The 144,179-nt window shown below is 40.3% G+C and overlaps 1 protein-coding gene across 1 annotated transcript; it reads left to right on the forward strand.

The window, feature by feature from the left end:
* The first annotated feature begins 593 nt into the window (after positions 1-593).
* On the forward strand, positions 594-78,868 carry MBD2 (methyl-CpG binding domain protein 2). Its single transcript, XM_032602498.1, has 7 exons — positions 594-1,272; positions 16,116-16,275; positions 42,483-42,620; positions 67,735-67,825; positions 69,124-69,301; positions 73,376-73,514; positions 77,153-78,868. Exons 1-6 carry the CDS (start codon positions 737-739, stop codon positions 73,500-73,502), a joined length of 1,230 nt encoding a protein of 409 aa, XP_032458389.1. The 5' UTR covers positions 594-736; the 3' UTR covers positions 73,503-73,514; positions 77,153-78,868.
* Positions 78,869-144,179: the final 65,311 nt, after the last annotated feature.

Raw genomic sequence — 144,179 nt, forward strand, 5'->3', positions numbered from 1 at the left:
ATTCTAGGTGGATTCAGGAATTCTGGTCATTTTATGGGGAATTTAGCGGTAAAACCTGTAGAACTGGAGGGAACTTTCCAAGTTGTCACTTACCTTCCTGTAGCCTTACAAAGTTCTAAGAGAATAATCAATCCAGGGTCCTAAGGCCCGGAAGCCAGACTCTGGAGTATAGTGATACTCCTCTATGGGGACACTTCGACTCAATCCATCAATCTGAGCTCCCTGGCAAGCTACGATGTCGAGGCACGAAAGGGGGTATCTTCTATTCCTTTAAATGAATATTCTCATATTTATATAGTAAACATAAAATATGAGATACATTTTGTCTGCTCCTCTTTAATTGGGAAGCAAACGGAGGTAAAATCATACAGTGAGAGAGGTTAACCCAGTTTGAAACAAATAAACCGCAGTCCTGACATTTCTCTACAAGTGACTCTGGGCCCAAACCGCCCGCCTCGTGGGGGTGGGGGCCGGAAGGGCGCGGCCGGGGGCGGAGCGGGTGGGGCTGGGGGCGTGTCCTCGAGGAGGCGGAGACAAGATGGCCGCCCAGACCGCTTGGAGGACCTAAGAGGCGGTGGCTGGGGCCACGCCCCGGGCGGGAGGGCCTCTCTGTGCGCGCCCGCTCTATGATGCTTGCGCGCGTCCCCCGCGCGCCGCTCTGCGGGCGGGGCGGGTCTCCGGGATTCCAAGGGCTCGGTTACGGAAGAAGCGCAGCGCCGGCTGGGGAGGGGGCTGGATGCGCGCGCACCCGGGGGGAGGCCGCTGCTGCCCGGAGCAGGAGGAGGGGGAGAGCGCGGCGGGCGGCAGTGGCGCTGGCGGCGACTCCGCCATAGAGCAGGGGGGCCAGGGCTGCGCGCTCGCCCCGTCCCCGGTGAGCGGCGTGCGCAGGGAAGGCGCTCGGGGCGGCGGCCGTGGCCGGGGGCGGTGGAAGCAGGCGGGCCGGGGCGGCGGCGTCTGTGGCCGTGGCCGGGGCCGGGGCCGTGGCCGGGGACGGGGCCGGGGCCGGGGCCGGGGCCGCGGCCGTCCCCAGAGTGGCGGCAGCGGCCTTGGCGGCGACGGCGGCGTCTGCGGCGGCAGCGGTGGCGGCGGCGCCCCCCGGCGGGAGCCGGTCCCTTTCCCGTCGGGGAGCGCGGGACCGGGGCCCAGGGGACCCCGGGCCACGGAGAGCGGGAAGAGGATGGACTGCCCGGCCCTCCCCCCCGGATGGAAGAAGGAGGAAGTGATCCGAAAATCTGGGCTCAGTGCCGGCAAGAGCGATGTCTACTACTTCAGGTACCTCCTTGGGGGCGGGGAGGGGGCGGCAGGGTCAGGCCGGGGTCAAGGGTCGAGAGCTGACCTGGGTAGGGGATGTCAAGAGGAGAGCAGGGGCCAGAGGGGAGTGGCAGAGACAGACTGGCCTTGTAGTGGAAGGTGCCCGAGCCCTTGGGTGAGAGTTGACCCCAGTGCAGTGACAGTCACAGTGTTCTGAATGGTGAGAGCCCATAGGAGGGCCTCTTATGGGTAAAGTGTTGGGGAAAATGGTTTGCGGAAAGAAGGGTTACTCTGGCAGGGATGATTATTCCTCTGAAGGGTTAAAAGAAGGTGTAATTCATCGAAACTATAAAACCAGTCACTGTTGGCTCCTGTCCCAGATTCATCATCACAAGAGTGTTTAATCATGCACATGTGGAAGAAAGGTATCTGCAGTAACAAGGTTTCAGTTGCTTTGTGGAATCCACGAAAGTTTCTAATGAAGTAGCCACTTAGAATGCCTGTAGTTTCTTGGTGTTGCAGAATTTACTCCCTTTTGAAACCAAACACTGTAATACGTTGTTAGACTCCTAGACCAGAATTTGTCCTCCGGGCATATTTGATAATGTCTGGGGACATTTTTGGTTGTCACACCTTGGAAGGGGCTGCTACTGGCATCTAGCGGGTAGAGGCCAGAGATGCTGCTAAACATTCTACGACGCACAGGACAGCCCTCACAGCAAAGGATTATCTGGCCCCAAGTGTCACAAGTGCTGGATTGAGAAAACTTGGTCTGAATGATAACAGGTTTTCAGCTTGATGGTGAATCCTGTAATCATGCTGTCTGACCCAGTAAGGTCAGGGAAGTGTCTTTGGCTGTTGATACCAATGGAATTTTCTTAACAACAAATTTACTAACTTTTCTTATAAACAGTCCCATTTCTCAAGAGAGTATAAATATAAACATGTTATACTCAGTGGCTTGGAGGACCATGTTTGTGGGCTAATTTAATCATTTTCAGGGACGATATATGGGTGTTGGAGTAGATGTCTGCCATTTAGCCATTGGATTTCCTTTTTTCCATACATTACTTCTGGGTAAAAGTACACACACACACACACACACACACAATACAATGTTTATGAATTGAAAATACTCTTGGGCTTCCCTGGTGGCGCAGTGGTTGAGAGTCCGCCTGCCGATGCAGGGGACGCGGGTTCGTGCCCCGGTCTGGGAAGATCCCACATGCCGCGGAGCGGCTGGGCCCGTGAGCCATGGCCGCTGAGCCTGCGCGTCCGGAGCCTGTGCTCCGCAACGGGAGAGGCCACAACAGTGAGAGGCCCACACACCGCAAAAAAAAAAAGGAAAAGAAAGGAAATACTCTTAAATAGATTTAAGAGGTTAAAAAAATACGTGTATATGTGTATATGAGTATGTACATATATACATACACACAAGAATGCAATCACTACTGGTATAACATGTAAATATGAACATATTCCTGATAGTTGCTCAAATATATGGAAGAGTAGTTTCAGTGAAGTTATTTCACCTATTGAAGTAAAAAAAATAAAATGAAAGTGGTGTTGCACTAGAACTTATTTTGTCACTTAATCCGAGACCACTCATTTTGAAATCTTAAATGATAATTAGAAAACTTATTTTAAACATACAAAGGTGATAATCTTGTTTTGTATTTCCCCATCATTACCTATTAAATTTGTTTCAATAATACTAAGAAAGTTATTGTGGAACAAATGGTTACTCTCAAGTTCACTTGTTTCATTTAGTGCTTTTCACAATTGTTCATTTTTGCATATTCTTTCGTTAACAGCTCCTTCTGTTTTCTTTTTAAGCAAGTAGTATGCATAACCTTTATGTGAACTCTGTATTGATGTCTTTTAGCCAGTTATACGTGACAAGAACATTCTGTGTCTGGGATTGAACTCCTTGAGGAATAAGTGACTAGTCTATTCTCAGTAGAGCATCTTTAACTTTGAATTTCACTCCCTGTGGCATTTCTCCTGGGATATGGTTTGTTTGGTTTTGGGATGATGTATTTGTTGGAACTTACTTTTGGTTGCTGCAAAGCTTTTTTCTTGCTCTTCTTCTTTCAGTACCTGGAAAAGTTATTTTAAAAAGGCAGATTGCTGTAGCGCTCATTCTGATGTGTGGTCACCTTTTTTTTTTTTTTTTTAATGTGTTGTAAATTTTCGATGTTACCTTTTTTATACAAGCCCAATAGATTATTTTATGGTAGAAAAACTGATATAATCAATCTAAAACTTTCTTAACACATTGATCCTGTGAAGAATCACAAACCAGTATAGTAATAATTACTCTCCAAAATTAAAGTCTTGGGCTTCCCTGGTGGCCCAGTGGTTAAGAGTCCGCCTGCCAGTTCAGGGGACACGGGTTCAAGCCCTGGTCCAGGAAGATCCCACATGCTGTGGAGCAGCTAAGCCTGTGCGCCACAGCTACTGAGCCTGCCCTCTAGAGCCCACGAGCCACAGCTTCTGAGCCCACGTGCCACAACTACTGAAGCCTGCGTGCCTAGAGCCCATGCTCCGCAACAAGAAAAGCCACTGCAATGAGAAGCCCACGCACCGGGCTTTTAATTTATAAAATTAAAGTCTTTTTTTTTTTGTTGTTTGTTTTTGCGGTACGCGGGCCTCTCACTGCTATGGCCTCTCCCGTTGCAGAGCACAGGCTCTGGATGCGCAGGCTCAGCGGCCATGGCTCACGGGCCCAGCCGCTCCACGGCATGTGGGACCCTCCTGGACCGGGGCACGAACCCATGTCCCCCCACATCGGCAGGCAGACTCCCAACCACTGCGCCACCAGGGAAGCCCCTAAAGTCTTTTTAAAAATAAATTTATAAAATTAAAGTCTTTTAAAAATAAATTTATAAAATTAAAGTCTTTTAAAAAAATAAATTTATTTATTTATTTTATTATTGGCTGCACTGGGTCTTTATTGCTGCGCGCCAGCTTTCTCTGGTTGTGGCGAGCGGGGACTACTCTTCATTGCGGTGCGCGTGCTACTCATTGCGGTGGCTTCCCTTGTTGTGGAGCACGGGCTCTAGGCGTTCAGGCTTCAGTAGTTGTGGCACGAGGGCTCAGTAGTTGTGGCTCGCCGGGTCTAGAGTGCAGGCTCAGTATTTGTGGCGCACGGGCTTTCCATGGCGTGTGGGATCTTCCTGGACCAGGGCTCAAACCTGTGTCCCCTGAGTTGGCAGGCAGATTCTTAACCACTGAGCCACCAGGGAAGTCCCTTAAAGTCTTTTTATGAGACAGTGCAACATGATTTGCTTTTTACTTGTTTATGCCAAATGAAAAGACACATTGAACAGAGTTGTGCCACATGTGCTTAGTTCAGGGCTGGAGGGAGTGTTGTCTATTGTTGTCCACCTACAAAGCTTAGTTACTGTACAAGATTGTAACATCCAGTCTTGATTTCATTCTGAGAGGTTACATTCTGCGACAGGAGGACGCATAGAGTGTGATGTGATACTTGTGATATAGTAGTTACTCTGACTTTGACTTCTGCTTTCAGTGATGAATGCTGCAAGTCACCTACTCGTATTAGAGGTGAACACACTATTTTTCAATCCGCAGTGTCACTGCTTTGCATATTAGCATCCCTGTATACCTGCCACTCATTAAAAACCAGTAGCTCACAAAATACTAGCCATATCTGTTAATAGGTGGGTTAAGAGTCACCTCTTCTGTTGGTAATGTGAACACCTGCACACAGTTGTGTGCACATAGATTCTAATAATGCTAACTCCTGATTTAGCTTGCCCATGGGAAGATTAATCGAAACAAATCTGTGCCTGTTAATGCAGGGTGTGTCTTACACTTATTTTTTTTTTATTTTTTTGTGGTACGTGGGCCTCTCACTGTTGTGGCCTCTCCTGTTGCGGAGCACAGGCTCTGGACGCGCAGGCTCAGCGGCCATGGCTCACGGGCCCAGCCGCTCCGCAGCATGTGGGATCTTCCCGGACCGGGGCATGAACCTGTGTCCCCTGCATCGGCAGGCGGACTCTCAACCACTGCGCCACAAGGGAAGCCTTTACACTTATTAATTGGACTTAAATTAAGCTCATTGAGAAAGCCTCAAATTTTGGTAGAATTTTTTTCTTTTCTTGCTGTTTCCTGAGATTGCCAAGTTCTAATAGGAAGGTATGCCTCTGGTTGCTAGTTAAGCAATATAATTATGCCTTCTGTCAGGATTACTGATAGTACTGTGGCAGTTTGTATATGATCATCCAAAGTTTCTTTTTTAAAAGGGTGTGGTTTGATCAAGCGTTGGATCCATTGGTATAGTTTCTGAAAAAGTTCATTGCCATCATATGAGCCCATTATTTGAACAATACTTTTCTTACCGGTCTACTTGACTCCTGTCATTTCTAGTTTTTGGTTCTTACACTTGCAGATTGATATTTTTGAAATACTGTTTTCCTCTGCAGAGGAACCTTTAGTAGTAGCTGTCTTATGCCTTTTTTAAAATCAAGTCTATGCTTAACCTTGGTGTGAGCTCTGTATCGATGTCTTGTTGGGTTCTAGACTTCTGGTTATAACTGGATTAAAGGCCTGGGAGTCATGGTAAACTGCTACAGCTGCTGCCATAAAATATCATCTGGTTGGGTATTGGAAACATAATAGTAACCATTTTTGACTCTTTTATCAAATTATGATGCATTCACACCTGATCACTTCTCTGAAAAGATAAAATGGAGCCAGAGAACAATTAAAATAACCATTAAGGAGCAGATGCATGATGAGAGACTAAAGAGATTTCATTAAGAAGAGGACTCAGAGGCAATATAATTGAGGGCTTTAAATCATGAGTGAGATGATAAAAGTAGGAGTCTCTAGGGAAAGCAGCAGGGCACAGGGGGTTAAGGTCTGGAATTGGTATTCTACCTCTGCATTTACCAATGGTGCAGCCTCGAGCATGTCATTTACACTTCGCAGTGCTGTGGTTTCTCTGTTTGTAAAGCGGGTATGATTGTACCTGTACCTCATAGTGCTATAAGGATTCAATTCTAGAACACCAAAATAAATATGTAGATCCCTTAAAGCTTTGGATATGTTTAAGGACTAACTAAGGAAAACAGTTCATTAAATAACTCAAGTTGTATGGACTGAACATATAAATAGGTTTAAAAAAGTCTGTAGGCATATCTCATTTGTTATGAAAGGCTGGTATGGTCTTTGAGGGCATGAATTCTGAATCATTGAGGATGTCAAAGTTCAACTAGGCTCTTTCCCTCTTATTTTTTTTTTTTTTTTTTTGGTTTAAAAATAATAGACTCTCCCTTGTAGTCTTTGTTGGAAAAAACTAGCTCAGTGGACCAAGGGTCACCGTTCTTTTTTTTTTTAAATAATTTTTATTGGAGTATAGTTGCAAGGGTCACAGTTCTTTTTTAGTATATGTGCTGCCGAAGCAAGCACTAGGGTCACAGTTCTTAATTGAAGTCTCGTTGACGTTCAGTAAACTGTCTTTCTCCATAATATTTTCTTTCTGGTCATCCCTGTGTAGTTAAACGTGGTGTCTCCTGTATTACTCTGTTGTTCATTCCCCTAGGACCGGTGGCTTTCTCACCTAGCTGTCTTCCTCCCGCCAGACACAGTGCTGAACACACAGATACTAGATAAGTGTTTGATGTATGGCATGTAAAATTTTGTAAAACAGGGATTAAATGACCTCTTAGCCTTTGCTTTATATTACCTGTGATGTTGTGCTGTACAATTATCTCCATTTTATAGGTGGGGAGTTAGGACAGGGAAGTTAAGTAATAGACTTGAGGTTGTACTGCTAGTAGGTGCAGAGTTAGAATCCTGATGCAGGTGGTTTAACCCCACAACTCTTAGCTACCCTGCTCTGCTGCTGCCTCACATAGAGATCTCTAGTTATATTCTGAAATATTGCAACATCTCTTGCCTAGTCTACTTTATTAAGCTTGGTGTACCACTAAAATAATGTAATTATTTACTGTTATGCTTGCATCCTGAAGTTGACAAGGGGTACATTTTAAATCCTACTTCGCAGTGAAGCTGTTGTACCAAAAGATGATCTTCCAGTTCTATGTAATATAGAAGGGGGAAAAAAAATGGAAAAATTGTGGTAAATTAACATAATTAAAGCAGTTTTTCTCTGGGTAACAGAAGTGACCATTTTGTTCAGAAATATTTCTCTTTCTCTTTTTCTTGTTTATCCTAGGGTTGCCCCTCTTATCAGATATTCAGATAGGCAATGCTCCTCACATTCGCTGAGGAGTAAGCTATATAGATCTTCATTTTAAAAGCTTTCACTTAAATTAGAAGAAATCACATTGTAACTTGCAGGCTAAATGCAGCTTATGAGATAGTTTTATATGGTTCCTGGGAAAAGCTTTATATGTTTCTTTCAGAGTTAAGATATAGTTGAAATGTATCCTACAGACCAGTTTAAAAAAAAATCCCTTTAGTTGGAGAAAGGAAAAAAATACAATATTTATTAAATTCTTATTGCATAATTGAAAGTTTAACTTGCTTTTAGTCTCTTTTCTTGATGATGCCTGATTAAAGCCTGAATCCAGAAATAAAAGACATAGGTGTGGTGGAAATTGTGCTCTGATAATTCTTTTCTCAACTGTACCATCACATCTTTTTGTGATGTGCTAGAGGGATTTCTGTTAGGTTGCAACATTGCCATCTGTCCTACATCCGATTTTTAGAGTTTGACATGCAAAGTCTCACCTGCCAGAACACGCATAATACCTGTAGTAGAGGAAATACATAGCTCAAAAGGAACTGATACACGTACATTCTAAAAATAATCTCCAACAGAAACTGATGTATGATTTTTTTCAAATTGCTTTTAAAAGTTCATTTGTGAGATATAGAGTCACAATTTAAGTTTTCGTAATTTAACTTTAATTAGTGGAACAGAAGCAGATGATTTGTGAAGTTGATTTTTTTTGCTTTGTTTTTGTTTTACACTTTATAGTGGGACTAATAGAGATTCATAATGTTTAGCTTGTATTTGAGATTTGTTAGCCCAGCATGATGAATTAGAAATAAGTCATCAAGGGCTTCCCTGGTGGCGCAGTGGTTGAGAGTCCGCCTGCCGATGCAGGGGACACGGGTTCGTGCCCCGGTCCGGGAGGATCCCACATGCTGCAGGGCGGCTAGGCCCGTGAGCCATGGCCGCTGAGCTTGCGCGCCCAGAGCCTGTGCTCCGCAACGGGAGAGGCCACAACATTGAGAGGCCCGCGTACCACAAAAAAAAAAAAAAAAAAGAAATAAGTCATCGACTCTTCTTACATGGATTTACTGTTTGCCTTGATAGGTATTACTTGCACCTCTTGTCTGTTCATCTTTTACTGTTGTTTGCCATTTCCACTAAGAAATAACTAGACAAATTGAAAAATAAAGTTTTACTTAATTTTGTCAGAACTTCTAAAAACTAAAACTTCTCAAGGAAGTAGAAGTATGAAATAGGGTGAAATTTGAATAATATATGTGGATCTTATGATTTTGCCTTATCTTATTAGAGTATAAATTCAAACTCATTTGTTTGGGAACTTGACTACATAGGCAGTGTGTAAATGCAAATGATAGTAAATATAATTTAAAATTAGATCTTAAAAATTGAACACTTAGCATTTGTCAGGAACAATTATTAGTGACTTACAAATGTGCGGAAGAAGAACATCATCCTCTTGATGATTTCTGACTACTGTATCTTGGTATTCTTTTCTTCTTCCGTTTATACTGAAAGAATCCATAGATTAAAGCAAAAATGAATGTCCTTAGAATTCTTTTTAACGTGTATGCAGTGATGTATGCATCTCTTTAAAAAAGAAAGATCTTTCCTGGAGGCCCCTAGCAGAAGTGGGCAATATAATACAAAAGTGGATATATGAAATACACATTGCAACCTTTTATTGTTAGATGCTACAAAAGTCATAAATTTGCCATGTCATATTGCCATAGCAGTTTCTAAATGCTTTCTCTCCATTTCTGTACTTATTTGAAGACCTTGTTTGAAGTAAGTCTGTCCATAAACTATACTTGCATAGCACTGGTTTAGAATAAAAATAGGGACTCTGAGTCAGAAGATTGGGACTTGAATCTTGCTTTACTGTTTTAGCTTGGACAGATTCTTAAACTTCTGTAAGCTTCCGATTTCTCAAGTGTAAATCAGGGGTAGGAATTCTACTTCATGGAATTTTGTGAGATTAAATGAAAATACATGTAAGGCATTCGGGCGTGTAGTAGATGGTCAATAGATCAGTAAAATCTTTGTTCCTTTCTCTTCACTTAATTACCCAACATAAATAGAAGCATGTGCTTATTAATTATGTGAGGATTTGCAATATTTTGTTGTATTTTGAAATGTGTTTAGGGTAGAGCTTAGGTTATACACATTCATCAGAGGTTTAAAAAATATTCCATTTTTTCCCTGATTATAAAAATAACCCATGCTCAGTGTGGAAAATAGGGAAAATAGAGAAGAGTATATAAAGAGAAATGACAACCCTTATATAGTTCTAAAGAGAATCACTGTTAATATTTTGACACATTGTCTTCCATTCTGTTTTCTGAATATATTTGTCTGTGCACACACATATACACATACACACACCCCAACACATATGTGTGTATGTATGTTCTTTCATAGTTCTTTTCATACTGGAGGAATCCATAGATTAAAGGATGAATGACTTTAAAATTCTTTTTAACATGTGTGCAGTGATGTATGCATTTCTTTAAAAAGGCCTTTTCCAGAGACCCCTAGCCTCTTTTTAAGAAATACAGTTTGTTTTTTGGGTGTTCTTATCTATCTATGTGTATGTTTTTTTATTATGGGAAAGTTCAAACATATGCAAAAACAAAAGTAGTTAGAAAAGTGAAATGAATTCCACCTGTACTTGTCTACCAGTTTTAACAATTATTGACTCCTGGCCAGTCTCGTTTCATCAATATGCAGTCCCCTTCCCACCTCTCCCGTTATATTTTGAAATAATTTCCAGACATGCTTAATTTCTGACATTTCCATAGCAGTGTTCAGTCTCCAATTCAACCAAAATAACCAGTGTTTTTGCTTTTTCAGAAGGTGAGTGCTTGTGGCAGTGGGATGAGATTAGGTAGAATTTTATGTTCATTCATTTTTTATTTTTTAGTGGATCACCCTGAATTTTTAACCATATTCATAACCATGATATAGAGATAATAGAATTTGCTGCCAATAATATACTCTTTGCATATAATTTTTGTTAAATAAATGCTAGTTTATGGAATAAGGATGATTGGTACAGAATTTGAATTCTACTAAAGGTCTTTCATACCATTTAAAATTGTGTGGTGATTCCTTAAACATTTAAGTCGAGAGAAAAGGTGGAATGCTGTCCTATCTTATCAGTAGCCAAATTGTAAATACACTTTTTTTCTTGTTGATACTTTAAAAATAATTCTCCACCCCAGCCCCCACCCCAGCTGCTAAGGAAATTCTTTCATGCTCCAATTTACTTGCCCAAACTCTTCATATTTAAAAAAAACTAGTTTTCATGGGGAAATAGCTTGCATACTTTAATGTTTATATTTTAAGAATTTTATTATAGAACATTTCAAACATATATACAAAAGTAGAATTATATAAAGAACTACCAAGTATCCGGTTCAATAGTTGACAGCCTTATTTCATCCATACCCACATCTACTACCCTGACTCAGCCTTCATTATTTTGAAGCACATTTGACGTCCTATCATTTCATTCATTAATAACTATACTTCAGTATGCTATTTGTGAAGATAAGATTTGAACTTGTAGAAGTTTTACAGCCATACGGAACTCAGTATTTCAAACTAAAAGAGATGCCAACAGGCGGTTCATGATTATTTACGTAATTCCTATTACTTTGTTCTGTTAAGGCTTTATGGAAGAGGTATAAGATGCATTAGTGTTTCTGGGCTCTTGGGGATTGTGGGTGGAGACACGCATGCTGGACCAAGTAAAATACATGGTTTGCATAGGGCTGAAGAGGAAAATCATTCAGCCTATTGATTCAGAATAGACTTGAATAAACCAATATGGCAGAAGTCACTGGGTAAGAGGAGTGGAAAATAGGGTTGAAAGGTTAAGAGAAGACTAGATGACAGAGGATCCTAAATGCAGGGCTAAAATGTTTGGCTCCCTTTTGCTAATGGGTTGAAGTCTGTTGAAGGCATTTAAACTGGCACTTTGGTAATAGTGGTGTTTGAGGAAGAGCAGTCTGGCTAGTTTAGGATGCAAAGAGGCTAGCAAATAGAAAATCAGCCTACTGTGGTGATTGAGACTTGAGGTGATAAAGATTTGATTTAGGCAGTGGCAATGGAAATGGAAAGGAAGGATGGATTCAAAGGTGATTATGAAGGAACTGGATTTCGTAATTGATCAGAGATGGGAGATAGTAAGATAAGAGTAGATAAATTCTGCCTGGGACACACTATAGAGGAGGGCTGAGGATGTTCATTTTAGGAAAGGCCTACATTTAAAGTTTGGGAGGAAAGGGATTAAGGGGGACTGGGAGCTGACTTTTGGATGGATTTTCCTGTGCGTATGTCATGTAGTTTTGAAAAAATTGGTATATATTTCTTCGAATTAATTGGTTTGGCAGTTTTCTGATTGTACTAAGGTACAAAAAGATAGTGTTAATTTCAGATTTTTAGTCTCAGCTAAAATTTGATTTCTGGAGACAATTGTTATTTAAAGGTAGAGAAATCTTTCAATACTTAACACTCTTGTAAGTAACAAGTAAACTTGAACACTTAGAGGGATAGAAAAAATAGAAAGTTGACATTTCTTTATTCTCAGACTTTTCCAATGCTGTAGCTTCTGGCATTTTTATTATTCCCCACAAAGCACTTCCTGATGTTGTTGGAGAGCCATACACCTTAGAACTTACTCTTGAGACATAGACCTAACCATCTGCCGTCCACGATGCTCCTTCCTGCTGATAGGTCGGTCCATCTTCTTCCACTCTGGTTGCCGCCACCCCCACAGTTCATCCTGTTAGAAACTGGTTTGAAGTTATACTTGTGTTTGCTCAGACCCCTGGTCTCCTCATGATGGCTTGACTGGACATCATGATTATCCATTTTACCAAAGTAACATGAAACAATACGTTTGCTCTACTACTCATTTCAGAGTGCAGTTTCACATGCAAGCAACGGTCTTCAGAGAGTTAATTTTCATATCATAGACTGGCAGGGCATATTACAGTTGTCTAGCTCCAGTAATGCCGTTTACAGATGAGTTTATAGAGTGACATAATGGGAATACTACTAAGTTAAGGTGACCGTTATTTAAGTCTTTCTGGTATCTCAATAAAGTTTTTTCTTAGATTTGAAAGTCAGATGCCAAATAAAATTTCTTTCCTTTTGATAATCTGTAGCTAGAAACCTCTATGATAAAGTTAGGTTTAAAAAGTGCTTAAAATCAACTATACTTCAATTAAAAAAAAAAGTTGCTTTAAACAGCTTAATCAAAATGAAGGCAAGCAAAGACATAGTTCAAGTGATGAAATGTTCTAATATGAACCAGAAAAATGTAACTCATGCTTTTGATTTTCATTTAATAGTTACTTTTCTTCAGGGTATTTAGTGGGGAGGACAAGTTAAAGGTGAGATCACAGGTTGGCTCAGGATAGGCAGATCTAGGGGGCAGTTGGTAGGGAAATTTTTTGTGGTTGAAAGTGAAATATTAGTATTTCATTACCAGGATTAGAAGTAATCGCTTTGGGCAGAGAAAACTGAAAGTGACTAATATCCTTCACTAGTCTACTAGAGTTTAAAAAATAATAATTTCCCTGAGTTACAACTTGATGCTTTTAGAATAAAAGCTTAGTCACATTAAGTCCTGGTGTGTCTGAGACTTACCTAACAGCAGCCATCTTAGAGAGCAGACAGATGATAACTTAGTCACTTTAGTGACATACAGTCGTTTTGTTTATCTAGCACTGACTTCCTCGGCCACCACTTCCAGAGTCATTTTGCCGTTGTGCAGTGGTCCCTATGGACAGAATTTCTGCTTAACCATTCCCATGGGCCTTGCCTTTCTAATATGCTTCCCTTCATCTCCTGCAGAGGAAGGTCCCTGGTCTTAAAATCCCCTGGGGCAGCCAGGTTGGCTTTCCTTAAAGCACCAAGCACAAGCTATAGCAGTTACGGAGAAGAAAATGGCTTGTAGCACGTTCTGAAGGCAACAGTGTGTATGACCAGTACTTGTAGCTGTGCATTACAGATGCTTGTATCTGTATATCAAGTAGTTTATCAGAATCTTATTTACTAGTAACTGGAATATCTGATTATAAGGACTATATGCCTATTTTAGCTTAATTAAAATTATTCGTAATTATATAAGGATATAATAACAGGGTACTCTTTACCAATTTTTCATTAACTTGGGTTTTTTAGTAATACTTCTTACGTAGTATAAGATTAACCATGAAAATTTTCCAGTTCCGTTTTTAAATTCCAGACAATGTAAGTTTTATATAAGCATAGACTTTTCTGTTCCATTGTGTCTGCAAATGAAAACCATGTTCTTAACTATTCAACTGAGAGGTTTTTTTTTTGCTCTCAGAAGTTACTTTGTTCAGTACTAGGCTATATACGTTATGTTTGAGGGTTTTAATAAGGGACATTGTAATTTTTGGTTGTTTACTAATCAAGGGAATGTTTAGAATTGTAATGAAGTAGAATTGAGGGATAGTCGAATTATTTCTAAGTGGGCTTTCAGAATCACAGACAACTTCATAGATGCAGTGATATTTTAGCTGGGCTTGGAGGATTTAATAGTTTTTGTTTTGTTTTGTTTTGTTTTTTTTGCGGTACGCGGGACTCTCACTGTTGTGGCCTCTCCCGTTGTGGAGCACAGGCTCCGGATGCACAGGCTCAGCGGCCATGGCTCACGGGCCCAGCCGCTCCACGGCATGTGGGATCTTCCCGGACCGGGGCCCGAACCTGTGTCCCCTGCATCAGCAGGCAGACTCTCAACCACTGCACCACCAGGGAAGCCCAGATTTAATAGTTTTATGATAGACAGGATATTGCTTATGCTCAGCCTTCCACCTGGAAAAACATGGCTGGAAGTCAAAGGTACATGGCATATTTTGGTGATGTTGAATTTAGAATGTGAGGTGTGTTCAAGGCTGGTGGGAAAAAGTCAGGAAAAAAAAAAAAACCTGAACAGATGGAAGGTTTTTGATGTTCTGTTAAGGAGGCAAAACTATTTTGTCAGCATTGGGGAGTCTCTGAACATTTAGAACTTGGTATTGGATGTGTGGGCTGAGGGATGGAGCATTGAACGTTGTGTTTGGCCTCCTAGCTTGAAGAGTAGTTGCTAAGTAGACGATGCTACAGTAGAGGGCAACACAAGAAGATCAGGTTTGGGGGTGGAAGTTTGCAGTGAGCAGAAATGATTCAAGTTTTAAACAGTATTGAGGGTTACGTGCTATTTTATTTTGTGATACTGAGCATATTTGGAAATCTGGATTAGAATGGGAGTTGAGGTTTGTTTATACATAATTCTGTATTCTTTCCTCTGCTGTGTTCTGGTTGTTGTTTGCTTCTTTCTATTCTGTTACATTCTGGTCTTAACTGGTTGTTATCTTCATCTGTAGGCTGAATTCTATACCTTGAATTGTGTTTCAGGAATAGCTATGTCATGTGATTGTGGAAAAAGAATGTTGATACGATCTTCAGTTGTGTTGAAGGCTGTGGTGGCAGAATACCATGGAATTTGTGACAGCCTGGGGTGTGTTGATTTGGACTTGACCCAGAGAGAAGTTTTGCTCTTCCAGGGAAATGTAAATTGCTTGGTTTTCCAGCCTTTTCTCTTTTGTCTTCCTGTTGAATTATTTTTCTTTTATTGTAGTCAGTTGGTGCAAGGTTAAGTTCTCAATATGACATGTTGGCTTCTTTGAGAGGTATTTGAGAATTCTCACAATTCTCTTCTGGTGACATATCCCACTGCAGTTTATTCTAGCACATTTGGTTCAGAAAATTTATTAGATGAGACTTTGGGGTATTCTTCCTATAAAATTTTTCTTACATTTCAGTGCAATATGGGAAAAATTTTTTTAGGAAAGACTAGTTTAGTTTAGCCCTCTATATAATTCCGGCACTTCTGTCATTTTCCAGCTTCGACAGTTTTTCTTAGAGGAAGCGAGTTATTCTTGATATCCTTCTCTCAGATAAGAGTTAGGCTAACAAAAGTCATGTCGGCATCATACAAACACATTTGCAAATGTTTGCCTTAGTTTTCTTTCAGTAACGTTAGGGAGCATTTAAATATTGTCAGAAATTCAACAAATTTTTTTTTCTGTTGTGAATGTTATGAGTTCAGATCGGTAGCGCAAAGATTATACGGGTTCCAAGTGCTGTGTAAATGTGTTGCTAACAAGAGTTGTTGACTTCAGAACAATTTGTTTTGAAGTTCTTTGTGATTACTGTTGGCATTGTGTATGTGTAATACAGAAAAAAAGATTTCAAAAATCAGTTTGGAAAATTTGTAAGATTGAAGACGTTTGCAGTGTGCACATTGTGTTGTGCATGCTGTTTGGGTTGGGATTCTGTTAATGGTTGCTGGGTGAGTGACCAGTGGGATAATCGGTATTCACATCTGTTATGTGCTCCAGGGGTGTACCTAGTGGAGTATTAGGTGACACATTATCTCTTTTTACAGGAGATAAAAAGTTCTAATTAAGTTCCTTTAAAACTTCTAATATTTCTTTGAAAAAAAATATGTAAAATCGTGGGAGCAGAAAAGAAGGCATGAAGAAAAGGGTTATGTAGTGATCTAGGGTAAATAGTGTTGTCTTTTGTACAATTAATGTTATCTTTCTTCTAGTCCAAGTGGTAAGAAGTTCAGAAGCAAACCTCAGTTGGCAAGGTACCTGGGAAATACTGTTGACCTTAGCAGTTTTGACTTCAGAACTGGAAAGATGATGCCTAGTAAATTACAGAAGAACAAACAGAGACTGCGGAATGATCCTCTCAATCAAAATAAGGTTGGTTAATTTACTTATAGCAAATGAGTGCTATTCCAGAAGCTCTCCCAAAAGTATCTTACATTGTACTATGTCACTGGAATTTTGGTTGTCTGAATGTCCCCGTTTTTTTTTCACCTCCCCCTCCAAAGCATTTTGACTTATATATCTGATTAATTTTCTGGTAGTTGCTTTACAGAGAGATAGCCTAAGTAAAATTGTGCACAGTTGAAAACAGCATTTCAGTATCTCTCTAGGCCAACATACATCACACTTTTGGCCCATTGGGACTGTTTACAAAAGATTTCTTTGTTGATGTTAATTGTCTCCTTTATTCCCCCCCCTTAAAATAGTTCCTGTTGCCCAAAAAGAGGCAAAATTTTATTATGGCGCAAGTATCCTTACCTACCACATAGTTTATACTTACCTGTTAATTTTCAGGATTAGGATTTGAGAAGGAGCAGTTCTTATTTTGACTTTTTGATGATGTTGAGGATAGTGACGTTTAGGAATAATATTCTGATTCTAATACTGTGATTAGAGATTGTTCCATTAGCTCTTACTTTTACTGAGTTGCTTGGTTGATGGTTTATTGTACAGGAATTTAAATGAGTAGCATTTGAATTCTGATGCTAATTTAATTGTATTAAAGTACCCAGTATCTTTACAGAGAAAGCTCCCCACCTCCCCGCGGCCCCGAAACAACTAATCTTAGATAACCTTTTTTTTTTTTTCCAGTTTTTTTCCCTCTAAATTTCAGAGAAACACATGTATGTGTGTTGCCACCACCGTTGTCTCACACTGACCATGAAAATGGTGGAGGGAAAAGGAAGGGCTTTTCTTTCTAGGTATTTGGTTGATGTAGCCCTGTGTGCCCCTTGGGAGTGCTGCGTTCACTTGAGGAACTGGGGCGGCGTATGGAGTGGGGCGGGCATGGTTTGATGTACTGGCTCTGCCTCTTACCAGCTCATGCAGTCATGGGCAACTTTATTAACCTCTGATGGCTTCAGATTTCTCAGTTGTAAAATTTAGGTAATAAAATCTTTCCTTTAGTTGTTGTGAGGAGTAAACAGGAATTTATGTGAAATTACCTAGCAAGTTCCTTTCCTGTTCCCGTTGTAGCTTCCTAGGCAGTGAGCTACCTCAGTGAACAGTGTTGCCTGGTGGCCAGTGTAGGAAACTTTTCTGACCTGAGCTCTCTTCCTCCTCACCTTTTGCTTTTCCTGGAGAATATGGGGTCTCTGCTTCATATCCCTCTTTTTTTTTCAGAATTTAGCTTAACAGTTGTCTTTTTTTTTTTTTAAACAATAGTTTGCTTTCCAAAAAAATGGTGTGGAGGTGAGAATGCACTGTTTCCTCACATACTGCGTTAGTTACCTGGCATGGTTTCCAAAGGGGCATCAGCAAGTACCATGTTTAGAGGCAGAGTGGGAAGGGAAGGCTGGAATTGCCTCCGTATCGCTTAACTATGGTGTTACTGTGGGTTGATGGTTCTGAAGGTGTTAAGGAGGGTATGAGGTAGTGGTAGGAGTCGGGGGGTGCTCAGGTTGGGACCTTGAGTGTGTCGAGGCGAAGCTGGGTGATTTCAGCTTAAGAAAGTCTTTATTCTGGGCTTATTTTGCTGCTTAGATGTACGGAGGAAAATCACTATTTATTTTTCTGAAACTGCCTTTTTAAAACTCTGAACAGTGCTGGATGTCTTTTGAAGGGGCCTAAATATTTATGAAATGAATGGAATGCTTTCAAACTACTCTGTTGTTACCAGAATCACAGTTAAGCTGCGCTAAGTGTAATATGAAGATATACTTCCTGGTAGTTATGATTCACTAAAAACCTAAAACTAATTCGTCTCTTTAGTTTGTATGCACCTTTCCGCTCTAGCTGCGCTGGACTGCTCGTCATCCTGCACCGTGGCATGTGCTTTCAAGATTCTGCTTGCTCATGTGCTGTTTCCTCTGCTTGGAGTGTGCTTCCCCCTTCCCCTCCATCTGCTGGACTGCTCCTCATCCAAGGCCCAGCTCCACTGTCTCCGTCTCTGTGAAGCCTGCTCTGCACCCTCCAGGCAGAACCAGTCCTTCCTTCCATAATGCCTCCCTGGTGCTTGGCCGTTGTATTTGTGATTGCTTGTCGGCTTCAGCTAGAGTGTGAGCTCCGTGAGGGCAGGGTCCGTGTCTTTTGTTTTGTTTTGGTATATTTAGTCCAAAGCCTAGCATACGGTAGGTACTTAATAAATGTTTGCTGAATGTTTGTGTATTATTCACCTCATTCCAGAAGTTTATAGTGGTCATAAATGTTTACTGAATAAATTAATATACCATGCATATTTTGGAAATGCCTTTTATTATCATTGTTTTCTGAAGCTCTCTGTCTGAATTTTGGGGGGCCTGATTTATTTTTGTATCTGATTTTATTTTAGTTGAGTAGACAGAAGATGGAGTTTTTCCTTTTTTTTTTTCAAGTACACTCTCTTTTGGAGTAACACCAACATTAAATATCTATAAAGCAGAAAACATGTTTGTGGGTAATTAATAATAACTATATTAGGTATTTTTTGTAATAATACAGTATAGAGAAAATTGAGAGATTTAAAGTGAAAACAGGAATCTGAAGTTGTGTTTTGCTATGTAGTTGTGAACCTGGCTGAAGTGCTTTATTAATTGTATTATTATTTCTTAGTATTCACTGGTTTGTTTTATTTTTTAGATTCCACATGTAAATGATAACATACAGTATTTGTCTTTCTCTGACTTATTTCACTTAGCATAATACCTTCCAGGTCCATCCATATTGTTGCAGATGGCAAAATTTCATTCTTTTTTTATGGCTGAGTAGTATTCAGGTGTGTGTGTGTGTGTGTGTGTGTGTGTGTGTGTGTGTGTGTGTGTGTGTGTGTATCTATATGTATATCTTTATATATCACATCTTCTTTATCCATTCATCTGTTGATGGATGCTTAGGTTGCTTCCATATCTTGGCTATTGTAAATAATGCTGCTTGTGAACATTGGGGTGCATGTATCTTTTCAAATTAGTACTTTCGTTTTCTTTGGCTGTATACCTAGGAGTGAAATTTTTTTAAAGACTCGTATCTTTAAAGAATTAGAAATGTAATGAACAAAATAAACTTTGAAACAGGCTAAATTGTTTATATTGACTGATTATAAACTGTGATTTTAATGTATCTTTTATATCAAAGGGGAATTTACTGGGTGAATATCTTCCGGTGTGTTTGGAAAAATATCTTTTGAAGATCTTTGCAAAATGGTTTTTAATTCTTTTAGGATTGGTGGGTACAATGGAGTGGACATTATCTTTCGATTGATACTTACTAAGGTTTTTGCAGTATCTATTCCCGTTTGTCTCAAACTCAGTCTTAACCTTACCCTGAAAATCTGTTCCATTATTGATCACATTGTACCTTATTGATTTTCTTGCCACTGCCTTGATTATTTCCAGCCGCTACTTCCGTCTCTTCAGCTGATAAAGCAGAATTGAAATATCGAGTATGTTACTAAAGATATTCCATTAGGTTAATGGAAAAAGACTAGAGACAGATTTGGAAGTCATCAACCTAGAGCTTATATTTGAAGTCATGAGCAGCTTTCTCAAAGCTTACTCAGAGGGAGAAGTTGTAGAGCAGCACCATCAATAGCAGTTTCTGTGATGATGGAGACGTTTTAGCCACCAGCCACATTTGGCTGCTGAGTACTTGAAATGTGGCTAGTGTGATTGAATAACTGAACTTTCAGGTTTTTTTTTTTTTTTTCTTTTGTGGTACGCGGGCCTCTCACTGCTGTGGCCTCTCCCGTTGCAGAGCACAGGCTCCGGACGCGCAGGCTCAGCGGCCACGGGTCATGGGCCCAGCCGCTCCGCGGCATGTGGGATCCTCCCGGGCAGGGGCACAAGCCCGTGTCCCCTGCATCGGCAGGCGGACTCTCAACCACTGCGCCACCAGGGAAGCCCTGAACTTTTAGTTTTATTTAAAGGTTAAGTAGCCATATGTGCCTAGGGCCTACCATATTGGACTGCACTATTCTAGAGCTATGCCTCTCAATACAACTTTTGCTTCGAAAGCTGAGTATTGTCTAGGTATTTATGCAGGCTTTGCTTTTTCAAAGAGGAGATGTTTCAGTGTTTTAGAGATATGATCCTCAACATTTTATGAAGGAAGTTAATTTCTTAAAAAGATACATTTCTTTAAAAATTAGAGAACAGTCTTAAGATTGGGTAAAGAAGAGTACGGTGTTTCTCAGCGCAGGATATGTTTAAGGAACTTGAGCAGCTTGGTTTTCTTGCTAGGAGTTTATTTTAATGTTTCAGATGTGTAAATATTAAACTGAATTCCTTGTGTTTCTAGCTCTTAACAACACTGAAATGTTTATGACTTAAATCTACAAAACGAATAAAATTCCAGTTCCCTAACATTAACGTGGATATATTTTACAGCTTGCTCACAATATGAATATGGTGTGGAACAAATTGTATTTTAGCTAGACTTGTCAACTCTGCTCATACCTTGGAAAGACTCAGTTCTTTCACCACATTTCACAAATTTGAAACATTTGGAAATAAAGAGCATTATGTTCTCTTGAAGGAATTAATTGTATAAGTCTGCCATTATTTTCTCATGAATTACCTTGGTTTATGGTAGTGTGCTATTGTGATTATAAACACAGCATTGGATTCTGTATGGTTGTGTCCTAAGTACTTAATCAAACCATCTAGCAGGTGTTTGCTTTAATTATCTTCAACAAAATAATAACAAATTCTTGTAGAGAGCTAATGTATCTTGGGAGCAATATTGGTGCAAGTTGAGAAACTTAAGTGAGCTGGTGGTAATGGTGGAAGTCAGGTTGGGTATTGGATAGGTGAATATCCAGTAGGTGTGATTTGGGAAAAGGGGAGACTGGAAGTAGGGAGAGCAGTTTGAGTTGTTTTAGTCCAGAAAAATGATGATGGCTTGAATTAATGCTGTGTTAGGAGGTATGAAAAGGTGTGAGACTTAGTCAACAGAAATTAGTAGATATGAGTACCTGATGATTGTAGAGAGAGGGAATTGTTGATGCTAGCTACAATTCTGGCTTGAGTCACTTGGGGCAGGGGTCAGTAGGAAGTAGGACAAGAAGAGCAGGTTTGGGGGGGGGGTTGGTGAGGAAGATTGAGTTAAAATACTTTTGTTTCTTGGACGTCTGAAAAGAAATTGTGGACCGCCAGGGTTTCCCAGGTCACACTTCGAGAACTCCTGTCATAGTGGTTTGCTAAAACATATTGAGATCGCCCAACATAGGGGCAAACAGAAAAGTATCTTGTCACACTGTAGGCAGTGAATAAATTAGTTGTGTGGGGAGTAAGAAGGAACTTCTAGAAAGGTAGTAGGAGAATGAAGAGAACGTGGTGTTATAAAAGCCTAGGAAAGATTTTTGGTTGGGTGCCGTGGAGAGATCAAGGAGGATAAAGACTTTGTAGTATTCATTGGATTTTCAAATTAGAAGTCACCTGACTTTGATATAACCAACTTTTGAGGGATAGAAGGACTAGAAGTCATATTTAGAATGCCAGAAAGTTTCTGGGAAATGAGATATTAGAAGCAAAAATGTAGCCTGCTGTTTTAAAAGTTTAAAAAAAATTTATTTGATATTATTATTGGATTAGGATTTGCACACATGGTAGAAAGGATATTCAATGAGAAACATCTCTCTCCTCTTTCAGTCTCTCAAGCTCAGCCTCTTCCCTAGAGGAAACTGTTGTTAACCAGTTGGGATTTTTTTGGTATGTCCTTTCAGAGCTTCTATGCATTTACAAACGTGTACGCGTATGTGCATTTCTGCATCTCCCCATAAAATGGTTAGACTACTCTTGTGAAGCTTGAATGAGAGGTGGAGGAAAGAGGACAATATTCAGAAGAGAATGCACCATCAAGGAACATTATTATTATTATTATTTTTCCTGTAAAAGTTGAAAGAGGCCAACTTGGCAGGAACCAGTAGAGTTAGGGAGGTGTCTAACCTGAGAGTCCACGTTTCAGGATGCTCTTCAGGAACCTTTGTAATGTGTGTAATGCTTTCTGTTATGAATTTTTAAAAATTAATTTATTTTTGACTGCGTTGGGTCTTTGTTGCTGCATGCATGTGGGCTTTCTCTAGTTGCAGTGAGTGGGGACTACTCTTTGTTGGGGTGCACAGGCTTCTCACTGCGGTGGCTTCTCTTGTTGCAGAGCGCGAGCTCTAGGCATGCGGGCTTCAGTAGTTGTGGCTCACGGGCTCTAGGGTGCAGGCTCAGTAGTTGTGGTGCACGGGCTTAGTTGCTTCGTGGCATGTGGGACCTTCCCGGACCAGGGCTCGAACCCATGTCCCCTGCCTTGGCAGGCAGATTCTTAACCACTGTGCCACCAGGGAAGCCCCTGTTATGAAATTTTTAAGGAGAAAGTCTATCTTCATCAACTTCTCAAAGGAGACTGTAGCCGAAAAAGTTAATAACTACTGTTTTACAGACAGGAAGAGGGAGCAAGGCTTTGGCAGAAGATGTTAAAAGACCAGCTCATTTGCTGTAGCTCAAATTAGGCATTTGTTTAACTGATTAGGAATTTTTCATTTATTGAAGTAGCACCTTAGAGGGGTGATTTATTTCTGTCCTAGGGACCCCATTGTCAACCAGCACTAAAGGGCCCTGTGGTAGGATCAGTCTGATTACCAACTCCTGGTATTGTGGTAAGAAGTACCCCTTGGCTTCTACCTTCCTAGAATCTTTCCATCCAAACTGAAAACAGAGACCTCATTCCTTACATCAACATTCCTGGCCTATCGGGAAAGTAAAATCTTTCCCAAAGATGCTGGTGCTTTTTTCATCACTGTGTTAAGCCCTTGCTGAACAGAGTGTCTTTTGGTTTCTCTCTGTTGGATATAGTTGGGGGTGGAAGGAGGAGAGAGTAGATTACAGCTGATGAATCCAGCATTTCTAGGCCTTGAAGTCCTTACAGGGGTTACTGGCATCTCACTTAAGTGTGGGCCACTCTTGAGTACAGGTTTCTGTTAATTGGAAATGAAATTGACAGAAGTGGAAGTGAGGAGCAAGTAGCTGTTAACAGTAGCACAATGAGGAATGACGATGGCCTAGACACATGTGCTGATAGAAGTGAATAGACCCTAGTTCTGTTGTGAATATAGAATTGACAGAATTTACTAATGAATTGGTTGTGAAAGATGACAGAGAAGACTCAAAGTGTGAGCCCTTAGATTTTAGATAGATTGAGTGACTGGGTGGATTGGATTGCCATCTACTGAGATTGCCTTAGGAAAGAATTTATATGGGTGAATACAATCATTTCAACCTCGAATATGCAGAGTTTGAGATGCTTATTAAACATCCAAATGGACATGTCATGTCATGTGTGTATACTAATTGAGAGGTCTGAGCTGGAAAGTCATTAGCACGTAAGTAGTGTTCCAAGTAATGGGACTGGAGTTTATAGATAGGTAGATAGATAGATAGAAAGATCCAGAACAGAGCTCTGAGAAAGTCTGGTAATTAAAATTGGATTAGAGTAGAAGGAATCAGCAAAGTGGATTGTGAAAGAATGGCTAGTAAGGTAGGAGAGACATAGAAGAGGAGAAGGTTTCAAAAAAGAGAGTGGTCTGTTAACAGTGATTGTTGCTGAAAGTCTGAATGGAGGAAGACAAATTTCCATTGAGTTTGGCAGCATGAAGGTTATTAATATCCTTGATAGCAGTAGTTTCAGTGGGAAGAGAAGCTAGATTGGATTGGGCTGAAGGTGAATGAGAGTTAAAATTGTCAGCATGGACAATTCTTTCAATAAATTTTCTTGGCTAGGAAGGAGAATCACTAGATAGTAGATGAAAGGGATGCTGATTTGGGTAATCTCCCATTTTAATGATTGTCAAAAGGAAAAACCACAGAGGTCAAGAAAGTTAAGCATATTTGCAGTGTAATAACAATGATGATGGACCATGGAATCAATACTGGGTAGGGAGGAATGTGAAAGAGGTTATGGAAGAGTAAGAAATATGGTCAGTCAGTGGATGGGAAATATTGATGGGTTCAAGGACTGCAGAGAGCAGTCCTCAGTGAGTTACAAGAATGGGAAGTAGAAATTGGAGAGTTGGATGCTTGATTGAGATATTGGAGATGGTGTAGTTACTAGTGTTGGGAAGCCTGTGCCTGTAGTGTTAGGTGGGCGAGGTTGGGTGGACAGATAGGTCAGAGGACTCAGGATGTTGAGTGGATTACCCACATGGGTAGTGAGGCCTTTAAGAATGACAAGAGTTGGGATGGAGAGGAAAACATGAAACAGAAACTAAAGTCTTTAGTGAATAAGGAGAAAGCAGGGAGAAAGGGTAGACAGTAGTATAGTCAGATCCTATGAGCTTCAGAGGAGCTCCTGTTTTTGGAGGAGGAAAAACAGATGATTTGAGAAAAATGGGGAGAAAGGAGGCAATTACCACTTCCTGATCCTCAGATACGTAGTTGTAAGAGAGAGAGAAAAAACTCTTTAAATTTGAAAGAACTTTAAGGGAGATAGGATCTTTGAGGGACAGCCAAGCTTCAGTAAGCCCAGCAACTTGAGAGAATGTTTAAAGAAAATATTGAGGGTATAGGAGAGCCTGCTATCAGTCACTCGAGTGTACAGTGCAAGGACTGGGGGGGTGGGATGGGTAAGGTGGGGGGTTGGTTTTCAAACGTCAGATGGTTAAATCAATGTAATTGTTCATGACTGGAATTTTTAAGATATGAAATGCAATAGGATAGAAAATAGTGTCCATCCCACTTAGTAAGGATAAGTATTTTAGGTGACTTTTGTGATACACACCCTTGTGTATACTAAGTCATGATGTAAAGTATATATTTCTACTCTTAGTTAAAGTCAAAAAAGTTTGAGAGCCATTGAACTATGAAGTGGATGTACAGAATATTTTGGAGATGAGTACTGGGTGATGACCTATGATCTGGGGGACTTGGCCGTTTGGTTATTATGAAGATAGGATGTGGGGTGTGATGGGATTAATTTTGATAATTGCTAGAGCAGAGTATACAAACATTTGAAATATTATTGTCCTGACTTTTTAGAAAGGAGGTACATGTACCTCTTCCAGATAACTATTGTAAGTGAACTCAGAAGAACTTTCTTAGGCAGGTAGGACCTGTCTGGAACTCTGAGCCCCCAAAAAACTGGCTTTATTCCTGCCTTAGTTCCCAGCCTCCTACATGAGTGATCTGCTACAGGACTACTCAGCACAGTATGGGCTCCTTAAACACCTTTGCTTACCTCCCTAAGAGAGAATAGTTTTACCATTTGGGACAGGCTGAATTCTCACTAAACGTTTTAGGATTCAAGTTGATTAGCTCTGTTTATCTCCAAGTTAATATTCTTCTTCTTTTTTTTTTTTTTGGCTGTGTTGGGTCTTCATTGCTGCGCGAGAGCTGTGTCTAGTTGCGGAGAGTGGGCTTCTCATTGTGGTGGCTTCTCTGGCTGCGGAGCACAGGCTCTAGGCGTGCGGGCCTCAGTAGTTGCAGCATGCAGGCTCAGTGGTTGTGGCTTGTGGGCTCTAAAGCGCAGGCCCAGTAGTTGTGGCGCACAGGCTTAGTTACTCCGCAGCTTGTGGGATGTTCCTGGACCAGGGATCGAACCCGTGTCCCTTGCATTGGCAGGCGGATTCTTTTTTTTTTTTTTTTTTATAAATTTATTTATTTACTTATTTATGGCTGTGTTGGGTCTTCGTTTCTGTGTGAGGGCTTTCTCCAGTTGCGGAGAGCGGGGGCCATTCTTCATCGCCATGCGCAGGCCTCTCACTGTCGCGGCCTCTCTTGTTGCGGACCACAGGCTCCAGACGCGCAGGCTCAGTAGTTGTGGCTCACGGGCCTAGTTGCTCCGCGGCATGTGGGATCTTCCCAGACCAGGCCTCGAACCCGTGTCCCCTGCATTAGCAGGCGGATTCTCAACCACTGCGCCACCAGGGAAGCCCGGCAGGCGGATTCTTAACCACTGTGCCACCAGAGAAGTCCTCTTATTCTTACCAATTAAACTTAAACCAACTTTGAGTTGGTGTAACAACCAAGAGATCACCTGTCTCATCTCTATAACTTACCTGTTGACATCCTGTTGACCTTACACTTTGGCCCAAGGTTTTAATCTCCATACCAGTCTCCTTTATCTAGACCACTGCTAAATTTTAGGTTATTTTACTATACAGATGAGAAGTTGTTATGGCCAGTAAATTATAGTGAGATGATCGAAGTTTTCAGGTCCATAATGAAGAACATTTTTCCTAAACCGTGGCTCTCTAGGAGCAATACGGCATGCTTTCTGCCAATGTATAGTTTGTTTTGATGTCTTAATCTCATGTTGGCAGTCTGCTGAGTTATAAGATTTTTGTACTCTTTATTTCCCATTATTTCATGGTATAACATCACTATAATTGACAGTGACTTTGCCAAAAACACCATCTGAGGATTTATTTTCCCATGGGATGTTTGTATAGGACTGGCTGTGTATCTATAAGCATAACTTCATGTTAAATACTAATAAATGGAACAAGTCTGGGGATTATTTTACATTGGTAATCTTGAGGTATATAATACAGATGACTATGCTTAATAATTTTGACATGGATATCATAGACCATGTTGAGTTAATAATTTCCACTTAACGTAGTAGCGTGGGTACGTTTCAGGCTGACAATGAGTATTCAGGAGTAAGGGCTGCATAACACAAGACCTTACATGTAACAGACATTTTATGCATCATTTATTCCACAAAAAATATTTAGCACATTCTGTGTGCTCAGACATTATTCCAGATTCTGGAAATATAGTAGAGGAAGATTATGTGTTTGTGGAGCTTATTATTCTAGTGGTATGACAAACTAATGCACAATATAAGTATTAAATGCTACACAGTAAATTAAGTAAGAATGGTTGAGATTGACTAGGTGGCTATTTTAGGCTGAGTGATCAGGAAAGCTTTTTGGAGGGTGCGATTTTTGGCCAAGATCTGAATGAGAAGGAGTCAGCTCTATAAAAACCAGAGGGAAGGGCTTCCCTGGTGGCGCAGTGGTTGAGAGTCCGCCTGCCTATGCAGGAGACGCAGGTTCGTGCCCCGGTCCGGGAAGATCCCACATGCCGCGGAGTGGCTGGGCCCGTGAGCCATGGCCGCTGAGCCTGCGCGTCCGGAGCCTGTGCTCCGCAACAGGAGAGGCCACAACAGGGAGAGGCCCATGTACCGCAAAAACAAAACAAAACAAAACAAAACAAAAAATAAACCCCAGAGGGAAAAGTGTTCTAAGCAGAGGGAATAGCCAGTGCAAAATCCTTAAGGCCGGATACATTTAGCATATGAGGGGAGAAAGTAGGCCATGGTGGCTGGAGGTTAGTGAGTGGGAAAGGGGTACTTGGTGAGGTCAAGGAAGAAGACAAACCTAATGACAGGACTTGGGAGGCCACCATAAGGAGTGGTATGGAATGCTTATTTGTGGACTTTATGTAGGGAGCGATATGCCCTCTGGCTGCTGTGTGGAGAATATACTGTAGAGGTGCAGAAGTGGGAGCTGGGGGCCGGTTATAGCAGGAGGCTATTTACCCAGGCTGGGATGATGATGCATTGGACAGTGGTCGTTTAATGAATAAAGAAAGAGTAAGATGTAGCAAGAGACACTAGAACTACAGTTGACCTTTGAACAACACATTTGAACTGCATGCATCCACTTATATGCAGATTTTTTTCCATAGTAAATACTGCAGTACTACACGATCAGCAGTTGGTTGAATCCATGGATCCAGAGGGCTGACTGTAAGTTATATGCCAATTTTCATTTGTGCGGAGGGTTGACGCCTAAACTCCCGCGTCGTTCAAAGGTCAACTGTATTTAGTATTCCAGAGAACTTCTGATTTTCTCATATGCAGAAATATCCTTAATAAATAAATAAAGGATATTTATCTTTAGCTGATGAATGAAGATAATGAACAAGTTATTGACAACTAACAGCACTGGTCCATTTTTTGGCTGATTTGAGGTAGGTATTTAGGTACGGATTGTATAAAGATTGCTAGGAAGCAGAAAGTGAACAGAAGAACTTCAGCCATGTTAGCAGTAGACTTGCTGATGAGAGTATACTGTTCAGTATGAGAGCAGGTTTAGCATGTTATAAGTTAGTACCTCAAAGGTATCAAAGTACAATAGACCTTTTGGGAGGGTCTGGCTTGGCCTTTGTGCTAATAGTGAAGGTAGGCTTGGGGACATAGGTGCCCATGGTATGGTTTTGTCAAGATTTAGTTTGGATGCTTGGTTTTCTGTCAACAATTGAGTGAATTTCACCAAGTTTTATAGGTCTTGAAGAGTTAGCTGACTCTGTAGACTCTAGGTCAGCGAGAGAATGAAGCCCTACAGAAAACGATTTGGGTGACTGTTTCCATAATTCTAGGGATGTGTACTCAGCTAGTGCCAACACAGATGTAAAGGAGATAATGAATTCCATGCAGTTGATGCCTTAGTTTGAGTAGCGCTGTTCTGGTTGAAACTCATTAATCTTTTGCCATCTGTCCTTTAATGACCCCATATTAACTAAAGCTCCAAGAAGTTATTTTTTCAAACAAAACTCTTCAAAACTTGATTTCAATGATGAATTTCAAACCTCCACTTCTTCAGTTAACTACGAGTATATGTTCTTTTTTAATGAGCTCAAAGTATAATATACGCATTTCATTATTTTTTTTAATATTCCGTTGATCTCCTTAAAAAGGTAATATTCCTCATTTAGGATATTACATGAAGTGGATTTTCAGTACAAAATCGTAGATCCCAGGTACATTTTTCTTTACTTTTTGCAGAAACCTATGAAGCTTGCAGAACCTTCTGCATCTACTAAAACCCACTGAGTTGTATACTTTAAAATGGTGAATTTTATGGTGTGTGAATTATATAAAAAACTGAAGGATTGTAAAGCACTTTGTATTGTTGGCTTTTGATTTTTGTGGAAACGCATTAGCTGTTGGCTACTGTGCATATTCTGGAGAAAGTCCGAAATTACATTTTGAGGATAATCTTGTTTCGACCTGAAGATACCACTCAGGCTCCTCTTTGTGTGAAGCAGCAGATGGCTTCCCTTATGGGAAAGCTTAGTAGGTCAGGTTTCTAAATTTTAGTAGTATGTTCAATAACATGTTAGTGCTGGTAATAAAAATAGCTCCTATTTCTTCAGAATTCATGTGCCAACATGACTATAAACTCTACACCTATTTTGTTAATTGTCATCTTATCCCTACCCTGAGAATGTAAGCTCTGAGGGATTTTGGTGTTTTGTGAGTGATACTATACCCAGCGTACGGTCAGTACCTGGCAGATAGTAGGCACTCAGTGTGTGTTCAGTGACTGAATGAAAGCTGCATGAGCTTTCATTATCATACATGAATTATCCTGTTTGATCTTTATAAGAATCTTACGAATAGTTATTGTATTTACCCTCATTTACAGATGAGGAAAGTCTTTGCTTCTCAAATCGGGGCATGAATATCTCTTGGGGATATGCAGAGCCACAGCATTAAAATGATACTTAAATGATCAGTTTTCTTTTTTTTCCTTTTGTGTTGTTGCTTTTTAAAATTGAAGTATAGTTGCTGTACAATATTATATAAGTTACAGGTGTATAATATATGATTCACAGTTTTTGAAGGTTACTCTATTTATAGCCATTATAAAATATTGGCTATATTCACCATGTTGTACAGTATATCCTTGTAGCTTATTTTATACCTAAGAGTTTGTACCTCTTAGTCCCCTACCCCTATATTGCCCCTCCCCCCTTCCCTCTCCCCACTGGTAACCACTAGTTTGTTCTCTGTATCCGTGAGTCTGCTTCTTTCTTGTTATGTTCACTAGTTTGTTGTATTTTTTAGATTCCACATACAAGTGATATCATACAGTATTTGTCTTTCTCTGTCTGACTTATTTCACATAGCATAACGCCCTCCAAGTCCATCCATGTTGCTGAACATGGCAAAATTTCATTCTTTTATGGCTGAGTAGTATTCCATTGGAGGTGTTCAGTTTTGTTGAAGCATTTTGGGTAGGAGAGCAACATTTTTACATTAAAACAAACATGGCTAATTTCTAAAATAAAATGCAAAATTTGCATGCATTTTAAAGATAAAATGAATCCCCTAGGCGCTTGTTATAGAATATGTACAGTTCTGAACTATCATACTGTTTCAAAGCTAGGCTGAGGAAAGTGGTATTTAGAATATATAGTTTAAGTTCCTGCTGTTCAAACTATGCTATGTGGAGGCTTAACATGGTATACACAGCATGGGTGGTTTTAAAGGAATTATTCCTGTATCCTTAGGTTCTGAGAATGTACCTGAGATAGAGGTACAGGCTCTTTTTTCCCCAGTTCCTCTTCCATAGTCAACTCTCTCCCATTTTATAGAAGAGTATATAATACTCTTCTCGCTTATGTGCAGTTTTACCATGGTATAAAATGTTTGACCTCCAGTAAAGGGACAATTTGAAATATTGGTGTTGATACTGAGAAAATGAATGACGTGGTAATTGTCAAATCTTTCTACTAGTACAGTTCTTTGCCCACAATAAAATTTACAGAGGACTTAATGTAGATGTCAATTATTGAAATTTTTGATCGTTTGCTATGTGATATTTTGACATATAACTCAAAAGAAGTCCAAAAAATTGACAGACTAAAACTATTCATTTATGTGAACAAGGTTTCTTAGTGTTATATCTATCAATAAATGAAGAATAGGAATAGAATCGGTATTAAATCTTATTCTGTTCTAGCAATTGGGACTACTCATATAAGGCTATGGAGTTAATTTTTAAATAAATTATTTTCATGTATAGCTTTTATCTCTTATATTTAATAATTTATTAAAATGTATAATTTACTGTTTTTGGTCAGTTATATACTAATAATTGTAATAAACCAGAAAAAAATTTTTTTTATCACTAAGAACTTTAAGGTCACAGAAAGTTAAAAAAATAACTTTATGATGTATAAATGATTAATTAAAGGTTTTCAAGTTTAAAATAAATAATTCTGGGAATGGAATTGTTCAAAGGGAAAAAGGAGTATAATAAATGTATTACTATTGAAGATTTTGTTTATGTATACATGGCTGATGGTGGGTATATTTAGATTCTGTTAGCTGCATTTTAACATGATGTAACAGTTTATTATTAAAGTGTCAGTATTTAAAATACCTTAGCTCATTCTCCCCAACTCTTTTTTTTAAAATTTTATTTTATTTATTTTTTTATATAGCAGGTTCTTATTAGTCATCTACTTTATACATATTAGTGTATACATGTCAATCCCAATCTCCCAATTCATCCCCCAGCCCCGCTCCCCAACTCTTTACATTAAAATGTGAAATACTTCAAAATGTAGGTGGGGTATATATATTTGCAAAAAATTTTTAAGGGTAGGAATGAAACAGTATTTGAAAACGACCGGTTTATGAAACATGCTCTGCATCACCTCTTTAGTTATCCTCTTTTCTAGCCTTAATCACGTTAGATCACTGAAAGTTTACACAGTAATCCGAACACTCTGGTTTAGTCCTTTTCAGAATTATCTTCACTGAGTTGTCCTTTAAATATGTGCTTGGCTTTTATGGAAGGTCATTGGAGAAAGAAAAAGCATTTGAAATCTGCTAAATATTTGCTGTGATGTTAAGTGTCTTTAATTGTTTTTCTAGGTTTAATACCAGGACAGCTTTTGTTTTCCTCATTAATTGGTATGCTTCCTCCCTTCTGAGTGTGATATCTATGTAATTTAATATTTCTTTTTTTCATTCACACCCCTAGAAAGTTCAGATCCACGTTTGATGCTCAGCTCTAGTATCAATCACTGTTAACCTTTTCAAAAGGAAATTTGTTTTCTCCTTGAGTTTTAAAAATTAATTTTAAAATTAATTTTTATTGCATATTTGTCCTTTGTGAGTTTTAAGAGCCATCTCAGATATTTATTGGAAAGAGATTGAGTAAAAATAAAAAAATTTTTTTAAAAGATTTATTTTTGTATTCATCCCAGAGGGATAGAATGAACCCTCAACAATTATTTGAGTTATTTGAATACTTCCAGCTTAATATACACATTATTATAAAATACATTAAATTTTGATTTGAGCACTACCCTGTATACTGAGAAGATTTATCAAAGGTTGGAAACTTTATTAGAATGTGTGTGTTTGTCAAATTAGGTTTTTTTTTTTTTTTTTTTTGTGGCACGCGGGCCTCTCACTGTTGTGGCCTCTCCCGTTGCGGAGCACAGGCTCCGGACGCGCAGGCTCAGCGGCCATGGCTCATGGGCCTAGCCGCCCCGCGGCATGTGGGATCTTCCCGGACTGGGGCACGAACCTGTGTCCCCTGCATCGGCAGAAGGACTCTCAACAACTGCGCCACCAGGGGAGCCCTGTCGGTTTAGTTTTATGATATAAGGAACTTCTATTTTACTTTTTCTTGTATTGAAAGGGAAGATTTCAAATACATGAATAGCTTTAACTTGTCCCATAAAAAAAAGTGTTGGCTTTATAACTCCTAAGTTCATGGCAGATTGGTAGTTATTTAGAAAAACTCAGACAACAACTGGGCGTGAATTAACAGTGACTCTTTGACAGTCCGCAGGGGAGAATGGTAATAAAATTTACTGTTTTTGTGACAGTTTCTGGGAAAACCAGTTCGTCCAGCTTCTCAGATTATTCTACACGATACTGCTGTAGAATACAAAATTAATTAGTAAAAAATTCTATCTTCAGAGCTTTCAGGCCAGTTTAAAAGAGAAAAAATAATAGAAACCAAAATAAGATAAAAGAAGAGCAAGGCAGCACACTCTTGAATAATCTCATTCCATGCCACTGGGAAATGAATTGTCTCATTGTCAGACAATGGAAGTTAATGGTGTATTTTGAATACTTTTAGCCAGTAAATAAATTTTTAATTGTACCACAAACATAAGTTAATGAAAAAACTATCAATCTAACCATTGTAGCACAGGTCGTTTTACATGTTCATGCTTCCTTCCAGTCTTTGTGGATTCAGGATTTTATAGTTTTGAATAGTTTAGGCTAGTCTGTGCTTCCTCCAGTCATTCTTTGTAACAATGAGAATCTTACAGGCTCGACTGTGTTTGCTCATACAAACAGTTGTTATATACTTCTTTGTCTACTGATGCCATCTTCATTATAATACCAGCAGAGTTTATTGTTCTTTATTAAAGAACAAAAACATTAAAAACCAAACAAGATATTGTTTAGTGGAAGATACTAATTATAACTAATCAGTGACAGGATAAGTTCTTCATAAGCATTTATGTGTTAAGCTTCTTTAGGATTGAATATTGACTATGTTATAGGTTGGATGGCTTCACTTAGGGCCTCAGAATGCTCTAGATGTCATAAATCAGAGGGATCCAAACCGGTGCATCACAGAATTACCAGGAGAGCTTTAAAAAATACACATTTCTGGGCCTCACACATTTCGGAGATGGCATCCTAAGTGGTTATTTTGCAGCCTGTTGGTCAAGTTTCCACACCTCTAAGTTTTTTGGAAAACCATAAAGATAAGAAAGTGAAATGCCTGAGAAATAATATTAAGAGTTATTAAAGATGAATATGTCTCTTAAAGGTAAGCACATACATGGGGAGAAAATTGAGTGCAAGAAATGACAAGCATGCCCAGTAGGTACAGAAGATCAGTGTGTGTGTGTGTGTGTGTGTGTGTGTGTGTGTATGTGTGTGTGTGTGTTTGGGGCTGGGGGTAGAGGTATATTTAATAGTGAGTCTAAATAATACTGTAATTGTAATAATGATCAGATTAATCTATTGTGATCCTTACCTTTCTAGTCATCCTGATATTCTTTAAGCAGAGATCAAAACTCAGTACCTGTAGGGCTCAGACAGCTTTGCAAATGTGAACTGAAGACTTTTGCAAAAGAAAAAAACTTGACAACTCTAGTGGCAGCCATTACTAATGAATAATGGCCTGCTTTGGCGACATCGGTCCAGTATTTCTAGATCTTTGAGTTTTTAAGAGAAGCTAGAATTCCGCATTTTATTCTCTCTCTTTTTTTTTACATCTTTATTGGAGTATAATTGCTTTACAATGGTGTTAGTTTCTGCTTTATAACGAAGTGAATCAGTTATACATATACATATGTTCCCATATCTCTTCCCTCTTGCGTCTCCCTCCCTCCCACCCTCCCTATCCCACCCCTCTAGGTGGTCACAAAGCACCAAGCTGATCTCCTTGTGCTATGCAGCTGCTTCCCACTAGCTATCTGTTCTACATTTGGTAGTGTATATATGTCCATGCCACTCTCTCACTTTGTCACAGCTTACCCTTCCCCCTCCCCATATCCTCAAGTCCATTCTCTAGTAGGTCTGTGTCTTTATTCCTGTCTTACCCCTAGGTTCTTCATGACATTTTTTTTTCTTAAATTCCATATATATGTGTTAGCATACGGTATTTGTCTTTCTCATTCTGACTTACTTCACTCTGTATGACGGACTCTAGGTCCATCCACCTCATTACAAATAGCTCAATTTCGTTTCTTTGTATGGCTGAGTAATATTCCATTGTATGTATGTGCCACATCTTCTTTATCCATTCATCTGATTATGGACACTTGGGTTGTTTCCATCTCCTGGCTATTGTAAATAGAGCTGTAGTGAACATTTCGGTACATGACTCTTTTTGAATTATGGTTTTCTCTGGGTATATGCCCAGTAGTGGGATTGCTGGGTCATACGGTAGTTCTATTTGTAGTTTTTTAAGGAACCTCCATATTGTTCTCCATAGTGGCTGTACCAATTCACATTCCCACCAGCAGTGCAAGAGTGTTCCCTTTTCTCCACACCGTCTCCAGCATTTATTATTTCTAGATTTTTTGATAATGGCCATTCTGACTGGTGTGAGATGATACCTCAGTGGAGTTTTTTTTTTTTTTTTTGCGGTACGCGGGCCTCTCACTGTTGTGGCCTCTCCCGTTGTGAAGCACAGGCTCCGGACGCGCAGGCCCAGCGGCCATGGCTCACAGGCCCAGACGCTCCGCGGCGCGTGGGATCTTCCTGGACCGGGGCACAAACCTGTGTCCCCTGCATCGGCAGGCGGACTCTCAACCACTGCGCCACCAGGGAGGCCCTCATTGTAGTTTTGATTTTGCATTTCTCTAATGATTAATGATGTTGAGCATTCTTTCATGTGTTTGTTAGCAGTCTGTATATCTTCTATGGAGAAATGTCTATTTAGGTCTTCTGCCCATTTTTGGATTGGGTTGTTTGTTTTTTTGTTATTGAGCTGCATGAGTTGCTTGTAAATTTTGGAGATTAATCCTTTGCCAGTTGCTTCATTTGCAAATATTTTCTCCCATTCTGAGGGTTGTCTTTTGGTCTTGTGTATGGTTTCCTTTGCTGTGCAAAAGCGTTGAAGTTTCATTAGGTCCCATTTGTTTATTTTTGTTTTTATGTCCATTTCTCTAGGAGGTGGGTCAAAAAGGATCTTGCTGTGATTTATATCACAGAGTGTTCTGCCTATGTTTTCCTCTAAGATTTTGATAGTTTCTGGCCTTACATTTAGGTCTTTAATCCATTTTGAGCTTATTTTTGTGTATGGTGTTAGGGAGTGATCTAATCTCATACTTTCACATGTACCTGTCCAGTTTTCTAGCACCACGTATTGAAGAGGCTATCCTTTCTCCACTGTATACATTCCTACCTGCTTTATCAAAGATAAGGTGTCCATATGTGCGTGGGTTTATCTCTGGGCTTTCTATCCTGTTCCATTGATCCATTTTTCTGTTTTTCTGCCAGTACCATACTGTCTTGATTACTGTAGCTTTGTAGTATAGTCTGAAGTCAGGGAGCCTGATTCCTCCAGCTCCTTTTTTTTTTTTTTTTTTTTTTTATTTTTCCGTACATGGGCCTCTCAGTGTTGTGGCCTCTCCCATTGCGGAGCACAGGCTCAGCGGCCATGGCTCACGGGCCTAGCTGCTCCGCGGCATGTGGGATCTTCCCGGACTGGGGCCACGAACCTGTGTCCCCTGCATCGGCAGGCGGACTCTCAACCGCTGCGCCACCAGGGAAGCCCCAGCTCCGTTTTTTGTTTTCAAGATTGCTTTGGCTACTTGGGGTCTTTAGTGTTTCCATGCAAATTGTGAAATTTTTTGTTCTAGTTCTGTGAAAAATGCCAGTGGTAGTTTGACAGGGATTGCATTGAATCTGTAGATTGCTTTGGGTAGTATGGTCATTTTCACAATGTTGATTCTTCCAATCCAAGAACATGGTATATCTCTCCATCTATTTGTATCATCTTTAATTTGTTTCATCTGTGTCTTATAATTTTTTGCAGACAGGTCCTTTGTCTCCTTAGGTAGGTTTATTCCTAGATATTTTATTCTTTTTGTTGCATTGGTAAATGCGAGTGTTTTCTTGATTTCACTTTCAGATTTTTCATCATTCGTGTGTAGGAATGCAGAGATTTCTGTGCATTAATTTTGTATCCTGCTACTTTACCAGATTCATTGATTAGCTCTAGTAGTTTTCTGGTGGCATCTTTAGGATTCTCTATGTACAGTATCATGTCATCTGCAAACAGTGACAGCTTTACTTCTTCTTTTCTGATTTGGATTCCTTTTATTTCCTTTCTTTGATTGCTGTGGCTAAAACTTCCAAAACTATGTTGAATAAGAGTGGTGAGAGTGGGCAACCTTGTCTTGTTCCTGATGTTAGTGGAAATGCTTTCAGTTTTTCACCATTGAGGATGATGTTGGCTGTGGGTTTGTCATATATGGCCTTTATTATGTTGAGTAAAGTTTCCTCTATGCCTACTTTCTGGAGGGTTTTTATCATAAATGGATGTTGAATTTTGTCGAAAGCTTTCTGTGCATCTATTGAGATGACCATATGGTTTTTCACCTTCAGTTTGTTAATATGGTGTATCACGTTGATTGATTTGCGTATATTGAAGAATGCTTGCATTCCTGGAATAAACCCCAGTTGATCATGGTGTATGATCCTTTTCCTGTGCTATTGGATTCTGTTTGCTAGTGTTTTGTTGAGGGTTTTTGCATCTATGTTCATCAGTGATATTGGCCTGTAGTTTTCTTTCTTTGTGACATCCTTGTCTGGTTTTGGTATCAGGGTGATGGCCTTGTAGAATAAGTTTGGAGTGTTCCTCCCTCTGCTATATTTTGGAAGAGTTCGAGAAGGATAGGTGTTAGCTCTTCTCTAAATGTTTGAAAGAATTTGCCTGTGAAGCCGTCTGGTCCTGGGCTTTTGTTTGTTGGAAGATATTTAATCACAGTTTCAATTTCAGAGCTTGTGATTTGTCTGTTCGTATTTTCTGTTTCTTCCTGATTCAGTCTTGGCAGGTTGTGCATTTCTAAGAATTTGTTCATTTCTTCCAGGTTGTCCATTTTATTGGCATAGAGTTGCTTGTAGTAATCTCTCATGATCTTTTGTATTTCTGCAGTGTCAGTTGTTACTTCTTTTTCATTTCTATTGATTTGAGTCTTCTCCCTTTTTTTCTTGATGAGTCTGGGTAATGGTTTATCAATTTTGTTTATCTTCTCAAAGAACCAGCTTTTAGTTTTATTGATCTTTGCTATCGTTTCCTTCATTTCTTTTTCATTTATTTCTGATCCTATCTTTATGATTTCTTTCCTTCTGCTAACTTTGGGTTTTTTTTTGTTCTTCTTTCTCGAATTGCTTTAGGTGCAAGCCTAGGTTGTTTATTCGAGATGTTTCCTGTTTCTTAAGGTAGGATTGTATTGCTATAAACTTCCCTTTAGAACTGCTTTTGCTGCATCCCATAGGTTTTGGGTCATAGTGTCTCCATTGTCATTTGTTTCTAGGTATATTTTGATTTCCTCTTTGATTTCTTCAGTGATCACTTCGTTATTAAGTAGTGTATTGTTTAGCCTCCATGTGTTTGTATTTTTTACAGATCTTTTCCTGTAATTGATACCTAGTCTCATAGCATTGTGGTTGGAAGATACTTGATACGGTTTGAATTTTCTTAAATTTACCAAGGCTTGATTTGTGAGCGAAGATATGATCTATCCTGGAGAATGTTGCATGAGCACGTGAGAAAAATGTGTATTCTGTTGTTTATGAATGGAATGTCCTATAAATATCAATTAAGCCCATCTTGTTTAATGTATCATTTAAAGCTTGTGTTTCCTAATTTATTTTCATTTTGGATGATCTGTCCGTTGGTGAAAGTGGGGTGTTAAAGTCCCCTACTATACACGTGTTACTGTTGATTTCCCCTTTTATGGCTGTTAGTATTTGCCTTATGTATTGAGGTGCTCCTATGTTGGGTGCATAAATATTTACAGTTGTTTTATCTTCTTCTTGGATCGATCCTTGATCATTATGTAGTGTCCTTCTTTGTCTCTTCTAATAGTCTTTATTTTAAAGTCTGTTTTGTCTGATATGAGAATTGCTATTCCAGCTTTCTTTTGGTTTCCATTTGCATGGAATATCCTTTTCCATCCCCTCACTTTCAGTCTATATGTGTCTCTAGGTTTGAAGTGGGTCTCTTGTAGACAGCATATATATAGGTCTTGTTTTTGTATCCATTCAGCCAGTCTCTGTCTTTTGGTGGGAGCATTTAATCCATTTACATTAAAGGTAATTATCAATATGTATGTTCCTATTCCCATTAATTGTTTTGGGTTTGTTATTGTAGGTCTTTTTCTTCTCTTGTGTTTCTTGCCTAGAGAAGATTCTTTAACATATGTTGTAAAGCTGGTTTGGTGGTGCTGAACTGTCTCAGCTTTTGCTTGTCTGTAAAGGTTTTAATTTCTCCATCAAATCTGAATGAGATTCTTGCTGTGTAGAGTAATCTTGGTTGTAGGTTTTTCTCCTTCATCACTTTAAATATGTCCTGCCAATCCCTTCTGGCTTGCAGAGTTTCTGCTGAAAGATCAGCTGTGAACCTTATGGGGATTCCCTTGTGTGTTACTTGTTGTTTTTCTCTTGCTGCTTTTAATATGTTTTCTTTGTATTTAATTTTTGACAGTTTGATTTATATGTGTCTTGGCCTGTTTCTCCTTGGATTTATCCTGTATGGGACTCTCTGTGCTTCCTGGACTTGATTAACTATTTCCTTTCCCATATTAGGGAAGTTTTCAACTATGATCTCTTCAAATATTTTCTTAGTCCCTTTCTTTTTCTCTTCTTCTTCTGGGACCCCTATAATTTGAATGTTGGTGCATTTAATGTTGGCCCAGAGGTCTCTGAGAGTGTCCTCAGTTCTCTTCATTCTTTTTTCTTTATTCTTCTCTGCAGTAGTTATTTCCACTACTTTATCTTCCAGGTGACTTATCCGTTCTTCTGCCTCAGTTATTCTGCTATTGATCCCATCTAGAGTATTTTTAATTTCATTTATTGTGTTGTTCATCATTGCTTGTTTCCTTTTTAGTTCTTCTAGTTGCTTGTTAAATGTTTCTTACATTTTCTCTATTTCCAAGATTTTGGATCATCTTTACTGTCATTATTCTGAATTCTTTTTTAGGTAGATTGCCTATTTCCTCTTCATTTGTTAGGTCTGGTGGGTTTTTATCTTGCTCCTTCATCTGCTGTGTGTTTTTCTGTCTTCTCATTTTGCTTATCTTACTGTGTTTGGGGTCTCCGTTTTGCAGGCTGAAGGCTCATAGTTCCTGTTGTTTTTGGTGTCTGTCCCCAGTGGCTAAAGTTGGTTCAGTGGGTTGTGTAGGCTTCCTGGTGGAGGGGACTAGTGCCTGTGTTCTGGTGGATGATGCTGGATCTTGTCTTTCTGGTGGGCATGTCCATGTCTGGTGGTGTGTTTTGGGGTGTTTGTGGCCTTATTATGATTTTAGGCAGCCTCTCTGCTAATGGATGGGGCTGTGTTCCTGTCTTGCTAGTTGTCTGGCATAGGGTGTCCAGCACTGTAGCTTGCTGGTCGTTGAGTGAAGCTGGCTGATGGTGTTGAGATGGAGATCTCTGGGAGATGTTCACCGTTTGATATTACATGGAGCTGGAAGGTCTCTTGTGGACCAGTGTCCTGAAGTTGGCTCTCCCACCTCAGAGGCACAGCACTGACTCCTTGCTGCAGCACCAAGAGCCTTTCATCCACAGGGCTCAGAATAAAAGGGAGAAAAATTAGAAAGAAAGAAAGAGGATAAAATAAAATAAAGTAAGGTAAAATAAAGTTTTTAAAATAAAATAATTATTAAGAAAAAAAATTAAAAAAAAAACAAAACGGATGGATAGCACCCTAGGACAATTGGTGAAAGCAAAGCTATACAGACAAAATCTCACACAGAAGCATACACAAACTCACAAAAAGAGGAAAAGGGGAAAAAATAATAAATTTTGCTCTCAAAGTCCACCTCCTCAATTTGGGATGATTCGTTGTCTATTCAGGTATTCCACAGATGCAGGTACATCAAGTTGATTGTGGAGATTTAATCCGTTACTCCTGAGGCTGCTGGGAGAGATTTCCTTTTCTCTTCTTTGTTTGCACAGCTCCCGGGGTTCAGCTTTGGGTTTGGCCCCGCCTCTGTTTGTAGGTCGTTGGAGGGCGTCTGTTCTTCGCTCAGACAGGACGGGGTTAAAGGAGCCGCTGATTCGGGGACTCTGGCTCACTGAGGCCGGGGGGAGGGAGGGGTACGGATGCGGAGCAAGCCTGCGGCGGCAGAGGCCAGCATGACATTGCACCAGCCTGAGGCGCGCCGTGCGTTCTCCCAGGGATGTTGTCCCTGGATCCCGGGACCCTGGCAGTGGCGGGTGGCACAGGCTCCCCGGAAGGGAGGTGTGGAGAGTGACCTGTGCTCGCACAGAGGCTTCTTGGTGGAAGCAGCAGCAGCCTTAGCGTCTCATGCCCGTCTCTGGGGTCCGCGCTGTTAGCCGCGGCTCGCACCCGTCTCTGGAGCTCTTTTAAGCAGCCTAGAATTCTGCATTTTATGTGAATTTTATTTGTAGATGTTGGCTTAATTTACTAAAGGAACTAAAAACTGAACAAAACACATCTATCTATGGGTTAGACCTGGTCTCCCCGCCACCAACTCGCAGTCTTTGTTTTAGAGCAGTAGTTGTCGAAGTGTGGTCGCTGTACCAGCATCAGCATCACCTGGACCTTAATAGAAATGTAGTTTCCCAGGTCCTACCTCAGACCTCCTGAATCAGAATTTCTGGGAGTGAGGCCCAATAACCTGTGCTTTCATCAGCCCTCTGGGTGACTCTGATGCATGCTCAAGGTTGAGAACTGCTGTTCTGGAGTCTCAAAGTTGTTATAATTTTTATTTGGAGATAGTTATAAAGATAAAAGTTCATTGAATATCCTGTAGATGATTTATCAGGTATACTTGTATACTAAAATTATCTGATGTGTATTGCTTTCAGGTGTATTGGAGCCTTTATGGTTTTTGCCAGACTCAGAATACACAGTGATTAAATCACATTTTGTTCTTTTTCTTCCTCTTTTTCCTCGCCTCTGCCCCACCTGATGTTAGAGTATTTCAAATGAGCTTAATAGCAATTCTGTGCCACATTTGCTTTTCATTAGAACATAACTTAATTTTTTTACTGGTTGATTAAATATATATAAGTATGTTGCTTGCCCTTCTGAAACTTCAATTATAAGTTTTTTTAAAACATTAAATGTGCTATAAAATATTAAAGGATATTTCCTTATTTTATTACATTTTTCTAAATTGAGCTCTGTTTGTGGAATTACAACTTTCATTTCTAATTATCTTTTTTTTTAATATAAAAGGGAAGGTTAACCTTTACGGTTTTACGTAAGCCTGGCCCCCTGACAGCTCATGAGGTTATTTATATTTTAATGGCCAAGTGCGCTATTAGTTTCCTCCATTTTCAGAATGTAGAAATGACTGCTTTCCGATTATTGTCCTGAAAACCCTCCTTCCTTTTGTGTAACCTAACCTTAAACATATTTGTTCACCTAGAAGTTCCTAGTATCTTGCTAATCAAATTAATTATGAATTTTAATTTAGAGAATTTTCTTACATTTAAGAGAATACAGAAAGCTTTTTATTGTGAGAAAACTTTGCACGTCTTACATAATAAAGTGATTAAAGTGTACTTCAGAGTATTTAAAATGCTGAAATTGAGAAGTTTGGAATAATCCAAGTTAAAGTAATACATATTGAATTAATAAAAATTTATCTAATTGTATTTATATATAATATTTATTAATTAAAATGCACTTATATCCACAGGGTAAGCCAGACTTGAATACAACATTGCCAATTAGACAAACAGCATCAATTTTCAAACAACCGGTAACCAAAGTCACAAATCATCCTAGTAATAAAGTGAAATCAGATCCACAACGAATGAATGAACAGCCACGTCAGGTAAGGATCTAATTGGTTCTCCAATCTTATTTTTCAGAAAACTCTGGTATCTTTACCAGATATAGTTCAAGTAAACTGGTTAAAATGGAATATATTTGGAAAGAAAATTGTTTTATATCCTAGGCTATTACATGAATGCTGGAGAATAACTCTGATAAGACAACATTTTGGTAAAATGTTTTAAGAAAAAAATTAAGTTAATTAAAAAATCTAAAATTAAATTTATGGACTCCACTTTTATGCTTTTGTGTTGTAATGTACATCAGACTTGGTTCTGCTCTTCTTAGTTTTTTAAAGATTATCTTTCCGGGGTAATATTTCCTAAGGGGATGAAGCATGCAGTTTGTGTTGCCTAGTTTAAAAATATTTTCTATTATTTGGAAACTACTTTTTCTGATTTCTTATTACAAGAAAGCAGCCCTCCCCTTTGGAAAAACAGAAGTAAATAAACTTTGTCAATATGGTATATTGTCCTGTGACTTCCATTTTTGTATAAATTGCATTTATTTTTCTCTTCCTTTATTGTTTCAAGCTGTATTCCACCAGAATCTTTTCTTAGAAAAAAAGTATTATCTGAAAGGCCTCCCTGCTGCTTAATAATGCCGCTTAGCCAGGGGAGGGAGACTTGACAAAACGCTTAAACTTTCCAAGTAGTCTTGCTCACTCACTCCCTAATTGCGGTCAAAAAGTTTAGGTACTTTGTGAAATTTTAGTAGCAATTGGGGTGAGGGAGCGGAGGGAGAAACATCGGTGCATTTTTTCTCTCCTTTCTCTGCCTCCTCCCACTTAAGGATTAGAAACACTGATTTACCTACGACCTGTATCTTTTGCTCTCGTGTTCCCCCTTTTAGATGTCTCACTCCACCTTTTCATTTGAATTTTGTTTTTCACTAGTCCCTCAAGTGTCTCATCTCCAGACTTCAAAAAGGATTGGGCCAAAACTTTCAGACAGTTGCTCTAGAAGAAACTACATAAAGAAATTCAGTTCCCACATCCTCTGTAGTGTTTTTTCCTCTTCAGGTGAGCCAGGAAAACAGAAGATATTTGGAGCCACATTGGATCAGCATCTTGCTATAGATGTCTCAAGATTTGAAGTTCTAAACTTGCTTTACTGTTGGTCCCCAAGAGATTCAACAGGGGCCATGTAAGTGTATCACATCCAATATAAAAGATGCGTACCTGCATGTGCCTTTAGGCTCTTGTCACCACTTAGGTTTTCTTTGGGCCATTCAGCTTTCTGTGCCAGGCTTTTCCCTTCTGTTTTACTACTGCACCCAGTGATAGCCACCAAACCACCGGCAGTTTTAGTATATTCATTCCAACAGGGAAGGAATTCTGCCATTCTGAACTTTGCCCACCTTGACAAAGCCATTCCCTGATTGTGTTCTTTCTTAGATACTGTCTAAAGTCTTGAACATCTTGTCCTTTGGCTTTTTGGTGATTTTAAAATCGTTTCCTTGTAAAGGTTTTTATTAATTGAAAAATTTGATAGTATGTAATTGGGTAAGACAGTTTGCTTCAAAATGCCCAAAAGATAAAGAAAGTGGAATAACTAATAATATTAGTTCCATGTTGAAAATTTGAGTTGTCTCATTGAGAACAGATAGTATTTAGTAAATTTTATCCTCATCTTTTCCTTGTCAAATCATTCTCAATATAGTCTGTGAACAAATATTTTGGTTAAAGACAAACCGAGTAGCAAATTATGGTCATTTTAACAGGAATTTAATTGTTTTCTGCACTTAAGTTCAGTCACAGATTTTAAAAACAGTAGTAATTATATTTACTGGGTGTTTATCTGGTTGTAGAGATATTGGCAACCTAGATTTTTAAAGCTGAAGTAACCAGATTAGTTGCTTCTTATTCTTTGGTATGTTGAGTAGTTGTAAGTTTTCCTTCTTTAATTAACGTTTATGAGATTGTTCTCAAGTGAAAAGAATATGTCAAAAAAGCTAAATCATCTCCTGCCCCCACCAAAAAATCCCCACTTATGTCATTTTAACCCAGATCTTTTGAGGGTTTTTATCTTCCTTCTAGCTTTCAGAGACAGGAAGTGTTAAAATTATTTTGGAGGTTACTTCTCCAAATGTTTGCAACGTTTTTCACATTATCCTCTTGTCACCTGACAATTTTTGCTGGATGTTTTTGATTGCACTAAGACATTAGTTGTCTCTCCACCTTCTTTATCCTGAACATAAGAATTGAGATAATATTTGACTACTGTCTCACTAACAGGATTTCAAAATATAGGACTGTGCATTGAGCAAATGCAGGAAAATAGTAAAGAGACAACTTTGGTATTAATGTTTTTTGAAATCATGATCTGTCATCCTGACTAGTCCAGTTTAGATTCAGGTTTTTAAGTAAAGGAAAGACGTTGATTTAATTATATTTTGACATACATATGGCAGATGACTGCTAGTGAGCTATTATTGTTGAGGAGATAGTTGGCATAAAATACATAGGCAAAAATGATTCTTCCAATTTTGCTACCTTTTGCATAGCTTCATTGAACTAGATTAGTAATATAAATTGCCAAATACTTCATTTGGAGAAGTTATTCTGATCATAGAGTAAATAAATTAGACAGTGAGGTTTCTGTTTTTTTGAGGTTCCTGCAGATATGTTTTTATCTTAACTGTATCACATTCTTTTAATAAGGTATTCAAGCTAGTGGTATTGTAATTCCTTTTGGAGTGTTGAATTTTGAGACCTAGAACTAGGATTTGATTTTTAGATCTTTTACCTTGAATTGGTTTGAAGTGATTAGTTTAGATGTGAAGCAATCATAGAAATTTATAATTCTGTTTTTATATAACAAACATCATATGCCTAGTTCTGTCTAATATGGCAGTCTAATTTGAGTTCTATAAAATATATAAATTATGAAATTCTAATGTACTGACTCCTTGCAAATGCCTTAGTTTCAAAAGGGCAAATTAAGGTATGTAAACAAAAGTGCATTAAACAGAATTCAGCAGTGATTTCTGCCTACAATTAAAATTATAAGGTAGAGATGGCATTTGTAAAATCTGGTTATGATAGGGTAAGTAGCCAGCCAGTTTTATATATACTATTGGCATATTTAACATGTACTTGTCTTGTCATTAGATTAAAAAGAAATCTTGACTGGGGTGGAGGGAATTCTACCAGTTATAAGACTCTTATCCCAAACAGTAAGATCTTTGAACTATCCTTATTTGGCCAGATATGTAAAACATGCCCCTAATTCTTTTTAATCTAATTGAATAGTGATTTTGCTGTCAAGGGTGTCTTTCCTAGCTTCCTTCTTTCAATATATGAAGAACTCACATATCTGTTTCTTTCTTATTTCTTTAATGCTGTCATCTTTGACACTTTATGGTCTCTTGCTTTTTCTCTTTCTTTATCCTCAAATCAAAGAAACTTCAGCTTTTGAGCCATTACTTTTTCCTTTTAATTAAAGCCTATAGGCTTTAGGTGTTTCTGATAGTCTTTGAATATTAATTACATTTCTTACAGAATATTCTTTGTTTTACCCAAAAGTAAACATTTAAATCACCAAAGAAGTGGATTTAAATCTTCCATTTGATCCTAGATTTTTTTCCTTTTATTTTGTTAGCTAATTCTTTGTTCAAAGGATATGAAACTTGCCTTTACTCCGTTCCACAAATGTCTTTTTTTTAATGATTTTTTTCCAGCTTTATTGAGATGTAATTGACATATAACATCGTGTAAATTTAAGGTGTACAGTGTGACAATTTGATACATGTATACATTGCAAAATGATTACCAGAAAAAAGTTAGTTAATACATCTATTACCTTACATAATTACCATTTTTTTGTTGTTGTGATTGTGAGAACATTTAAGATCTCTCTTAACAACTTTCAGGTGTATAATACAGTATTGTTAACTATAGTCACCATGCTGTACATTAGATTCCCAGAACTTATTCATCTTACAACTGGAAGTTCGTATGTTTTGATCAACATCTCCCCATTTTCCCCACCTTCAGCCCCTGGCAATCACCATTCTACTCTGTGTTTCTATGAGTTTGGTTTTTTGAGATTCCACATATAAGCAAGATCACACTGTGTTTGCTTTCTCTGTTTGACTTATTTCACTTAGCATAATGACCTCAAGTTTCATCTATGTTTTCACACATGGCAGGATTTCTTTCTTTTTTATGGATGATAATATTCCATTGTGTGTGTGTATATACATATATATGTATATACACACACACACACACACACACACATTATCCATTCATCCATCGATGGACACTTAGTTTGTTTCTATAACTTGGTTATTGTGAATAAAGTTGCAGTGAATATGGGGGTACAGATATCTCTTTGAGATGTTGATTTCATTTCCTTTGGATATATAGCCAGAAGTGGGATTGCTGGATCATATGGTAGTTCTATTTCAAATTTCTTGAGGAACCTTCAGATGTTTTCCATCATGGCTGTACCGATTTACATGCTTACCAATAGTGAATGAGGGTTCCCTTTTCTCTACATCCTTGCCAGCACTTAAATCTCATCTTTTTGATAATAACCGAGAGTGACTATTTTTACATGTTAGAAGAAACTTTCTAGGTGAAAGGTGAATTTTTAAAATGTGCACTTTAAAGACATTGTGTGTGAAGAGTTTATAAAATATTTTAGTATTCAGTTATTATAACCCTGAAAATTGCTGTTCATTCCAGGCATTTTAACATTTACTCCTTCCTAACCCCTGACTGTTACTTCTAGTTTAGTCTTTAGTATAATGCTTTTATGATTAAGAAATAGATAAGCTAAAGCACAGAGTTCCATGGAGGATATTATATTCCTTGTCTCTAGACAGATAAATTGGCTGCCTGGGTAGAAGAAATAGATGATATGTTGTCCAGTATTATTTAAAAGCATTATTCTGGGTGATGTTGGAAAGATGCCATGTATATATACATACTTTTAAAACATTTCACCTAACATTGTATTATACACATTTAATCCATGTTTTATATAATTTGTGTGCTATAATTTTATAATTAACTGTATATTATTCCAAAAACTGTGCATTGTACTGGCATACAATTTACTTTATAATTTCCATATTATTTCCAATTTTTCGCCATTATAGGTAGTACTCAAGTGAGTATCCTTATGTATGTAAGTTCCTTCCTATATTTTTCAATATTTCCTTGGGCTAGATTCCCAGAAATATAGTTAGTATGAATATTTATGATTTTTGATACATACTGGCAAGTTGATTTCCAAAGACTTGTACCAAATTAAAAGTCTGTTGACAAATTATGTGCAGTTCAGTTTCAGCTTACCTTCTATGGTATTATTATCAATATTTCTTCTTCTTGGTAGTTCATTGTATAAAAACGTTTTCATTTTAAATTTGCACTTATTTGAATATTTGTGAAGTTGAACAGACTAAAGCATTTGTGTTTAAATTTGCAAATGAGAAATGATTAAAGGATCTGAACAAGGAAGTAGCTTTTTTATTACCCCTCTGAACTGAACTTGACCATATCTTGTGACCTAAAGGTAATACCAATATCTGTGCTTCCCAGGTACATTCCCTCTTACCTTCTCAGACAGCTCACTCAATGGATTATGTCAGCTACCTTTCATCTTCAACTTCTTTCTAAACTGGCTTCTTCCCCAAAGCATTTAAATGTATTCAAATCTCCCCTATCTTAAAAATTTATTTATTTTACTGTGTCTCCTCTAGAATTCATTTTCTTTCTTTTCCCTTTACAGTTAAACTTCTTGGAGTTGTGTGTATTTACTATCTACTTTACCTCTTAGTTTTCATATCTCTGAAATACTGCTTTTGTTCTCACTATGCCACTTGAACTGTTCTCATCAAGATTATTGATGATCCTAATTAAATTGGTTGAGCAAACTTCAGTCCTTACATTACTTGACCTGTTTTAGTATTAGGCATTCTTGACTACACCTGCCTTCTGAAATATTGTCTTTTATTCTGTGACACGGTAGTCTCTTGGTTTTCCTCCTTCTTTGTTTTTTCTCAGTCCCCATCCTGTGTTCCTTCTGTGTCTATCTTTCAAAATGGTGGGGTTTCGTAGGGAATACTGTGCATTCTTCTCTGTAGGTAAACTCTCCATGGATGATTTCACTCATTGTCATGGCCTCAGTTATCATCTATATGTTAATGATTTCCAAATTTACATCTTTATCCTGAGCTTCATTTGTTTGTATCACTCAATCTACTAACGTTGTTTGCTTAGACATCTCACCAGTATCTCTAATTCATCTTCCCAAACTTCATCATCCTTTCAAACCAGCTCTTTCTTCTATATGCTTTATCTCACTGTATGTACCACTGCCCACTTGGCCGCCTAAGCCAGAAATGTGAGCATCATCCTTGACTCTTCCCATCTCTTACCCCCAAATCTAATTAGCCAACAAGTCCTGTTGACTGTGCCTCCTAAATATTCACTTGCTCCATCTCTCTACCAAGGAACTATCATTTCATCTCTCTGCTTCTTGTCTTATTTTCTTCAGTTCTTTCTTCATATTGCATCCTGAAGATCTGTTTGACATAATGATCTAACAGTGTTATTCTGCTGAAAACGTTTTGATGATTCGTGTTAGTTTTTAGGTCAAAAAAAAAAAAAAACCAAACATGACTTTTAAAGTCAAAACACCTAACATAACTTACAAAGTCCTTCATGATTTGGCTTTTGTGTATCTCTCTGGCCTCACATTCTTCCCTTGTTCTACAACTGAATCATGTGAAACTGTAGATTTTTGAATGTGCTATTCATCTCCCCCTCTGCACCCTGCCCTTGCATCCCCTGATCATATTTCATGCTGCTTTCTTTCCCACTTTAATTAGCTATTTCCTGCTCATCCCTCAAGTCTGAACTTAGATATCACTTCATCTGTTCAAGAAACCTGATTCATGAAGTCTAGGTTTAGAGACCCTCCTTAGTGCTTCTCCTTTCTCCTTTTCTGATCATAACTGTATTAGCTGTTCATTGCTTTATCCATAGTGTCTCCATTACGTCAGTGCTTAACACATATTTGTCGAAGTAATGAATGAATGAATTTTTTTTAATTCAAAAATCATGAATTGAGCCCTCAACTTGTGCCAGGCACTTTTCTAAGTTGTGGGAATACTGCAGTGAGCAAAACCAAGTCCCTGCTCTCATGGAACTTACTTTCTAGAGTGATAGGGAGAGAGACAAACAGATAAATACATATATAATGTGTCATGGCATGGTAAATGCAATGAAAACAAAAAGCAGAGGAGTGAGAGAATATATGGTCTTTGAAAGAAGAGAAGTATGGGTAGGACATTCTAGACAGAGGTTTAAATTTATTTATTTATTTATTTTATTTTTGGCTGTGTTGGGTCTTTGTTGCTGCACACGGGCTTTCTCTAGTTCCGGCGAGCGGGGGCTACTCTTGGTTGCGGTGCGTGGGCTTCTCATTGTGGTAGCTTCTCTTGTTGTGGAGCATGGGCTCTAGGAGCATGGTCTTCAGTAGTTGTGGCGCATGGGCTCTAGAAAGCAGGCTCAGAAGTTGTGGTTCATGGGCTTAGTTGCTCCGTGGCATGTGGGATCTTCCCAGACCAGGGCTCGAACCCGTGTCCCCTGCATTGGCAAGCGGATTCTTAGCTACCGCACCACCGGCGAAGCCCGGCAGGCGGATTCTTAACCACTGCGCCACCGGGGAAGTCCCTAGATAGAGGTTTTAATCTGGCTCTTGTATGTAATATGATAACTGACTTAAGGCCAGGAGACCGTTGAAGAAAGTATAGGAAGCTAGGGCATAGATGATAAGATTGGTTTCATGCTGGTCATAAAATAATTGACAAAATTTATCTATGAATCAGCTGTGCCTATGAGGAGAGTTTTAAAATTTAACGTAACTGGGAAAACAATGTCGTTGACTGGAATGTGGAAATGTTTTTTAAATAATAAAATATGAATATAAGTATTAGAAAATGTATACTCTTAAAGCAGTTGTGAAAGGAAAAGATCCAGGTAAAGGATGGTGGGTTGGAGCCCTATAGAGAAAACCGGTTTGGTGACTTGTCAGCTTTATGGGGGTAAGAGTTGCAGCTGAAAGATTATATGTGAATTTTTTTAAAAAAAATAATGAATCCATAGATTTTTCATTCATAGTGACCTTTAATCATCATATATTTCTCTAGATCACTTAAAAATATTTCACCGATATGGGTAGATCCATGGCATTTTTTGAGATTTTTGTATTTCTCTAAGAAACGTAGGAATATAGATGAAAAAAAAAATCAATGCTTAAAAACTTGTGTTTCATAACAGTAGTTTCCTACGTTTTGTGTCTTTTAGTTCCATTTCCAGAAGCATTTAATCTCAATTCTGGTCACTTCCCTTTATAATTACCTCTGTATTTCTGAATAATAAACTTATTATCCTATTTCTTAATTTTAGACATTATTTCTTGACTTCCCACAATGGTATATGAATACATAGTTCTCTCTCTGCTTCATGCTCCCAACATAGTTATATCACATTTTTAGTTAAATAGGTTAAATAGTCAGGGTTTACATTTTTATGACTGAAAGTTATTCATGGTTATGGCAAGTAATGTCTTTTATCATCAGCATCAGAATTCTTTATTGTTGTCAGTCTTAAGAATTGTATGCTACGTTTTCTTTATAACAGAGTTAATCTTTCCTCATGCTTGTTTCTGCCACATGGCCATCAATAATACTTTCCTTATGCTGAAATCCATGGCGTTCCTTCTTGTGTCTTTCCTGGAATCACGTCTCCTCCTCTTCAGTCTGAATGCATTCTCTGGTATTGCTGTGTAGCTGTAGCTCTGAGGATTTTCTTTACTGTGCTTCTGTGTGGGGAGTTTGTTTTCTGGAATTCTGTCCTCCTCTGTCTCAGTAGACGCCTTCAGTTTGTAACAAATCCTCTAGTAGCTTTCTAATAAAATAAAATGGGAGGTAAAGTTGAGAACCTGCACATTGGAAATAAACTTTATTCCAGCTGGACACAACCAAGTTTGTCTGGGTATGAAATCTTAGATTGAGAATCATTTTCCCTGAAGTTTTGAAGGCGTTGCTTCATTGTTCTCTAGTTTTAGAGTTGCCAAAGAGAAATTCAGTGCCGTGCTCAATCTCTGTTCCTCTTTTATGGTCTTTTTTTTTCTCTCTTAAAAAGTTTAGTATATTTATGATTTTTAAAAATTCACTGATATGTGCCTGTAGGCCTTTTGTCATTCACCAGGCACTTAGTAGGTGATAGACGTGACTACTATCCTTTGCGTGGGAAATTTTCCTGTGTCTTTTTTTCCCATTTTCTCCTGAATCACCTAACTTTCCATTCTCTCTTCGTATGAGTTGTGTATTAGCCATCTATTTCTACTTTTTCTACTATTTCTACTTTTGTATTTTCCATCTTATTATTGTTGTTTTACTTTCTGGGCTATTTTCTTGATTTTACTTTTAGTCCTTTTTATGATTTTTTTATTTTGATGATCATATTTCTAATTTCCAGCAGCTGTTTCTTGGCTTTTGTATGTAAAATTTTGCTGTTCTTGTTTTATGGATACAACCTCTACTCTTTCCTCTCTGAATCTATTAATTATAGGGAAAATTTTTATTTGTATGATACTTGCTTTTTCTCTGTTCCCTGCATTGACCATTCTGTTGCTGTTATTTTAGTTTCTGTCTTTCTTGTTGGCTATTATGGATATTCTTCAGTGAATATTGTAGTATGTGTGTTTGGTTTTGAGCTTATAGAGGAGTAGAAGTGCTGGGTCATAGATATGCATATGTTCAGCTTTATTAGATGCTACCATATAGTTTTCCAAAGTGATTATACAAAGTTACCGTTCTACCGGTAGTGTGCAGTTGCTTCAAATTCTTGTCAGCACTTGGTATTATCAGTCTTTAAAAATTTGAACAGGGCTTCCCTGGTGGCGCAGTGGTTGAGAGTCCGCCTGCCGATGCAGGGGACACGGGTTCGTGCCCCAGTCCGGGAGGATCCCACATGCCGCGGAGCGGCTGGTCCCGTGAGCCGTGGCCGCTGAGCCTGTGCGTCTGGAGCCTGTGCTCTGCAGCGGGAGAGGCCACAGCAGTGAGAGGCCCATGTACCGCAAAAAAAAAAAAAAAAAAAAAAAATTTGAACATTCTGGTATGTGTTTAGGTGTATTTGTTACAATTTTAACTTGCATTTCCTTGGTATTTAATGATACTGTGCACTGTTTGTATGTCTATTGGCTGCATAGATATCCTTTCTTTTGAAGTGCCTACTCTTTTATGCATTGTTCTGTTATGTTGTTTATCTTTTTTTCATTGACTTGTGGGAGTTCTTTGTATATTCTGAGTATCAGTACTTTGTCAGATATATCTATCACACATATCTTCTTCCAGTTTGTGACTTACCTTATCCACTTCCTTAATGGCGTTTTTTGGTAAGTGTAAGTTCATAATTTTAAGAGAGTTGGGAGGTGGGATAGAGACTGGGAGAGTGTGGGGTGGGGGCTTCTGGGATGCTAGTGATATTCTGTTTCTTGATCTGCATGGTAGTTACATGAGTGTTTACTTTATGTAACTCCAGTGAGCTGTATACTTATGTTTTTTTTACACTTTTCTGTATGTAATACTTCAATGATGATTTACAAAAAGTAAAGGATATACTTTATCAGTCTCTTCCTTTTATTTCTGTGACGTGTTTAAGAAATTTTTGCTTACCCCAAGGTTATCAATATATTCCCCATATCATCTTCTGAAAGCTTTGTTTTACTTTTGCATTTGGGTCTATGATCCGTCTGGAATTGACTTTTGTGTATGATGTGAGGTAGACTTATTTTTTTCCCATATGGATATCCAATTGATCCAGCGCCATTTACTGAAAGACCATTCTTTTTCTGTTGCTTTGTGTTGTCACCTCTGTCATAAATGAAATGTGTAAGTGTGAAAGTCTTGTGAAAGTCTGTTTTTGGTCTGTTCTGCTCCTTTGCCCTATTTGTACATGTGAATCTGTTTCTACACTCTGTTTTATTCCATTGGTCTGTTTGTTGTTTCTCAATACTGCACTCTTTTAATTGCTGTAGTTTTATAAAAAGTCTTGATATCTGGTAGTGTAAGTTTTCCAGCTTTCTTATTCTTAATTTAAGATTATCTTGGTTAGTCTTGGCTGTTGGCATTTCCACATACATTTTATTTTATTTGTTTATTCATTTATTTAAAGTTTTTTTTTTTTGATGTGGACCTTTTTGTGTGTGTGTGGTTCGCGGGCCTCTCACTGCTGTGGCCTCTCCCGTTGCCGAGCACGGGCTCCGGACGTGCAGGCTCAGCGGTCATGGCTCACGGGCCCAGGTGCTCCGCGGCATGTGGGATCTTCCCGGACTGGGGCACGAACCCGTGTCGCCTGCATCGGCAGGTGGACTGTCAACCACTGCGCCACCAGGAAAGCCCGATGTGGACTATTTTTAAAGTCTTTATTGAATTTGTTACAATATTGCTTCTGTTTTATGTTCTGGTTTTTTTTGGCCATGAGGCATGTGGGATCTTAGCTCCCTGACCAGGGATCAAACCCGTACCCCCTGCATTGGAAGGTGAAGTCTTAACTACTGGACCAACAGGGGAGTCCCCCACATACACTTTAGACTCAGCTTGTCCAGTCTTCTTCAAAACCTGCCAGGATTTAAATCTATAGATCAATTTGGGGGAGAATTAACATTTTTACAGTATTAAGTCTTACAATTCACTAACCTGGTATATCCCACCATTAAGATTTTATAGTTTTCAGTCTAGACATCTTACATCTTTAATTGATTTCTAGATATTTGATGTTTTTTGATGCTATTCTGATTACATTAAAATTTTTTCTAGTTATCTGTTGCTAATATGAAGAAATAAGCTGAATTTTGTATATTGACTATGTATTCAGTTATCTTCCTAAATTCATTTATTAGATAGTGAGTTTCTCCAACTTTGCACATGAACAAACATATCAGCTGCAAACGAGAGTTTTATTTCTTCCTTGCCAATCCTTAAACCTTTGATTTCTTTTTTTCCGTGTCTTATTTCACTGGCTTGGAATGCTAATACGATCTTGAATAAAAGTGATAGCAGCCATCCTTGTCTGTTATTGTAATACCAGGGAACGTTTTTAATGATTCTCCATTAAATATGATGCTTGCTGTAGGTTTTTTGGTAAATACCCTTTGTCAAATTAAGGAAATTCACTATATTCCTAGTTTACTAAGAATATTTTTCATGAATGGGTATTGAATTTTATCAAATTATTTTCCCTACCTAGTTAAATGATATAATGATCTCTTTTCTGTTAATAGGGTGAATTACAGTGATTGGTTGATGTGGTAAATTGCAAGACTTGATTTTTTTAGATGGAAAAACCTTTAAACATACCTTGAATTCCTGGATTAAGCTCAGTGTGGTCATGTTGTGTTATCACTGTTTAGATTTGGTGTTATTTTGTTTAGGATATTTTGCATTTATAGTCACAAGAGAGATTGATGTGCATTTTTCTTTTCTCATAATTTTCTTCTCAAGCTTTAGTATCAAGGTTTTGCTGGCCTTGTAAAATAAGCTGGGAGGTGATCTCTCTTTTAATATTCTCTGGAAGAATCTGTGGAAGATTGGTACTTTTCTTTAAATGTTTGGAAGACTTAATTGTGAAGTCATCTCAGCCTAATTTGTTGTTGTTGTTTTTAAGTGGGAGGCCTTGAAATTGCAGATTCAATTTATTTAATGAGTACATGGATGAATATTCATAGTTCCTATACCAACTTTGAGAACATGTTTTTCTAGGAATTTGTGCATTTCATAATTTTCAAGTTAATGATATAAGGATGCTCATAATATTTTCTAGTAATATTTTTAATGTTTGTAGTATCTGTGATACCCTCTTTTCTCTGATGTTGGTAGTATCTAGGTGAAAGGTGGAATGAAGTATTGGGGAGAGCTTTCTTAACAAGTTTTGAACTCAGTCTATACATGCACATTTCCCCATGGAAAACCAAACTCCTACTTTTATCATCAAATGTATTAAGATAATATTTATTTTATGGAAGTTAGTTAATTATAATGGGTTAAGCTTTGTCTTATTTGACACTTACTGCCTTGAAGTAATTTTCTAGTAATATTGGAACCTTTGTTTTCTCATTGTCTATATTTGCTTTCTATTTCTTTACTCTTTATTGTCAGCTTTTTGAGTCCCTTTATTTTTAGAAATTTTTTTTTCCATAAAATATACAGTTGATTTTTTTCCTATCTGATCTGAGGGTCTTTTTTCCTTTTATAGCTGAGTTGACCATTATATTTATTGATTTTATAGATACGTTTGGTCTTGATTCTATCATTCTATTTATATACTGTTTTTAATATTTTATTGTCATTTTCTGGTATTAATATTTTTGTTCTGAGGTCTGGGTTTTCCACTTAAATTCATACTTCTGATAATTTTGAGGATTTGTAACCTGATTTTAGTTCTAGTCATTGCTCAATGTCATGTTTTAAATAGTATGTATGTACTTTTATTTCTTGATTTATTGATATTAAAAAGGAAATAGTATGTATTGATGTTCCACTATAAAAATGAGGAATTACTTTATACTATTGAAATTAGTTTCAGGGAAGCTCTTCTGAAGGGCCTCTCTTCTGATAAACAACTAGTGATAGCTCTCTATCAGAGATTAAAGTTCTTGCACTTGAGTGGGTTTTGAAATCATTAATTCATTTATTAAACAGAGTATATTGTTGCTTCTATTACAGGTGCTGTACAAACACACAAATCAGTCATGCATCCTCTCCTTATAAAACTTTCAATCTAATAAGGGAAACAGACACTGAACAAATAATTTCAACTGTGTGGAAATGTGACATACAAGAAATAAAGGAACATAGCTACATCCTTATATGGACTTCCATATTAATAAGAAAATTGTTACAACTTTTCCTGTGGGAGTAACACATGAAAAACTTATAGGCCTCATGAGCAAGTATTCTTATTCCATGGTTATCTTAGGGTAACAGTACCTTTTCAGGTACTTGGCAAGTATTACCTACCAACTTTGTGTAAGTGAAGTGGCGTTCATGACAGAGTTCAGACGAGCAGCTGCAGCGGACGGTTACCGCACCTCCATCCTCCTCAGCTCCACTGCCTCTTGCTTCATCCTTCCATCCTCTCCAGCCCAAACTGTTATCTTTTGCCTTCACAAGTGATCTCACTGTAGTTTGCACAGCCACATGAGTCAGGCTTTTCCTTGATTTACATAATAATTTTCTTGTCATTATCTAGCCCTTTCTTCCTCGCCCACTACCCCAAAATAAAAGGGTATCTCATGTTTGTCTTTTGATGTTGGCAGGCCATGGTATTTAAGTTAAGTTGTTGTTTTTGCTGACCAAAACTAGCAACTCAGATATCATATGGGGTTGATTTGAAATAGAGCAGTTTATAAACTGGACAGCAAATTCCTTCTGGGCAGGAAACATTGTTCTTCTGTGTAGCCCTAACCCAGTGTCTTGCATATTTAGCTTTTCATGAATCACTGAATATAAAGTGTACATTTTTGGGGTTTTGGTTTAGTCTAAAAATACATGACAAGATCCTTTGTTCTTTGATTAGATTTAGCAAAAGCCTTAGAAAAGTGAGTAAGATATTCATCGAATTTATGAAATCCTAACATTGGAAAATATTCTAAACAATACAATAAAACTTTTATGTTTTCAAAGAACTTCCTCGTTTTATATCAGTGTTTATCTTCTGAGGTAGATAAGGCAGTTATTAGAACTTCTATTTTACTAGTGAAGATACATCCAAAGGCGATTAAGTGACTTCCCTAAGACAACACATCTATTTGATGGTTGAGTCAGGACCAAAGCATTAAACTTCCAAACCAGTGGTTTTCCTGTTACCCTGTATTCCCTCTACTTAGCCACAAATTCATCCCATGAAATTTGAGTGTCTCGCATCATGCTCTTGACAGAGATGAAGACTGTGTAAGTTAAAATTCATAAAATGGTTAAATTTTAAATGTAACTTCTTCTACTTTGCAAAGTATTAACACTTCTGTGCTCAAATACTTTAAAAGGTATATTACATCTTTTTTTAATGTTGATAATTATTTTGTTTTGTTCTGTTTTCTTTTAAATATTTATTTATTTATTTGGTTGCGCCAGATCTTAGTTGTGTCAGGCAGGCTCCTTAGTTGCAGCTCAAGGGCTCCTTAGGTGTGGCTCGTTGGCTCCTTAGTTGCGGCACACAGGTGGGCTCCTTAGTTGTGGAATGCGAACTCTTAGTTGTGGCGTGTGAACTCTTACTTGCAGCATGCATGTGGGATCTAGTTCCCTTACCAGGGATTGAACCTGGGCCCCCTGCATTGGGAGTGCAAAGTCTTAACCACTGCGCCACCAGGGAAGTCCCGGTATATTTCATCTCATACATTTTAAATATTTGTTTTTATTAGAAAAATTGCTTATAGTCTTATTTCTTTGATAATTACTGTTAGAAGTCTTTTGTTTTGTTAGAAGTCTTTTGTCAGTCTGTTGCCTAACAGTAACAGAAAATACAGAAACATACAGAGAAGCATCATAAAAGGCAGACTTCCATAAGTCTTCTGACAGCAGGCAGTGGCAACAGTGAAGTAGGGCAAAGGAAGCTTGAATCAGGAATTGGATTGGGTAATTAGAAGGTTACTGTGACTTTGGGCAGGTCAGTGTTAATATAATAGTAGGAGTAGAGTCGAGGTTAGAAGGAAAGAATGAATGGAAAGTGAGGAAATAAGAAAGTTTCTCTCCTGGTGGAAGGAGGAAGACAGATGGTTTGAGGGAGATGTAGTTAAATAAGGACACTTTTTATGTTAGCCATGTTCCAGTGTATCTGTCACTTCAGGGGAAGAATTCCAAGGAGAGGAAGGGGTAAAATGGAAAGTGTGAGAGGAGGACTTTTTAAATTGATGGGCGGGATCAGAAGGAGGCAGGAGAAGATATGACCAAGCATCATTGTAGAGAAGCTGTCGGAAAGACAGCAGGACACTTATTCCTCTGAGACAGGAGAAAAGTAAAGGAAGGGCGAAATGGTCCAGGGGCGATCTTGTGGGGCAGGGAGGATAACTGAAGAAATTTGGGGCCTTTAGGCTTCAGTTGCTGGTGTTTCTAGTCAGCTGTGGAGTCAATTGTTACAGGCTTCTTGGCTTAGGAGCTAATATTCAGCGTGTGGTATTTAAAATGAGCAATAAGAAATAGAAGTTTGGATATATAGCAGTTTTAGATGAATTCAGTTTCATTATTGAAATCTCAGTGTGTTCTATATAGTCAGTTTGATTTTTTCTAATGGAGATTATAATTTCAAAAGGGAAGGGAAGATGTGATTTAAGACAAGATATGAAAATTATATGAAGAGCTAAGTTTTAAGTTTTTGTATGGCTCAGTTTGGTGGGATGCTTTTTCCCTGGACTTTTAATTTAATATTGGCCAGGCCCTACTGATAGCTACATACTAAGAATTTGTGGAAGTTAAAATGTTCAAGATCAACCCATGGTTCTATTTTGTTACCATACCTATATTTGAACACCTGAAGTCATTCTGAATGGAGCTGTGTTTTTCTCAGTAGTCAGTGACATCTTTGCACATACATATGGTCTCTGATCCTGTGGTAATAATAGAGAACTCCCTCTAAAATCTGTACACACAGATGCTTTTCAACTTACAGGTTGGGATATAAGATGTCGTGTTGCAGTCATTTGGAACTCCACATCTTCCAATGGAAATATTATAAATGGTTCTAGTGTCCTAGATCAGCCCATAAAAGACGATTAAATCTAGAGTGTGTCTGAATTACTAAAAATAATTACTGTTTATAACCATGTAACAGTATACAGTATACTGTTCTACAGTATAACCATAACTGTAGAAACCATGTTTCTATCAGGAAGTGTGTTCAATTTCAACTCTTAAGGTAAGAAGTGTTTCTCCCACTTCTGCTTTATCTTACTCCCCCCCTGGCTGTCTGGCAGTGACGAAAGAGGCACCCAGCTCCAGGCCACTTAGTGTGGTTCTGGTAAGGCCCGGGAATGGAGAGCTGGGATGGAGACTCTTTGAAAGTCAAGAAAGGGGCTGGTGTGGTGATGCATATGCCAGGGAAGGGTCTCCCTTCTGTCTCAGCTGTGAGATCTGGGCCCCTGCCACTGTAAACCTCCTGTCTCCTCTCCCCTTTTTCTTTCTCTGGACCCCTGGTTCTTAGCCAGACCTGATTTTGTCCTCCTGCCCCGACCCCAAATACCTGGGGAAATTTGGCAGTGTCCAGAGACATTTTGGCTGTTATAACTGGGGTGGTGCTACTCGTATCTAGTGGGTGTAGACCAAGGATGTCGCTAAAAATTGAGAACCAAGAATTATCCAACTTGACACGTCAGTAATGCCAAGATTGAGAAACTCAGCTCTAGGCTACTGCCACTGGTTTGAGTTTTTTGCCTTCTTGCTTTACTGAGGAACAGAAATGTCGTTTGTTTCCAGATTCTTTTCTACCTTCTGTTCTTGAAACAAGCTCATAGCCTTTTGAGGTTTCTCTAAGGGCTCTACTATCATCACAGGATGGAAATAGTTGGAGTAAAAATAACAAGAAAATGACAGTTTCAGGAAATCTTAATGAAAAGCTTCCATGTTATCCACTCACTGTACTTTAAATAGAACAAAATTCTCATCCCTCTTTAGGCTTCTGTCCTTCTTCCCCATTATGGTTTCCTCATTCCCTGGGCTTCCCTTCTTCCTACCGTACAGCTCAGTCGCAGAGGCTTTGGCAGGGGTCCTCTCTCCAGTCCTCCAAATGAGGAGTGACAAGAGGGAAGAGAAATCCTTGGGCTGTTTTGACGCGGAGTGAGGGGAAGTTTCCTTTGTTATTGCGTAGATCCGGCCAGAACAATTTTCTATTGCCCTGCTACTTTTAAGGAATTCACAGAATGAGATTATACCACAGCGTTTCCCTAAGTACTGCTACACGGCACAGGGGTCTCCTGTCTCTGCTGGTCTCTCCTCCTTTCCACCCGGCACGGTAGTTACCATCCCTCTGGCTTCCTGGGCATGTGACCTGAGCAGTTCCTTACTAGGGCCCGTGCCTGGTCAAGTGCTGTGCTGTCATCATGAAATAACCTTAATAACTTTCGGAATAAGAGCCTCACATTTTCATTTTGTACTGGGCCTTGCAAACTGTGTAGCTTACCAGAGTTCTCCCAGCCAACCTTGGGCCCAGGAGGGGCGCAGACTGGCTTGGATGAGAAAAGGAAGGGGAAGGGTTTTAAGATACTTAGAGTAGCAAGAAGGCCCCCCACCGCTGAAAATCTGGGCAGGACTGGCAGACCGGAATGCATGTCTCAGTCTTACTTTGTAAATACGCACCTTTCCGAGCTGACTCTTTTTGCTGTGTTTATATTTGTTAATTTTAGTAAGATGACCAATTACTTACTAGGTACTATTGTGTGATGAACAGCGTGCTAGATGCCGTGGGTAAAACTAAGTAGTAAACTGATACTTGCTCTCTGTGGGTTATCTTCAAGTGTTTATAAAACCTCCTCATGTAGTGTCCATAACCATTTGAGATTGTTTTTATTGTCCCATTCCATAGGGTAGGAAGCTGAAACGGGCTATGTTACTTGTCTAAGTTTATAAAGCTAGTAAATGACAAAGAATGGATTTGAACCTAGGTCCGTCTGACTCTGAAGGCCAGTCCCGTTCACTCAGCTACTCAGAAGTTCAGTCTTCCTACTGTCCAGTTGACTCTCAAGTTGAGGTCATGAGTATACATAGGAGGTCAATTTCTTTTAATCAGTGAATTCTTTTAAAACACTACACAGTGCTTTTCAAATTAAATATAATGGTGGATGAAAATGTGTATTTGATCTAGATGCTTTTCCTTGTGTTCATGAGAAATAGGTATTCGCATAAGTAACCTAAAAAAGTACTCTTACAGAAAAAAACTCAAAAGTCTTCCATTCTATAAGCTTCATAAATCACTCCATCTCTCCTGTTTTATGAAACATCCATTGGAGCTAACACTCCATTGTTCATGTGACTTATCTGAAGGAGTTTTCTTGGAGTACGGGTTTCTGTCTTTAATTTTTATCCACCAAATAAAAAATGTGTTGTTCAATGTCATTGATTTTTGCGATTAATTCTAAGAAAGTAATTTGTAGAGAATATAGTTTATACCAATTCTTTGGTTTTTATCATGTGAGCTTCCCCACATATATTTTTTTAAATATTTATTTATTTTGGGGACTTCCCTGGTGGCACAGTGGTTAGGAATCCGTCCTCCAGTGCAGGAGACACGGGTTCGAGGCCTGGTCTGGGAAGATCCTACATGCTGTGGAGCAACTAAGCCCGTGCGCCACAACTACTGAGCCTGTGCTCTAGAGCTCGTGAGCCACAAGTACTGAAGCCCGCGAGCCACAACTACTGAGCCTGCGTGCCTAGAGCCCATGCTCCTCAACAAGAGAAGCCACTGCAATGAGAAGCCTGTGCACCACATTGAAGAGTAGCCCCCGCTCGCTGCAACTAGAGAAATCCCATGTGCAGCAACAAAGACCCAACGCAGCCAAAAATAAATAAAAAATTTTATATATATATATATATATATATTTATTTATTTGGATGCACTGGGTCTTAGTTGTGGCAGGTGGGCTCCTTAGTTGCGCCTCATCAGCTCCTTAGTTGTGGCATGAGAACTCTTAGTTGTGGCATGCATGTGGAATCTAGTTCCCTGACCAGGGATCGAACCCGGGCCCCCTGCATTGGGAGTGCAGAGTCTTAGCCATTGCACCACCAGGGATGTCCCTTGATATCATCTTGAAACCCTGTGCCAGCTTTAGCCAAAATACATTACACGGCCAGGCCTCTTAATTCTACATGAGGAGGAGGCAGGCGTCGGCACCAGTCACCTACAGTGGGCAGTTTACACAGCATACTTAGCTGGTAAATGGATTAAGAGCAACTTGACAATTTTCTTAGCAGTTACCGATCTTTCATCTGCCTTTGATTTCATGACTACAAGGGTCTCAGGCCTGTTACTGTTAGCACAGAGCCATGCATGTAAGTGTTCTTCCAGAGCTTTTACTGTTAAGACCAGGACGGTTTAATCACACTGACCTGAGTTTTAATTCCAGCTGCACCGCTGACTAGTTGTGCACCTTTGGTGAGTTACTGTAGGTGGGACCAATGATGTCTTCTTCAAAATGCTGTAGGAAAGACCGAATTACTGTATGTAAAGCCCTGAGCACAGTGCCAGGCTGAAGGAAAGGGCTCAGTGGGTAAGTGGGAGTTGTCATCCTCCTCCTCTTATTCCACCAAGAGGATATGCCTGGGCACAAACAGAACTTTGGGCAAGCCCTTTTTCTGTTTACACCTAAATAATTTGGTATACTCTTAAATGTACTTTGACACACGTCTTCCTGCAGTGAAAAATAGAAAGGCAAATACCTTCCTCCTGTTCTCTGTGAGGAGAGGATAGCATGATGTGTTTTTTATCTTCTGGTAGAATCAGGAATAACTCGGGGGTCTCGGTGATCAGTGTACACAGCCCTGTGTGTGTACTGCCGTTCTCTCAGCACAGACCAGACCAGCCTTTTTCAAACTGAGATCCCCGGCCTGCATCAGAATCACCTAAGACACTGGTTAAAAAAATAAAATAAAGGCCAGCTATCTAACCTCAGACCTACTGAACAGAATCTCTGGGGCTGAGGTCTTAGAACATGCATATAAAACAAGCCACCCTGGTTATTCTTGTGTATAAAAACCATTTAGAAATACTGGCCCATACTCTCTGTCTCACTCCCCTGCCTTTGCTTAAGCTATTTCCTTGGCTTGGAGTAGTCTTTCCTCTTCTATAGAATTCTTACACATTTTTCGAATGCTAACTCTTCCTAAAAGTCCTTCCAGATTCTCCCAAATTGGAGGTTAATTTTGTATCTTCATTATTGCAATTATTACAGTCTACCTCATAGAGTTTCGCTAGTTTTTCACCAAACAGTAAGCAGCCAGAGGGCAGTGATTGCCTGATTGCCAGTTATCCTAATAACTATCCCTGGTGCCCAGCAAAGTGCTTTGTGTATAATGGGCACTAAAAGAGTATCTGTAATTTGGATGGATTCTCTACTGCTTTTTTCCAATAAAACCTTCTGTTCTGACTTCCTCCGAAGAGCACAGATCCCTTCAGAGTACGTATTATTAAGCTCAGGGTGATGTAGGACAGTCCTAATAAACACGATCAGCCTTACATCCCAGCACATCAGAATTGGGATGTGTGTTTGTGCATGATATGAGCAATTGTTTGACACCCCCATTTCTTCCTCACCCTCATCTTTGGATCTCATTTGTAAGGCATGTTGAAAGAGTCTGCCAAAGTCCTAGTTACAACACAGCATCATGCTTGTCCTCTGGGACTCTAAGATAAAGTACTTGCAGCTGTGCTTCCACTGATGTCATAGAGGTGTTTCCTACATTCATGTGAGGAGCAAAGGTGTAGAGATGAACTCCACTTTCTAGTAGGATGGTTTCTCCAAAGCTGCACTGTCCCTGTCAGTGATATTTTAGGCAGTCTTTTTCATTTGGGACAACTCTTAATCACATCCTGTGCTTCTCTATCGACTGGCTTGTTGGATAGGGCATTGCCCAGATCGTTGGCAATTTAAAGTGATGCACACATGGGAGCTATCCAGTTCTCTTATATACTGGAGGGTGACAAAGAAAACATGATATTAGAGGAGGGTCTGATTAGTGGCGATTAGAAAGGGATTTAATAACTGAGAGGGATAGCACATTGGGGAGTTTCTCCAAATATTAGATCCTTAAAAGTCTTACATTGATTATTTGACCTCACACAAGGCAGCAAGGTTAAGCCATGAAAACTATTGGATTTGGCAGGTGAAATCAGATTTTCATTGGGTAGATTAGGATTTATGAAGGCAATAGTGTTCATGAAAGTATGGTGGAGAAGACAGCTGTCCTAGTGGGGGACTCCTTACAAATTTAGGGAGATTCATCTTTTCGATATTTCTGTCTTTAGATTTCTACTGGAAATTCAATAAAAAGAACTCTAGATTACCACAGTTAATCACCTCGTAAACACGTGGAATACATAAATGAGTAGATCAGGAATTTTAATTTCAGGCAGAGGAAGACCTCTCCCTTTCGCTGCAGCCCTCCAAAGCATGCAGGGCTATAAAGTGACCAGAGATAACGAGAAAAGGTCACTGAACTTGGTGAGAGGAGCTGACTAAGTTTTAACAGTAAATTTAATGGAAATTCGTGGGATAGGTGCTGGGGTAATAAAGTTGAACTGGGCCTGGGAGAATGGAGATAGTGCATGTTGATCATTCCTTGAGCAATTGGCTTGGGAAAAAAAATGATAATTGTATCAGCGGGATAAAGTTTATGTTTATATAAAAAAAAAAAACAGAGAGTACAATTCCAGCACCCCAAGGAATTCCCTTGTGCTAACCCCTTGCAGTGAAACCCTCCCTCCACCCCTAATCCCTGGCAACCATCCCTGTAGTTTTTTCTTTTTTAGGATGTCATATAAATTCAATCATACAATATGTAAAAGACTGGACTACTGCACTTAGCATAATGCCTGCTCAGTATAAATTTTAAACATATTTTAAAGTACAAAGAATCCCCCCTCTCCAAAACAAAACAAGCAGGAACCTGAGAAGATGGGTGTAGAGAAAGTGAGTTAGGGACATATTGAAATGTAAACAGACATCTAGCTCATGAAGATGGTTCCAGTCCTCATGGAACCTAGGCAAGCTTGTTAGCTTTGAACGCATGGTGGACAGGATGGAGAGGAGGGCAGTGGTACCCCTGACCAGTTAAATATTTTCTTTTCTCAAACTAGCCTCCTTTCCTGCTCTGAACTTTCCCACTACCTCCGCACTTCTCAGGGTGGGTAGGGGCAGGGAGAAATACACACATACGCACTTACACATTCATAAGTACATGTATCTCCATTTTCATGGCATAAGCATTTCATTTATAAAGAGCTCATCAACCTTTCAGTTTCAGCTTCGCATTTAGTTGAGGGCTATCAGATGACGCGTAGTGGTACCAGGATTTGTAATCTAGAGCTGTACACTTGTTTCTCAATCCAAGATTTATTCTGCAAAATTTTTCTTTCTAAATTTTTTTTCCTTCAAATTAATAGGAATTTAAACATTAAAAATTATAGAGGGTAAACAATTTAACTTTTGCTATCTAGAATTGGAATTTTTAGGTGTAATTTGTTAGTAATCATCTCTGTACAAGGTTTTCAAACTTGGTTTTTGGCAGTGTTATTTTTACAAATTATATATATATATATATAATTTTATTATAAAAGCACTTACTAATCTCATATTCACTGACTCCCTCTGTATGCTTTTTCATTATGAATTAACTGCACTTTCGTTTTTCTTGTTTTTTTCCTATAGTTGTGATATTCAAAGCATAGATGATTGTTATTTCCCCAAAGAGGAAAAGCAGGCAGACTTTCTTGAGACATTTATCACATTCATTAATTATTACCTTCACCTAACTATTTTTCTCATGATGGTTGATATGTTCATGTCCTCATATGTGTTGACCACATATTCTGCTGCTGATGTAATTTGTGTGGAGATACAAGGAGCTGTTAACCACATACCAGAGGTCTTCAAAGGACAGTGAAGCAGGTTACTCTTGGTGCTAGCATTGTGGTTATTATATAATCTAACATATTATTGTTCTGCCATAAATAGAAGTATTTTAATGTATCTTTTCATTTGTCTGGAAGGCGATTATTTGATACTTTTCATATATCCTGAAGTTAGAATATAAGCCTGAAAAGCCCTCAGAGTGGTCAAAATTTGTTAAAAGTAAATGTGATGAACCTTATTCCTACTCTGTGACAGGTGTTTACATATATTGCTTTATTTAATCTCCACAGTAATCTTATATGATAGTCATTGCTGCCACATTTTACAGAAGAGGAAATTGAAACCCTGGAGGTTATAGAACTTGTCCAGGGTCATACATCTATAGCTGGGCTCTCAACTTGGGTTTGTGTGTCCCTCAAGATCCTGATTCTGAGTCCATTTACTCCCACATTCAGTCATTCACACAAATATTTTTTCAGTATTTACCATGTGACAGGCCCTGGGTATCCAGGGTTAAAGACAGGTATATCGAATCCTGAGGAATTCCTTTATCTGTTTTTTGGGCTGTAGTAAATATGAAGCAGACTAGAAAAGAGATGAGGCTTAAGGACAAAGACACTGTCTTATCTACTGTTGCATCCACAGGACAAGCACAGCACATAGTAGGAGCTCAATAAATACATGTCGAATGGATGAATGATATTAGTGAGAAGTAATAGCCAACTAGGAGAGAGAACTAAGTGTAGGAAGGGTATAAAATCAAACAGAACTGTCCTGGACCATTTAGTGTTTGAATAAGCAATTGCGTACCTCACTAGCCCCAGAGGGTGTGAAGAGACTTCAGTGTGCTCACTGGTGCCGGAAGGATGACCTGGGGCCCCCGAGTGGCTAAGGCGACCCAGGCTCTGTGCAACAGGAAGAGAGTCACTCATGAACATTACATCCTGTTTAAAAAGCAAGGAAGTATGTAAGACATTTTAGGCAAGTTTCCATTAAAAAATGGCCTTTTCCCCTTAAAGTATGCTACAGGGCTAAACTTCAGTGTCTTGGAAAAATCACATAGATGGAGGAGTTATTTCCCAAACAATATCGGATTAAGAGGTATTACATAATATAGTTTTTTTCTTTCCTGGTAAATTATAACATTAAATTTTCATGCCAAATGAATCTTTAAAAAATTCAAGTTATACTCTTTGGAAGATACCTTATAAAGGACTATATATAGTACATAGCACATAAATATCTATTGTATGTAACAAGTGAATAGGTTGCATAGAATAACAAAAGTTTTTGAGTAATATAACTTGAAAGAATTATGATGTGTTGAAGTCATGTTTGGAATATCATTTAGCTTTTTGTAAGGAAAAAGTGGGGAAATTAGGAAACTACTGAAATGATTTCAATTTCATTATTCAACAGCATCGATGCGCTACTTTCTTGTCCCAAGAATGTATCTATTAACAGTGATGTTTTGCCTTACAGCTTTTCTGGGAGAAGAGGCTACAAGGACTTAGTGCATCAGATGTAACTGAACAAATTATAAAAACCATGGAACTACCTAAAGGTCTTCAAGGTATTATCCAAGTTCAGTTGAGAAGTACCTACTATGTGCCAGGCTCTGTGTTAGGTGCAGTGGAGTCAGACATGATTGAGACAAGTCTTTGCTTTGGGGACTGTATGCCTTGCTGGATGAGGTACCTCTTGGGTTTTAGTAAACCCAGAGGAAATGTACCTGAAAAGCTTGTATGTTGCAGGGATGCGTCAGGGCAGTGTCTCACTTAAGATTTTTTTCTGCGTGTACATCTTGGCTTTAGGTTAGTTAGGTTCGTCATGTAAATTAACGCATGTTCTGCTTTTAGAACCAAATGCAGCTGAATGGTAGGATGCAGCTCAAAGCAGCATCTGGCCCCAGCACATGCTCTTTCTGTCCTCCTCTTATCAAAAGAGCAGCCAACAGCTCTCCTTCTGCCTCTCCCTCCACAAACTGCTGCTGCAAGTAGCAGTGGGAGCAGATGCCCGTTGGTCCAGTGACAGGAGTGAGTGGGATCTGGGGTGGAGAGCTCAGCTGCTGGTGTGCTTGTCATATCATATGTTAATTCCAACTTCTAGAGAAGCATTATTTTTCAAGTATTGGAACTTTGGCTTCTAAAACTTGATACATTGTGGATTGCTCAAAAATCCTCATAATTCATGGTTAGAATATTGTCTCATCCCTCTGTGCTCTTGGAAATTATTGCTTTAACTGGTTTAACAAGTTTAGGACTTTAAGCAATGCACTTAAATGTAGCCATGGTTCCAGTCTCCTACATGTAGTCAAGGTGTGCAGTTTTTAATTCTGTTAATTTGGATATTTTGTTAGGTATTTGAAAAAGCTGTTAAAGGTGCAGGTACAGCGTACTTGCATTGGCTTTTCCTTTGAAATCCCTACACAAAAAAGATAAGTTTTGAGATATGGCTGGAAACGAATGTTAAACAGCTACAGGGGAAACTATTCCAGGATCCTAGGGACACATTAATAGGGATACTGGAGTGTAATATGACCTTAGAAGGGACTTAGATATTAAAATAATTGAACTTGCTTGTGGAAATGTAGCCAACTTTTAAAAAGTTTAATACTTTGGAAAATGTATTTTTAAGTTATGTTAAAGTTTTATTATAATACTCAGGTATTTTGTTACTGTTTCTTTAATGTTAATTCTTTGGTGTATAATAACTAAATAGATATGCTATTGTCCTTTGCTGCTTTGGCTTGTGTCAGTTTTAAATAGCTGATCCCAAATGAATATAAAGATATCAGTCGTTTTAGGTTACATAAGGTTTGCTCAGCACATCTAGAAATTTCCTTTAACTCATATATGTTTCTAATTGCAGGAGTTGGTCCAGGTAGTAATGATGAGACCCTTTTATCTGCTGTTGCCAGTGCTTTGCACACAAGCTCTGCACCGATCACAGGGCAAGTCTCCGCTGCTGTGGAAAAGAACCCCGCTGTTTGGCTTAACACATCTCAACCCCTCTGCAAGGCTTTCATTGTCACAGATGAAGACATTAGGTAAGGCAGCTTAACATGGCTTCAAAAGCTTGTCTTTTACACTTGTTACATTTTATACTGCCTGTTAGGTTCCGTGGCACATCTAGTAAGTGATGAATCAATCAGAAGGAGCTTTTGTGAAACTAATGAAAGGTGATAGAGAACATTTAAAACAAATACATGCTTGAAAAAGGTAGCAGTGCTGTGTATAAGGCATATCATCACGATGATGTCCAAAGGACAGATCAGTTGTACTCTCTCCACATCATTTTTGCAGTGTCTTATGAAATCTGGGGTTCTGCCTTTCTGCTCTAAGAACCCCTTCATTCAGTTATGCCTTTTGTGATTGCTGACTGCATTGGTTCGTCTGCAGTAGCAGTTCATTGCCGTGCTACTTTAAGTTCAGTTGTGTTTTCAAAATTCAGTTTACTTATCTTGATTATATTTATCTCACTTAAGCTCAATTTAGAGATTTATTTATCTCTACTTAAACCTGTTTCAAGTAAAAATTTAAGGTGACTCCAAAGACACACACACACACACACACACACACACACACACACACACACACACACACAGTGAAGCCAGATAAGAAGCAAATGAGAAGAAAGACAAAGCAAATGAGGAGCGGACACAAGTGCATCTTTTAACATCTTTTACTCTTTCTGAGGTTGGGCCACAAATTAGGTTTTTAGCAGCCAATTTTGAAAGGAAGACATATAGCTCAGATTGATAATGCCCAAGGAGTATAAGCAAACCATTGCTCAAGAGAAACAAAACTATTCCAGATATTTAAGACCACAAAGAAATTCTTATATGGGATTTATGAACTTCAGTATTATTACTCTAGAATGATTGTATAGTATACTGTATTTTCTTTAAATATAGGGCAGTGTGTACACTTCACTATTTCTATCCTCTGAATATAAACCAGAAAGCTTTACTGGAGTATTATTCCTAGACCAAACCGGCAGAAGGCACCTTTGAATTTAAAAATATGTATTATATTTGTATTTTTTTGGTAAATCCATGAAAGTTGGCATGAGAATGTTTTTAAATGCCTGAGTCTAGCTAGGTTTATAATTGGAAAGCCTTTCCTGGGTTTGAAAGTGATTCCTTTTGCAAAGATGTAGAATGGTTCAAAGTTGCATTCAGATGCCTTTATTACATAGAATTTACGATCAGTGTTATTTTTTAAGAAAAACAAAATGTAAAATCAGGGAAGGGAATCAACTTGCTCTTTGGACAATTCTTACCTCTGAGGAAGGAAATTACTCAGGAGACAAGTTCTTATCTGTCTTGGAATGAGTACCCAGTTAATCAGCAGGGATTCCTCCAGGTCATTATGGGGGTTGACTGAGGTTCTCTGAGTGGTGTCTTGGGAATGCTGACGGCTTCAACACCAGATCTTTTGACGGTGGAGGAAGCTGTCTCAAAGCCAAATCTGGATGCTTTCCTTTTAGGGTAAACTTGTCTAACAAATTGTCCATTTGATTTCATTGTCATAACAGAAATTATTAAGCAAACATTTCTTGTTGAATTAGTACAGGTTCAAAATACATGACTGCAAATGGAATTGTTACCCTTTCTCCAATTGGGTAGCCAATAATCTGTCTGTATTAAACCTTCAACTAAGAATCTCAACATTAAGCACATATATTTTCATCAGTCTTGATACTGTTTTCACCCACGGGTGTATTTGTTTTCTAATACTGAGTAACAAGTTCTCACAAACCTCACAGCTTAAAACAATACCTATTTATAGCTCTCAGTTCAGTAGGTCAGAAGTCTGGGACAGGCATGACTGGATTCCCTTCCCGTGGTCTTACAAAGCTGAAATCCAAGCGTCGGTAGGACTGCAGGCCTTCTGGAGCCTGGGCTCCTCCTAAGTTTGTTGCAGAATTCATTTCTTTGTAGTTGTAAGAATGAGGCCCCTGTTCTCTTGTTGACTGTGGGATGAGGCCGTTCACAGCAGTTAAAGGCTGCCAGCATTTCCTTGCCCCATGGCTCCCTTAATATCCCCTCTCCTGCTTCTTTCTGGAAGGGCCCAGCCCCTTTTAAAGCCTCTTCTTATTAGATCAGGCCCTCTATGATAATCCCTTTTGATTAACTCAAGGTCAGTTATTAGTAACCTAATCATAGAATGATAGCTCAGTCATATTCATAAGTTCTGCCTGCCCTTAGGGGAGAGAATTGTACTAGGAATGTAAGCAGGGGCAGGTGGGGACACCTTGGGGACTGTGTTAGAATTCTGCCTACCACATCCAGCAGATGCTTTAATTTCAGTTTTCATAAATGTGGGAAGCAGTGCTCAAGACAAAAGAGAAACAGTGGCCAATGTCAAGAGTTTCAGATATACTTCTCTAGCCAAAAGCACCATTCCTTCCATTTTTTGTCTTCCTGATGGGGTGACTTTAGGGCAGTTGTGTAGACTCTCATACACTGTTACTAGGCATGAGAGACTGCCATGAGACTGATAAGCCATTTATCATAAAGCTGGAGTCACTGAGCCAGTGGCAGGGCTAACTTTAAGAAATAAACATTGTGTTCTTCATGACTCTGCTCCACTCTATGAAAATCGGTTGAACTTCAGTTTCTGTTAATATGATCGAGGCTACAGAGCTCAATTAATTCAGTGACAGATCCCCTCTTTTTGAAAATTCATTTAAAACATATAAGTCCAAACCTTTTATCTCTTTGTGCTGTTTTTAGAGTTTAGTAAAGATGACGTCTAAAGTTTCTGTGTTTACACAGTATATGTTAATTTTACTACCTTGGACATGGTCTCATGAGATAGAGAGACGTGGGGACTAGACTACAGTAGACACAACTTTACAACTGGTTGAGTGCCCAAGGGGTGAATACTCAGGGCATCTTAGTGGAGTCTTCTGGAACATTGCTCCTCTACCCTTCTGCTTTCCCAGGTTTGGGGCATTGTTATAATTTGTCTTCCTCAACTACTGATGGAGAAAATCACTTCTTCTTTCAGTAGAGCCATCAGTATTCCTTGTTGCATCTCTCATTTGTCCCAGGGCTGCTCCGTCTCCCATTCTGTATCCATCCTAACCACCTTTCCTTTGGTCTCAGGAGGTGACTCGTCCTGTTTTCTAGTCAAGGCTCATCCTCCCAGCTGGGCCTTTGCCTCTCTCCCTTTCTTGCTTTTTTTCTAAGTCTTTTACTTAGCCAGTCTTGTCCCTTCCCTTGTGTCTTCAACCATTGCCTCTCCACTGGGTTCTGGAGGCAAATTTCTATTTACCATCTTCATTTGCTAGAACTGTTTTAGGAATCCCTCTCTTGCCCTGTCGAGGAGCTAGTCTCCGTTTTTTTCCTGCTTTTTTTAAGATGAATTGTATACCAATAGCCTTTCTTCCTGTGCTTTGTTTTTCACCTAATGGGTCTGAACTTTTTTATGACTCGGTGTTATTAACTCTCACTTTTGAGGTTCCTTTAGAGTCCCCAAGACACAGGGAAACTTGTGGCATATTCTTAACCTACTCAGCTCATCTCAGTTCAAGAGTCTTTTCATTCCCTGTCCTTGGTGTACAGGATCACGTGGTCTTGGTTCCTTCCTGATGGCCTGCTCCCAGCAGGCCTGGGAACCCAGGGAGAACTCCAACTACCTTTCCCCTGACATAGCAGAGAGTGGCAGCGAGATCCCAGCTCATCATGCCTCCACCTCCTCTGTCTTTCTCAGTGCTTCACTGAGCAAATCTCTTCTCCTTCTTTATTTTCTGTATTCCTTCCCTGCTTTTAAATTATTTCTAATTATCCTTTATAGGAATAACCCTGAATCTTCACATATTTGAAGTTTGTGAAGTTGTAGAAAAGGTCACTGAAATAAATCTACTCCTGCCGGAATTCTCTGTGAGATGAGGGCTATCTGCCTGTCTGAATGTCCCTCTTTTTGACAGAGTTCATTCCCCATGTGACTTGGTTTTGTGAGGGTAGAAGCAACTTTTGCAAAGTCTAAGGAGAAGGAAATGTATGTTTCTCAGGAATTTTCATGACTTTGAAGTAAAGATAAACCATTTCGGCAGCTTCATTGTTCCAGTACTGGCCAAATTATTAGTATCTTTTTACTCTGTTTTTAAAAAGGAAACAGGAAGAGCGAGTACAACAAGTGCGTAAGAAATTGGAAGAAGCACTGATGGCAGACATCTTGTCACGAGCTGCTGATACGGAGGAGATGGGCATTGAAATGGACAGTGGAGATGAAGCCTAAGATTAGCATCAGGTAAAGCAACACCGGAGAGACGTGGAACTTAAGGTCTTTTATTTCCTCGCTTTTGCCCTTGTCGCCCGATTCAGCAGTGCCCACAAAGCCTTCTCGTCTGCAGATCCTGTGCATGTGCTGTTGTTTGGCCCCTCTATACTGAAGGACCATATAAGCGTGGCATCCTTTTGTTCTCATTATGTGAAGATGTTCACACCCCTGCAGCCACTTGCAAGGGATCTGGTCTCCAAGGTGTCACCAGAGAAAAGCAGAAGGAGGAGGAAAGGACTCTGCCAGGGAGGGAGAAGCAGCTGCAGGAGATGAAGGCACCATCACCTCTACCACAGTAGCTCTCTGGGGTCTGTTGTCCCCTCTGTAAAATTATGGTCACAAAGTAGGCCAAAATCCCTCCTTCTTTCCCTCCGTTTCTGTTCTCTCTAGCACAGACTTGGTGCAGGGAGAATGAGAAGGACATTTTAAAGTAGGATAAAGAATTTACCTTAAAAAGTACAAATTATGAACTCACGTAGGAGTCTCACAGTCTCTGTTCCATCGGGTACATGTTCTCTTCAGATGACTACACTCCCGTCTCCAAGGGTTTATGTGGCATGTTGCTCCCCAACTTCTATCCTGCTTCGTTTTTGGGGGCCATGTCTTTCTGCCAACCCCAAGCCAATTATTTATTTGCATCCTCTGAAGGCAAAACTGAGTGTTGGGTGGTGGTGTTGGGAGGGAAGGAGAAAGGGATGGGCCGAGAAGCAGAGCGAGCGGAGCCGAGCGGGAGTCTCACCCCGTGGCGCCCTTCGAGCCCGTCTCTGCCCCTCACACCTCGTCCTCATAGTCGGTCCTGCATTCAGTGCTGGGTCCTGGGGACACCCCCACGCTCACAGAGCTTACCATACAGTTGTATGAAACAGATGCTCACATAGCTGTATGATCACCAACTGTGATCAGTGCGATAAAGGGAAAATGAAGGTGCTGGGAGAGCCGCTGGCGGGGGAGCTAATGCGATGTGAGGGCCAACAAGAATTTGGGGATGTGGCATTTACGGTGAGCCTGAAAGGCGGGTAGGAGTGAGCAGGAGAAGTTAGGGGGAAACGGCTCTCATCCAAAGAAATAGCAGGGACAACTCAGTTCCTTTAAGGAGCAAAGGAAAGGTCACTGTGGTTGGCATGTAGGAAGTCTGGGGAGGGTTAGAAAGTGTGGAGACGAATCAAATCCTGGTGAGCCTTGTGCATTCTTAAGGATTCTGAGCCTCGTCATTGAAACCACTGGGAACCCACTGAAGGCTGCGTAAAGCGATTAGATGTGCTCATTTATAAAGTCCCTACGGCTGCTGCGTGAAAAAGGATGTCCTCTCTAAGGAAAGCTTAGAAGCAGGGAGACCAGTTAGGAGGCTGCCGTAGTCCCCCAAGAGGTGACGGTGGCTTCACGAGGGTCTCAGCAAGTGGATGTGGAGAAAAAGAGGAAAAGGCCAATTTGAGATGTATTTGGAGGTAGAATCGACTTGACTGGGTGACTGACTGTTAGTGAGGGTGAGAGTGGGATGAATGACTCCAGGTGTTTTACCGGAGCCACTGGATGGATGGGGAGGGGTCCTGTTTCGAGGGTCGTACTGAGGGTGTGCATGCAGGGGGGATGAATTCACTGTTAACACAGTCTTTCCTTCCCGTCAGTGCTCTGTCTTAATTCAGGGAGTGGCCCATGCCACAGTGACACAGGTCAGGTAATAATCACAGTGTCTTCCGCTTACATAGCCAGGGACAGCAGCAACATTTCGGTCACACAGTTTCCTGACCACGCAGAACCTTTGAAATCGAGTTCAGTGCTATTTTAAGTGGTTTTGTCTTGTTTTCCGTATCGAGGACAGGAAGATGCCGTGTTGACACTGAATCTTGTTTTCCACTCCGATCAGGATGTGTTTTATGGACGTTGATGAGCGGACTTAACGTGTGTACAGTCTCTCAGAGGCAAGTCTGCAGCGTGTTTCTTTTCTGCAGAGACTTCAGTGCGGTGTGGGAATCTGGACCGTTGCGCCTGCACCACATCAGAACCGACTCTGGGAAAGCCCTCTTCTTCTCCAGAGCTTTTTGTTGTTTTTCAGACTTTTTTCCTGAAAACAATTTAGTATAATCAGGGGTCATGTAGTTGAGGTTTTACGGGACCCTCACTTACTTGGCAGACTACTTTGCAGGTTGACGTCAGGGCAGCACCCTAATCTATGTAAGCGAGCCTGTGGTTAATGCACGAATAAACTAATTAAAGTTGAGGGATTAAAGTTTTAATATGTACTTAAAGAGTAGCCGTCACTTTGGCATGGTGCTAGGGAGAGATCTGCATTACGTGTATCATATTCTAAACTTGAGAATGGTATTATTAGACCAGGCCATTAGACTTGTAGGTTATGGAAGATTTAGATGTACTTCTTAATTATCAAAATTAAATTTACCTAAGTCACTAATTTAGCCCCCCACGTACATCTAAAGTGTTTAATAAACCAGAGCCCTGCCACATGACTTAATTAGGTGTTCATAACCTGTGGAATAGGTAGGACTGAGCTTGGCTAAAGGTGGGCCATGGTCAAGTTCACGTGGCTGCCAAGAGATGGAACCTGTAACATGCGGTTCTGCTTAGGTCTGTTCACCGCATTATGACATGGATGCTCTTTCTGACGGTCCTTTTTAGCAAAATGGACCTTAATTTGCATGTATACATATATTTGGCAGGCGCAGAGTTTAGGAAGCTGTCAGCGGAGGTGTAACTCCCAAGTTTCGTGCAGTCGCAAGGAGAGATTTCAGCTCTGCTTCCTTAGTCACACAGCCCCTGGGGCTCAGTTGTGGTTTCAGCCCACCTCTGCGTGTCTTCCTCCCGCCAGAATCTGCTCCAGAGATTGCCGGAACAGATGAGCCCGTCAGGGAGGACGGAGCTGAGGCTGTTATTGGTCGGGGCGAGCAGGCGTGCGTGCGTGCGTGCGTGCGTGTGCCCGTGTGTGTGTGTGTGTGTGTGTACACACCGTCAATAGCAGGTTGAGGTTTGCTGTGTCACTTAAGATTTTACACTCAAGAGGAGTGCCCAGCTTATCAAACATTTTAGGAGTGACTGCGAGAAGAAGAAAACTATAAGAACAAAAGTGTTAAAACCTTTAGCTGTAAATGAGCTGGAGTATCAAATACGGAAGCAGTTGAATCACAGTACCATTTTACCCAAGTTAAGCAGTAATAAAACTTCAGTACGTTTCTATCATCTGTAAATTCTGAGAAGTAAAATAAATTATTGTGAAATAAAAGAAATCATTGTTAGAAATTTTCCTAAAAAGGTATGTTTGGATTTGGCTACGTCTGTTATATTTTCTTCATTTGTACGCCCTGTGATTTCTCTTTTTATGCTGATTTAATTAATGATAGAAAATATTTTCATAAGCATACAAAGGGATACATATGATTTATTTGAAAATGAAGTGAGTATTAAGGGTTATTTTCAAAATAAAACACTTGAAACAACGAAGGGAAATGTTGAGCACTTTTTATGTACAAAGTGCTGTAACTAAATGCTATCAGGCTCTAAAAATCCTATTCTAATGAAATTTGGCCTCTAACTGTTTTGCTGACCTTACCTGAGAAATCACTGAATTACTTAAGTTTGTTTGTTTTTTCTTACAGGTAACTTTCGACCGACTTTCCCCAAGAGAAAATTCCTAGAATTGAACAAAAACGTTTCCACTGGGTTTCGCCTGTAAGAAAAAAATGCACCCAAGCACATAGAGCTTTTTAATAGCACTAACCAATGCCTTTTTAGATGTATTTTTGATGTATATATCTATTATTCAAAAATGATGTTTATTTTGAGTCCCAGGACTTAAAATTAGCCTTTTGTAATATCTGTCAAGCAGGACCCTGAAGATGAAGCTGAGCTTTTCATGCCAGGTGCAATCTACTGGAAATGTAGCACTTAACGTGAAATATTCGTCTCCCCCGCAATTTTAATATGAACGGATCAGGAGTTACCAAATAAATTTCCCAATGAAAGCTTATCGTGACTTCACTGTATATAAACAGATTTTTATACTTTATTGAAAGAGGACACCTGTACATTCTTCCATCATCACTGTAAAGACAAATAAATGATTCTATTCACAGACTGATTGGAATTCTTTCTGTTAAGGAGCAACAATACATAGCCCCTCCTTAGGATTCCTGGTTCACATTCAACTGTGATCCCTGGGACTTAGGTTTGAAATGGAGGTAGTAGCAAATAGTTCATACATTTGCAGTGTGCCTCTGGATATCATGACAATTGCGCTGCTTTCAGCAGAATTATAAGTTGTTGTGTAGCATGGGTAATTTTTTTCCCCTTGCCTGTAACGAGTACTTTTGTTAGTTCTATAAAAATAAGGCATTTTCTTCCCTTGGGCATGAGTTAGGTACACAGGTGCGCTTCAGATGTTACTGGAAGTCCATGTCTGTTTTTCTAGAACATTTTACATTTTCCAGCGTCTACTGGCTTACAGAGTTAACAGGTGCAGGTCAGACCCTCTGCCACAAAGAGAGGCATTTTTCTGGGCAGAGTTGCTTAATGAACCAGATTGTAATACTTTGCTAATTACTACCCGGCCTCCAAAGTATTAACATCTTTTTTTCTGTTGAAACTCACAAGCGTTAACTTCATTACCAGTTAAATTCCTTGATATCTAATTACTAAAACTGGCATAGCATTGAGAAATGAGTTTTAAAAATCAAAACATACTTAAGGTAATCTGATGCCAAAGAAAGGAGGGAGTGGTTATAAGCAAATTTAAGTACATTTTGAGAAATAGAGCAAACATGTTTTCTTTCTGTACGAAGGGTTTATGCACTTCTTAACTCTGAGTTCTTTCAAAATCAGATGTGATGTGATCAAGGACGTGACCAAACCCCTCTAAACGTCACTTGTACATTTTTTTATCACTACCTCCAGCACCCTTCCCGTTTCCGAGGAGGGGAAAGAAAAGAAAACAGTGAAAGCAATATGACTGGCTAGGTTTGAGCTGCTGTCTCTCTGGGCCTTATGCAAAACTACATAGATATCACCTTGGAACTCCTGATTTCCATGCAACTTTGATCTCTGGGCTTTAGGCCACCTATTTCCACAGAGTAATCCTGCTGGCAGAGAAGCAGAGATACTTGCAGACTCTGGGAAGACGAGTGGCAGAGGGTGCCCGCTCTGGGCCCTTCCCACTGTCCCCGTTGGGGTGGCAGTGGGAAGTTAACAATAGTATTGGTTTCTTTTTAAGAGCTATTATGACTAGTTAGAATGAATGTCCAAAGGCTTGGCTTAGACTCCTCAAAGTTCACGAGTCTTCATTTGTAATCAGGCTTGGGGTAACTTCACCTTGGTGATCATATGTTCTTTTCACAAAGCAATCCAACCAAGACGTACGTGCCTTTGTAAACAAATTTTGTAAAAGGAAAAACACACACGTACAAAACTTTGATTTTTGTCCTTATATACATTGCTCAGGTAGAGAACAAGGTTTGAAAGCCGTTACATGGTGTCTAGCTGGGAACTATCCCATAAGTCCAGGTGTTCCCAGTATACCCGCGGGACGTGTCCAAAAATAAATGCATCATCTTATCCCCCAGACCTACCACCATCTTGCATTCCCTAACTTGTGTAAAAGCAAATCATCTGATCCAGTTGCCCAAGGCAGAAGCCCAGGAGAGATCCCAGATGCCACTGTTCCCCTCGCCTCCAATAGCCCATCAATCCTGTTAGAATTGTTAACCACATTTCTCACACCTTCGTCTACATCTCTTCTCCGTTCCTGCACCCACTGCCTCCTTTGCTCTCCTCTGCTCTTTCAGCGGCTTCCTTTCATTTTTCACCTGTCCCCTTCCCCTTCTTCCCTCCCCATCCCCCCTTCTCCTCCATGTAGTCATCAGAATGGTCCTGGGAGCAAATGTGACCTTATCACTTCCCTGCTCGAAACTCCTCACTTCTCCATGTATGCAGTTTAGAATCATGCTTAAGAAGGAGCACTTTGAAATGGAGAGAACCTGTGTCCGAACCCTGGTTTTGCCATTTGTGTGACTTGTCGGGTTACTTAATGTCTTTGAGCCTGTTCCTCCTCAGTGAAATAGGAATAATAATACCTACCTCATAGTGTCGTTGTGAGGACTAAAGGAGATACTGTTTGTCAGGTGTTAGCACAGTGCCTGGCGCATAGTGAGGGCTCCTGTTGGAGCGGGCGCTCTCGCTATTATCTCTGCAGGTGTCATTTTATGTCACTTCCAAGAGGCACTCGCTGATAACCCTAACTACCCTCCACTTTATAAATACCCGCAGTACTTTATTTTCTGCCTTGGCACTCTGTTTATTTCCTTTGTAGAAATCTTCTAAATCTGTATTTTATTTATTTGTTGACTTTTTGTCTGTCTATCTACTAGAATGTAAGCTCCCTGAGGGCAAGGATGTGTCTGTCTTGTTCCCTGTTATAACCCCAGCGCTTAGCCTAGTGCTTGGCACACAGTGAGCACTCAATAAGTGCGTGTTGAATAAATGGACAAATGATCAAAAGCCTCTTCACGATCTGATGCCTGCCTACTTGTCTAGCTCATCCTGCCACTGTCCCCGCTGCACCTTCGGCTCAAGAAAAACCACATCACCTGCTCCTTTGAAGTGCCGCTTGGGCCTCTGTGTCTTTGTACCTGTCGTTCCCTTTGCCTGCCTGTCTACATGGCCAATTCCTGAGCACTGGTCAAGTCACAGCTCCCTCCTCTGAGGCTGTCCCTGGTTTCTCCAGGCAGATGTTCTTTCCCCCCGCCTTCCAAATTCCCACTGCACTTTGTCAATACCTCCACGGAAGCACTTTACTGTATTGTATTGTAAATTGTTTGGATGTCTGTTTCTACTTTTAGACTGTAAGCACAGTGAAGGCAGAGATTGCATCTTTTCATCCTCATGTCCCCAGAGCCTAGCGCTGTGCCTGGCATATAACAGTTTGTCAATAAATACTTGTTGAATGAATTAGTGAACAAAGCGTCTTGCAGTTGGAAAAATCTTGCAAGACGTATGTATTATTACAGAAAGGGATGCCCCTGGCGGCTTCCGGGGTAGTTTTTTGTGCTAGAGAGGAGATCTAGAAAGCATAATGTAATCTCTTTGAATAGAAGATGACTTGTTTGAATTTCTAAAATAAATTGAACAATATAGATCTTCATAAATGATTGCAAAAGATATCAAAAAGCTTTGTGATCCCTCAAATGCTACGAAGTCCAAAATAAATATTTGCACTATTAGTATTTCCATAGTAAATGCTATGCGAAAATGTACAGCAATAAATTTTGAAGCTTTAAAAATGTTTGTGTAAGTTATCTTCAATGATCTATGAATCTATGGAGAACATCTAGGACCTGTGTTTCCCAGACATAGGGGCTTCAGACTGGGGTTAGGGGCCCTAAGCTTTCAAGCTTATCCAGTGATACTGCTTTCATTTGTTACTGAGACAAAGTGCTCAGTCATGCTGCTGGCATGTCCAGTGAACAGAAAGGTCTGGAAGGGCTCTCCACAGAATCAGGTGGCGGCCACACTTGACCTCGTGAGGCCATAGCCTCCGAACCTCCACTAAGACTGTCATAGCTCCCTTGTCCTGCCCGCCTTCACTGCTGGGATGCATATATGACCCCTATACGAAATCTACTTCAGTGGCTACCAAATCCACAGGTGGAGTCATCACATCAGTCAAAATAGCATTAGCTACGGGATTGCAAATCAGCAGTGGCTTATCAAACCTGCATGTCTCAAAGGGTCTGGGGTGGACTTTAAAATTTCCAGTTGCATACTGATTTTTCCAGAAGGGCACATGTAAGTTACTCTGTCAATTATTTGGCTTTTGTTTTTATGACAGGAGGACACAAGTTTTTATCTCCTCTCATTTATATAGCATTTTATGATTTATAGAGCACGTTTACCTCCATGAATGTCATGTTTGAATTTCAAGCTACATATAAGCCATGTCATATACACATGCTGTTACCCCCATTTAAGAGTTGAGGAATCTAAGAAGCAGACAGGTTAAATGACTTACTTACTCAAGCGGTAAGATACAGAGAGGGGCATTTGAATGCAGAGGTCTTCTGTTTCTAGAACGCCATGCAACCTTCCAACACTCTTCTCCACTCACATCTGAAGCTGCCTTTCTCTCTGTGGCAGAGAACAAAACAGTTTGGTTTATCAAGTACAGTGTGACTGTAGCCTGAAAGCTTCCACAGGGCAGAGTGACTCTTTATGGGAAACTTAGTTCTTTTCAGTCTGAATAGTCAAAGCTTTTCCATTGAATTCTTCTGCTGAGAAATCTTTACTAAGATCAATCCTTTATAAGAGGTGGGAAGAGGTGCAGCTTCTCAGTCGCAGAATGTTGGGAGTTATTTTCATCTGAGGGGGTTAGCATTTTCTTTCTGCTGTAGTACTTTCTATTTTTTGCTTCATGAGCTTGATGCTGTGAGAAGTCTGGCATCAAGATGCAACTGGACCGCAGGGCCTGGGGAAGGGGGCTGCAAAGTGGGGCACGTGCGTCTAGGGCTTGTGTAAAAGCATTCAGTGGGGGTGGGAATGTTACCGAACCAAACTTGGGTCTGCCCACCCGAGCGCAGTAAAGCCAATCTACTGACACTGGGTCTTGGTGAGGCAAAGTGCAGTGTTTATTGCAGGGTGCTAGACAAGGAGTCTAGGGAAGCTAGTGCTCAAAACAGGTAACAGGGCAGTGTCACAAGGGTTAACATTATCAATCCTTAGGTGCCAGTAGGTCTGGGGGCTACATGCTCACGATCATCAAGTAGTTAATTTCTTCCATTTGGTGGTGGTTTTAGCATCTGAAAAACTCAGGAAATCTGCATCAGATGCTATTTTCTAGATATTTCACAAAGGAGCTGCAGCCGAGGATATGGAGGAGGGGTCTGTCCCAGAAAAGCCCCAAAGGGTCCTGCTCAGTTACAGGAAAATATCTGACCTTTTAATATTTGTTTTCATCTCATCTGTTTGAGATTTTAATGAGTATTTAATTAAAGATATAATACATTAGGAGAGTAGTACATGTATATGATTTATAAGTAAAAATCCGTAAATTGGGGACATATACTTTTGTTTTTGAAAGGGCTTATTATTATTAAAAGGGTTTATTGAACTCTTACTATTAAAAGAGTTTTGAGGGAGGAGAAGATGGCGGAAGAGTAAGACGCGGAGATCACCTTCCTCCCCACAGATACACCAGAAATACATCTACACGTGGAACAACTCCTATAGAACACCTTCTGAACGCTGGCGTAAGACCTCAGCCCTCCCAAAAGGCAAGAAAGTCCCCACGTACCTGGGTAGGGCCAAAGAAAAAAGAAAAAACAGAGACAAAACGTTGGGGGCGTGACCTGTCCCAGTGGGAGGGAGCTGTGAGGAGGAAAGTTTTCCACACACTAGAAGCCCCTTCCCGGGTGGAGACTGCGGGTGGTGGTGGAGCGAGCTTCGGCGCCGCGGAAGAATGCGCAGCCACAGGGGTGCGGAGGAGAAAGCGGAGGGATTCCTGCACAGAGGGTCGGTGCCGACCGGCACTCACCAGTCCCAGAGGCTTGTCTGCTCACCCGCCGGGGCGGGCGGGGCTGGGAGCTGAGGCTCGGGCTTTGGTTGGAGCGCAGGGAGAGGACTGGCGGTGTGATCACTACTTGAAAGGGGCTAGTGCACCACAGCTAGCAGGGAGGGAGTCCGGGAAAAAGCCTGGAACTGCCGAAAAGGTAAGAGACTTTTTCTTCCCTCTTTCTTTCCTGGTGTGCGAGGAGAGTGGATTAAGAGCTTAAAGGAGCTCCAGAGACGGGCACGAGCCGCGGCTATGAGCGCAGACTCCAGAGACGGGCATGGGACACTAAGGCTGCTGCTGCCGCCACCAAGAAGCCTGTGTGCGAGCACAGGTCACTCTCCACACCTCCCTTCCGGGGAGTCTGTGCAGCCCGCCACTGCCAGGGTCCCGGGACCCAGGGACAACTTTCCCAGGAGAACGCACGGTACGCCTCAGGCTGGTGCAACGTCACTCTGTCCTCTGCCGCCGCAGGCCCGCCCCGCGTCCCTACCCCTCCCTCCCCCCGGCCTGAGTGAGCCAGAGCCCCCGAATCAGCGGCTCCTTTAACCCCGTCCTGTCTGAGCGAAGAACTGACGGCCTCAGGTGACCTACACGCAGAGGCGGGGCCAAATCCAAAGCTGAAGCCCGGGAGCTCTGCGAACAAAGAAGAGAAAGGGAAATCCCTCCCAGCAGCCTCAGGAGCAGCGGATTAAAGCTCCACAATCAACTTGATGTTCCCTGCATCTGTGGAATACCTGAATAGACAACGAATCATCCCAAATTGAGGAGGTGGACTTTGGGAGCAAGATAGATTATTTTTTCCCCTTTTCCTCTTTTTGTGAGTGTGTATGTGTAGGCTTCTGTGTGAGATTTTGTCTGTATAGCTTTGCTTTCACCATTTGTCCTAGGGTTCTGTCCGTCCGTTTTTTGTTTTTTGTTTTTCCGGTACGCGGGCCTCTCACTGTGTGGCCTCTCGGGTTGCAGAGCACAGGCTCCGGACGCGCTGGCTCAGCAGCCATGGCTCACGGGCCCAACCACTCCACAGCATGTGGGATCTTCCCGGACCGGGGCACGAACCCGTGTCCCCTGCATTGGCAGGCGAACTCTCAACCACTGGGCCACCGGGGAAGGCCTGAAATTTTTTTCTTAAAAATTACTTTTCATTTTAATAACTTTATTTTATTTTATCTTTATTTTATCTTCTTTCTTTCTTTTTTTCTTTCCTCCCTCCCTCCCTCCCTCTCTCTCTTTCTTTCTCCCTTTTATTCTGAGCCATGTGGAGGATGGACTCTTGGTGCTCCAGCAAGGCGGCAGGGCTGTGCCTCTGAGGTGGGAGAGCCAACTTCAGGACACTGGTCCACAAGAGACCTCCCAGCTCCACATAATATCAAACAGTGAAAATCTCCCAGAGATCTCCATCTCAACACCAACACCCAGCTTCACTCAACGACCAGCAAGCTACAGTGCTGGACGCCCTATGCCAAACAGCTAGCAAGACAGGAACACAGCCCCATCCATTAGCAGAGAGGTTGCTTAAAATCATAAGGCCACAGACACCCCAAAACACACCACCAGACGTGGACCTGCCCACCAGAAAGACAAGATCCAGCCTCATCCACCAGAACATAGGCACTAGTCCCCTCGATCAGGAAGCCTACACAACCCACTGAACCAACCTTAGCCACTGGGGACAGTCACCAAAAACAACGGGAACTACGAACCTGTAGCCTGCGAAAAGGAGACCCCAAAGACAGTAAGATAAGCAAAATTAGAAGACAGAAAAACACACAGCAGATGAAAGAGCAAAGCAAAAACCCACCAGACCTAAAAAATGAAGAGGAAATAGGCAGTCTTCTTGAAAAATAATTCAGAATAATGATAGTAAAGATGATCCAAAATCTTGGAAATAGAATAGAGAAAATGCAAGAAACATTTAACAAGGACCCAGAAGAACTAAAGAGGAAACAAGCAATGATGAACACAATAAATGAAATTAAAAATACTCTAGAAGGGATCAATAACAGAATAATTGAGGCAGAAGAACGGATAAGTGACCTGGAAGATAAAATAGTGGAAATAACTACTGCAGAGAAGAATGAAGAAAAAAGAATGAAGAGAACTGAGGACAGTCTCAGAGACTTCTGGGACAACATTAAATGCACCAACATTTGAATTATAGGGGTCCCAGAAGAAGAAGAGAAAAAGAATGGGACTGAGAAAATATTTGAAGAGATTATAGTTGAAAACTTCCCTAATATGGGAAAGGAAATAGTTAATCAAGTCCAAGAAGCAAAGAGAGTCCCATACAGGATAAATCGAAGGAGAAACATGCCAAGACACATATAAACCAAACTGTCAAAAATTAAATACAAAGAAAACATTAAAAGCAGCAACAGAAAAACAAGAAATAACACAGAAGGGAATCCCCATAAGGTTAACAGCTGATCTTTCAGCAGAAACTCTGCAAGCCAGAAGGGAGTGGCAGGACATATTTAAAGTGATGAGAAAAACCTACAACCAAGATTACTCTACCCAGCAAGGATCTCATTCAGATTTGATGGAGAAATTAAAACCTTTACAGACAAGCAAAAGCTGAGAGAGTTCAGCACCACCAAACCAGCTTTACAACAAATGCTAAAGGAACTTCTCTAGGCAAGAAACACAAGAGAAGGAAAAGACCTACAAACACAAAACAATTAAGAAAATAGGAATAGGAACATACATATCAATAATTACCTTTAATGTTAATGGATTAAATGCTCCCACCAAAAGACACAGACTGGCTGAATGGATATAAAAACAAGACCCATATATATGCTGTCTACAAGAGACCCATTTCAGACCTAGGGACACATACAGACTGAAAGTGAGGAGATCGAAAAAGATACTCCATGCAAATGGAAATCAGAAGAAAGCTGGAGTAGCAATTCTCATATCAGACAAACTAGACTTTAAAATAAAGACTATGAGAAGAGACAAAGAAGGACACTACCTAATGATCAAGGGATTGATCCAAGAAGAAGATATAACAATTGTAAATATTTATGCACCCAACATAGGAGCACCTCAATACATAAGGCAAATACTAACAGCCATAAAAGGGGAAATCGACAGTAACACAATCATAGTAGGGGACTTTAACACCCCACTTTCACCAATGGACAGATCATCCAAAATGAAAATAAATAAGGAAATACAAGCTTTAAATGATCCATTAAACAAGATGGATTTAATTGCTATTTATAGGACATTCCATACAAAAACAACAGAATACACATTATTCTCAGGTGCTCATGGAACATTCTCCAGGATAGATCATATCTTCGGTCACAAATCTAGCCTTGGTAAATTTAAGAAAATTGAAATCATATCAAGTATCTTTTCCGACCACAATGCTATGAGACTAGATATCAATTACAGGAAAAGATCTGTAAAAAATACAAACCAGCTTCCCTGGTGGCTCAGTGGTTGGGAGTCCACCTGCCGATGCAGGGGGCACGGGTTCGTGCCCTGGTCCAGGAGGATCCCACATGCTGCGGACCGGCTGGCCCTGTGAGCCATGGTCACTGGACCTGTGTGTCGGGAGTCTGTGCTCCGCAGCGGGAGAGGCCACAACAGTGAGAGGCCCACGTACAGCAGAAAAAAAAAAAACAAAAAAACACATGGAGGCTAAACAGTACACTACTTAATAACGAAGTGATCACTGAAGAAATCAAAGAGGAAATCAAAAAGTAACTAGAAACAAATGACAATGCAGACACGACGACCCAAAACCTATGGGATGCAGCAAAAGCGTTTCTAAGAGGGAAGTTTATAGCATTATAATCCTACCTTAAGAAACATGAAACGTCTCAATTAAACAACCTAAGCTTGCACCTAAAGCAATTAGAGAAAGAAGAACAAAAAAACCCCAGAGTTATTAGAAGGAAAGAAATCATAAAGATCAGATCAGAAATAAATGAAAAAGAAATGAAGGAAACGATAGCACAGATCAATAAAATTAAAAGCTGGTTCTTTGAGAAGATCAACAAAATTGATAAACCATTAGCCAGACTCATCAAGAAAAAAAGGGAGAAGACTCAAATCAATAGAATTAGAAATGAAGAAGGAGAAGTAACAACTGACACTGCAGAAATATAAAGGATCGTGAGAGATTACTACAAGCAACTCTATGCCAATAAAATGGATAACGTGGAGGAAATGGACAAATTCTTAGAAATGCACAACCTGCCGAAACGGAACCAGGAAGAAATAGAAAATATGAACAGACCAATCACAAGCACTGAAATTGAAACTGTGATTAAAAATCTTCCAACAAACAAAAGCCCAGGACCAGATGGCTTCACAGGCGAAATCTGTCAAACATTTGAGAAGAGCTAACACCTATCCTTCTCAAACTCTTCCAACATATAGCAGACGGAGGAACACTCCCAAACTCATTCTACGAGGCCACCATCACCCTGATACCAAAACCAGACAAAGATGTCACAAAGAAAGAAAACTACAGGCCAATATCACTGATGAACACAGATGCAAAAATCCTCAACAAAATACTAGCAAACAGAATCCAACAGCACATTAAAAGGATCATACACCATGATCAAGTGGGGTTTATTCCAGGAATGCAAGGATTCTTCAATATAGGCAGATCAATCAATGTGATACACCATATTAACAAATTGAAGGAGAAAAACCATATGATCATCTCAATAGATGCAGAGAAAGCTTTTGAAAAAATTCAACACCCATTTATGATAAAAACCTTGCAGAAGGGGTTTCCCTGGTGGAGCAGTGGTTGTGAGTCCGCCTGCCGATGCAGGGGACGCGGGTTCGTGCCCCGGTCTGGGAAGATCCCACATGCCGCGGAGCGGCTGGGCCCGTGAGCCATGGCCGCTGAGCCTGCGCGTCCTGAGCCAGTGCTCTGCAACGGGAGAGGCCACAGCAGTGAGAGGCCCATGTACCCCAAAAAAAAAAAAAAAAAAAAAAAAAAAGGACCATATAAAACCTTGCAGAAAATAGGCATAGAGGGAACTTTCCTCAACATAATAAAGGCCATATATGACAAACCCACAGCCAACATTGTTCTCAATGGTGAAAAACTGAAACCATTTCCACTAAGATCAGGAAGAAGATAAGGTTGCCCACTCTCACCACTATTATTCAACATAGTTTTTGAAGTTTTAGCCACAGCAATCAGAGAAGAAAAAGAAATAAAAGGAATCCAAATTGGAAAAGAAGAAGTAAAGCTGTCACTGTTTGCAGATGACATGATACTCTACATAGAGAAACCTAAAGATGCTACCAGAAAACTACTAGAGCTAATCAATGAATTTGGTAAAGTAGCAGGGTAGAAAATTAATGCACAGAAATCTCTGGCATTCTTATACACTAGTGATGAAAAATGTGAAAGAGAAATTAAGAAAACACTCCCATATACCACTTCAACAAAAAGAATAAAATATCTAGGAATAAACCTACCTAAGGAGATAAAGGACCTGTATGCAGAAAATTATAAGACACTTATGAAAGAAATTAAAGATGATACAAATAAATGGAGAGATATACCATGTTCTTGGATTGGAAGAATCAACATTTTGAAAATGACTCTACTACCCAAAGCAATCTACACATTCAATGCAATCTGTATCAAACTACCACTGGCATTTTTCACAGAACTAGAACAAAAAATTTCACAATTTGCATGGAAACACAAAAGACCACGGATAGCCAAAGCAATCTTGAGAACGAAAAATGGAGCTGGAGGAATCAGGCTCCCTGACTTCAGACTATACTACAAAGCTACAGTAATCAAGACAGTATGGTACTGGCACAAAAACAGAAATATAGATCAATGGAACAGGATAGAAAGCCCAGAGATAAACCCACTCACATATGGTCAACTTATCTTTGATAAAGTAGGCAAGAATATACACTGGAGAAAAAACAGCCTCTTCAATAAGTGATGTTGGGAAAACTGGACAGGTACATGTAAAAGTGTGAAATTAGAACACTCTGTAACGTCATACACAAAAATAAACTCAAAATGGATTAAAGACCTAAATGTAAGGCCAGACACTATCAAACTCTTAGAGGAAAACATAGGCAGAACACTCTATGACATAAATCACAGCAAGATCTTTTTTGACCCACCCCCTAGAGAAATGGAAATAAAAACAAAAATAAACAAATGGGACCTAATGAAACTTCAACGCTTTTGCACAGCAAAGGAAACCATAAGCAAGACCAAAAGACAACCGTCAGAATGGGAGAAAATATTTGTAAATGAAGCAACTGACAAAAGATTAATCTCCAAAATTTAGAAGCAGCTCATGCAGCTCAATAACAAAAAAACAACTCAATCCAAAAATGGGCAGAAGACGTAAATAGACATTTCTCCAAAGAAGATATACAGATTGCCAACAAACACATGAAAGGATGCTCTATATCATTAATCATTAGAGAAATGCAAATCAAAACTACAATGAGATATCATCTCACACCAGTCAGAATGGCCATCATCAAAAAATCTACAAACAATAAATGCTGGAGAGGGTGTGGAGAAAAGGGAACCCTCTTGCACTGTTGTTGGGAATATAAATTGATACAGCCACTGTGGAGAACAGTATGGAGGTTCCTTAAAAAACTACGAATAGAACTACCATATGACGCAGCAATCCCACTACTGGGCATATACCCTGAGAAAACCATAATTCAAAAAGAGTCATGCACCAAAATGTTCATTGCAGCTCTATTTACAATAGCCAGGACATGGAAGCAACCTAAGTGTCCATCAACAGATGTATGGATAAAGAAGATGTGGCACATATATACAATGGAATATTACTCAGCCATAAAAAGAAACAAAATTGAGTTATTTGTAATGAGGTGGTTGGACGTAGAGTGTGTCATACAGAGTGAAGTAAGTCAGAAAGAGAAAAACAAATACCGTATGCTAACACATATATATGGAATCTAAGAAAAAAAAAGAAAAGGTCATGAAGAACTTAGGGGTAAGACGGGAATAAAGACACAGACCTACTAGAGCATAGACTTGAGGATATAGGGAGGGGGAAGGGTAAGCTGTGACAAAGTGAGTGAGTGGCATGGACATATGTACACTACCAAACGTAAAATAGGTAGCTAGTGGGAAGCAGCTGCATAGCACAGGGAGATCAGCTCAGTGCTTTGTGACCACCCAGAGGGGTGGGATAGGGAGGGTGAGAGGGAGGGAGATACAAGAGGGAGGAGATATGGGGATATATGTATATGTATAACTGATTCACTTTGTTATGAAACAGAAACTAACATGCCATTGTAAAGCAATTATACTCCAGTAAAGTTGTTTAAAAAAAAAATAAAAAGAGTTTTGAGAACACTACTCCAGTGCAGGACTCGTCATCTGGGGTTCATGTACCCCAGAGTCAAGGAAGCCCACCAACCTTTTGCCATCAAGTGCAAAGTTTTGTGGCAATGTGCCCTTCTCCTGGGCTGGTATCCAGGAGCTTCCATAAAATTCTCCAATAGGGAATACATATCACATTTTCCGTATTTCATAAATGGTACCAACCCCTTCCCTCAAAAAAACACCCCGATGATTTTTTCAGGATTGAATCTGCTTTGGGGAGAGTTATCCTGAATTTTGCTTACTTGACAGATACCTCTTGGTGCAAGAGAGAGCCAAAGTGGGGAGTTGGGTGTGTTGGTGGGAGGTTGGTGCCCAGCTGTCAGAGTGCCTTGTTGATCGCAGCATGATTTACACTGAAGAGCCTTGGACCCAACAATAGCTAGTTGTGTGAAAATAGAAACATTTGGAAACTTAAAGGGAAAGATATGAATAGCAGCATGGTAGAATGTTCTATTTATGAAGGGAATAAATGCCTTCTTTTAAAGCCTTTCTTTCTTCTGTCAGCCCCAAAACCTAAAGTCACTTAGTATAATGTTGTAAATGAGAAAACCACAGGCTTACAGCTATGACTGTTATTTTTTAAAAAATAACATTGTGGCTCTTTGTAGCAAGCCAGATTTTAGTTTATCATAATCTGCTGTGAGAAAGGGGATGGATTAGTCAACCTAACCCTGAAAGCACTTAACGCTGGGGAGAAATGCAGTATTATTCAATGAGTCAAAACACCGTACAAACTTTCCTGGAACTTTAAATTCATTCAAAATGATCACAATCTTTGTTCTTCTGAATTTTTTTTTTTTTTTTTTTTTTTTTTTTGCAGTAGGCGGGGCCTCTCACTGCTGTGGCCTCTCCCGTTTCCGGATGTGACAGGCTCAGCGGCCGTGCCTCACGGGCCAGCCGCTCCGCGGCATGTGGGATCCTCCTGGACCAGGGCCCAAACCCGTGTCCCCTGCATCGGCAGGCGGACTCTCAACCACTGTGCCACCAGGGAAGCCCTGAATTTTTTTTTTTAAATGAAATCCGATAGGCCTCCATTGCCATATCCTTAAAGACCAATTGAGAGGCAAGAGGAAAATACAGGTGAGAGGGTACAGAATGGAGATAACTCAAACCACTCAAGGAGATTTCTACCTGGCACAGAGATATCGCAGAGGACATTTCGGGAAGAAACAAATGTGACAGTGAAGAAATGTACACTCTCACAAATATGTCCACTTAGTACTCGCTTATTCAAATATCTATAAAAATCTTGGCTCATATTCTCAAATAAAAAGGGAAACTTCTTTTTTTTTTAAAAAAAAAAAATTTATTTAGGCTGTGCCTGGTCTTAGTTGCAGCATGCGGGATTCGTTGCTGCACGCAGGATCTTTAGTCGTGACATGAGAGACTCTTAGTTGCGGCATGTGGGATCTAGTTTGCATGATCAGGGATTCGAATCCGGGCCCCCTGCATTGGGAAGCGCAGAGTCTTAGCCATTGGACCACCAGGGAAGTCCCCAAAAAAGGGAACCCCCTTATTTGGTTATTTAACCATGTGATGGTGGTGGCAGACAGAGAAGGTTGGCTGACCCGATAGCCATTCACAGATGTACTGGTGCCACACTTATGCTCCTAATTAAGATCGGATGCCTAGATCTTCAGCAGCCATTGCTAATTAGTACGTACCCAAACTTTAGACTCAGCTTTGACACTCATAATTCAGTTAGTCACTGGAAGCCCCACCCAGTTTCCCTTCTCATTCTCATGGTTTCGTATGCTTTGTTAACCCCTGCCTGGATTCCTGCAGTGGCTTCTATCTGCTGTCCCTGCCTCTAGTTTTTCCAGCTCCATTCCATTTTGCCTATTGCTGCCAGATGTTTCACCTATACCTCTTAGATAATCTGATGTTCTCGGTCATGTGTACAGTGGGCTTCTGTCCTTCTGAACCAGGTGTGTATTCCTCAAATGACGTCTGGCCCTTGGTCGACACACCTTACCTGAGTGAGGATACTCCCAACTAAACCCCTAAAATCAGCTCAGACACTGTGTATTCATTTTCTGCTGCTGGGGTAACAAATTACTAAAGTTTTAGAAACTTAAAAACAGCATCTCTTTATCATCTCATAGTTTCTGTGGGTCAGAAATCCCAGCACAGTGTGACAAGCTGGTTCTCTGCTCAGAGTATTATGGTTGAAATGGAGGTGTTGGCTGGTCTGAGATTTTATCTGGAGGCTCTGGGGGAGATCTGCTTCTGGGTGCATTCAGGTTGTCCGCAGAATTCAGGTACCTGCAGTATAGGACTGAGGTCCCCCTTGATGACTGTTAGCCAGGGATCATTCTCAACTTCTAGAGGCTGCCCACATTCCCTGGCTCATGACTCCCTTCATCTTGAAAAGCCAGTAAAAGCAGGTCAAATCCCATTCTATGCTTTGTATCTCTCTCATCTTCCCTTCTGCCTCATGTCTCCAACTCCAGCCAGAGAAAGTTCTCTGCTTTTAAGAGCTCATTTGATTAGGACTGAGTCCACCCAGATAATCCAGGATAATTTTTCCTATTTTAAGGTTTGCAACTTTAACTGCATCTGCAAAATCCCTTTTGCCATGGAACCTAATATATTGATGCTACCAAGAATTAGAGCATGGACATTTTGAAGGAGCCCTTCTGTCTGTCGCATACTGCTAGCTACAAGTAACAGAAACATCAGACTTAGGTGGTTTAAATATTAAATGTATATTAAAGACAATCCTAGTGGAGGACAGACACCCAGGGCACACCATCAGAGCTGCCCCCCAGCTTTGCTTCTGTGTAGTCTTCTGTTTCTGGCCTCCCCTCCATGTATTGGCTACATCCTCATCTCAGTAGCAGGATGGTTCCAGATGACATGTTTAGACATGACAGTGGCCAGAGGAAGAAAACAGACTGTTTCTTCCTACGTCTGCATTTTAAAAGCCCCACACACTTTCCTCCCTACTTCACTGGCTGGATTTGGGTACCTGCCCATTCCTAAACTAGTCACTGACGAAGGGGGTTGGAATTACCCCAAATGGCTTAGATTAATCATATCGGAGTGATATGGCTGTTAGGAGTCAACCACAATACCTGCTTCAAACGACTCACTATACTTCTGTGTCATGCTTTCCCCACATTTGTGCTTTCAGTTTTACTTGTTTCTTTGTAAAACTAGCTTGTTTTTCTCACAATCATCCAAGTCCTATATTTCCTTTAAGCCCGAGAACATTGCGTTGCTTTCCGCAGTGCTTCTCATGCATCCCTCCCTCCAATCTGTCCCTTCCAGATAGCATGACTGTCTGACACACTGTCTGACACACCCTTGACTCCATATGGCGCATTCCTCAAATGTTTCTCATCTTAACTAGGTGTTAAGTTCCTCCAGGATGTGAGCAGTGAATTTGGGGGTGAGTTTTTCAGTTTAATACCTGGCATTAATTGCAAAATCCCCATGTTCCTCTCCCTGCTGAGTTAGGACACACTACCTTCCCAGCATCAACGTGACAAAATGCACTGGGTATTGCCAACCCAAAGAGCTCACCTGAGCTTCAGTGTTCATTGTTTCGTTGGGGCTTCACTATCTAGGCATGGCTGATTGATTGATTGCCCACATGGTCAAACTCAGTCTCCACGATACTGCTTGACCCAAAGCCTCTACCCAATTCACACGGTTGGTTCTTTCTGGAGTGGCTAGCGCCTCTCCTCCTAAGACAGTGTGGCATGGTTAGCCCCATTCTAAAATCTATTGTGACCAGGCCTTTCCATAAAAAGAGAGACTCCCTTCAGGTATATATAGATTACCTCCCAGAAGCCAAGGGCAATGGCCACTCTTTTCTCTAGGCAAGGCCAAATTCTTTACTACACACTTCATGGTAAGTATTTTAGTAATAAGAAATACTAACCTGGTTATTACTAGAGCCTTCAGCAAAGAACTGTGATAATCAAATTAATATTTAGATATGCTATAGAATGATCACACTTAAACAGCAGTTAGCATTTTGTGCCATTCCACTAAAACCTTATTTTTCAACTTTGCTGTTATTATACAGGAATAATTCCTTGCACTTGTAATGTAAACTAAGCAAGAGTATCTCTCTGTTGCTTTTTCTTCACAAGTTATATAAGATAATTAAGACATAATTGCTTTCTTTTTTCTCAATCTGGAGCAAATAAACGGTGTAGGAATAACAACGAGGCCACAGACTGAGTAATCATGCAAACACTTTACCTCCTAGAAAGAAAAAGCAATAATCTCTATTAAACTTTAACAATAATAATTATTGCAGCAATTACAAAGTCATAGGTCTTTCCTGCCTCTAATTCAATATTTTTTAGGCCTTTTAAAAAATCCATCCTTTCATCTATATCACATTAGAACTTTCTTGATGCTAATCTTATGATGCTAGTCGTAAAAATCTAGTAAAAGGGATAAACCAATAAGTGAGGTTATAGGACAGGAGAACAAGTCTTGACACATTATTTCTCCAATAGAGTCATGATCTCTGGGGGGGTCCTGAGGTTCCAAAAATACATATGGTCAAAATGTAGATATATCGGAGCATTTTGCCTTTCAAGTAAATGTCACTCTCTAGATGTGAATTGGGGTTGGTGGATGGGTGGGTGGGTAGAGAATTCTAAAGTGCTGCTGCCTGCCTGGAGGATTTCATATAATTTTGGTTTTAAAAAATACTTATTTTAAAAATTATATACACTAACATTTTTGATGTGCAGGCCTGTGGGTACTGACAAAGGAAGAAAGTCATATGTCCACCACCATAGTTGATATGGAAACGTTCTATCATCATCACCCTTCCGAATTCCTTTGTTGTTAACCACTTCCCTACCCTAAACCCTTGTCAACCACTGATCTGTTCTCCATGTGCATAGCCTTTTGCTGTTTCCAGAATGTCATATGGGAGTCATGTAGTATGTAGCCTTACAGGACTGACTTCTTTCACCTAGTATAATACATCTGAGAATAAGTCATGTATTGAAAGTTCATTCTTTTATTGCTGTGGAGGTTTGTTTATCCATGGTTATCCATTCATCTGTTGAAGGACATTACTCCACTTTGTTTTAGGATCAAAACTTGATCATCTTAACACATCTTATGGCTGAGAGGTTCAAACGAAAGAGTAGCATCATATTCTATGCATGGTGAACTTCCAAATTCAGTGTAAGTCAAATTCAAGTCGGAGACAATTGCTCTGTTTTTAATCATTCTGCTTTTTGTTTCAGAGAGTTGCACTTTAATATATGCTCGGGATTGTGCTGGATACAGTAAAGAAAGTACAAAATACTCTCCAAATGCAGCACATGAGTTAGACACCATCTTTGTCCTCTGGCCTAACCCAGCATAATATGGGAATGCTGTTTGCTTGGTCGTCACAGTCATTGTGGGTCTAAAGAGGAGAAGAAAAAACACTATCATATAACCTTAATGATATTCTTTTGGAATCATAACTGTAGATTCACCTGAACATTTCCCTACCAAGTATTTTGAGTGACATTTTTCTTGTTTTAGCTACTTTCACCCTTGGCAATCAGAATTTCTTTGGCTGCTCTAGTACTAAACAAACATGGATAGGAGGGCTTTCTGGCTGCAACATCCCCTATACTGCTAATCCAGTGGGTAGATCCAGAGGGTGGATCCAGCTGATCTGGCTGGAAAGGAGTGTGTTGCCTTTCTCATCTATCAGTGTGTGACCCTTCTGAATCTCCGTGAAGAGGCAGACTTTGCAGATGGATCTTGGTCAGCAGTTGTCAAATATGGAACTTATGTTACCACAGCATCTCCCTTATTGTAAATTTCAGTTTTTAATTCCTTTCCTTCCTTGTGACCAGTTTCTTTCTTTTGTTGGCGGTTTTGGTTAATTCCTGAAGAAAAATGCTGACTTCTGACTTCACACTCTATGGTGGTGTTTAATGGAAAATTGGCAGGCTGGACTAGTGAACTTAATAATTAACTTTCAGTTTGACCCAATGATGCGCTTTCAAAAGATCCAATTATGTTTAGAACTGTGTATGAAGATACAAATGAGCGGGGGTAAGGATCCATGGGGCATAAGCCCAGGGTCACCCTTGTGATCACATTAAGATGCCGCGTAAGGAAGGGAGATGATCTTTGCAGTGACTGGACCTTCTTCCATGTGGTTCTGCTGGCACAGAGGGAAGTGACACAGACCAAACACTTCCAGGAGAAGCATTACTCTGTTTCCTATTACAATCCATTTTTCTTTCCATGAAAAGGCTTATCAGTTCTTACTGAGTTGGAGAACTCCCAGAAAATAGCTTATGAGATAACATATAATAATGACAGATGTCTACATACACTCATTTTAGACTCACAATATCCCCTGCAAGAAAGACATTACTATCCCCATTTTGCAGATAAGGAAACTGAGTCTTAGAGGACCTTCATCAAGGCCACCCAGCTGGTGCCAGAGTCCATTCAGGACACCATTTTCACCTCTCCATTCTGTCTCTGTGGATCGGGTTAGCATATTCACAGAAAGAACAGAATGAGGGAGTGCCCCAATTTTAGAGAGGAATGGATTATGTTAAAGTGGGAGAACAACCTTTTTGGCAACATTTCTGTAAAAACCCCAGAACTGAGAGAAATGGCATGAACTCAAATGAGTGGAAAGTAGGGATATCTGAGTGGAGTAGTGGACCTGGGAATGAGAAAAGAATGAGAAAAGGTGAGAAAATATGACTTGAAATAGAAATATATATATATATTAATTCATATTCAATAATATATATATATTTAAACAGGGAATGGTAAAGAAAATTGTAAAGAAAAAGCCTGTGTCAAAATATGAAAGAGGGCTTCCCTGGTGGCGCAGTGGTTGAGAGTCCGCCTGCCGATGCAGGGGACACGGGTTCGTGCCCCGGTCTGGGAGGATCCCACATGCTGCGGAGCGGCTGGGTCCGTGAGCCATGGCCACTGGGCCTGCGCGTCCGGAGCCTGTGCTCCGCAACGGGAGAGGCCACAACAGTGAGAGGCCCGCGTACTGCAAAAAAAAAAAAAAAAAAAAAATCGGAAAGAAAACAGGATCAAGAGCCCCATGTTGAAAGAAGCCACATTTAGATATTTTAGAAAATGTTGCTTCTTCAGAATTTTGCATCTTCACTTAAATGACATGCTTTATTTCTTTAATGCTTCACTTTTCCTAGCCTTTGGTTGGAGAGGCAGCCTCATTACCTTTATTTTTTACTGGCTGTCGAGATAGCTCAGGTTCAGATGGGCCAAGCCGAGGTAATGACCCAGGCAGGGTAAATGGAAAACTTTCTGTACTCTTGGGAATAAGTCATCAACATAATATATTTCCTGAATGCTACATTCTTTCTAAAAATCATATACAAAATGTTTGCAAGCTAGTTCCTGAATTGTTTGTGTTCAAGAAAATTTAAGAGGAGCATTGCCAGCTCATGCATCAATGTCCACGAAATACTTACAATGAAATGTGCTCCAAGAAGCACGTGTTGAAAAGTCAGTGCTGAGTTTCCAAGAGACCTCTTCTGAGGTTCCATTTACCATACTCTTTCAGGATTTTGTCCTGAGTCTTTTCCAGAGCTAATAGGCAATTCTTGCCCAGGCTGGATCGAAGGGAAGCCTTGACATGATGGGGCTGCTCTTCCCTCTTTGCTTTTTCTCTCCTCTTCCCTTTCCCTCTCTTTAGTCATCACCATGGCATGCAGGGCTGCCATGAGAGAAATGGCATGAACTGGTCTCAGGACCTGTTCTAAAAGAGAAAAACAACCTGGCTCACAGACTTGCGCTCTTATTTTCCTAGAAGCAACATTTGGTGCTAACATTCACGTCCTTTTTGCTTGCAGTAGCAGCCCTACCATTACCTTCAATTATGCATGGCCATAGCTTGAGTATTGTACAGGGAGATTTCAATCTCTGCTCTCTGGCCAAACGTGATTAGCGTTTTGACAAAGGACAGCGACAGTTTTCCCCCTCTCAGAAATATAACATCTGCATCTACATCATTCATGCTTGCGTACACTTGCCTATGGAATCTTTTCCTCTTGCCACGTAATTAAATTCATCCGGATACAAAGGTTTTGTATTTATTGTTGGTTCATTCGGACAGTCTCATAGAGTCTCACGTGGGATAACAGTTTGAGAATTTCAAAACAAGGATGTAGTATTTCAAACAAGGTCTCAGTAAAATTCATAATCGCAACTGTTTTTCTTCACCTCTTTTCCATATTCACACATCTAAGTGTAAAGGAATAAGTGTTCCCCCTCTTTTTTGCAACTTTTTCAGCTCTTCGGTTCAGCACACCCCAATTCTGTCACTATTTCTATTACCCTGTGTGTTAGTTTGCCAGGGCTGCCATTAGAAAGCACCCCAAAGTGGGGGGCTGACACAAGAAAATGTCTTATTCCCACACTTCTGGAGCTTAGATGTCCAAGATCAAGCTGTCAGCAGATTTGATTTCTCCTGAGGCCTCTCTCCTTGACTTGTACATGGCCATCTTCTCCTTGTGTCTTCCCATCATTTTCCTTCTCTATATGGCTGAGTCCGGTTTCTTCTTATAATGACACCAATCAGATTGCATTAGGGTCGTCTCAAATGACCTCATTTTAAGTCATTTACCTCTTTAAGACCCTATCTCCAAATGAGTCACTTTCTTAGGTACCGGGGGCTATGACTAGACATATGGACATGAATTTGGCGGGGTGGCACATTTCAGTCCATAACTCCCTACATCCTTGATACCACATCTTAGATGTTGAAGTTTAAAAAATATCTTAATGCTCATTGTGCCATCATGTTTTCACTGTAAACCTGACTTCAGCATAAGGCGAGGCTTCTTATCTAGAGCCCATGGACTACTCGGGGTCCATACACATGCTGAAATCATAAAGCAAAACTTGTGTCCTACATTATGAACACACTTCCATCAGACTCTTAGTGTGTTTGTAGTGCAAAAAATGCTAGGGTCTAGTGGTTTGACATATGGGTGGTGTTGTTAGAATACCTTTCCCATAAATAACAAGCACTCTACATTTTGTCTCCACATTCAACATACACAACATTGTACAGCCCTTATAACGTACCCAGTGCTCTTTCAAATGCCCCACATATGAACTCAGTTAATCCTCACAGGGACACTGAGAGGAAGGTAATATATATATTTTTAACATCTTTATTAGAGTCTAATTGCTTTACAATGGTGTGTTAGTTTCTGCTGTGTAACGAAGTGAATCAGCTATACCTATACATATATCCCTACATCTCCTCCCTCTTGCGTCTCCCTCCCACCCTCCCTATCCCACCCCTCTAGGTGGTCCCAAAGCACCGAGCTGATCTCCCTGTGCTATGCGGCTGCTTCCCACTAGCTATTTTACATTTGGTAGTGTATACATGTGCATGCATTAGGCTTCTTTAAATACAGTTGGAGGAGGTCACAGAGAGGATATGGCCACCAGTTGACCATGACATCAGAGGCTCCTCACCCTGTCCCCTGTCCTTGGGGTGTATGTTCCACCCGTCCACTGTTCTCATATTAGCAGCAGTTGCAAGGAACAAGTCTTGAGAGCGTAATGTCTGGCTGAGACCACCTGGACCACGTATATGACTGACCTCCATTAAGGGCTTTATATAAACTTAAGGTTCTGGTGCGCAGGTGCGGAGAGTTGCCCATCTTGCAGCGGCCCAAGACAAGCCTTGTAGGTAAGTTCTCTTGCTTGTTACACCTGCCACTTACCAATCTGGAGTGGCCTGCCTATGGTCACTCCTTGTCCTCTGCATACTGGGGCCGATTTTGAATTTCACCAGGGGAACTCCCGAGAATGCAAACCAACAACATTCTATCATTTCTAGTCCAAAAGATGAAATTAAGGGAGAAATTGCATCCTTGGACTGGGGTGGGTACAGGAGTTAGCCAACTAGCACTTGCTTTTTCCGCCGACTTAGCCGCTGTATTTTCTACTTTCTTCTACCTTCCAAGCCCAGAGGACAACTAGAAATGCCTCATTCCCTTGGGCAAAAGGTGCCTAACTAACAAAACACAATTGAAAAGGAAAGTAAGTATAAATCACATCTTCTTGTAATTTGGGAAGATTGGTATTCTCCCAGGTTTTTTTTTTAGAAATTATAGACGTAACTATGAAGGCTTACAAGTTGGTAGCAAGTGCTTGCTCTGATACTTTTTTAGAACTCAAAGTCCACTTGGGGAAAGGGATATATTTGAAGGCACAATCAGTGCTATAAGTCTTAGGACTGACTGCATCAGGATTCCTTGTATATGAAAGTGGGAACCCCTTAGACTGGTAGTAAGGTGGATACATTTGATAAATGCTCACATACTTATGTATTTCTTTTCCTTGGTTTCTGGACATACTTTTTAAGTGACAACTGCAGTGGGGCACTGGAAAATTTTGTGAATAATTATGATGCTCTGTGGATGTACTGAAGGCAATGCATGAGATCCTAATGGGCAAAAGATGGTGTGTAAGCCCCTCATCTGTGGAAACTGTCAATCCAATCATTTCAGCTAGTCCCCCATCAAATCAGATCACTACCTGATCAATTATTAGAGTATCAGTAGTAAAGACAGCCTGAAATTCCAAATGGATAACGTCAAGGATAGTGACACTAACAGTTGTTATTTTCATGAAATGGGTAACTGGCTTAGCCACAAGACACGAGTTGTTTAATTACCGTCTGTTTCTAATTTTTTTTTTTTTTTTTTCTGGTACGCGGGCCTCTCACTGCTGTGGCCTCTCCGGAGCATTGTGGAGCACAGGCTCCGGACGCGCGGGCTCAGCGGCCATGGCTCACGGGCTCAGCCGCATGTGGGATCTTCCCGGACCGGGGCACGAACCCGTGTCCCCTGCATTGTCAGCGGACTCTCGACAACTGTGCCACCAGGGAAGCCCTATGTTTCTAATTTTGGTGTCAAATCAAGTATCTAGATGAGAAGTCATCCCCCTCCCCCCACCAGGTATTCATTTTTAAAAAGAAAAAAAGTCACCTATGTATATACCGGCTTAAAATTCCTTCTTCCACAGTTCATAGGGATAAAGAGATTTATCTGCGATTATGTTTCTCAGACTCACCATTTTTCAATAAATTCAGCCTCTTCCCAGGTGTATGCTCTGGAGAGGCTGGCTTTGTTTGAGATGTTAACGATTACCACTGCTGAGGACAGGAGCTTTAGGGTAGCGATCTTGTAGGTGAGAGTATTATTGCCCAGAGGAAAATAGATTAGAAACCTCATCCGAACTCTTGCCTGCTCAGACCAAGACAATCGAGGACCGAGGAGTGGACACCATGTTGCTTTACCCATGGACTGCAATGACCTCTCCAGGTTAGTTGGCAACCCCTTTGGGGAGCATCCTCCAGTTCCAATCAGGTAGCCCTGAGCCCCGGTGTACGACCAGGTGCAAACAAAGACGCTTTAAACCAGAGATGTCCTGGAAGGGGAGGGCCCCTTTAGGTAGGTCTGGGCTGCTTCAAGGATAAAGAGGCTTTACATGACGTTTAGAGGGTGATCGAGCTATGGTTTTGGAGCTGTTTCCAAAGTTCCTTATATTTTTCCTTTGTCCCTATTTGTGACACTATGTAGATTCCCTGACCATAACTCCGGATCATTTGAATTTCAAAGTACAATCCCAGCTCCTTCCGGGCTGATTGACGTGGGCCGTCTGCCCCTAGCGGGGGTTCATTCCTTATTGCAACCCTAGAATGCACTCCGCAAATCGCCCATCCCTCAAAGTTAGACTTGCAGACTCGGAATCTCAGCTCCCTCAGTGTTCCATGTGCTTCTTTTCCTTCAATCCCCCTGTATATGGGGACAGATCTCTGGGTGATCTGTGTATTACAAATCAAAATTTCAGTTGCCAGAAGTGTGTCATTAAGACTCTTGGGAGAAGCTGACACGCCACAGCTGTTTTCCCCCCACTCGGTGGCAGTGCTGCAACTTGTGTCCGCCGCGCCCCCAGCCTCCGTGGCAGCGCTGGTATTTCAATCTAGTGTGACTCAACCTTCTCTTCTCGATGAGGAATGAAGCAAGGCAAGGGGTGACGCGAGTGATGCCGTATCCCAGGCAGCCCGGGGCCTGCACGCAGGGACACAGCTCCCGGTTGCCTTCCCTGTGTTGGGAGGGACTGGAGTGGTTGGCAGCTGGCCTAGGGTCTCAGCTGCTACACGGGGCAGGAAATCAAAGTTGCACATTTAAAATGCAAGCGCTTGTTTCCAATCTGTCTGACTAATACAGCAGCAAGCTTAACTGCTGGCGCTCGGGTCGTGAGAAATACGCTGATGAAGTTTGCTCCTATTAAGGCGGTTTTAATTGATGGCACTTGGCAGGGAGATCCCGCTCTCTGCTTTACCGCTACTCTCCACACCCTTTCTGATTTTAAGAAAGCGAAGCAACATTTTCCCATACTTATTTCTTTTCCCCTGGGCCAAACGCCTAGCATGTTCTGAAGGAAATGAAGAACCTCTAGGGGTCAGTGCAACGTAAAACATGGCCAAGGCTCGCAGCTGAGCTGAATCCCAGAGATTTCAATCACAGCTTTGTCCCTATTTCATCATAATGAGGGACCCGTCCCATTACTTCCTGCCGAGGCAGGCTCCAGAACAATCCCCCAGATGGCCATTTTCCTTTAATGCAACTTTAAACATGTACAATCAAAGGCAGCTCTAATTTGAAATTCAGGACTGTTTGTGCTGTTTTCAAATATGTTGCTTTTCACCTGTTCTGTTTGAACCTGGAAGGTTGCCCACTGTCCTTTCAAAGCTTCACCCCCAGGGTGGGCAGAAGCCTGTTGCCTTTTCACCTCACTTTAACTCCCCCTTTTTTCCCTTGTAGTAAAAGAATCCGTGTATGTGTGTGTGTGTGTGTCTGTGTGCGTGTCCCCTTTTGTATACATATGTCATTTTGGCCTTTGTTTTTCAACGTTGAAAAGTCCTAATTTCTTTTGTTATGTTATCAAAGGATATTTCAGTTTTAGGGCGCAGTGGAGATGGTGTGGAAGTGTTGGGGGAGAGAACGATAAACAGCCACAGGACACACTGAAACGGCAGGTGGCGATGGAGAACTTGAGATCCCTGGGCAGGCACTGTAGCGTGTGAAGGATGCTGGGAATTTCTTGAGCCGTAGTCTCTCCTTATTGAAGTAGTTTCAACTCCTCCCGTTTACTCCTCAACCTTCTTCAGTTCTGCCCCCACTACATCACTGAGACAACTCTCAAATCACAAAGGTCCAAATTCCAGCATCCCTTTTTCAGCCCTTAATTCTATTAGCTCTCCCTGGGGCACTTGCTCGTGTTGAACATTTCTTTCCGACGTGCTTTCTTGTTGGTCTTTTGCACTTTTGCATTTCACAACCTCCTAAACCTGGCATGGTAGCCTCATGGCACCAGTGCCACCACTTCGTTCCCCACTAACGACCTTGTGAATCCATCCTGGTACCTGTTTGTGGCCCTAGCATGCTCTCTCGGGGCTCCAGGCAGACACTGCTAGTCGATCAAAGTGGGCAGGATGGATGATACCTCCCGTTCAGCCTGCCTTAATTGTGCCTCTCCTACAATCCTTGATTCCATTTCATTTTGATATCCATCCTCTCCCTGCATGACATCATCCCTTCCCACAGTTCCAATGAGTACTCATATGCTGAAAACACCCCAATCTCTATCTCCAGAACACATCTTCCCCCTGACCCCTAACACTGATAGCTCTATAACCTATTAGATTTTCCCATCTGGAATGCCTACAAGTGCTTCTAATTCAGCATGTCCCAAACCAAGCTGGTCGTCTTACCTCCCAAGTCTGGGTCTGCTGTATTCTCCAACTTTATTAACGGCATCATAATCCATCTAGTGGCCCAAGCTAGAAGCTTCTCTTCTTTTTTTCTCAATCTCCCCCCACCCCATTCCTACTCCCCACATCACTGCTGCTTTCCCCTCAAAATCCACCCAGTAACAAAGACTCTATATAATAAATGACAAATGGGTAGAATGGGTAATTATTTGGTGGGAAGGGCTTTAGCTTCTCCATAGTCTTTATTAAACCACCACTCCCAACCAGTCATACCCTGAAAACACACACTCTAAGTATACTTATCCAACCTCTCCTTACAGAAAAGCAGCCCTTAACCTCTTGTATATGAATTCTGGAGTTCTCTGCAAGAAAGCATAAATCTAATCACACCATTCCCCAACTTAATAAACCTTTACTGGTTTCTCTTTGCCTATAAGGTAAAGCCCAAAACTCTGAGCATGTTATCTGAGGCTCTGCCTGGCTTCAATCCACATTTTCAGCCATATTTTCTGCCCTTTCCCCCCTTCACATCCAACTCTCATGCCTGGCATGTTCGTTATATACTGAATTAGTTCATGTTTCCAGGACATTTTTTTTTAACATCTTTATTTGAGTATAATTGCTTTACAATGGTGTGTTAGTTACTGCTGTATAACAAAGTGAATCAGCTATCCGTACACATATATCCCCATATCCCCTCCCTCTTGCATCTCCCTCCCACCCTCCCTATCCCACCCCTCTAGGTGGTCACAAAGCACCGAACTGATCTCCCTGTGCTATGCAGCTGCTTCCCACTAGCTATCTATTTTACATTTGGTAGTGTATATATGTCCATGCCGCTCTCTCACTTCGTCCCAGCTTACCCTTCCCCTTTCCGTGCAGGACATTGTTCTTACAGCTATCTCCTGGTGTAGCTTTTCTTCGTAATTCTCTGTTTGGTCCCCCAGCTCAAAGGTCACTTCTGTGGAACCGTCTCCAACTCATCCAAGTAGACCAATCAGAGAGGTATTCTCTGCTCTGTGTCCCCCTAGCATATGATATTATACATTTCTCAATAGCACGTGCCACACAGAATCCTGATTGGGTGTCTTTTTGGCCACCAAAATTCTAAGTTCCTACAGGGAAGGACGTCTGCTTATTTTTTGAGTCCGCAGCACCTTGCATGGCGTCTAGCACATGGCAGATGCCCATCAATTGTTTTGTGAATGAAGGAGCCAGTGGATATGCTAAAACAGGAAATGAGTGTCATCAGCGACAGACTCTTAAGATTATGTTTCAGACCAATCCTTAGTAAAGATATTTACAATCTAGAAGTTCTGGGTTTTGCAAGACACAAAGGCGCCCCTAGCCCCACCCACCTGGAATGAGGCTCACAGTAAAGATAGTGTCTGTGGAAGGAGCTCAGACATGTACTCTGGCCAGACTGTGAGTGTGTGTGCGTGTGAGTGTGTGCGTGTAGGGGAGGGTAGTGAGGAGTAGAGTAGGTAATTCCCCATAGAATTATCTGTTGGGCAGACTGTCAATAAGCAAAATAAGCATTCCTGGCTTGCCCACTGTCAAATAAGACCAGCTGATTTTCAAGGGCTGTTTGAGCTGCTACTTTGGGCAAATGTACAGCACGTGCAGAGGTGTCAGAGGAATGTGATAAAGTTCTCATCACTGAGTCCTGGGCAATCCTGCTCTGGCGGCAAGATTCTCACAAAGCTGGGTTTGATAAGTAGGGTGATCATGTTTTATCATCTGGATGGAAACATTTTTGAACATGAGGGGGCGCTATTAAGTATTTCACCAGAAATATAGACGCAAAATAGGAGTGTCCCACACACACCGGGACATACGGTCACGCTAAGGAAAACTGTCAAATGTTTAACGTGAACTATAAATGTCATAGTTTCAGAGGAGAATGCAATCATTAGGAGGTGAGGGGTCACAGAATCTCTGGGGAGGGGCACCTTGTTATAGGAGTTGAAGAAAGGGGAGAAAGGGGAGGATTTGGTGAGAGGAGGTAGGAGAAAATGTTGAAGTGTGGAAAAGGGGGTGAACGTGAATATGATGAGGGAAGAACCAAGGGTTTGTATAAAGGAGCCAAGAGCAGATCCATCTGCCTGGATCAGAGGGTTCCCAGAAGGTGGTGATTCTCGGGGTGGAGTGGTTGGGTGTAGAAGCCAGAGGGGAAGGTGAAAGCCAAGCTGTCAGGCTAGAACATTTGGATTTCTTACTCAGGGCAGTGACAGTTTTGAGTGAAGTGATTTGCTCAAAACAAAGCAAATATGTATACATATATATTTAAATTAAGGTTAATTTGGCAGTTTTTTCAGGATGGAGCTAGAGTCTAGATTAGGTCATAAGGCTGTTGAGTGGCAGAGGAATGGAAAGAAAGATGTTTGCAAGAGACTTTGTGGAGGGGAAAAAAACAAATGGAATCTGAAGACTTTTTTGCATAGGGGAGGCAAGCAATGGAAAGAGGGAGGATCCAGGGAAAGTTGAGGTTTTGACAGTAGGTGACTGGGAAGGCAGTGGCCCCAAGTTAACAGAGAATAAAAAAGTAGATGGAAATGGTTTGGGGGAAAATAATTAAGCTGGGAGAATTTGAAATGCTTTTGCTTTTGATGTTAAGAGTAAACTACATGCTTACTTTCGAAAATCTGGATAATGCAGGAATTATGGAAGAGGATTTCAGCATCTTGTGATTTTGATGCATCCCATTCCTGGGATATTCCTGATGGCCTATTAATTCTAAAGAAATAGGTGGAACAGCAGGAGGGGTGAAGGTAGACCTGATTTCTATGGGAGTTTTTCAAATGGTTTGCCTTCTGTGTCTTAAAAAATATTTCACTCATAAAAATGTGCTTGTTTAAAACTTATTGGTCCCTTACTCTGTGCCAGGCACTGTGGAGGAAATGACATTAAGAAGTAGCAAGGAAAGATTTACAGGTGGAAACTTATGGGACCAGTATCACAGGAATTGTGATAGAGTTTACAGAACGGAGAAATCAGATACCTGAATGAAAGGCCCTATTGAAATATACTCAGCAAACATGAATTCCAGTGGTGGGAACAATTAAATACAATGAAGATGCTGACAGGTTGCTTGTATGTTTGAAGTTTATACAACTAAAGATTCTCTAGGGTTTATTCTCTGTGAAGACTGGGTTGTTCCATCCTTAACTAAACTAGTTTCTCCCAGCCTTCTTCTGTTTCCTTCATTCTTGATCTATGTTCACTCATAAGAACTGTTGTTCTTTTATCAGCAACAGTATTTATGTTGAATATCAGTGAGTCGTGACAAGGCTAATTCTATGACATCGTCTAAAGGTTCTCCACTGTACACAGCAAGACTGTTGTAACTTTATCAGGCCACATCAGTTTGAGCTGAAAAAGATGCTGACGATAATAGTAAATACTACTCTTCTGGCTCTTTCCTCTCCTCCAATTTCAAAACCTCCAACAGCCAGTTATTTCTAGGGGTCTTCTGAGAATCTCACTTTGCTCATGAATAGAATCCTTTTCAGCCCCTGCAAGGCATCCTCATGTCTCTTCTCTTTGATGACACATCCCAACATTTTCTGCCAAGGCGATGCTTGCTTCCGGTGATGCTGCTGGCAGAGTTGCTCTGGGTACCAGCATCTGCTGATGCCCCTGAAGTTGTGCTGTGCCAACCCCAAAGGGCCCTGCAGCGTTGCCTTGTGCTAAAGCACTGATGCTGCTGAAGCCATTTGATGCCCAGCCCCCTTGAGGCGACAGTACCATGCTTCATGGACAGATGAAGTGAGGAGACATCCTTTCCCTAGCTTTCTGCCGCATCCTCTTGGTTCCAAGGCAGTGCTACCTTCTGCTCCCCAAATAATACTGAAAATAGATCTTTCAGTTTTTGTAAGCAGCCCTTAGCTTTCTAAGACCCTAACACAGGACCTTCTGAGTGAAGGATACCTGCCGTACTCAAAATTCTTCCTCCCCTCAGATTCTAGGACACTGTCATGCAACCAAGTATAAGGGTCTGCTGGCTTCCCATAGGATTTGCTCTTTCTTACCCAGGGTTTCTCCATTTCTCATGTAACTATATCCCTGCAGAGCTGACTTGATTATTCTGAAAGACATCCCTAGATGTGTCTTTAACATCAAGTCAGGATGGAATTATACTCTTCTGCTGGTTCAATAAAGATGTCCCTCTTGTTGCAGACAAATTTCTGTTGCAGGATCCACAACAGTGGTGCCTGACATGCTAAACCCATCTTTCCACCAGAGGGCAGATATGTCATAGCTATTGAAACACTCAGTGTATGTTTTGCAATAAAGAAAGACCCGGTTAGTAAAAAATGTAACATAAAAATTATGTTCCTGTATCTTTCTCTGTATATCTTTAATATTTATAAGCTTCTATAGGGTATATTAGTATGTATAACACTGATATCTATCCTAAGTGAATATGTATAGTCTTATGGTGGTTTTACTTATACTTTCACTTATAGTGGTTTTATGGACCTTTTATGGACCTGGAAAGGGTAGTTAGCAATAGAAATTGGTTTGTGTTACCCCAGATTTCCTTTGAAGCATAGAACATACATCGCGGGAGATTTTAAGAAGAAATAAATGTTGAACTAATTGGCATGGCATGCCATTTTGCAAGAACATTTGTGGTCATATCCTAGTTTTCCCTGATATATATTTGAAATAACAATTCTGATATACTGATTTATTTCTACTTCAAGATATTTTTTCATCAGCTTGGAGAAGAGCTATGTGCAATTTCTAAGTGGGACTATTTTGATTCTGAGTATCCTTTTTGCCAATTTACTTCTACTATGTAGGAAGTTAAATCCTAGTGAATGTTATGGCTGATTTGTGGTTTTAGGGAATTCTCTAAACCATGTAGAAATGGGAGCCTTATAATGACAATGTGAGGTACAACTAATTATGTATTTCTCTTTGGCTGTTGAGAAAATCAAGGTGTAGAAATTATCCTGAGGCCCTGATAAGGGGAAGTTCTTTATAAGCTTTTATTTGGGCCAAGGCTTTTATTTATTTTATTTATTTATTTTTAATTTTATTTTTATTAGGATATGATCTGGCAGCATCCCTTTATTTATTTATTTATTTATTGCGGTACGCGGGCCTCTCACCGCTGTGGCCTCTCCCGTTGCGGAGCACAGGCTCCGGACGCGCAGGCTCAGCGGCCATGGCTCACGGGCCCAGCCGCTCCGCGGCACGTGGGATCCTCCCGGACTAGGGCACGAACCCGTGTCCCCTGCATCGGCAGGCGGAGTCCCAACCACTGCGCCACCAGGGAAGCCCTGGGCCAAGGCTTTTTAAAAAATTGGTGCAATAGCATACCTACAATTTTTCAGTAAATATGTGTTCCTAAAAATGTAGAGCTATAGTCTCATAGTTAGTTTCAAAGCTGATACAGTGCTTGGAACCCAAAGGTGTTCTGGGGCTTATGTACTCCCTTTGCCCTAGTTCAAAGGAAAAATTTTACATATATAACACTATTGTTCTGGAGACATCTCAGGAGGGGGAGAGAGCCAGAGTAAAAGACACTGCCTTAATTTTGCTCGGAGAGTGAGCTTGGGTGGCTCAGTGAAATGACATTGCGTGAGATCAAAGCTAAAACCTCTGACCAGCCCCACTATGCCCTGCCTTTTCATTGCTGTTATGAAATACTGTGAAGACTCCTCTGAAAAGTGTTATGGCAGCTGACTTCCTGCTTCAAATAAAGCCCTCCCCAGCAAAAGTGAGGGTGGGGTTGGAAGTGCAATAGAAAAAAAAAAAATGAGGAACAGGAAATATTGTCTCAGTGAGTTCCCTTTTTCTCTTGATCTTTTTCCCTCACTGATATGAAGACCTCAAAGTCATTTTGCCTGGATGTTCAAGTTGCTGATAAACTGCATAGTATAAGGTATCCTTCTAACCATTATTTTAGAGACTCAGTTTAGACCCTTGCTACTTAAAGTATGGTTCATGGACCAGCAGCATTGGCGTCACCCAGAAACTTGTTAGAAAGCAGAACCTCTGTGCCTCACCCCAGACCCCTGAATCAGACTCTGCATTTTAACAAAATACAGGTGACTCACATGTGCATTAAATTTTGATAAGTGATGGCTTAGATAATCCTTTTTCCTTCCTCTTTCCCTCTTTCTCTCCCTTTCTTTCTTCCTCCCTCCTTCCTTCCTCCCTCTTCTTCTTCCCTCCCTCTTTCTTTCTTCCTTTCTTTCTCTCTCTCTCTCTCTTTCTTCCTTCCTTTCTTTCTTTTTCTCCCATTCCCTTCCCTTCCTTTCCCTTCTTTCCCTTTCCTTTCCTTTCCTTTCCTCTCCTTTCCTCTCCCTTCCCTTCCCTTCCCCTCCTCCCCTCCCCTCTCCTCTGCTCTCCTCTCCTCCCCTCCCCTCCCCTCCCCTCCCCTCTCCTCTCCCTCCTTTCCTCCCCTCCCCTCTCCTCCCCTCCCCTCACCTCTCCTTCCCTCCCCTCCCCTCTCCTCTCCTCTCCTCTCCCCTCTCCTCTCCTCTCCTTTCTTTTCCTTTCCTTACCTTTGTTGTCTGCAACTCAGTTTTCCTCTTCCTATTCTGCCTCTGTCCTGGGATACTCGTCTACCTGGTACAAATGATTTAAAAACTAGAACAACTGATCTCATGAACCTAGTGACTAGAATGCATATGGAGATAAAGTCGGCCAGTGTGCTGCCATTTCCTTCATAGTAATTTTTTTTTTTTTTACATAAACTACAAGGTGCGGTTTGCCTTGCATTAAGTAAACTTGACAAAACTCCAACTTACAAGACATAAAATGAGGAAGTGATTATTCACATTGTAAGAGTCTCTGCTTTAGAAGGAGATTTACTAAATTATTTCTTTAAATTGCCCTGGGGTACATTTCAAATAGAATTTGACTCAAGTGTTGATTCACAGTCCAGTTTCTGAGATGGCATGTAATACATAAATTGAGACATGATTGCACAGGTAGTAGTTTGGGGCATCTTATTAATACATTTCTGAAAGAGCTGTTGACCACCCGTTTCATTTCTTTTCTCCATTTCATTCTAATTTCTTTAAGTCTATAATCTGGAATGACATCTTTTTATTCATCTACCAACTCATATAAATCTATCACTTCACATCCCTATGAAGTCAAAGACTTCACCAGGCTTGAATTCGCAGAGAAGACACCTAAAGACGAATCCCAGAAAAATGACCCTTTAGTGTGATAAATAGTAATAGTGGTATTACGCTTGGTTTGAGCCTGTAATCCTCTCTGGTAGTAAAATCCTGCAAAGGGAAAGCAGATACGTTCCTGCAGAACCCTGAACAATGGCATAGAACTATTTCTGACCGGTCTGAGATGATATCTCATTGTAGTTTTGATTTGCATTTCTCTAATGATTAGTGATGTTGAGCATTCTTTCGTGTGTTTGTTGGCCATCTGTATATCTTCTTTGGACAAATGTCTGTTTAGGTCTTCTGCCCATTTTTGGATTGGTTGTTTGTTTTTTTAATATCGAGCTGCATGAGCTGCTTGTAAATTTTGGAGATTAATCCTTTGTCAGTTGCTTCATTTGAAAATATTTTCGCCCATTCTGAGGGTTGTCTTTTCATCTTATTTATGGTTTCCTTTGCCATGCAAAACGTTTTAAGTTTCATTAGGTCTCATTTGTTTATTTTTGTCTTTATTTCCATTACTCGAGGTTGGTCAAAAAAGTTCTTGCTGTGATTTATGTCATAGAGTGTTCTGCCTAAGTTTTCCTCTAAGAGTTTTATAGCGTATGGCCTTACATTTAGGCCTTTAATCCATTTTGAGTTTATTTTTGTGTATGGTATTAAGGAGTGTTCTAATTTCATTTTTTTACATGTAGCTGTCCAGTTTTCCCAGCACCATTTATTGGAGAGGCTGTCTTTTCTCCACTGTATATTATTGCCTCCTTTATCAAAAACAAGGTGACCATATGTGCATGGGTTTATCTCTGGGCTTTCTTTCCTCTTCCATTGATCTATATTTCTGTTTTTATGCCAATACCATACTGTCTTGATTACTGTAGCTTTGTAGTATAGTCTAAAGTCTGGGAGCCTGATTCCTCCAGCTCCATTTTTTGTTCTCAAGATTGCTTTGGCTATTCGGGGTCTTTTGTGTTTCCATACAAATTGTGAAATTTTTTGTTCTAGTTCTGTGAAAAATGCCAGTGGTAGTTTGATAGGGATTGCATTGAATCTGTAGATTGCTTTGGGTAGTAGAGTCATTTTCACAATGTTGATTCTTCACATTCAAGAACATGGTATATCTCTCCATCTGTTTGTATCATTTTTAATTTCTTTCATCGGTGTCTTATAGTTTTCTGCATACAGGTCTTTTGTCTCCCTAGGTAGGTTTATTCCTAGGTATTTTATTCTTTTTGTTGCAATGGTAAATGGGAGTGTTTCCTTAATTTCTCTTTCAGATTTATTATCATTAGTGTATAGGAATGCAAGAGATTTCTGTGCATTAATTTTGTATCCTGCTACTTTACCAAATTCATTGATTAGCTCTAGTATCATCTTTAGGATGCTACTTTTCTGGTAGAATCTTTAGGATTCTCTATGTATAATATCATGTCATCTGCAAAGAGTGACAGCTTTACTTCTTCTTTTCTGATTTGGATTCTTTTTATTTCTTTTTCTTCTCTGATTACTGTGGCTAAAACTTCCAAAACTATGTTGAATAATAGTGGTGTGAGTGGGCAACCTTGTCTTCTTCCTGATCTTAGTGGAAATGGTTTCAGTTTTTCATCATTGAGGACGATGTTGGCTGTGGGTTTGTCATATATGACCTTTATTATGTTGAGGTAAGTTCCCTCTGTGTCTACTTTCTGCTGGGTTTTTATCATAAATGGGTGTTGAATTTTGTCAAAAGCTTTTTCTGCATGTATTGAGATGATCATATCATTTTTCTCCTTCAATTTGTTTATATGGTGTATCACATTGATTGATTTGCATATAATGAAGAATCCTTGCATTCCTGGGATAAACCCCACTTGATCATGGTGTATGATCTTTTTAATATGCTGTTGGATTCTGTTTGCTAGTGTTTTGTTGAGGATTTTTGCCTCTCTGTTCATCAGTGATATTGGCCTGTAGCTTTCTTTCTTTGTGACATCTTTGTCTGGTTTTGGTATCAGGGTGATGGTGGCCTCGTAGAATGAGTTTGGGAGTGTTCCTCCTTCTACTATATTTTGGAAGATTTTGAGAAGGGTAGGCGTTAGCTCTTCTGTAAATGTTTGATAGAATTTACCTGTGAAGCCATCTGGTCCTGGGCTTTTGTTTGTTGGAAGATTTTTAATCACGGTCTCAATATCAGTGCTTGTGATTGGTCTGTTCATATTTTCTATTTCTTCCTGGTTCAGTCTCGGAAGGTTGTGCTTTTCTAAGAATCTGTCCATTTCGTCCTGGCTGTCCATTTTATTGGCATATAGTTGCTTGTAGTAATCTCTCATGATCCTTTGTACTTCTGCAGTGTCAGTTGTTACTTCTCCTTTTTCATTTCTAATTTTATTGATTTGAGTCTTCTCCCTTCTTTTCTTGATGAGTCTGGCTAATGGTTTATCAATTTTGTTTATCTTCTTAAAGAATCAGCTTTTAATTTTATTGATCTTTGCTATTGTTTCCTTCATTTCTTTTTCATTTATTTCTGATCTGATCTTTATGATTTCTTTCCTTCTGCTAACTTTGGGGTTTTTTTTGTTCTTCTTTCTCTAATTGCTTTAGGTGTAAGGTTAGGTTGTTTATTTGAGATGTTTCTTGTTTCTTGAGGTTGAATTGTATTGCTATAAACTTCCCTCTTAGAACTGCTTTTGCTACATCCCATAGGTCTTAGGTCGTCATGTTTTCATTGTCATTTGTTTCTGGTTTTGATTTCTTCAGTGATCTCTTGGTTATTTAGTAGTGTATTATTTAGCCTCCATGTGTTTGTATTGTTTACAGAATTTTTTCCTGTAATTAATATCTAGTCTCATAGCATTGTGGTCATGAAAGATACTTGATATGATTTCAATTTTCTTAAATTTACCAAGGCTTGACTTGTGATCCAAGATATCATCTATCCTGGAGAATGTTCCACGAGCACTTGGGAAGAAAGTGTATTCTGTTGTTTTTGTATGGAATGTCCTATAAATATCAATTAAGTCCATCTTGTTTAATGGATCATTTAAAGCTTGTGTTACCTTATTTATTTTCATTTTGGATGATCTGTCCACTGGTGAAAGTAGGAAGTTAAAGTCCTCTACTATGATTGTGTTACTGTCGGTTTCCCCATTTATGGCTGTTACCATTTGCCTTATGTATTGAGGTGCTCCTTTGTTGGGTGCATAAACATTTACAATTGTTATATCTTCTTCTTGGATGTATCCCTTGATCATTATGTAGTATCCTTCTTTGTCTCTTGTAATAGTCTTTATTTTAAAGTCTAGTTTGTCTGATATGAGAATTGCTACTCCAGCTTTCCTTTGATTTCTATTTGCATGGGATATATTTTTCGATCTCCTCACTTTCAGTCTGTATGTGTCCCTAGGTCTGAAGTGGGTCTCTTGTAGACAGCATATATACAAGTCTCATTTTTGTATCCATTCAGACAGTCTATGTCTTTTGGTTGGAGCATTTAATCTATTTACATTTAAATTAGTTATTGATATGTATGTTCCTATACAATTTTCTGAATTGTTTTGTGTTTGTTATTGTAGGTCTTTTCCTTCTCTTGTGTTTCCTGCCTAGAGAAGTTCCTTCAGCATTTACTGTAAAGCTGGTTTGGTGGTGCTGAATTCTCTTAGCTTTTGATTGTCTGTAAAGGTTTTAATTTCTCTGTCAAATCTGAATGAGATCCTTGCTGGGTAGAGTAATCCTGGTTGTAGGTTTTTTTCTTTCATCACTTTAAATATGTCCTGCCACTCCCTTCTAGCTTGCAGAGTTTCTTCTGAAAGATCAGCTGTTAACCTTATGGGGAGTCCCTTGTTTGTTATTTTTCCCTTGTTGCTTTTAATATTTTTTCTTTGTATTTAAATTTTGAGAGTTTGATTAATATGTGTCTTGGCATGTTTCTCCTTGGATTTATCCTGTATGGGACTCTCTGTACTTCCTGGACTTGATTGACTATTTCCTTTCCCATATTAGGGAAGTTTTCAACTATAATCTCTTCAAATATTTTCTCAGTCCCTTTCTTTTTCTCTTCTTCTTCTGAGCCCGTATAAGTCAAAACTTGGTGCACTTATTGTTGTCCCAGAGGTCTCTAAGACTGTCCTCAATTCTTTTCATTCTTTTTTCTTTATTCTGTTCTGCAGTAGTTATTCCCACTATTTTATCTCCAGGTCACTTATCCGTTCTTGTGCCTCAGTTATTCTGCTGTTGATTCCTTCTAGAGAATCTTTAATTTCATTTATTGTGTTGTTCATCATTGCTTCTTTGCTCTTTAGTTCTTGTAGGTCCTTGTTAAACATTTCTTGTATTTTCTCCGTTGTATTTCCAAGATTTTGGATCATCTTTACTATCGTTATTCTGAATTCTTTTTCAGGTAGACTGCCTATTTCCTCTTCATTTGTTTGGTCTTGTGGTTTTTTTCCCCAGTTTCTTCATCTGCTTTGTGTTTCTCTGTCTTCTCATTTTGCTTAATTTACTGTGTTTGGGTTCTCCTTTTCACAGGCTGCAGGTTCATAGTTCCCGTTGTTTTTGGTGTCTGTCCCCAATGGCCAAGGTTGTTTCAGTGGGTTGTGTAGGCTTCCTGGTGGAGGGGAGTAGTGCTTGTGTTCTGGTGGATCAGGCTGGATCTTATCTTTCTGGTGGGGAGCACTGCATCTGGTGGTGTGTTTTGGGGTGTCTGTGACCTTATTATGATTTTAGGCAGCCTCTCTGCCAATGGATGGGGTTGTGTTCCTGTCTTGCTAGTTGTTTGGCATAGTGTGTCCAGCACTGTAGCTTGCTGGTCGTTGAGTGGAGCTGGGTCTTAGCATTGAGATGGAGATCTCTGGGAGAGCTTTCACCATTTGCTATGATGTGGAGCTGGGAGGTCTCTGGTGGACCAATGTCCTGAACTCGGCTCTTCCACCTCAGAGTCACAGGCCTGACAGCTGGCCAGAGCACCAAGACCCTGTCAGCCCAGTGGCTTTTGGGAAGTCTGAGGTCTTCTACCAGTGTTCGGTAGGTGTTCTGTAGGAGTTGTTCCACCTGTAGATGAATTTCTGCTGTATTTGTGGGGAAAAAGGTGATCTCCACGTCTTATTCCTCTGCCATCTCGAAGGTCTCCTCTCTACAGCCACATTTAACTGAGCATTTCGGTAGTGAAACTAAATATGCACTTGATTGAGTGATTCCCTGGAATGTCTAGCTCCTTTTTGCTTGGGCAATGCATGGATAATTTATGAGAGTGTGTGCTCTGGGCTAAGACCTGGGAGGGAGGGAGAGCGTCTGAGATAGGTCCTCAGCATTTTCTTTCTTTGGGGCTTTCCAAGCTGCTTGATACCTTGGACTTTAGCATAAGGTAGTTCATCCAGGGAACATTTTTGGTGACTGTTGGAGGTAAGACCAAAATTGTTACAAAATGTAGCTCAGGCAGCTGACAAGTGTTAAAACAGTTGATCTCTAATCTTTTATGGGCTGTTTTAATACTCTAAGCACTCTCTTGAAGGAGCTAGGAAACATAATTATTGACTTTTGCTCCATTTGGGGGAGGTTAGGCTATAGTTGTATTGACAGATGTTTGTCCTTTGTGAATTTGTTGAGAGGAATAAATATATCCCTGGGTCAGACAGCCCCTTTCTCCAGAGGGTTCTAACTAAGGGTGAACATGGAAATATTCCTCAGACTCGTATGTTTTATACTACAAAGGAGTACCACCACTTAGTTGAGAATGTTGGCTGTTACTATTTCTTTTTCTTAAACAGATTTAGAATCTTTGGGATTATCTGGTAATTTAGGGTCATCAGTCCCAGTTATCCAAAGATCAGAACCTCTTGCCACTGGCTAGAGTAATTGGAAAAAGCTGTCTAATCATGCATCCATGTTCCTTAGTATCTGCCAGCCAATCTAGAATTATTACATTAGCCTATGATTGTTGGTCCCAATGTTCAAATTGTTTCCAGCCAGGGAATACTGATAAGGGAAAAATCAACCTTTAGCATATTGGAAGATGTATACAGCCAGGTCCGACCCATGAAAAAGCAGAGAGGAACACAATGTTCAACTTTAGCACCTTGGGTACTCCCTTTGGGTGTTAATTTCCCTTTTCTGTATTCCCTATCTGGCCTGGGGGTGCCTACTTTTTTTTTTTTTTACCTTAATAATAGATTGTCTGCATCTTTCCATTTCAATGAAATATATGTATTCATCAACAATTTTAATGGCTACTTATTATTTTGTAGGATACATGTTTTTAACCAAACCTTAACTGATGGCAATTTTACTTCCAATTTTCTTTTTGTTTACAATGCCTAGATGGGCATCTTCACACATACAATTTTGTATTCTTATCAATTTTTTTTTAAAGGATAGTTTCCTTCGAGTGGAATTACTAAGTCAAAGTGGATGTGCATTCTAACATTGGCCCATGTTACCAAACTGCTTTCCAGAAGCTGTCAATTTACATAATCATCAAAATTACATCAGAGTTCCTTTTCCTCCACACCTAGCCTGTACTATTCTTTAGAATTTCTTTAGTCAGTTGGAGAGATGGAAATAATTTCTAATTATTTTAATTTTTGATTGTCAGTGATTTTAAATATTTTTTCATGATTTCTAAGAGTTCTATAGCATTAACTCTTTCACTGAAATTTTTGATTCACTTTGAGTTAATTTTCATTTGGGTTGTAAAGGAAGGTCCAGTTCATTCTTTGGGGTGTGAAAATGTAGTTGTCTCAGCATCATTTGTTGAAGACTATTCTTTCCCCATTGAGTTGTCTTAGTACCCTCATCAAAAATCAATTGACTATAAATGTATGTGTTTATGTCTGGACATTCAATCCAATTCCATTGATATGTACATCTATTTTATACCAGTATCACACTTTTTTTCTTTTTTCTAAACATCTTTATTAGAGTATAATTGCTTTACAATGGTGTGTTAGTTTCTGCTTTATAACAAAGTGAATCAGCTGTACATATACATATATCCCCATTTCTCCTCCCTCTTGCATCTCCTTCCCACACTCCCTATCCCACCCCTCTAGCTGGTCACAAAGCACTGAGCTGATCTCCTTGTGCCATGTGGCTGCTTCCCACTAGCTATCTATTTTACATTTGGTAGTATGTATAAGTCCATGCCACTCTCTTACTTTGTCCCAGCTTACCCTTTTCCCTCCTCGTGTCCTCAAGTCCATTCTCTAGTCTGCATCTTTATTCCTGTCCTGCCCCTAGGTTCTTCAGAACCGTTTTTTTTTCTTTTAGATTCCATATATATGTGTTAGCATACCACACTGTCTTGATTACTATAGCTTTGGAGAAGTTTTGAAATTGGAAAATATGAGTACTCCAACTTTGTTCTTTCTCAAGATTGTTTTGGTTATTCTTTTAATGATTTGATTAATTTTTCTATTTCTTTTTCGAATTGCCTATTAATGCCTGCAGTTAATTACTTATTCATTTGATTTGTGAAAAGATAAGTTTTTTTGAGGTGATTATTATTTTTTTTAAATTTTATTTATTTTTATATTTATTTTTTTATTTTTGGCCGTGTTGGGTCTTCGTTTCTGTGCGAGGGCTTTCTCTAGTTGTGACAAGCGGGGGCCACTCTTCATCGCGGTGCGCGGGCCTCTCACTATCGTGGCCTCTCTTGTTGCGGAGCACAGGCTCCAGATGCGCAGGCTCAGTAGTTGTGGCTCACGGGCCTAGCTGCTCCACGGCATGTGGGATCTTCCCAGACCAGGGCTTGAACCTGTGTCCCCAGCACTGGCAGGCAGATTCTCAACCACTGTGCCACCAGGGAAGCCCGAGGTGATTATTTTTTTTAAAAATTGAAGTATAGTTGATTTACAATGTTGTATTAATTTCTGGTGTACAACAAAGTGACTTAGTTAAACATATATATATATATATATATATTGTTTTTCATATTCTTTTCCATTATGGTTTATCACAGGATATTGAATATAGTTCCCTGTGCTATACAGTGGGACCCTATTGTTTATCCATTCTATATATAATAGTTTGCATCTGCTAATCCCAAATTCCCAATCCATCCCTCCCCCACCCCTCCTCCCCCTTGGCAAACACAAGTCTGTTTTCTATGTCTGTGAGTCCGTTTCTGTTTCATAGATAAGTTCATTTGTGTCATATTTTAGATTTCACATATAAGTGATATCTTATGGTATTTGTCTTTCTTTTTCTGACTTACTTCACTTAGTATGATAATCTCTAGTTCCATCCATGTTGCTACAAATGGCATTATTGCATTCTTTTTTATGGCTGAGTAGTGTTCCATTGCCTATATATATACCACATCTTCTTTATCCTTTCATCTGAAAAGAGGAGTTTCTTAATCTCTCTTGGTTTTGGGGAATGACATGAAATGACTTTGTGATATGGGACCCAGCACAGCACTTTGGGCATTGTCGGTCTTTTATTGACTTTTGTGTGAAAAAAAAATCTAGATCAGGTAAAACTGTGAACAGAAAAAAAAAAATTAGACTTTATTTACTACCATGAGCAAAACCACCGTAAGGCAAAATGGTTTGAATTGAAAAGAAGCAGGCACAGTCCTTAAAAACATAGACTGCCTCAGTCAACTCATCAGTAGTTTCTAATAAGAGAGTGAAAGTATTCCAGGATGTGCAATGATCCATTGGTGTGTGGAAAAGTAACATTAACATTTATTTTTAATTTTTTTAAAGGAATTAATTTTTTTTAAATTTATTTTTGGCTGTGTTGGGTCTTTGTTGCTGCACGCCGGCTTTCTCTCTAGTTGCGGTGAGCGGGGGCTACTCTTCATTGCGGTGAGAGGGCTTCTCATTGAGGTGACTTCTATTGTTGCGGAGCACAGGCTCTAGGTGCTCAGGCTTCAGTAGTTGTGGTACACGGGACCAGTAGTTGTGGCTGGTGGGCTCTAGAGTGCAGGCTCAGTAGTTGTGGCACACGGACTCAGTCATTCCGTGGCATGTGGGATCTTCCTGGACCAGGGCTCGAACCTGTGTCCCCTGCATTGGCAGGCGGATTCTTAACCACTCTGCCACCAGGGAAGTCCCAATTAACATTTATTTTTAAATTAATTTCATCACATTAAAAATATTTATTTTTCCTGTGGTTTAGAATATACCAATGCAGTGATACATGTATATATGTTATAATAAAACCCCCTATATTAAAAGCATATTCTAAAATACTTTTCCTGATAGTGGTGAAACAAAGGAAAATTGGAGGCCACCAGTCTGATTTTGTCTTAGGCTATCTCTTTTAGGCATTCTCATGCATTTCCTTGATTTCTAGGCATGTCTTCATACTGATTTAATTTCCTCATAACTTGAACCCGGTTACTTGGCCATCCAAGTTCACTTCTTCTTGGTTAGGTGGGCTGTTGTTGACGGTTGAACTTCTGGGCTCCTACACATGAATGGTTGTTGGGAGACTCTGAGTCCCGACTACAACGGAAGGTAGCTCTGTTTGTAGGAGATAGAACACATTGTAACATTAGATTTTTATATTATATAATTGTAATATCTTGTATATAACGTTGTATCTAATGCACTTTTAGCAAATTATTGGCACCTACAGACCTTTTCCATCATCACTGGGCAAGGCTAACCCTGCTTTTTTTTTTTTTTTTATATGGGCATAAAAATTGGTGGGTCATATAATTTCCAAACTCAGAATGCATATTTTGGAGACCATATCCCTTAATCTCACAAGTACATTCATAGAAATTTATCAGAGATTTTGAAACACTCCAAAACATTAACAGTGCTTATCATTCAATTAGTGGGATACATTTTTTTTTGTTTTCTGTGTATATCTTCAGAATTTTAAAACTTTTCAACAAAAAGAACTTTTAAGTTAGAAACATTCAATTAAAAATTGGATGTTTTGAAAAATACAGCGCGAGGAATAACTGAATAGCAAGTCACCACTGACTAACACTATGAGCCATTAGGTACACGTTTTACGTCTGGGCTTTGCTGCTTCCTACCTGTTTGACCTTGGACAAGAGACCTCTCTAGGCCTCACTTTTCTCAGCTCTATAAAGTGGACATTTACTGAGCATCTACTATGCCAGAAACTATTTTCAGTGATAGAGATAAGGCAGTGAACAAAACAGACAAAAATCTTTGCCTTCTTAGAACTTACCCTCATCTACTTTATCAGCTTGTGAAAATTAGAGTTAAAACATGTAAAGCAATTAGAACAATGGCTGTGACGTAAAGAAACTATTTAATACATATTACAATGATTGTTATTGTGAGCACTGCACACTTTTTTAATGGCAAAACGAGAGCTTAGTAGCAAATAGCTGAATTAAAAGCCAATACTTGAAAGGTGAATGTTGGTAAGTCAGGACTTGACTTCATTGGAGATGTGTCAGGGCCTAATGAATGATTCATATGAGGTCATTCTGTCATATTAATTAACCCAATTGCTCTGTGGGCCCACAAACTAGGTACAGGACGGATACTAAAAAATTCTTATTCCTCTGACTATAACATAAATCAGGGGACTGGGGCATTTCAGTGGAAAATCTTCCCATCACTCAAGCTAGTACCATGGGATACTATAAAATCTATTCTGTCCACATACTCCCTTACATACATTTTGAATTGCATCTGTTTCATTTTCTTATTACGGCATATATGTGGAACACCTCAGGGGAGAGAAATCTTTCAAGAAAAATGATGGGACTTCCCTGGTGGCGCAGTGGTTGAGAGTCCGCCTGCCAATGCAGGGGACACGGGTTCGTGCCCCGGTCTGGGACGATCCCACATGCCGCGGAGCGGCTGGGCCCGTGAGCCATGGCCGCTGAGTCTGTGCGTCTGGAGCCTGTGCTCCGCAACGGGTGAGGCCACAACAGTGAGAGGCCCGCGCACCGCGATGAAGAGTGGCCCCCGCTCACCACTACTAGAGAAAGTCCTCGCACAGAAACGAAGACCCAACACAGCCAAAACTAATAAATAAAATTTTAAAAAAAATTAAAAAAAAAAAAAGAAAAATGGTGGCTCGCAAAGTTGCCCCAGGGGAAAAACAAAACAAAAATAAAAGTTGTCTTTGAAACACCTGTCAGCAAGCATCTTCCTATGTGCCAGTTATTGTTGTAGAGAATTGTTTTCAAAACCAAGAGCGTGGGCTTCCCTGGTGGCACAGTGGTTGAGAGTCCGCCTGCCCGTGCAGGGGACACGGGTTCGTGCCCCGGTCTGGGAAGATCCCAAATGCCGCGGAGCAGCTGGGCCCGTGAGCCATGGCCACTGAGCCTGCGCGTCTGGAGCCTGTGCTCCGCAACGGGTGAGGCCACAACAGTGAGAGGCTCGCGTACCGCAAAAAAAGAAAACAAAAACAAAAACAACCCACGAGCACAATTTTTTTTTTGTGTGCCATCTCTGAGTTCAATTTGAGTGGCTTGAAGTTCCTTGCATAATTATTTGTAAAAGAATTAAAGAAGAAAAAGAAAGAAACCCTCCCCCCTGCCATATCCACTTTCCTCCTTTTCTCTACCAATTCTGTCCATCCACAGCTTCATTGAAAATACTGTGTTTTCAGGTTTTATGTATGACTCAAAGCTCTTGGGAGAGTTCTGTGCAATTTAAAGGCTATTATAAAACTTTAGGGTCTCATTGTTATTGTTTATAATAAGCTCTCATTGGTTGGGGGAAGGTCACTACTGCTGCTGAAGTAATCTTTTCCTTATTCTTCAGAAAAAAATATCTAAGCTCTGATGACAAGAAAATTAGTTCATAAAGGAGAAAATGGGACAGTATGGTTTATTTTGTAAGCAGTACCTACTTAAGAGATACATTGTTTAATAGGAATTTTATAGCGCTTCTGGCTATATTCCCTTCTGTCATACTTAGTGAGGAAGTTTACAAGGCAAAACATTGAACACCTTCAGGTTTTGCCTCAGGCTTCATGTTTCTCTGGCATAGATCTCAGCGAAGGTCAGTATTACTATTTTATTAAGAGTTTTGTTTAAGGCAATGAGTGGAGAGTTATTGAAAAGACATCTTTAGCAAGCCTTAAAGGCAGGATTGTTCTATTTTAAAAGGTAGAAATGAGGTATGATTTTGTTTTTTGAACAAAATTAGTTGGCAGAATGCCAAGAATATTGAACAAGGAGTCAGAGTTGCTAGATTCTAAGTATGGCTTTTTCTAGCTGTGTGTCTTTGGGCAAGTTGCTTAACTTCTCTGGGCTTCAATATACTCATACATAGAATGAGGGCATTAGGCTGCATCACTGGTTGTTAAATATTTCTGGTTACAGCTCACAGTAAGAAATACATTTTATATTATAAAACTGTGCATATATACATATATGAATAGATATATAAATGTAAATTAAAATTTTGCAAAACAAATCACTCCTGCTGCCTCTGATGCTTTGATATCCTCTAATTCATTTCATTCCATTCTATCTCATTTAGAGCAAAATGCTGGTTGAGACTCACTGAACTTATTTCACTCATAGGTGGTTGCAATCAAGTTTTATCAACACTGGGCTAGATAGTGTTTTTTTTTTATTTTTATAAAGTTGGTTTCCATTTATTTCTTTGGATTGTGTGCATGTGTGCGTGTGCTTCCTTTTTTAAAAAATTTATTTATTTTATTTTTGGCTGCGTTGGGTCTTTGTTGCTGTGCACGGGCTTTCTTTAGTTGCAGCGAGTGGGGGCTGTACGCGCGCGGGCTTCAGTCGTTGTGGCACGCAGGCTCAGTAGTTGTGGCACACTGGCTCTAGAGCACAGGCTCGGTAGTTGTGGCGCACGGGCTTAGTTGCTGGAGGCATGTGGGATCTTCCCAGACCAGGGCTCAAACCCCTGTCCCCTGCGTTGGCAGGCAGATTCTTAACCACTGCGGCACCAGGGAAGCCCTAGGTAGTGTTTAAGGTCTTTTTTAGGTAGAAAAACTCTAAAGTAGAATAATGAGGGATCATGGAATTGCTGCTAAGTAAGAAAATACCTCTTCCCAGTGAATGAATAGCTCTTTCCTTTTATGAGATTTGTCAGCATATTTGAAGTAATCAGACTAGATTTTGCCAGATGAAAATGTGATTTTCTGCATCTTCCATTTGGTGGGAGGCATGTTAGCTCCTGGAATCCTGGGTGTTAGTGGCTGCCCACTGACCACCATTCCAGCTTTAGATGAAATCCTGAAATGGGCCACATTCATTTGCAGAATCTTCTGCTCTTCCTCTTTAAGCCTCCTCCTCCAGATTCCTGCTTCATTCTAGAAGGTCCAAGAGATAGACACGGTTACTCTATAATGCAGGTAGGCTTGGGTCAAGCATGTCCTTGGGAAGCCAGTTCAGTTCCAAGCTTGTTTATATTGGAGGATTTAGTAGAACAAGAGGCTGAATTTCACCAAGTTACCCAGGCACTTCTCATTTTTCTCTGTGTAAGCCCTTCTGTCACCGTTTTTACTGTTGGCTTATTTTCCTTAATTCTTGGAGCTATTTTAATCCATATCACTGTTTCTCAGGGTTCCGTAAGAGTTCATGTGTATGCCATGCTAAAAGCATCTAATGAGATTGAGACATGGTGATAAAAGAGAGATACAGGTTTATTTATTCCTAGTGAATATTGTGAATCTCTGATAAGTGGATCTTGCATGCAGTATTTACTGTACTTACCTGACCATGAAACCCTTTTACAGTCTCTAGACTGTAAGCCCAGTAAGGGGAGGGAGCTTAAGGGGTTTTCTTCAACGCCTGACACGTATTCACAATCATTCGTGGCATGAATGTCGCTGAATGTAAACGATTTGACTGCATTAACATATCATTGAAAAGAATGAGACAATCTTTTTTGTTTTGTTTTGTTTTTAGAATGAGACAGTCTGAAGGCAGTTGTCTGTGGAAATACAAGAAAAGTGGTGTATTAACAGCACACGTTGGACATGTCCAGCTGGGAGGATTTTAGCCTTTGAGTATTTCTGGTCCCAAGAATAAGGCTATCTTCTTACTGGAGTTTAATGTAGAGGATTCTGGATTTTGAGTTTTGATGCTTCCACTGTCTGAGATGAATGTGTCAAGCCAGACTGGTACATTAAATATTGAAAGCATATACTGTTTTTTTTTTTTTTTTTTTTCCAGATTTGGCCTTATTATGGTTGTAGGTCTACATAAGGGATTAGTGGGCTAGTCATACTACATAAGTATTTACTGTCCTTGTGATAGCAATTTCTTCTTGCAAATGAATTCTTTTCCATTTCAGTGTCTACCTCAAGCTTGTGTTTGCTTTTAGCCATTTTGACTGTCTCTCTTGGGTCCTGGGGAGCGCCCCTGGGCACTGATGGAAACTGTTTACTGTTTCCTTAAAATAGAAGTTCAGATCCTACCGACGTCTCTAAGATTATTTCCCTCCAAACCGATTTAAGATCTTTCAGAATCATTCATGCCAGACACATTTATATACCTTTAAAGTAGACCAGTGTTTCACAAAGTGTGGGCCCTGCACCATTTGCATTGGCATCACCTGGGAGCTCTTGGAGATACCTTGGAAAAGAATTAAGTCACATAAAATACGTGACTTTTTTTTCTGCTGGGAAAAAATATCCTAGGAGTTTACAGTGTTCTTCCTCAGAACTGATTATGGCTCCCTAGACACTGGTGACCTAAGAACTTAAAGGACAAGATATCTGCCCCTACACATCCAACCTACAGTGGTGGAGCATCTGATTTTCTAAATATATAAACCCACCTTTCCTGTTCTCCTTCCCCCAGGACCCTACTTCCCTGGTGAGAGGCTGGAAAAGTGAGTAATTTAAGAAAAGGTGTTAATGGCTGAAATTCTCTCTTCCAAAGGATTGCCTTGTGAACAGCGTTGTTCTCTATTGTCAATCAAAGGAATGACTCGTGTTTGAATTTTACTTCAAGGCTTGAGGAAAAGTTCTGGAAAAATTCTGTGTAAGAGGCTGCTGACTCTTCCAGGAAAAAGGCTGGCCCTGCCTGGGAATTTCATGGACAACGGGATTTCATGACTCACAGACAACAGCAAAATTGTGGTAACTAATTAGTTTTACCCTCTTACTACTGTTTGGATGAACCAAATACAAAATTTAAAAAAAAATCAACACATTGACTTCTCTGCTCAGACTCTGTCAGGAAGAGTGATGTGCATTATAGCTGAAAGCAAGGATTGTGCAATAATTATAATAATAATAGTAACAATGCTTACTTTGCATAGCAAGTTACAAGTTGACAGATTGTGTATATATATATTGTTTATATGTAAACATGTATATACATATATTGCTTATACATTTAGTCATATTTAATCCATCTATCACGTACATATTATTCTCATTTTACAAGTGAGCAAATCAAGGCTAATTTAATGTGACTTGACCATCTAAATGCCTCTAGAATGTGGGAGACTAGAGATAGCATCATTTTTAGTTAAATGCCGGGCTTACGTTGCTACTTAAGTATGAGTTTCTTTTTTTCTTAATTTTTGGCAAACATTTTAGTAAAGTATAGCATATATAAATGTTCATATGAAGAGTATTCACAAAGTGACCACAGCCATAAAACCAGCACCCAGAACACACCCAGTCCCTTAGCGGCCCCTCTCCTGCCCCGTCCCAGGTGTTGGGTCTCCCCATCTCGGCCACCAAGAAAAAACATTGTCCTGTCTTTTGACAGCATATATTACATTTGTGTGTTTTCAGACACTATATAGTTGAAATCATAAAGTGTGTACTTCCTTGTGTGTATATATATATATATATATATATTAAGGAAATAATAGAAGCTTGTAAATATTTCTTTAGTGGAACGTACATATTATCCAGATGATGTTAATTGGCTCCATGTGATGAGCTGTTTTGCTCTCCCCTGATGAGTCAAGAAGGCTGCCTTTAGATGAAGATGAATATACTTCTGTCAAGGGGAAGTTATGCTTGATTTGGAGCTCTGTTTGACCAGGTCAATTAATCAGATTGTACTGGTAAAACCTTGCCACTTTCAGGAATCATGGCAGGTGGTATTAAATTATGGAGTCTAGTCTTGGTGTTTATGAATAACTCATAATAAATAGGCCTAGCATTTTTACAGAGTGACTAATAGAGTTTGACTTATTCCTATGGGCTGATTTAATGTGTTCAATCAGCTGCCAGGAATGAGTGCCAGAGAAGAATTGCCAGCGAACAGAGTCAGGAAGAGGCATTTCTAATAAGGGAGGATAGGGCCTTGCTCTTAATGGATAAAACCCTCAGGACTTTTATATAAACCAGGTGGGTTTCATCTACTTGGAGACCCTCCTCATCCGCTGGACAGTTGGCTTTAGCAACTACACAGTTTGGTTTTCTTTTCTTTTTTTAAAAAAATTAATTAATTAATTATTTTATGGCTGCATTGGGTCTTCACTGCTGCGTGCGGGCTTTCTCTAGTTGTGCCGAGGAGGGGCTACTCTTCGATGTGGTGCGAGGGCTTCCCATTGCGGTCTCTTCACTTGTTGCAGAGCACGGGCTCTAGGCACGTGGGCTTTAGTAGTTGTGGCACGTGGGCTCAGTAGTTGTGGCTTGCCGGCTCTAGAGCACAGGCTCAGAAGTTGTGGCGCACGGGTTTAGTTGCACTGCGGCATGTGAGATCTTCCCGGACCAGGGCTCGAACCTATGTCCCCTGCATTGGCAAGCAGATTCTTAACCACTGTGCCACCAGGGAAGTCCCCACAGTTTGGTTTTCTGATGTATCTAGAGAGCTACCGTTATGGTTTAAGAGAGAGCCACAACAGATTCGATCTCAGTGCCTCAGTTTCCACATCTGTGAAATGGGGCTGATGATTAGACCTGCCTCCTGCTATTATTGCGAGGGTTCAGAAGACAGTACATGGTTTGGAATAGTCCCTGGTGCATAGTAAGCACTCAGTCAGTATTAGCTAGTGGAGATGGTCTGGTGTTTACTAGAAATATGGCTGCCCACATGGTGTCTTTTGAGGGGCTCCAAGAGAGTTCCATCTACAAAAAGAATTTGTGAAAATCCCCATCATCCATAAGAGATTTCCTATTGGTTTTGCTAAATGTTAGGGCGACACCTCAGAGGGCAAAGATGTCAGACTCACTCAATCTCTTCTGACATGTCTACTCCTTCTTCCTACGCCCTCTCACTATTCTGTTACATTGACACATTTAATATTCACCACAACCCAATGAGGTAAATCTTATGATTGTTCTCATTTTATAGGTGAGAAAACCGAGGCACAAAAAACAGGTTAAATAACTTCCCAATTTCACACAGCATGTATATGGCAGCACTAGGATTCATGCCCAGGATGGGCTCTAGAATTTACTGTTCTCATCTACTCTGCTGCCTGTACCCTTTCCAGCCCATCCTCTCCTCCGGTCTCCCTAGTGTTTTCATACAGTGTCCTCACCTTGGCCTCCCAATGATTCTACCTGCCTGCATTCTTGCCCTTTACAAACAACCCCCCACACTATTCCTAGGGTAATCTTTCTAAAATATGACTCTGATCATATCACCCTGTCCTGCTAACATTCTGCAATGTTTTCTCCAAGCCTGAAGAATCAAGTTTGGAGCTCTCATCTTTATTTTTTTTCTTTGAGTTTTATTGGAGTATAGTTGATTTACAATGTTGTGTTAGTTTCAGGTGTACAGCAAAGTGAATCAGTTATGCATATACATATACCCACTCTTTTCAGAGCTCTCACCTTGCATCTCTGACCCTTCATGGCAATGGGCTGCTGGTTTCTACCCCAGCAGCATTGCTCCCCAATCCCCACTTGCATCCCAACGTTTTTCCAGATTGACCCTGTGCCTCTCAAATTTCTGAATTAGCAGTCTTGCTTCCTCCTTTGCTTGCAAAGTCCCTCTCCTCTTTTTGTTGGACTGGTTTTTATATGTGCTTCAGAATTTGCCTGCTTCCCTAGTTCCCTACTCCCTCCCAAGTCTGGGTGAAGGGGCTTTACTGCCGGCTCTCACAGCACAGGCTCCCGGACCCCTGCAAGGCTCACCAGGTTGAGGCACTGCCTACACGCTAACGAACTTTCCATTTCTTGTCTTTCTGCTCCGCTAGACTTTGAACTCTGTGTAGGCAAGGACTGCTCTTATTTATTTTTACATTTCCAGCCCATTGCCCAGCCCACAGTAGTGCTCAATCAATGACTGATGAATGAATAAATAAAAGGCTGGCACACAGAGAGCAGGGCCCTGGGGCAATGGGACTGAGAAGGGGTAGGGCTTGACTGATGGGAGAGGAGGGGCACATTACCAGGGGCACATCAGGGGGCACGTAGCCTGTAGTTGGGAGAAGTTAACAGAGGGCAAGACACAATTACAAACCAATCAATGGCATGACCAAGGGATGCAGAGAAAAGCCCTATGAACTCTGTTGCTGGTATCTCAGCGCTCCTGTGGTCAGCCATGGCTTTTATTATTCTTTTATTTAAATACACCCCATGGCCTCATCCAAGGTGGTTAACAATGAAAAAATCAGTCTCACCGTCTTTCCTTCCTTTCTCCCTTCCTTCTTTCTTTCCTTTCCCTTCCTTCCTTCTTTTATTAAAATGACCTTTTAAGGGCTTCCCTGGTGGCGCAGTGGTTGAGAGTCCGCCTGCCGATGCAGGGGACACGGGTTCGTGCCCCGGTCCGGGAGGATCCCACATGCCGCGGAGCGGCTGGGCCCGTGAGCCATGGCCGCTGAGCCTGAGCGTCCGGAGCCTGTGCTCCACAACGGGAGAGGCCACAACAGTGAGAGGCCCGCGTACCGCAAAAAAAAAAAAAAAAAAAAAAAAAAGACCTTTTAAAACTTACAAAATGAATATGTATGCGTTGTTGAAAGTAAAAACTTAACAGATAAGCCAAAGTTTGGAAAGTATTCCTGTATTAGTGTCTTAGGGCTGCTGTAACAAAGTAACATCGATTGGGTGGCTTTATTAAAACAACAGAAATTAATTTTCTCACAGTTCTGGAGGCTAAAAGTCCAAAATCAAGGTGTTGGCAGGATGTCCCTTTGACAAGGATTTCAAAAGGAAACCTGTAGAGGAGAATCCTTCCTGGCCTCTTCCTAGTTTCCGGTAGTTGCTTGTTAATCCTTGGCTTCGCTTGACTTGCGGCTGCATCAGTCTAATCTCTGCCTCTGTCACCACTTGGCATTCTCCCTCTGCATCTTTCCTCTGCGCCTCTCTCCTCTTTTTCTTTTTTTTTTGGCCCAGCCTCGTGGCATGAGGGATCTTAGTTCCCTGACCAGGGGTGGAACCCACGCCCCCTGCAGTAGAAGCTCAGAGTCTTGACCACTGTACTGCCAGGGAAGTCCCTGTCCCTCTCTTCCTCCCTCCCTCCCTCCCTCCCTCCCTTCCTCCTTCCCTCCCTCCCTCCCTCCTTCCCTCCCTCCTTCCCTCCTTCCCTTTCTCTCTCTCTCTCTCTCTCTCTCTCTGTCTCTCTCTCTCTCTGTCTCTCTCTCTCTCTCTCTCTCTCTCTCTCTCTCTCTCTCTCTCTCTCTCGTTTTCTTAAAAGAACAGCAGTATATTGGATTAAGGACACACCCTCCTCCAGTATAACTTTCTCTTAACTAATTACATGTGGATAGACCCTATTTCCAAATAAGGTCACATTCTGAGGTCCTGGGGGTTAGGACTCCAACATCCTTTTGGGGGACACAATGATTCAACCCGTAACAATTATATTTCTACGCCTCAGAGATAATCACTGGTAATATTTTATCATATATTTTCCCACATCTTAAAAAAATGCATATCTATCTGTATCTATACCGATATCTATATCTATATATACACACATACATATGTATCATATATTTTCCCACATCTTAAAAAATGCATATATACATATATGCAATTTTTAACCCAGATGAGATGATACTGTATATGCTGTTTTGTAAGTCTGCTTTTTTGTTTTTCTCAGGGTTTTTTTTTTCCAGTTAATGATCTAAGGAGATTAACTTTTATTATCCGATTTCTTTTGTTTCACTTTGCAACCCTTGTTTTCTGGCTTATTTACTGTGGTTTTTAGCCATTATATCTGAAATGTGATCCTATAATGCTTTTTTAAATTGCTAAGCATCTTTTCTGATTATTAAGGAAAGTTGCTGGGTTCCCTATAGGGACAAAAAAGAAAAAAGAAACAGATATAAAGCCCCATTTCATTATGCATAATCCATGTTTTCTGGACACTTCTGTCCTCATTGACATTCTGAAATTTAAGACCAGGCTGAGCTTCTACTCTCCACCCCAGTGGAGGAGGGCTGAGGTCAAGTGTGACTCGTTCAGAGGAACGTTTTCTGAACCTTTCTTTCCTTTACCTAATGCAAAAGTCCGCAAGGAAAATACAAAAGAAGGAAGCTTTGCTGCTTAAGTATAATTTAGCTAATTGTGCAAGTGAACTAAATAAATAAAATAAATAAAATAAAATGTGACACATTAGAAAAGAGAGGATCTTATCTTTAGTTTCCATCTTTCTCTCTCCCCCTTTCTCCTTTTCAGCTGACCCTGGTGCTTTTTAGAAATAGAAGCATGTTTCCTGTCTTAAAAAAAAACCACAACATAATGTGTGTGATGGTAGTGGTGACTGAATAGGAGCTGTCTAGGTGGGCTAATGGAAAACTAATCCCCTAGCGATCAGGTGTGTAATCCTCTGAGACACGGGTTTGGCTGTGAATGTTTTACAGAGAGAAAGTGGCAATCGCCCATGTGGGAGGATTTATGAGATCCTTGAAATAAACTTCCCGCTCACAAATATTTTTTCCCACTGACCCACCAAGATGCCTGCAATTATGACACGATGTACTTCTCGGGGTGACGTCATTGAAGGGCAAGTTTAAAGCACAGAGGTTAGCTGAGCTTGCTCTGCATACATGTCTTCAGTCTTCAGCCATGTAATAACTGTGTGAGCCTGGGACCCTCAGAATCAGCTGTGGCAGGACATGGTATAGGAGGGTTAAGTTCTGTTGGGGGGGATGGAGACCAAGCGTATGCGGGCGTTTAATTGTGAAATGCTGTGGATGAATGGGTGTCATAAGGGAAGCAGGAGTTGAAGGGCTTAGAATGGAAGTGGCAGGGAAGATGTGGCTGTCAGAAAGCAGAGGTAATGCGACCCATGGCGATGTGCAGTGCCACCTTTTGGAGCCAGGCTAGTACTTGGATTCCAATCTGAGTTCTGTCACAAAGTATGAGGCATTGGTCAAGTTACAGTCTCAGTGTTTGCATCTGTGCAGCTGGGGTGACAGCAGAACTACCTCAGAGGGTTGATGTGAAGAGCAAATAAACTAATGAATGTAATATGCTTAATACAGAGTTTGGAACATAGAATTATAAATGCCCAATAAACATTAACTACTCTTATTACTAATGTTAACGTATTAAAAGTATGTTCAGCACTAGCCTAGGCATAGTTATTTTTTAAATTTTTTTTGCATTACGCGGGCCTCTCACTGCTGTGGCCTCTCCCGTTGCGGAGCACAGGCTCCGGACGCGCAGGCTCAGCGGCCATGGCTCACGGGCCCAGCCGTTCCGCAGCATGTGGGATCTTCCCGGACCGGGGCACGAACCCGTGTCCCCTGCATTAGCAGGCGGACTCTCAACCACTGCGCCGCCAGGGAAGCCCTAGGCATGTTTAAAGTGGTGACTTTTAGCAACATTATAACTTTTAATTCTCACAACAGTTCTTTGCTAGTATCCCCTTTTAGAGATAAGGACATTGAAGCTTACAAAAGTTAAATAGTTTGGCCAATTTTAGGTAGCTAGGAAATCGCAGAATGGGTTTGGAATCTGAATCCCTCCAAGGTTCACTACATGGGGTGTAGACCCTGCCAGCAGCCGGCCTGCAAGGTCGGCAGTCTTAGGTTGAGCTCCTGAGATGCAGAGTCCAAGACAGGGATTTGGATAAGAGGGATTTAATGAGGGAGAGCCCTTCAGAGAAGAACCTGTAAGAAAGGGAGAAGGGCAAGATAGGAATAGGAGGGGCCCCCAGTGAAGACGTGGTCTCAGGGAAAGTCTAGTCTTGGCATGGTCCACAGAGGGGAGAGAGGGTCAAGAAAACAAAAAACCAAGTCACACACGACAATTGTCCCTCCCTGAGGTAATGGCCTGGCCTGTGTGCTCACTGAATCAGTTTCTGGCTTTGGCTTCCTACCCCTGCCCCACCCGTCCTGGCTAAGGAAGCTCTTACTTGTGGTTAATTATCCAGGGAAGGGGGCAACTGCGAGCCATTTGCTTCTAAAACTCCCAACAGCGAGGGTGGGCATATCAGCCAGTACAGATGATCTGGGCAGGGTGCCAATAAAAAATACCATGCCAGGAAGATCAGGTAAATGAGCCCCAAACAGGGTTGGTCTGGGAAGGCTGTTAATTTGAGGCAACCCTTGGAAACCTACTGTCATGTGGAATCAGAGCCTAATTAGGACAGTTTTATTCATTGAATCCAAGAGTCAAAACAAGATGTAATGAAAGAATAATCCGTGAAGGTATTGCTAAATCACAACGTTGTGAAAAATCTGGTGAGGCCAGGTGAGGAGTGAGGGCTGAGATCAAGGATGACCCTTCATCTCTTACCTGACAGGCTCCAATCTATAGACTTAAGGAAACATGATGATGGGCTGCAGAGGGAGAGGATGACCCTATAATGTAGCTGCCAGCATATACTGCAGGGCAGAGTGGACTTGCTTAAAAGACAGACCAACTTCTCAGTAACAAGTGATAACCCTAACCTGAGAACAGGTGGAGCCAGCCTGAAAGGGAGGCAGGGACTGAGTGAGTGGTGATACAGCGAAGTTCCAGCTCTGCATCATCTGAGCCTCGTTACCCTCGTGGAGCATGGGTTTCTCACCTGTGAAATGAGGGCGTCCCCTCCAGCACTAAAACGCAAGTCCATTTTGTTGGCACTCAAGCCAGACACCACTAAAGTGTGGCTTTCACCCACATTAGATGCGACACTCCCTATAAGCTTCACCAGTGATGAATGATGGGTCTACTGCTTATTCTTTGTGGTTCATTTTGAAAAATCAATGAAAAGCTTTGAAAAATTGGTTTTAAACAGCGCTTAGAGAGCACATGTTTTGGTAGAGATGGATGGTCATGGTATGGATGCATTCTAGGTTGGAAAGTGAGAGAAGCTATGAGACCAACTGGTTCATCGTCTTTGGGGCAGGCCAGATAGGTAAGAATCACATTCCCTAAAAACTGTGCAAGGCCACTTGACGGGGCTTTCCCTGTTTCAAAGCAAAAGGGTGCCCCAAGTGGTGACTGCTGGTCGAGAAGCACAGTTCTGGAAGCAGTAATCTGGTACATTGAACAGATAGCTGCATTGAATTTTAGGATCTCGGATATTGCCTTGTTCATTTACAATTTACTTTTAACGGGACGATAGCCCCTTGGTTCTCTCTGTGTTCACAGTATCCTTTCTTTCCCCTGCTATCTGTCTACCTGACTCCAATCACCTTAGTCTCACCTATGGTAATCACCTATGGTATTGATTTAGATACATGGTCTAAATCATGTGCCAGTACTTTCCTTGTGACTGTTGAGAGTGACCCAGGGAGACTCAGAAAGAGACAGTCAGAGGACAACATTGAACTGACATCATCAGGTATCCTTGGATGAAAAGATATCCCTTGCGTTTATAAGAGTAAAGGGCAAGTCATATATAGGTTGGAGTACTTTCTTAATCCTCTACTATACCTGAAGTCTTCTCCCGTAACAGACATAGTACTATGCTTATGTCATTTAAAAATTTTTTGTATTTTACCTTACCATTGCTATATGTTGGAAAATGTTTGATACTCCCTGAGCGATATGGATTTTTTGATTGATTGACCCTTGGTGGTTAAGAGAATTCTTCCCAGAGAATGCTGGGGGTAAGCATATGTGAGTCCAGCTCTCAGCAGCTCCAGTAGGTAGGACACAACACAGATCTTTTTTCCCCAGTTACTCTTGCAAAAAGTTTTTTGGCCCAGGGTCCAGGGCTGGGTGAGCTATTCATTCAATAAAAATGTATTGAGTCTATCTGTTGTCACTTGCTTAAATGGTAGGAAGTAAACCAAAGTCCACTTATATAACAAGTATAATTTAGATTGGAATTTTAAAGAAGTAAAAGTTAGATCACTTTACAAACTGGATTGTTTCACACTACACAGTATACAGCCTGCCTGTACCTGAGTAAAAACAATGGTCCATCCATCCCCAGGCTCTATGAGTTCCTCCATGACACAGCCCCCATGATGCTCTAACACCTCCCCAGATGTGAGGCTGGTCTATTAAGTCACTTACTCCTATCTCATTAAGTTCACATTAATCTCATTAGTCCTTTCAATTCTTTTTGGTTCGAAGGTTGGCCTGCTAAGAAGATCTCTGTCTTCCAAGCTACCATGAACTCCTTGTCAGCTCTTAGGCTTTAGGTTTGGGAAAGCAGAGACAACTCAGGCTTATCCTTCCAGTGGGCTCTGTTTTATCCACCCCAGAGCCTGGGGGGGGGGGGACCCCTGCTTCCAGAACAGCCCCCTCTGCAGTGGAAGTGCTGGTATTCCTTGGCTCAGCCAATAACAAATCTTTAAAAAATCAGCTGGACTTAATTTTTTGTGGCAGCCTAATGAATGGGAAATAGAGCTTATAGGCAAGAAAATAAACTAGAGATGGTTTCCTTTATAAAATATTTCATTTGGGATTTCCTTTTAATCACAACCATGAACATAAACTTGATTCATTGTTAAATTAGCTAAACTCTTACAGAAAAGCTGTTACACGCTCACCAGGGAAAGGGCTTCTTTAGAACTCAGAACAAAGTTTCTGCTGTTGCTATTTAATAAAGACAGAAGGAGTCACAAGTGAAATCATAGGTGATTTGTTAATAATTAGTAGGAGACCAATGGCCCTTTATAGCCTCTCTTGAAAACTGAAAACACCCTCAAAAGAAAAACTCAACGCAGGAAGCATTATTAGCTACTTAAATAGAATATTATAAAGTGTCACTGTCAGAAGCCTGACTGCATATACTGGGTTGAAGAGAGAGGAAGAGAAATTTACTTTTATTCTGAAGCAGGACCAAAGTTAATCATGTTTTGACAGCTGAATTAATGCCTCACACTGCAAGGGAGGGAGGTCTGCGATGATGAAGAAAACACTGGTGAATGTTCATTACTTATTTCTGATGGTTTCAAATATGAATTTTGGTGGTTTTGTTTACTATAGCAGAACAAGAAATGGAAGATGAAGCATGGCTATTTCACACCTTGTCTACAGTGTTAGACTATCCTGTTGTCACATGAAAAGTCCAGTCATGAAGAGCTCGGCTCTTAGAGAATGCTAGAACTGGAAAGTTCCAATGTTTTGAGGTGAACATTGAGACCCAGATACAAGTAACCAGTTAATTACAAAGTCTGATTTAGGAAGGGAACAGGGATGAAATTGTTTTATTTTTCTCCAATCGTTGCCTTCATCCATGCTCAGCTGAATCGCCCTTTTCCATCCCTCTGTGACATAATAGCTTTATCCCATAGCTTTCCAGTCACTTTCAGTTATTAACGACTCCAGTCCCGTCTAGGCCAATCTAAAACAATATTAATACATTTTAACTGTCTGTCTCCCCCGCTCCTCCTAGCATGGACCAGGCTTGGTCCTAAAGGACTTGAAAAGGGGAGAGAGGGCACAGTTGACTGTTATCTGCTCTAGTCCTCCTTGCTCTGCTGTGCCTCTAGCTCCTTGGGGGTTGGAGATGGGAGGAGGAAATAGGATGTTTATTTTATTTATTTATTTTGCGGTACACGGGCCTCTCACTGTTGTGGCCTCTCCCGTTGCGGAGCACAGGCTCTGGGCGCGCAGGCTTAGCGGCCATGGTGCACGGGCCCAGCCGCTCCGCGGCATGTGGGATCCTCCCGGACCGGGGCTCGAACCCATGTCCCCTGCATCGGCAGGCGGACCCCCAACCACTGCACCACCAGGGAAGCCCTAGGATGTTTATTTTTTAAACTTAACTGGGCAGTGGGTTGCAGTCCTGTGTTGGGTATGGGTGCTCAATGCGCTCTCTGCAGCAGATGTCCAAGTGCTGGCTCCCTGGGGGGCAAACATGTGAGTTCTTTGGGGGATTTAGGGAGATCTGACGAGGTTGGGCTGTGGATCGTCCTTTGCTATCCATGCTGTCAGCACACCCACCTCCCAAGGCTGGTGGTCTATTCTACAGACTTTTTGGATGGGGTCTCTTTGCTGATGAGCAACACTCTTGGGTGAATTATGATAAGAGTGCTCAAGCCAATTACCATCTGAGGTATCCACGTTGCCCATGGGACACTCACTGTCTTTGTCCCGCTAAACCTTGGCAATGCTGATTGCCCTGCAGTAGACTCACCATCTGAAACGTAGGGTATATCAACCAGTCTGTTGCCTAAGTAGATGTCCAACCACGGAACCAAGGGCAGAATCCCTTTCTTCAAAGTCCTTCTGGCTCCTTCCTGGACCACGTAATTCATGACTCTTAGGGTTTTCTTCTTCCAGCTCCCCTAGCCTTTTGTTAGTAAACTGGAGGGGAGTAGCACAAACCTAAGCCATACAATCCCGGTTACGAGCTCTAAGGAACAGAGGGATGGAAAGGAAATCGAAGGATACTGTTGTGCGAGGTGAGTTACAATTTCTTAGCCATGTGGGGATTGTCTTGATCGAAGCTTTTACCGAATCTTGCTGCTGTGACTGTGTCAGAAGCCAGATTTTCCTGTACTTCTCAGTGATTTATGACTGTTGGTAATAAAGGTGCCGCCGTAATGAACAAAATGTAATGGACTGTGTTGGCGAATGGCATGACTTGTGACTGTCCCACTTAAGGTTTTCTAAATTCAATGCAGTGGTGTTCTGGCTCCTTGAGAAGCTCTAATCTCGCTTAAAAAGATAAATTGTAGTATCTTCTTGAATTTGTACATGTAAAACCGTATCAGCTCCTTTGCTCAGGCTCTTTTCAATCGTTTGCCAAGAATGTAAAACTCAAAGGAGTTCCCAGCTTCCAGAGCAAAAAAGAAAAAAAAAAAGAATTGGTATTTATGTTAGGTTTACCGTTGTTTTCACGAATTCTCATTAAGGGTTTTGCAAATAGGATGATGCATTTACATTCAACAGTAATGTTTAGTGGTTTGGTCTATTGAACAAATAAAGAATAGCTGTGAAACATCTTTTTATAAATATAGAGCTTATGATTGGAAGTTATACAAAATTTCATTGTTTTTCAAACTTTATTTTAAATCAGCCTTTTGCCTTTCTTTTAAGTAATTTTCTCTAAAGTCCAAATTGGAAAAAAAAAAAAAAAGCACTGGAGTCAGATATGCCAATGTTTAAGTTAGGCTCTGCCATTAACTGCTCTATATTTACCCTCTCTAAGCCTCAGTTTCCTCATCTATAAAATGGGCTGGTAGTTGCTACCTCATATATTAGCCCTGAGAATTACCAGAGAGACGATGTGCGGTGCTTAGAATAGTGCCCTGCACACCGCAAATGCTGAGACCTTCTGTTACAGTCATCACTGGCTCTTGTGGCCTCAGTTCTTCACCCTGCTTTTATCTGTGCCCTCTGCCATGTGACTCTGCAGTTCCCCTCACCACAGAGCTGGAGTCCAAAGCCGCCACCTTCCATCCGAGCTTAGTTATGCAACTGGCTTTGGCAAGTGGTATGTGCGCAGAAGCTTGAAAAAGCCCGTAATGTGTTTTCATTGGCTGTCTTGATTCTCTGCCCACCCTCCGCCCTCGCCCCCACGAGCACTGCTGGAGGATGATACACGAGGAAGCCCCGAGTTACCCCAGTCATCCCAGCGGAGGCCTTCCTGGAATAGCTGAACTGCAGCTGACTGCCAGGCAAGGGTGTTAGTCCAGCTGGGACAAGATCTGAATCACTAACCAGCTCACTTGAGAGCTATATAAATGCTGATAGTTTTAAGTCACTGCATTTAGACTCCCTGACCACTTGGCTGCCTCTGACCCCTTGGACCATCTCCTTCTATAAGTTTCCTGGTTCTCAGCTACACACGGTTCCTAGCTCTGTCCCATACTTGGTCTGTGCCTTGCATGTTGGTCCAGGGCATTGTCCCAGGTTGGTGCGATCCTGTGGCGTCTATCTTTTGCATGTATTTTAATTTCTGTTCCTACCTGCTTTCTCATTTGAATTTTTGCCTGGAAAATTCTTGACTATTATTTTTGGGTTTCTGTTCCTCAGTTGAAAATTTTCAGCTGCTATTTTTGGGTGTCCTTGCTCCTGGCTGAATGTCCTTGGTAGAGCATCTCTGGTGCCTCGAACATTGCCACTGTCTATGGTCCCAGCTGGCCTGAGCTTTACTTAGAAAACATGTAGCTTGGGCTTTGAGATCCAGAATTTATTAATTTGGCATACATGTGTTGAATGACTAATATATGCCAGGTACTGTTATTGATGTTAAGGATTTAAGAGTGTTGATAACACAATATTACCTTCTATGAGCAGTAAAGTAGAATAGATAATGTGATAATAGAACTGTTTAAGTGATGCCATGATGTGAAATTTATAGAAATGTAATCTAAGACATGAAGGCACCAGAAAAAGGGCAGGATCTAGAAGGCGGATCAAAGAAATATTTGTCAACTGCATCTTTGACTCGGTGTGTTAACATTTCTATTTATGCAGTGACTCCCCAGACAGTGATTTGTGTTGTCGCTTGGTGCATAAAGATGTATGGTTGGGTAAGGCTGTAAACATTGTTTTTGAGGAAAGTTACTACATTACAAGTCATAATAAACCTATATTTTGGCAAGCAGAATGAACAAATTTGTCTACATGATTAAGAGAAAACTAGCAAATCATCAAGATACACAGGAGTTGGCAGCGTGTGCATTTTTGGGTTGTTTTTCAGAAACATTTATTTCTCCTCAAAGGGAAAGAAAAATTCTAAATGATCACATTGCCAAAAATAAGAGAAGATTAGGTGCTTTCTCTGTCTACAGTGAAGATGACTTCTCCATCTGTATGCCGCATGTTTCTTGTTCTGCTACAAAACTAAACCATTAATGAGGGGAAAATGTGCGAAAGAAAAATTTCTTCCAAATTATGTGTCACAGTTGGAAAGCATAAGCATTTAAATGTTAATGACAATAATTCCATTAGTGTTCTGCCTCAAAATAAATCTAGGTATGAAGATAACAGCTCGTGATTAAAAGAAATTAAGTTAGCATCAGGATTCTGCTTAACACTCACATCCCCTCTGAGATGTCAAGGTCACATGCTAACCTTACTCTGTGCCTTAAAGTGGTTTTCAAAAAAATCTGGTCAAGAATAGGACTGTCTAGCTTGGAGTGAACTGAAGGTTGAAGTTTCTATTCATAACGATTTTGTGAGCTATTTTACTTTTTTAGAAAGTTTCAAACTTACTTAAAGGTTGCCAGGAACTCTGGTATGTCCTCACTAAGATTCTTAACTGTTGCCATTTTACGACATTTGCTTTATCTTCTAGCTCTCTTTCTGTAGATGCGTATACACGCTGTTACCATATTTTTCTTTGAGCCGTTGAGAGTATGCTGCCTGTCACCCCTAAATACCTCAGGGTGCATTTCCTACAAAGACTGTCCTGTATGACCACAGTACAGCTATCAAAATCAGAAGTTACATGGATACATTGCTGTCACAGAATCCACCAAACCCATTCAAATTCTTCCAACTGTCATAATGACATCCAGGATCCCATATAGGATTAGACATTTCATTTAGCTCTAATATCTCTTTAGACTTCTTCAGTTGGGAACAATTTCTCAGTCTTTTCTTACCTATAGTGGTTTTTACTTTTTTAAGAGTACAGGTCAATTACGTCGTAGGCTTTTCCTCATTTGGGTTTATCTGATGTTTCCTCATGAGTGAGATTATACATTTTAGATATGATGCTGTATTCTGCACTGTTTCAGGAGACACACAATCTCACATTTCTGGTGATGTTAACTTTTGTCATTCAGTTAAGATGATGTCTTCCAGGTTTCTCTACTGAAAACTTAACTAATAAGGATTTTGTACTTGCTAGTTAAAAAGTGAGTGTATTTAGTTTCGATTCTACTATGAAGTAGAACTCTATCAATATATATTCATTCAATGTATTTTTTTTTTTTTTTGCGGTACGCGGGCCTCTCACTGTTGTGGCCTGTCCCGTTGCGGAGCACAGGCTCCGGACGCACAGGGTTAGCGGCCATGGCTCACGGGCCCAGCCGCTCCGCGGCATGTGGGATCTTCCCGGACCGGGGCACGAACCCGTGTCCCCTGCATCAGCAGGCGGACTCCCAACCACTGCGCCACCAGGGAAGCCCTACTAGAATTAATTTTATGCCAAATGTGGTCTTGGCAACTTTCGAGTTTCTGAGGGGGTATTTAAAGAAGACTAAGACTAAAATTTTTTAAGGAGACTAAGGTACAATCCTTGTTTTTACCTACTCTATAGTTGGTGAAGCTGAATAAATGAAAGTAGTATTGAAAGCAATTTATTAAGAACTTACTATATGCCAGACCTTTGTTTAACTAGACACTTTATGCACATTACCTTACATCACACTTGGAACAACTTCAGAAGTTTGGGATTATTGTTCTTGTTTTACAATATGACAACTTGGGTTAGTCAGAGTTGAGATTCAAACCCAGGTCTGGCTGACCCTGCAGTTCATATTCCTTCTATTACACTAAAACTGGACAGAGAGAAGCCACAGGAAAATTTCTTAGTGGTTGTTGAATGGTATAATCTGAGTTACAAAACTATCACCAAAAACTTTTCAAGAAATAGGATTTTATAATAATTTCTTTTGCTGTATAATACAGTTTTTACATTGTATGATGTTTTCTTCTTGACTAAGCATTTAACTCATGCTGGCTTCAATCAAACATTGATGAATTAGATAAGATATTACCATTTTACAGATGATGAGCTAAATAACTTGTCACAGTCAAATAGTCAGTGCATAGCTGGGGAACTGGAATTCATCTCTCTGTGAATGTGTTTGGAATGAGCTAGGCACAAAATCTTTATAAAGGTGAAATTTTAAGCAGTAAGGGTAGCCATTCCTTAGATCCTCTACCCTAATGGAAAGTTGATGCTTTCTGTGCTACCAGGACTCAGCCTATAGAATATCACTTTTTTCTTCAAAGGTTGACATGTGGTTTGATTGAACAAAAATGTTTGTGGAAGGACTCGGGATTCTGAGGGGAAGGAGAAGTACAAGAGGAGTGCCAAAAAGGGGGGAAGGAGGTTAGAAAGATGAGTTTGAAGTCAGTTTTGCCTTCGGCTGTCTCTATTGCCATCTGTCACAGCACTGCCTGCATAATGGTCCTTTCAGCTTTGAAGGGACTAAGAAATAATGATTCTGAAAAGTAGGACATATGAATCAATTTCATAACTTCATTCTTTACTTATTTTTAATCATCTTCATTTACATGTCTAAAACTAATTATACATGAAGAAAAAGAATTGGTGAGTTTGAATAATAACTAACTTGTGGGGGGGTTGCTGAGTACATTAATTTTATGGTAAGCCATTTGCCTCTGATAATTAGTTTGATGAGACTGATGTTCTTAACAATTCACATAAAATAAATGGGGTTGAAAGATACATTATTCCAAAGTAAAAATAAGATATACTATGCTAGTATAAAACAATGGTAATTGTGTGTTAGAGTCTGGAAATGAAGGCTAATTTAAAAAATGTTTTATGTAGAGACTCCAATTCAAAGAGTGAAAATACTTTATATTTAGGGATTGTTAAAAAATAACGTAGATCTTGTTTTAAGAAATTAAAGCCAGAGAGTAGTTTGTTAAACCCAGTTTTCATGTTAAAGCTCTCAGAGTCTATATCTGTGTGTGGTCAATAGAGACCTTATACAGAGAAGGGCATCACTTTTTCCTAAGCAATGAGTAGACTATATCCTTTAGTAATATTTTCATATTCTCCCTCTATTTTAAATGCTGTAGTATTTTACTTGCATAATAAGGAGCTATGGAAACTTTGGTATCAGAACATCATAGAAACTGGCAAACTTTTATCGGTAAGTATAAAAATTAAGCTTGTATAAGGCTAATTAAATAATCACCTCCGTAAAATGGATTTGTATATTTCTTGCTTTAGTTTTGTTAAACTTTTCTCAGTAGTTCTTGAAATTCTTTTATTTGATGCATATGCATTTAGGAATGATGTCTTTCTTGATTAACTGATTCTTTTAAGATTATGAAATATCCCTCTTTATCTCTGTTAATACTCATTGCCTTGAAGTCTACTTTGAGTGATCTTAAGGGAGCCACAGAAAGATTTTATGTTTAGTGTTTACATGGTATGTTTTTCCATTATTTTACTTTCACCTTGTCCATATCTTTACACTTACAATGCATATTTTGAAAACAGCATATAACTGTGTTACTTCTAAAAAAGTTCAATCTCATGTTATCAGCCTTTTAATTGGAGTGTTTAGTGCATTTATATTTAATATGATTATTGACATATTTGAATCTATCCTACTTGTTTTCTATTTGGCCTAGGTACTCTTTGTTTATTCTTTTGGGTTATTTGAGTATTTTTTTAGTCTTTCTTCCCAATCACTCAGTTGGCTTTTTTGCTATACCCATTTGGGTTATGTTTTAGGGATTAGTCTAGGGATTACAATATGTGTCCTTAACTTATCATGGTCTACCTTGACTACTTATTAGACTACTTATATAAGAAATTTATGATAATTTATACCTTCCAGAACTTCGTGATATTGTTCTTATATATTTTACATGTTCATATATTATAAAGCTCACCTTATAATGTCATTATTTTTGCTTTAAAATGTTCTTTGTCTTTAAGAAGGACATATTAAGACCATAATCTTAAATA

Source organism: Phocoena sinus, chromosome 14 (assembly GCF_008692025.1).
Source record: "Phocoena sinus isolate mPhoSin1 chromosome 14, mPhoSin1.pri, whole genome shotgun sequence".
Classification (NCBI taxonomy): domain Eukaryota; kingdom Metazoa; phylum Chordata; class Mammalia; order Artiodactyla; family Phocoenidae; genus Phocoena; species Phocoena sinus.

Coding starts and splice junctions, on each gene's coding strand:
- MBD2 (XM_032602498.1), top strand. CDS start 737: ATGCGCGCGCACCCGGGGGGAGGCCGCTGCTGCCCGGAGCAGGAGGAG. Junction 1,273..16,115: donor AGCGATGTCTACTACTTCAG/GTACCTCCTTGG, acceptor TCTTTCTTCTAG/TCCAAGTGGTAAGAAGTTCA. Junction 69,302..73,375: donor GTCACAGATGAAGACATTAG/GTAAGGCAGCTT, acceptor GTTTTTAAAAAG/GAAACAGGAAGAGCGAGTAC.